This window comes from Salmo salar, chromosome 28 (genome assembly GCF_965601325.2).
Source record: "Salmo salar chromosome 28, fSalSal1, whole genome shotgun sequence".
Classification (NCBI taxonomy): domain Eukaryota; kingdom Metazoa; phylum Chordata; class Actinopteri; order Salmoniformes; family Salmonidae; genus Salmo; species Salmo salar.
Window position 1 is genome coordinate 25438440 of NC_138318.1, and position 144179 is coordinate 25582618.

Here is a 144179-nt window from a genome sequence, read left to right on the forward strand (position 1 = left end):
GGCAGGAGGGATTTTTTTCACAGATCCGCACCATGTCAGAGCATTACAGCTGTATACCCCAGATAAAAGGGGTGGGGGGCTTTGAAACTGAGACGGTACAGTGAGTGGATACGTTTGTACTATACATATGAGAGCCTTGCAGGAAGGGAAACCACAGTCGTACCAACTGATTGTATGTAGAGGACGTAGATATGTTACTGTTATAACTAATAACCATACTGCTTATTTTTTGGTTTTTATAGTTATAATAGTAAAGAGGCATGTTTTTAGTCTCTACTTTTGCCTGGCTGATGAATGCACCAGACACAGACCGACTGTTTGTTTGAGGTATGAGAGATGGACTGCTGTTCTATATTGTTGTGGAGGAACGGGGATGGAATGCTCTGGGCTGGCTGGTTGCAGAGTTCTGAAGGAAGGATGTTTACTATGAGGTGATCTGAGTGGGCGAGTTGTTTTGAATGGCCCGGTGCCCCAGGTGGGTGGAGACTTCACTTAAGGAACAATGGAATGGTCTAAAATGTGCAAACTCCGCCCGCCCGGGCCACCGGACCACGTTAAAAAAAAGTAAAACGAACTCTGTTAACAGTCGTGGGAGTGTAAAAAAACAACAAAAACCAAGGAGGTGCAAGGCACTCGTCAGATAATTTAAAAGTTGTGGTGGGAGTGTGTATTAGAAATCTGTCTGTATTCTGTCAATCCCTCCCACTGACCTACTTAAAGGAACAGTGACGTAGTTGTGTAGGATAAGTGTGTGTAGGAAAGTTTGACTTGGTGTTGTGGGTTTGTTTAAGTGTGTGTGTGTGTGTGTAGTGAAGTAATCATGACAAAAGATTTTATAAACTCCTTTCACATTAGTTAGTTTAATTGCACCTGTTTCACCCTCATATTGAAGCGTATACACCGTTGATAGATTGAAAACGTATATTCTGTAACATTGTTGCACCGTGATATTGAAATAGCGGTGTGGACTACAACATATAGGCCTAGAAGACCATGTATAAGGCTCACCAATACTGTTTATAACAAGACATTATAAAAGCTAATACTTCCTTAAAACAAATGATAAAGAATTAGTGTCTATACCTGGATGATAAGTCTTACCATAATATTAATTCTGTACTTTTCTTTCTTCTACAGATTGCGACATTCTTCAGCAACAACCTGGATTTCTTCACGTCTTCGACAGGCTACAGTCCAAGAGGGGGGGCCGGGTCACTCAACCCCCTGCAGGCAGAGAGCATGCTGGGTAACAAGAAGAAGGCTTCTGACTACATGCATGCCATCAGAAAGGTCAGTAGCTTTCCTTCGCTTTGCTGGTCATGTCACCATCACAGACCTGGGTTAAAATACTATTTAAACATCATTCAGCTGTGTTCAATTAAGCTTGCCTAGCAAAATAGAACCAATAAAATAGTCTTAAGTGTAAATCCTGCCCCGTCTGGCACGCCAATCCAGGCTGCCTAAAGCAAACAGTGGAACATCACCTTAACAACGATGTTGTGGTTCAGTATAACAGTGTGTATTTGACTCCTGTCTGTCTGTTGTGTATCCAGCCCAGACCAGAGTCCGTTCCATACAGAGAGGCCCTGTTGCACCGCCGTGTTCTAACTAGCTCTACAGAGAGCAGAGAGGGACTCACACAACAGGTATTGTTTGTATTTCCTCGCTCCTCTCTTCCCTTCTACCCTCCAGTCTGTCAGGACACACGTCTGACTCTTTATAATGCTCAAGGTAACCCATTTGGTTACTGACTAGGTAAGTGTGTTAGAGAAGTATAGTCCTCTTACCAACTCGCTCCTCTCCTCACTGTGTCATTTCCTCCACATCTCCATTTCCCTCTGTGTTCTCTCCTCTATCACCCCAGGTGGTGGCGAGCCAGGAGAAGATTGCTCGTCTGGAGCAGGAGAAGGAGCACTGGTTGCTGGAGGCCCAGCTGGGCAGGGTGAGGCTGGAGAAGGAGAGCCAACGCATCCAGGACCTGGAGACACAGCTCTCCTTTGCCCTGGGAGGAGGAGGCAGCCCAGCCCACTCCCTGGGCCAGGCCCCGGGCAGCCCAGCCCTCACCAGCCTGGAGGACGGAGAGGTGCAGGAGAGAGGAGCAGGGAAGGAGGCTATGCTAAGCAACAGTCTGGTAGATGCATCTTCACTCTTGTTTTTTCTTTACGGTTGCAAGAATCCTCAAAGGGATTTCAGGAAAACTGGTAACTTTTGGAAACTTTCTGGAATTTTGCGACCTTATTTTTCTTCAACAGTGATTGAATTGGTCTTCATCCTCATGCTTAACAATACTACTTTGCAGTTGTGTGAGACTGGCATGATGTGAAATTAAATCTAGGGACATCATTCCTCCCTTGCAACCCTCCCCTTTCCCACGATATTAGTCACACACCTCGTGGGAGCAGCCGTAACATGCGTTTCAGTGTTTTGGCTTCAGTGAAGGTGGTTGTGTTATCAGTGTCTGGTTAAGTTCCAATTATCTCTCCTCCAAAGTGTGCACTTGTTCATTTCCCTTCACTGATTTGAAAGTAAATGATGGGTATAAGGAATATGCTGGAACTCCCTCTAGCCCATTCCTCCACAAATTCAATGCTTTAAATTTTTTTGGGTTTTAAACCTTTATTTAACTAGGCAAGTCAGTTATGAACAAATTCTTATTTACAATGACGGCCTAAACCAGACGACGCTGGGCCAATTGTGCACCCCCCGATGGACTCCCACTCATGGCTGGTTGTGATACAGCCTGGAATCGAACCAGGTTCTGTAGTGACGCCTCTATCACTGAGATGCAGTGCCTTAGACCGCTGTGCCACTCTGGAGCCCTAGTAGTGAACGAGAGTACACTTCAGGAGAAAATAAATATTATTGGGAGGCACCAGCTTCCTTGTTTCATAATTCCTGTATTTTAATAGCGTACTCAAGGTCCAGGATACACCCACTTAATCTGGTCCCAGATCTATTTGTATTGTCCTATTGTAATTGTCAAGACCGCACAAACAGATCTGGGACCAGGCTTGGTTACATTTTATAGCGTTCTCAATTCTCATAGGGAGTGAGGATCTAACTGTGTTTGTGTTTTTCATCTCATCAGGTTGGCATGTTAACCACAACTCCTACCAACGAGGAAGTAAGTTTGTCTTGTTCTTCTTGACCCAACTATTCCTAGTGTAATTACAACACAGGTATAAGAGCAATTTCATGTCAAGTTGTTGTCCTCTCTGTGTGCTTACAGGTGGGAGACGAGGAGTCCAGAGAACAGCTGATTAAGACCCACTACATGGCCAGAGTAGGAGAGCTCACCACACAGCTACAGGTCTCTGACAGCAAGGCAGTTAACTTCCACGCTGAGGTGAGATACTGGATCTACTTACCATTCATAAACACAGAACTATTATTTCCTATTGAATGTAAAAGGATGTGTAGCTCTTTTGTTGGTGGATACTGGGGAGAGATATGGGAACAAAGTCACATGTGCGCTCAATTTAGACACTGCTATACAGAAGACTAACTTACTAGTTGTACAGTCACTCAACCATTTCCCCTCACGTCTTCCTTCCTCTAATACATAGTGTATTCAGACCCCTTGACTTTTTTAAGTTACAGCCTTATTCTAAAATAAATCTACACACAATACCTCATAATGACAAAGAAAAAACAAGTTTATATTTATTTTTTCCCCTGTTTTTTTATTTTTATATATATCTATATCTATATATATATATCTCTATCTCTCACATTTAAGTAACTATTCAGACCCTTTACTTAGTACTTTGTTGAAGCACCTTTGGCAGCGATTACAGCCTTGTGTCTTCTTTGGTATGATGCTACAAACTAAGCACACCTGTATTTGGAGAGTTTCTCCCATTTCTTCTCTGCAGATCCTCTCAAGCTCTGTCAGGTTAGATGGGGAGCATGGCTGCACAGATATTTTCAGGTCTCTCCAGAGATGTTGATCGGGTTCAAGTCCGGGGTCTGGCTGGGCCACTCAAGGACATTCAGAGACTTGTCCCGAAGCCATTCCTACATTGTCTTGTCTGTGTACTTAGGGTCGTTGGTCTGTTGGAAGGTGAGCCTTTGCCCCAGTCTGAGGTCCTGAGTGCTCTGGAGCAGGTTTTCAAGGATCTCTGTACTTTGCTCCGTTCATCTTTTCCTCGATTCTGACTAGTCTCCCAGTCCCTGCCTCTGAAAAACATCCCCACAGCATGATGCTGTCACCACCATGCTTCACCGTATGGATGGTGCCAGGTTTCCTCCAGATGTGATGCTTGGCATTCAGCCCAAAGAGTTAAATCTCAGTTTCATCATACCAGAGAATCTTCTTTCTCATGGTCTGAGAGTCTCTAGGTGCCTTTTGGCCAACTCCAAGTGGTCTATCATGTGCATTTTTTTACTGAGGAGTGGCTTCCGTCTGGCCACTCTACCATAAAGGCCTGATTGGTGGAATGCTGCAGAGATGGTTGTCCTTCTGGAAGGTTCTCCCATCTCAACAGAGGAGCTCTGTCAGAGTGACCATCAGGTTCTTGGTCACCTCCCTGACCAAGGCCCTTCTCCCCCGATTGCTCAGTTTGGCCGGGCGGCCAGCTCTAGGAAGAGTCTTGGTGGTTCCAAACCTCTTCCGTTTAAGAATGATGGATGGTAATGTGTTATTGGGGACCTTCAATGCTGCAGAAATGTTTCGGTACCCTTCCCCAGATCTGTGCCTCGACACAATCCTGTCTCGGAGCTCTACAGACAATTCCTTCGACCTCATGGCTTGGTTTTTGCTCTGACATGCACTGTCAACTGTGGGACCTTATATAGACAGGTGTGTGCCTTTCTAAATCATGTCCAATCAAATGAATTTACCACAGGTGGACTTCAATCAAGTTGTAGAAACATCTCAAGGATGATCAATGGAAACAAGATGCACCTGAGCTCAATATCAGTCTCCTAGCAAAGGGTCTGAATACTTATGTATTTCTGTTTATTTTTAATACATTTGCAAACATTTCTAAAAACCAGTTTTCGCTTTGTCATTATGGGGTATTGTGTGTAGATTGCTGAGGATTTAAAAAAATGTAATCCATTTTAGAATAAGGCTGTAATGTAACAAAAAGTGGAAAAAGTCAAGGTCTGAATACTTTCAGAAGGCACTGTACATGTATATGTTCCTGCTGCTATTTTGGTAACCTACATCAGTCCTATACGTTTTGTTCCAAGGGAAATGGAAACAGTTGACTATACTGTAGTCATACCTTGTTTCCCTAAGGAGGAAATTTCCCCTTTTGTTTTTTTTCTCTTCCTCTTTCGGTTCTCTCGATCCGCTCTTTCTATTCCATCCTGTATTTCCAGCTGGACGGACACAGGTGTGCTCACAGAGAAATCATTACATTTTTACACTGGTGTTCACTGTTCCAGAACTACTCTAGGATATATATATTTTAGTTGTCTAATCTAGAATAGTTACTCTTTTTTTTATATACATGCATCTACATTGGCATGAAATTAGCATAACTTTAGTTAGCCAAATCTAAAGATAGCCATGTGACGTTAGTATGTAGTATTGACTTACTGCCACATGTCAACCCTCCGTGCTATGCATCACAGCAGTATGATTCCTCCTGACAGATGGGGAACTGGAAGTAGTGACTTAGAATCTCCCTCACAAAGTCACACTTTACTGTAGCAGAGTCCGTTCAGTTCAAACCCAGACATCATGTAGGCCTATATTTAAATAGTTTTAGTGAAGAGCATCCCATTTTGTGACTTCCCATTAGTTGAAGTGATCATCTGTAGATATGTTAGATTTTGTAGGTTTGTTTATTCTCTGTATCTCCTGTGTTGTAACTTCCCACCCTCAGTGTCGAGCCCTGGCCAAGCGTCTGGCTATCGCAGAGAAGTCACGGGAGACTCTGACGGAGGAGGTCAAACTGGCCAATCAGAACATCACACGTCTCCAGGTAAACAACAACAACATCTGTTGTCCAACTGCCTGACTGAAAGAAACCAGCATATCCCAGATCCAATCAGCTTTATCATTTATTACATTGATATTTGTTTGTATTTGTTCTGACCTTTTTTTGCTTTAAGTAGGATTTAGAAAGTAGGATTCCCATGTATTCAGTAAACATGGCAAATTAACTTTAACCTTGAACAAATAAAAATGTTCATCTTCATATTCATTTCCAGCACCACATCAACATGTGAAAATTGTGCGTTTTGGAGTAAAAAGAGGACGATAAAGTTGGTTGTCATTTTCCTCTATTTTTTACTACAAAACAGATGTCATTTTCACATATGTTGATGTTTGGGTGGTGCTGGAGATTATGAATATAAATTTGGGCATTTTTTAAATATATTTTTTTAAGTCCTTAAAATAAACATATTGGCTCTACCTAGCCACAACATGTTCCTTGTCTTTCAGGATGAACTGGCCACGACCAAGAGGAGTTACAAGGAACAGCTCAGTATGATGAGCGACCACCTGTGCAGCATGAACGAGACTCTCAGCAAACAGAGAGAGGAGATCGACACACTCAAACTGGGCAGCAAAGTATAGAGTCCCCTCACACATTCCTCACTTCCTACATACTCTGTCGACTGCTACTATATTGATGAGGTCTCTCTTGCAAAACAGATTTTGTCTCATTGAGACTAACCTTGATAAGTTAAGGTTCAATAAAACATTTCACTCACTGGCCCACACAGCAAGAGAAGCAGTACTAGGTCAGGTTATGCTGATATAGACATAACCCGGTAACAAACTACTATCCATTCTGAGGGGAGCTGGGATGTGCCAGTGGGGGATAAGGGGGGGCACAGCAGGGTCTGATGGGGGGGGGGGGGCACAGCAGGGTCTGATGGGGGGGCACAGAAGGGTCTAATAGGAAAAGCACCTGCTGGAGTCAGAGGCTGACATCTGAGAAATTCAATACTGTTTGGCTGGGCTGTTGAAGTCGAGGGAGAGGCCTTCTGTTAAAACCCACTTCTCTTAAAACACTTCTGAGATGAGGGTGTGTGTGTATACGTTCTGAGGGTATGGATTTCATCAACCCAAGCTATTGTGTGTGTGAATGGCAGCACTTGGCAGCCACCACAAGCCTTTTCAACCTGAATACAATCCAAGTGTAAAGAAATAAACCGACGACATGATTAGCTGTGAGTGAAACTCTAGAATGGAACTAACAATGTTTCAAAGTCAAGACACATTCATGTGGTTTCTTTCATGAGTGGTCACGTACTAACACCACAATCGTATTAAAAAAATGCCATTCCGATCTCCAGATTACAGTACCAAAACAGAAGTGTTGATACTAGGACTAGCGCTCCTGCTTTTGCGTTATCACTTTAATTTTCATTCAAAAATGCATTGTGAGTCTTGGTTTACCATGCGTTATATGTAACTTAACCCCTCCTGCCTTTTCCAGGGAAACTCCAAACTCCTGAAGAAGAGTCGGTAGGAAAGTCTGTTGGGAAACTTGCTCCATTTTGGATCGGCAGAGCACCCTGGACTGCGCTTTACTATGGGACAACCCAACCACTACAGTCCTGTCAGCTCCCAGCACCCCAAGATGGAGGACCCTGTTAACTTCTCCTCTATCAGAGGGTGGGCTATTGGGGGTGTCTCTGATACCACTCTGCTTAACCATAAATAAGCAGTTTATCTAATGTGTATTTCTGATTGACACAGATAATGACTTGTGTAAAGTGCTTCCTAACGTGTGACGGAGGGCAGACTGACAACTGCTTGACCCTTTGACCTTTTGGTTTGAGGGAAGTAGAGGAAAGATTAAGGAAAAAAAATACAAATCCTAGCGAGGTCATGGATGCTCACTAAAGTCAGGGAATGAAGACCACCAGGCCCTCATGGTTACTGTGTCTTTCTCTCTCTCCTATCTCTGTGCTAAGCGTAGGAATGACAGAAATTTATATTAAGTGGGAAGAGGAGATCATACATGATTGGGGCGACAGCATAGCCTAGTGGTTAGAGCGTTGGACTAGTAACTGAAAGGTTGCAAGTTTGAATCCCCGAACTGACAAGGTACAAATCTATCGTTCTGCCCCTGAACAAGGCAGTTAACCCACTGTTCCTAGGCCGTCGTTGAAAATAAGAATTTGTTCTTAACTGACTTGCCTAGTTAAATAAAGGTACAATAAAATTTGAGCAAGTGAGAATGTGTTTGCGTGCCTGACTGACTGTGTGGGTTTTCATTATGTAAGAGAATGTCTGTCTGATACTGTGACTCTTGACTTTCGTGCCAGGCTTTGAGTGGGACAGAAAATTATTTAATCTTTCCATGTTTTATTAGATGGTTTTTAGTTTCAGTGAGAGAGAATCTGTGCAAATGTTGTGATTTGTGAGGGACTGTTATGTTTACCACAGTCTTCTGTTTGAAGAAGGGCTGCCCCAGATTAAATCAAGGAATGAGTGACCAATTAATTAGACACACACTAGCCTCTGACGCCCAGGCTTCGTGCTTAACCGAAAGCCTGAAACAGACACACACACATTCCCTTAACTAGATATCCCATCTATCCTCTAGAACGGATGGAAGAATCCATACACTCATGTAGCATTGATGACCTTACTAGCCAGAGGGTGGAGATAGACAAGGGCTATGTCCCAATGGCAGACTAATTCCATATTTAGTGCAATTGCTTTGGTAAAAAAGTAGTGCACTATATAGGGAATAGTGTGCCATTTTGGAAGTAGTCCAGGGGTGTATTCCGTGAGGTGAAACGTAAAGAATGTGATGGTGCAGATAGAAATGAAGTGACATACAATAGATCTGTCTCGATTCCCCAATCAGTTCTAACATTACAGAACTGTTCTATGTGATATTGCTATCTGAACTAAACGTTCTGTAATGTTGCGCTGTTCTGAACTAGGCCTAAGGTAGAGTTCAGAGTTCATAAAATGGTGACCGTTTGTGATGTTTCTGTAGTGTGGATGTGCACTGAGGAGAACTATGTCTGCATCCCAAATGGCACCCTATTCCCAAATAGTGCATTACTTTTAAACAGAGCCCTATGGACCCTGGTCAAAAGTAGTGCACTATATAGGGAATAATGTGGTGCCATTTGGGACATAGTATGTGTAGCACCACAGTCTCCAAACCCATGTTATTATGTATTGATGAAAAAGGGTTGTGAATATAATACTCCTTTTGAATCATTCAATGTACATTTATTGTATTGTGTACTTTTAAAAAGTAATATACTAGAAAACAAAGGCATTCATTCTACGGTTTCAAATGTCTAATTTCCATGACGACCCAATGAAATGACTGGTTAATGATCAATGAAAAAGATAAGAAACATCAAGGTAATCAATCACTCACCTGCATTTATTTTTTGATTATTGGGTTTGAGATATTTGGAAATATGTCTATTGAAAGGCAATACACACGCAGAAAGGTCCACTCTCTTGGAACTCTAGTGAGACTATCACTGTTTTGTGTATGGCGCTTTACAATTGTATTATCGGCATGTTGGCAAGCTAGTCAACCCCTTGTCTGGAAATGTGTAATGACTCTAAACTGTTTACAATTAACAGCAAGATCGTGTTCATTGGGGTACACTGTAGCAAAACTTTTAGCAATGGAAAATGCTGTTTCACCCAGTTTTGGAACATTTTCTTCCATTTTGTACCTACTTAACACACTTCTGGACTCTTCTTGCTTGTGTGTTCTAGTGAGATTATATATATATATATATATATTGTGGCAAATAAAACAATTTTATCCTGTGGACGGTTTAGACCGAAAATTGGTTTTGACGAGTTTGGATGCTTCTGACAGGTTTTGACTGGTTCTTACGTGTTCAGTTAAGCCACCAGGTTAACCAATAACAAGATCTCTATTATATCTGCCAGTGGATCTTTTATATGATGAGAATTCAAGAGGTTTGCCAACATGCCCTTCACTACTGAAACTTGTAAAACAATGTAATCTGACTGACCAACAGATTGCACATATGAAATGAATAATAAAGAGCTCAATATTGTTTTGTGTTAGTACTACTAGTACATTGATGACGTACCACAGAGTTGAAAACTTCAGAATTCTTCAGGATATAATGTTGACAAGCTAGTGTAGATTTATGAAGTTAACTTCCAATGTTATATGGCAAACAAACTTGTTAACTATGTCCAAAATGTTCCCAATCCCAAAGAATTCAGGCAACACTAGCAGCAATAATCAAACACTCTTTCACTCAAACACAAGCAAATTTCAAAAGCCACTCGCACATCTGAGCTATTTTTGTTGCAGGTGCATGGTTGAATAATATGAGAAAAAAGAAGAAACCTGCACACTGCTCTTGCTAGTATCACTGCTCTTTAATAAGCTTTACCTATCGGCCTCAAGGCCTTCGTCAGAGCTTTTGCAACCACTCATACACTACCACCCATTTACTCACCCATAATAATAGTTGGCAGTTCCAGGATGATGGCCCTTACAGACTTCTGTTGCCAGCTGCACTGTTACTTCTTCAGCAAAGAACAGGATAAACCCTGATCACATTCGTGTTGTCAGTCTGCCCTTGGCCCACTGACTGGGTGTTCTCATCCCAATACTCCTCTCGCTCTGTCCTCTCCATCTCTTACTGAATGTTCTCATCCAATTACTACTTCTCTTTTCTCTCTGTGACTGAATGTTTTCATCCAAATACTCCTCTCGCTCTGTCCTCTCCATCTCTTACTGAATGTTCTCATCCAATTACTACTTCTCTTTTCTCTCTGTGACTGAATGTTCTCATCCAACTACTAGGGAAAGGGGGATACCTAGTCAGTTGTCCAACTGAATGTATTCGACTTCCGCATTTAACCCAACCCCTCAATCAGAGCTGCCTTAATCGACATCCATGTCTTCGGCACCCGGGGAACAGTGGGTTAACTGCCTTGCTCAGGGGCTTAACTACATATTTTTTCCTTGTCAGCTCGGGGATTCGATCCAGCAACCTTTCGGTTACTGGCCCAACACTCTAAACACTAGGCTACCTGCCGCCCTTCTCTCTCTCTGTGACTGAATGTTCTCATCCAACTACTACCTCTCTTCTCTCTGTGTTTGAATGTCCTCATCTAACTACTACCTTTTCTCTCTCTGTGACAATGTTCTCATCCAAATACTACCTCTCTCTGTTTGCATTGTGTTCGTTTTGGGTCTGTTCCCAAGGGGCAAAATGACCTTGTATTGTGTTAGGCGAAGGTTGGCCATAACCCCATAGCCATCCTCCTCCTCCCCTCTGTGAAAAGTGCTATGTTATCCCGTTTATCCCCCCTCCTCCACTCATCTTTTATCACACAGAACAGAAAGGAAAGGGGGATACCTAGTTAGTTGTACAACTGAATGTCTTCCGCATTTAACCCAACCCCTCTGAATCAGAGGTGCAGGGAGCTGCCTTAATCGACAACCGCGTCTTCGGCGCCCGGGGAACAGAGGAAAACCACTTCAGTTTGTGTTGATATTGGTTTAATTTAGTGTGTTTGTGTGTGCGCGAGAGCCCTTTTGCATGCGTGTACTTTTGCTTGCTTGTGTGTGTGTGTGAGTGAGTGTGTGAGTGAGTGAGTGAGTGAGTGAGTGAGTGAGTGAGTGAGTGAGTGTGATTCTTGTCTGGACCAGCTCCAGATGAAAGCACTTCAATGACAGTTATCTTCAACTCTTTAATTATCTCCCATCCTACCGCTGACCCCTCCCTTGGTGAGTAATCTCTAGTCATCCAAGCCTTATTGTCCCACCCTAGCATCAGACCTGTCACTGTGTGAACCACCACCCTTTTTATCATGGAGTCATATGAACATGTCTGCCAGAATTCAGCTCTAACTCTCCATCTCCGCTCAAATCTCTTTCCTTCTCTTTCTCTCTCACTTCAGATTTTTCTCTTTGGTCATAATTTATAGTCTCTCCAGTCTCCATAGCTTGTAACTAGGCCTAGCCTACTGTGATGTAAACAAGTTGACAGGGCTAGGGAAGAGGTTCATTGACAGGCAACCTTGTCCTAATCAGTGTGTGAGTGAGTTGACTGGGGTGGAACGAGGTTCTTTGACAGACAACCCTGTCCTTGTCCTAATCCAACTTCTAAATGTCTCACCTGGAACGTAAAAAAAAGAGTCAGAATGTCTAGAATGTGCTTTACTACTTATTCATTACCGTTTTACTTAGTTGGTGGAAATCAACAAAAAAATATATTCATAAAGCTTCCAACTAGGCTATCTACTCGTAATGTTGCAGTGGGCTAATGGCTCTTTGCGCTCGCAACATTGTAGCCTGATGTTTTATCGTGTGTGTTATTGTAGCCAACCATAAGCTTTGTCTACTTCACCGGCCACTCATAACATTGGCAAAAACAAACTCCCTGTCACACCAAAAGCATCGTCATCATTCGGCCAGATGAGATGTGGGAGGAGAATATGGGCATCCTCCGTTCATTCCTTCACTCGCTCCACTTAATTTCTCTAGCAGGGACGTCCCGTTAACGGGAGGGCTGAAAGGGGATAGCAAATCGGCTGCATTTTCTCTCTCCCTCTGCCATTTTGAGAGAAACCTGTCGGCCTCGCATATTGGGATTTATGCTGTTTTAACGGAAAATAAGAATCATGACCTGATTGTTGTTATTTCGGGATTTGTGTAGAACGTGAGTATTTTTTTGTTTCGTTGCAAGTTTCCACCAGAGAGTCAATTGACAACTTCCATCTCCTTGCTCCGTCAAAACAACCTACTGTAGAAGAAGCAAGCAAGGCTACAACAATAGCTAACTTCTGTTTTGGGGACAACTTGTTACCACACACTGTGCAAAGTTGTTTATTCTATAAAAATGGTATTATATTCTTAGTGGCAAATCTTGACCACGAGTGGAATTTGGGTTTATAACGGTAGCATATAATTAACCATTTAAAAAAAAAAACAGTCATTCTTTGCTGACAAACTACAACGAAAGTCATAGGTCGAATGACAATACAACAAATGCACTGGTAGGATAGCCTCATTCTCCTTTCGTGACATTGCCTTGCAAAACAACATCGTTCCTGTCCTGATGTTGAGACCAGAGTTCCTCCGGCGGTAATGAGTCATGGACGATCACAGCACGGTTGAATTGTTACCGAGACCAATGCACAGTCTGCGTTGTAGCAAAACATGGAAAAACAACGATTGTCGCTATGCACCGTTTCACAGAAGGATGCCGTAGGACCAAAATGCAGCATTTTGTTGTCTCATTATATGTCAATCTTCAAACCACTAGGTCAGATGCCACTCAAATATACATTCTTGTACACTGGACATATAGACTTGGCTTATGTCACTCAAAAGCAATACGTCAGCTACAGCTATAGCAGAGACGCTTTTAAAACAGGATGGTATCCACACATAGTGCCTGCTAAGCATTTATTGGTTGATAAACAATAGTAGTTGTAACTTAAATGTAGGATCTGAATTTGATCACCCTGTTGCAGGATTACTTTCCTTAAATGCAGGAAATATTTAACTTGTATTAACTTGTAACATATTATTTGAGGTTTTAAAAGGCTTCTGAAGTTTGTAATTTCCAATATGAAATGTACCCTTCCGAAAAATGCATAAACCCCTACAAGAATGGTCATTAAATATAATCCACATAATATTTCACATTTCCTGTTGCTGCTGGATTATTTTCCTGCTGTAGCAAACTGGCTCAAATTAAGATCCTTTGCTCCAGAGTGGCACAGCGGTCTAAGGCACTGCATCTCAGTGCAAGAGGCGTTACTACAGTCCCTGGTTTGAATCCAGGCTGTATCACATCCGGCCGTGATTGTGAGTCCCATAGGGTGGCACACAATTGGCACAACATCGTCCGGGTTTGGCCTTGGTAGGTCGTCATTGTAAATAAGAATTTGTTCTTCACTGACTTGCCTAGTTAAATAAAGGTTACATTTCCAAAACATTTTTTTTATATATATAAAAATATATGGGGCATTGAAAAGTCAGCCTTGTGTAGACTTTGCCACGAGGAAACAGAATCAATAGAAAATATTTTCTGGCACTGTCCATCAGTTGCTGGCTTTTGGTGTCAGGTCACGGAATGGTTATGTCATAATATCAGGGTTCAGATGGACCTGAAAACTGTATTGTTAGGGGGATCTGAAAAACCACGATCAGTCAATGGGAAATATCATTATACTCTTGGGTAAAGTATTTAGTTTTAGGGCAATATCGGTAGACATTTTACAAATAGGGAGGTTCAGGACCCTTGTAAGACATCATAGTAAAATGGAGGGATGTATTGCAAAAGGAAATTGCAAAATGGCATTATACAGGGAAAGATGGGCTAATGTGTGGACATCGGAGGGTTGGACCATGATAGGGGTTAAGATCAGAATGATGGTGGATTGGCCGCTATGGGTGAAAATCAAGCACTTGAAGAGGAAATTAGGAATAGGTATAATTATTTAACTACAGATACCATAGATGTAAGGGAAAATAGCTGTAAATAGAAGTATTCTTGTCCGTTAGTTTACTTCTGGATCAAATAACCAGTGAGTATCTGGTGTGACCACCATTTTCCTCATGCAGCACGACACATGTCCTTTGCATAGAGTTGATCAGACTGTTGATTGTGGCCAGTGGAATGTTGTCCCACTCTTCAATGGCTGTGCGAAGTTGCTGGATGTTGTCTGGAACTGGAACACGCTGTCGTACACGTCAAACCAGAGCATCCCAAACATGCTTAATATGTGATATGTCTGGTGAGTATGCAGGATATGGAAGAACTGGGACATTTTCAACTTCCAGGAATTGTGTACAGATCCTTGTGACATGGTGCCGTGCATTATCATGCTGAAACATGAGGTGATGGCAGTGGATGAATGGGCCTCAGGATCTCATCACGGTATCTCTGTGCATTCAAATTGTCGTCGATAAAATGCAATTGTGTTTGTTGTCTGTAGCTTATGCCTGCCCATACTATAACCCCAATGCCACCATGGGGCAATCTGTCATAACGTTGACATCAGCAAACCGCTCGCCCACACGACGCCATAGACACTGTCTGCCATTTACCCGGTACAGTTGAAACTGGGATTCATCCATGAAGAGCACACTTCTCCAGCGTGCCAGTGGCCATCGAAGATGAGCATTTGCCCACTGAAGTCGGTTACAACGCCGGACTGCAGTCAGTTAAGACCCTGGTGAGGACGATGAGCATGCAGATGAGCTTCCCTGAGATGGTTTCTGACAGTTTGTGCAAAAATTATTTGGTTGTGCATACCCACAGTTTCATCAGCTGTCCAGGTGGCTGGTCTCAGATGATCCCGCAGGTGAAGAAGCCGGATGTGGATGTCCTGGGCTGGCGTGGTTACATGTGGTCTGCGGTTGCGAGGCCGGTTGGACATACTGCCAAATTCTCTAAAATGACGTTGGAGGCAGGTTATGGTAGAGAAATGAACATTAAATTCTCTGGCAACAGCTCTGGTGGACATTCCTGCTGTCAGCATGCCAACTGCACGATCCCTCAAAACTTGAGACATCTGTGGCATTGTGTTGTGTGACAAAACTGCACATTTTAGAGTGGCCTTTTATTGCCCCCAGCACAAGGTGCACCTGTGTAATGATCATGCTGTTTAATCATCTTCTTGATATGCCACATCTGTCTGGTGGATTAATTATCTTGGCAAAGGAGAAATGCTCACTAAAACGGATGTAAACAAATTTGTGTAGAAAAGTTGCGAGAAATAAGCTTTTGTGCATATGGAAAATTTCTGGGATCTTTTATTTCAGCTTATGAAACATGGGACCAACACTTTACATGTTGCGTTTGTATTTTTGTTCAGTATATCGGCAATATTAAAGCTGATCTGTTCAGGAGTTTGAGTGGTTACATTTCTCCAGCGCCATCCCTCAGCTGTGTCCCCTTTGTTTTCATTCGACCTGCAGATTGGCCCTTTTATCAAGTCATTGATTTGTTCTAATCAAGCCATGCTGATCTAAGTTGCCTGTGGGACGTCTAGAGGACACGGTGTCAGCACAGGGTCAACACTGATGGCTATAAAGGCATTATCAAGATCTACAGATCATAGAGTGTTTATCTTATGTTTACATCAACACTCTGTTTACATTTGGTCATAATCAAGATGGGAAAGAGACATCATAAGAATACCCAGAACTTCACAAACGACACCATTTTTGCAAAGGTACTGTAGGAACTATATTTTATTCCCTGTTCAAATGCGTGAATTCAGCAAAGTAGCAGGGGGCATAGCAGGGCACAGCAGCACTTGTAGGGGGCATTAATCTCTTCTTTAGTCATAGCAGGGAGTATTTGATTCCAGATTACATTGTTTATTCTGCTATTAAGTATTCTTTCAAAGTTCGGAAGCAAATACGATACTATAAAACGCTCAAGAAGACAGTAGTCTAATAGGCATTCATGTACATTTCCACTGGCTGAACACGTTAAATAAGGTCACGATGACAACCTTTAAAGGGGCAATCTGGAATATGACCACTTCTTTTGATAAACAGCTGAGTGATGGGGCTGGAGAAATGTTACCACTCTCAAATAATTCATAGACAAAGCTATGGATGCAAGTAGGAATAGCTATGGATCAAGTAAGAAAATAAATCGGTCTGTGACTCACTCAACTCACTTCTGCAGCAAGTATCTGACATAGTTTTAAAGACTAGACAACCAGACAGTTCTTTATTTAACAAGGGAAGTCACATCTCTTTTCTAAATTCAGCTTTTTTGTCTCACTCATCAAGTCATTGTCTTGTGACTGTTTGGAAAGAGTCTCTGCCAGAAAATACATAACCTAGAGTTAAAAAGTTCAATAGCTATCTTGTAGGTGCTTTGGACTTGGCGTCTCACTATATCTTGATTCATGGGGACAAGGGCTGTCTTTCTCCCACTTCAAGTCATTATAAAAGGATGATTTATATCATGTGAGACAAACATTACTGGAAAGTGAGCTATCATATCATGCGAACATTATGAACATATACTTCTTATTTAGTTATTAGACCACTGAGGATGCTTGCCCTTACAACATTTACATTTTAGTCATTTAGCAGACACTTTTATCCAAAGCAACTTACATGAGCAATTAGGGTTAAGTGCCTTGCTCAAGGGCACATCGACAGATTTTTCACCTAGTCGGTTCAGGGATTCAACCAGTGAACTTTGTTACTGGCCCAACTATCTTAACCGCTAGGCTACCTGCCGACAAAAGAGTTTCATATAGTAAGGGGTGGTTTCCGGACACAGATTACATTTTGTGTCCTCAACTGGCAGCTTCATTAAATAGTATCCGCAAAACACCAGTCTCAACGTCAACAGTGAAGAGGCGACTCCGTGATGCTGGCCTTCTACGCAGAGTTGCAACGAAAAAGCCATATCTCAGACTGGCCAATAAAAAGAAAATATTAAGATGGGCAAAAGAACACACACTGGACAGAGGAACTCTGCCTAGAAGGCCAGCATCCCAGAGTCGCCTCTTCACTGTTGACGTTGAGACTGGTGTTTTGCGGGTACTATTTAATGAAGCTGCCAGTTGAGGACTTGTGAGGCGTCTGTTTCTCAAACTAGACAATCTAATATACTTGTCCTCTTGCTCAGTTGTGCACCGGAGCCTCCCACTCCTCTTTCTATTCTGGTTAGGGCCAGTTTGCGCTGTTCTGCGAAGGGAGTAGTACACAGTGTTGTACCAGATCTTCAGTTTCTTGGCAATTTCTCACATGGAATAGCCTTCATTTCTCAGAACAAGAATAGACTAACGAGTTTCAGAAGAAAGGTCTTTGTTTCTAGCCATTTTGAGCCTGTAATCGAACCCACAAATGCTGATGCTCCAGATACTCAACTAGTCTAAAGAAGGACAGTTTTATTGCCTTTTTAAATCAGAACAATAGTTTTCAGCTGTGCTAACAATTTCAGGTTTTCTAATGATTAACTAACACAACGTGCCATTGGAACACAGGAGTGATGGTTGCTGATCAATCTGCCGTTTCCAGCTACAATAGTAATTTACAACATTAACAATGCCTACATTGTATTTCTGATCAATTTGATGTTATTTTAATGGACAAAAATTTGATTTTCTTTAAAAAAACAACGACATTTCTAAGTGACTCCAAACTCTTGAACGGTAGTGTACAGTACAGTGTAATCACTGTCATTTACAGTGTATGTGAACCCATTGACCGAGACTGACATTGAGTTGATGTTTGCTCTGTGTGTGTGTGTGTGTGTGTGTGTATATATGGTGTATGTTTGTGCAGAAGCAGTAGAGTAGGCTGGTATTTCCTGTGTGCATGCTGCTCTGTCCCTTAGGAATGATTAGAATGTCTGTTCTTTTCTGCCTTTGTAGATTTAGTAACCTTTCATTCCCCCTGCTGCTAGCCTGGTCAGAACTCCTGCTAGCGTGACAATACATCTAGGACCAGGGTATTTCTCTGCTCCATCTCTTTGGAACAGGCTGATGGAGGTGGCAGTACTGTTTGGAAGTGAACTGCAGGAGTTGCCAGTATTAGACTGGAGCAAGGTTCAGTTAGCCTCAATACAAGGTTCTTCCTCCCTAAAGTCCACATTCTGTCATTTCAACAGGCCTGAATCAATGGGATTAATTTAAATGACCATTAAACAGCAGGAACAATTGCAGAATGTGACTTTAAGGCTGAAGCACTGCTGGATCCATTGCTTACTTAGCCTGTCGTCTACAAGGTTATTGAAGCACTGCTAGATCAAACCACAGTTCAGTGAGTCCATAAGAAGGAGGGAGAGGATGGTCCTCATTTTAATGACCCAGCTCTCATGCAAGCCACGACTGATGTACCTAGTTTGTTTGCTAAGCTAGCCACTTGTAGCTAGACAGCAACTTCTCCAGTATGTGTTGATGTTATTTCACAGGATTTGTTTTTGGGCGGAAGCTGTAGAAATCAGTAAGAAATTACACTTCTATAGCGAAATATCTTATTCCTAACTTTTTTTTGTTTTTAAGCATTAATTGACCTGGTATGATGGTGCATTGATCAGTTATACAGTTTAAAGGAGTTGTTTTTGCCCAAAGTCAACCTATAAAGTAACTGTCCAGTGTTTCCAGATTTCTATGAAATATGACATAATTAACTACAATATGAGTAAAATAGATCTTTACAAAAAAATTGTAATTAAGTATGTTCAAAAGCAGCTTTTCTGTGTAGGAATGGTGTGGGCGAACCCGAACAACAGAATGGTGTGGGCGTATATAGCGGTCATAAAAAATATTAATGTCAGTAGACCACTGATTGGCCAGCTCATCCTGCTCAGGAGGATGACATCATCCTCTGAGGAGATAGCAAGCATTTTTTAAAGTGTCAGTTTGAGATACACGTTTGAGGTGGGGCTTTTTAAGTGTTTTTTTTCCCTCCAACTTATGCGTTGGCCACAAAACACGAGTATAAGAGGAGTCAACAACATTATTTGGGTATGAGTTAAGAGAATATTAACTTTTAAAAGTGAGATTTTCACTGGAAAGTTACTTAAACTGCAACATTGTCTCTGTCTCATGACAAAATGTGTAGAGTAGAAGGAAATTAACTTTAAAACTACAAAATGATGTCTAATCTTCATGACAAAATGTGGTGAATAGCATGAGATCAGCTATAAAACAGTACATTTTTTTTTCTCTGCCCTATGGCAAAACGTGTTGAAATGCAGGAAGTTAGCGGTTTTCTTTCCACTTATACTGTTTTCAAAATACCCCTCCATATACCCCTTATTATGCTTCTAGAGGGGTATTTTAAGTCATGTCAAACTGTAGAATTGCAGGAAATTATTTGTAAAATAAACATACCCGTTGATTCATTATGATCTAAAATGAAAAACTGATCCTAGATCAGCATTCCTACTCTGAGATGCTCCCTTGGGTTCCTACAGCCCCTGAGCTCCATCCATAGACTTCGTTATAGCATCAAGGGAACCTTGCCCTATTACATTTAACCCATTGACTGTGGCAAATGTAATGTAAGTTAGGCCTCTATCTCTGTGGTGAGGTCGGTGGCTATGACAGATACAGATTGAAACCAGTTGATCTGCCTCTGTCTGGATGTTACTACTGTCATTGCTGCTGCTGTTGCTGCTGGCAAGAGCAGTGTTGCCAGCGTGTCACAGCCAAGGCACAATTGGCCGCTGAGGTTGACTGGGAATCAATTGCTAGATGGTATGTTGATTACAGCGTGTCTGCTCTCCATTCTGACATATTCTCTAACTTGGAAATCTTTAACAGCTGGGGTCGAGGCTAGGGTGGAGGACATGAATGACATCAGAGCTCAGGATAATGTACTAGCCTATATTTCGAATAGCCTGGTCCCAGATCTGTTAGTGATGTCTTGCAAATCAGATCTGGGACCAGGCTATATTTCCACAGCTCTTAAAAAACTGCTACCACATAATGGGCTATGCAGTAACCATTGTATTAGATTTTTCCACCATCTGGCTCTTTCTCTAGCAATTAGTCTGGGAATGAGGTTTACAGTACACTATATATACAAAAGTAGGTGGACACCCCTTCAAATGAGTGGATTTGGCTATTTCAGCCACACCCGTTGCAGACAGGTGTATAAAAATAGACCACACAGCCATGCAATCTCCATAGACAAACATTGTCAGTAGAATGGCCTTACAAATTTACGCACTGCTAGAACTGCCCCGTTCAACTGTAAGTGTTGTAATTGTGAAGTGAAAACGTTTAGGAGCGACAACGGTTCAGCCACGAAGTGGTAAGCCACACAAGCTCACAGAACGGGAACGCAGAGTGCTGAAGCGCGTACAAATCGCCTGTCCTCAGTTGCAACACTCACTAACAAGCTCCAAACAGCGTCAGCACAAGAACTGTTCGTCGAGAGCTTCATGTAATGGGTTTCCATGGCCGAGCAGCCGCACACAAGCCTAAGATCACCATGCGCAATGCCAAGGGTCAGCTGGAATGGTGTAAAGCTCGCCACCATTGGACTCATTGGAAACGCATTTTCTGGATTGATGAATCACGCTTCACCATCTGGCAGTCCGACGGACAAATCTGGGTTTGGCAGATGGCTGGAGAACGCTACCTGCCCGAATACATAGTGCCAACTGTAAAGGTTGGTGAGGAGGAATACTGGTCTGGGGCTGTTTTTCATTGTTCGGGCTAGGCCCCGTAGTTCCAGTGAAGGGAAATCTTAATGCTGCAGCATACAAATCTGGAGAAGGCCCTTTCCTGTTTCAGCATGACAATGCCCCTGTGCACAAAGCGAGGTCCATACATAAATGGTTTGTCGAGATTGGTGTGGAAGAACTTGACTGGCCTGCACAGAACCCTGACCTCAAACCCATCAAACACCTTTGGGATGAATTGGAATGCCGACTGCGAGCCAGACCTAATCACTCAACATCAGCGCACGACCTCACTAATGCTCTTGTGGCTGAATGGAAACATTTCCCTGCAGCAATGTTCCAACATCTAGTGGAAAGCCTTCCCAGAAGAGTGGAGGCTGTTATAGCAGCAAAGGCAGCACCAACTCTATATTAATGCCCATGATTTTGGAATGAGATGTTCAACAAGCAGGTGTCCATATACATACTACAAGACCAAAAGTATGTATGTATGTATGTATGTATATGGAGGTGTAACTAATTAAGTCCTATGAGGACATTCATTATGCTTGGATTTTCCAATTCCCATTACACCACAGCACAGTAGTGTCTGTGCCTCATATCTCACCAGCTGTTAAATAATCCAGAACCCTCACACCAGCTGTTCCAGTGTTCCACAGCCTAGTTATCACAGATGGCTTCATACTGATGGTGAATAAAGAGGATGATTTGTTCTCTGCTCGAGTGCCAATCCCTCCAATTCAGTAACATCTTCTACATTTCCTACCAGAGCATGGTATTTTCATCCATCACAATTTATCTACAAGTTCCAAAACCCTACATTTTATTCCAACTCCAATTTATTCCAAATTTCACCACCTTTGAATAGGAGGGGGCTGATGCCTGAAGTTCAACCCATATTGAAATTGACCCCAATTCCTCTGGTAGTGGCTGACAGAGCAGAACTGTACCTCTCTGCCTTTTCATTCAACAAGGCTGCAGCTGTAGCGTTTAGCCAAATGTTACTCAGCAGTGTCCACTAGCATATTCAGTGTTTCTATATTTATCCTACTCAATTCCAGTGAGAGAACACATGGAGTGTGTGTGGTTGACAAGACACTTAGACACAGCAAAGAGCAGTACTATATAATTTTCCTCCCCTCTTATGTATTTTACTTGAATTTGTTCCTAGCACAAAGTGCATCATTGTAAATATTTCCACATGGAGCTATTTGCTGAATTGCCACAAATAAAAAGGAAAAAAGAAACGCGCCACCATACCAACACACCAGCCATTAAATAATTAAACCAACAGTCATGTGGGAAATTTAATGTCGCCGATTGGCTGAGAGGGGACATCATCTAACTGCACTGACTGAGCCAAAATCCCCCTCCAATCTACTAAAAGTAGCCCAAATGTAGATTATGAAACGACCCTATCTGGCAACACTAACTGTAGATGTCTCTAAGGCCAGAATGCTCACTAGGGGACACTGTAGGATAATTTCTTGGTGTAAACAAGAGATGCCTGATATCTTTCAAAGCAAATGCATCAATATATAATAACTGTAGATTCTACAGAAAAATATTATTTGCTGATACTCTGTGTTCTAATCTATGACTATGTTCTGTTCAGTGTTTCAGCAGGGAAGACCCCTGTGGCGGAGTCTGAGGATAACGCCAACAACAGAAGCAGGAAGTGCTGACTTGAACCTTGACACTAAACAACCAAAGCCATGTGCTCCGTGAACAATCCAAACTGGGTGACCTTCGAGGATGAGGGGAGAACATCTACGTCTCCTTCTTTTGCCTCAACCCCCTTGAAGATACCAGAGAGTGGGACAAAGTTGGCCTCAACACCCCTGAAGTCACCAGGGGCAAAGACAAGTTCACCCACTTCCTTTGCCTCTACACCCCTGAAGACAGCCCCAGGTAGTGTGACAACGACAGGGTTAAAGACAATCCCCCGTCCCAATGGACTAAAGCTGATACTGCCCCCAGTCGGAGATCCATCCTGGATCTTCAGCAGTTCCCTTGAATCCAGCTCCCCTCCAATGCACTTTAACCTCAATGGAAGTTCCTGTGTGCCCTGCAACACTCCTCTTTGCACTCCGGTGAGGGAGGTTCCTCCTACCGGCGCGTTACCTTTCCATTGCAGGCCCTGGGATCAGCACGATTTCTTCCGTAGTTTTTCCAGTTCATCCTCTGCCTCTGTGCCTTATTCTTCTTCTCCCCCTGGCCCAGACCAGGCCACCACTACCGGCACCACCACACATCCCCAGGGTGACGTCTCCGTCTCTGTCTCCGATGGCCCCAGTACCTTCCCCTCCTTCCAGGGGGACCCAGGACATTTCAACCCATTCTGGGAGGGGGCTGGTGGGCATAGCGTGGACTCTGGGAGCTCATCTTCTGACTCCGAGGCTGGAGGTTCTAGTCTGCCTCGCTTCTTCATCCGGACGAAAGACGGCAACGAGCCTCCTCGACCAGACCACCTCCAGAGCTCCTACTCCTACATCTGCCACAAGCTGGAGGGGCTGCGGGCTGAGGAAGACAATGACACAGAGGAAGGAGTAGGGATGGATAGAGGGGGGAGGAGAGGAGTAAGAGACAGGGAGGCGGTCAAGGAGGGACCATCACCAGCTTTCGTCTCTCACGGTCTGTTCCGTAGCGAGAAGAGAGACGGCTGGTCTTTAATGCTGAGGATCCCAGAGAAGAAAAACCGAATGTCGTCCCGACAGTGGGGCCCCATTTACCTGCGTCTGCTGTCTGGAGGTGTGCTCCAGATGTACTATGAGAAAGGACTGGAGAAGCCCTTCAAAGAGTTCCAGCTGCAGCCTCACTGCAGGTTGTCAGATCTCAAGCTGGAGAGCAACGGAGAGCCTCGCAAGATCCAGACAGTGAAGGTGGAGCATGTGTCTTACACAGAGAAGAAGCGCTACCACCCCAAGGTAATGGGGGGGGGGGCACAATTGAGGTTTTCAAATCAGATTTAAAACACACCTTTGGAGCTTGAGCGTTTAATCAATCAATGATATTACTGTTATAGATGTCATCGTATTGTTTTACTGTGTTTTGCGATTTTAAATGCATAAAGTTTGATTTGAAGCTGGAGGTGTCACACGAGGCAGAGGTGGAGCAGCTGCTGAAGTTTGGAACCACGGAACACAGCGACATGGAGGACCTCTTCGAAACTATGGAGGAGGAGCTTCTCAGGCTGGCGCCACCGCTGTTGCAGAAAAGACACTACGACGAACAGGAGATGACACTGCAGATCACAGACCACCTCTGGGTGCAGCTGGACAAGGTGCATGTACTTCTTCTTCCACTACCATACAACTACTGTAAGACAGTTGACGCAAGCACACACATTTTGGTCAAGAAATGTAACTTTGCTAGTGTAGTTTCAAATAAAATAAAATGTATTTATATAGCCCTTCTTACATCAGCTGATATCTCAAAGTGCTGTACAGAAACCCAGCCTAAAACCCCAAACAGCAAGCAATGCAGGTGTAGAAGCACGGTGGCTAGGAAAAACTCCCTAGAAAGGCCAAAACCTAGGAAGAAACCTAGCGAGGAACCAGGCTATGAGGGGTGGCCAGTCCTCTTCTGGCTGTGCCGGGTGGAGATTATAACAGAACATGGCCAAGATGTTCAAATGTTCATAAATGACCAGCATGGTCAAATAATAATAATCACAGTAGTTGTCGAGGGTGCAACAAGTCAGCACCTCAAGAGTAAATGTCAGTTGGCTTTTCATAGCCGATCATTGAGAGTATCTCTACCGCTCCTGCTGTCTCTAGAGAGTTGAAAACAGCAGGTCTGGGACAGGTAGCACGTCCGGTGAACAGGTCAGGGTTCCATAGCCGCAGGCAGAACAGTTGAAACTGGAGTAGCAGCACGGCCAGGTGGACTGGGGACAGCAAGGAGTCATCATGTCAGGTAGTCCTGAGGCATGGTTCTAGGGCTCAGGTCCTCCGAGAGAGAAAGAAAGAAAGAGAAAAAGAGAGAATTAGAGAGAGCATATTTAAATTCACACAGGACACCGGAAAAGACAAGAGAAATACTCCAGATGTGACAGACTGACCCTAGCCCCCCGACACAAACTACTGCAGCATAAATACTGGAGTCTGAGACAGGAGGGGTCAGGAGACACTGTGGCCCCATCCGATGATAGTTCATTGGTATTTCAGCATTATTACATGTTCTTTTAATTTGACTTTTTTTAAAATTGAATATCCAAAACATACAATATACTTGCAGTGAAGCCGCTCAACAACTTCACCGCACCAGTCATCCAACAGACTCCCATTCAGGGCGCCACACAGAAGCATCCAGGGTCAATGCCCTGCGTAAGGGCACGTCGACAAATCTCTCAAGGCCAAAAACAGGGACCCGACTCCTCCAAGACCCCTCCCCCCCACAGTTCCCCAATAGCTGCCCCTCAACCATCTGAGACCCCTCCCACACCCCCCAATAATAAAAAAAAAATAAAATGAATTCCATTCCCCACCCCCAAGAACCCCCCCAATGCACCAACAACCAAGAATATTAACTAAAGTGAAAAAAGGAAAACAGAAAACAATGCAAAAAAAAAAAGGGGACATCAAGGCCAACTGTTTATGTTTGAGTGCATGTCTGGCACTATTTACATGTGTGTGTGTCCCTATATGTGTGTATTGAATGAGAGTGTGTGTATATGGATGTGTACAAACACCTGCATGACATCAGCCTCAGGCAAACCAACATTAGCTGTAAAAACACTGCCCCTCAGTGTCATTCTTTTTATTATGTTTTATTTTGACATTATTTTTTTACTTTTATCTTTGACTATCATTCTATCTCCCGCCCAGCAACTCCACTCCAACTTGTCTCCAATTCCACATCCCAACCCTCAGCTTCCATCCCATCTATCTCTGCTGGTCACCCTCTTCGGATTTCTACGCCACATATCTTTCAACTATGCTGTGATGTTGAATGTACAATTTCAATCTATCTAATCGAATCCACAGATTGCGAGCTGAAGATAAATACTTTTACTAAAAGTATTATTATATTAGTAATAGACTGACCTGGTCTCTCCAGATCTCCTAACAGTACTATTTCTAGGGTCAATTTTAGATCAATGTTATGCATTTTCAGCCATACTTCTCTCTGAGAAGTAGCAGTTATTTACTATTTTACACCTGGGGTTGCTATAAAATCAGTCGTTATTAAAAACGAATGTATTAATTGCTGTTACTTATTATATAAAACATTGATAGCCTAAATAATAAGGGTATACATTTCTATGAATGTCTTTTCCTAAAATCTTTCACATAAAAATGATTCCCTACCTCCTATTTTGTATATATTGCATGCCCCTTGGGGATCCTTTTTTGCCACTCGACCTCTCATTTGCTAAAATCAGAGGATACATTTTTCAAGGACGGTGTGTTGATGGACCGGGCGGCCATGACGAGGATCCACTGCTTAGCGTTCCTCAATGGCCCAGGGGAGTGCTTCCTGGCTCTCAACGACTTGGGGCTTCTCCGCTTCGACGCCAGCTACGGCTCTGGCTCCGAGGAGGTTTAGTATTAGTTTCTTAACATGCATATTAACACACAAACACAACATTTAACATGCATAACAACTAAACATACAATTTGAACACGCACATCAATGCACAATTTTAACACCCATCAACACAAACATACAATTTTAACATAAGTAAAATCATCCAGGATTACCCAAAAAATCAAGATAGGTCTATTTCCATTGTGGTCTTCTAATTGCCATTGTGGTCTTTCAGGATGACCTCCTGGAGGGCTGGATGGAGATCAGCGACTGCCACTTCCACAAGTGCATCAACGACTTGGAGTTCCACAGGTCCCGGCTGCTCAAGTTCTCTCCTCCGGACGCCTGTAGAGTAGAACTGATGCGCTACAAGACATTAGCCCTGGGAAGTACCGAGCTGCCCTTCTCCGTCAAAGCTGTGGTGACTGTCCAAGGGGCCTACGTGGAACTCCAAGCCTTTCTCAACATGTCAGCTATCTTCCCGTCATTTATCGGAGTGTCGGAGACTCAGCCACTCTGCGAGAATGTCTTGATCCGTGTGCCGGTACCGGGGGATTGGGTGAAGGTGTCGCGTACAGTGACGTTGCTACGGCGTAAGTCACTGACGGCCAGGATGAACCGGAACGCGTGTCTGGGGTCAGTCAGCGCTTCAGAGTCACAGCCAGTCATGCAGGTTACCGTGGGGACGGTCAAGTATGAGAATGTGTACTCAGCCATCGTGTGGAGGATCGACAGACTGCCTGCTAAGAACATGGGTAAGGACTAAGAGGAGGAGTTTTGGCTGTCTATTGATAATGGCGGTCTATTGATCTATTTTCATATGGAATGGTGGCTTATTCTGACAATATTGGCTTTATTTTACATGTTACATTTACAACTTACCGAAATATGTTTCCAAATATTCTATGTGAAATGTAACTTATGTTCCTTAATCAGTTTAGCTACAATAAATATTATTTATAGTAATATGGTTTGTTATACTATTGCTTGGCTAAATATTAAATTCCAATTGACTGATGTTACAGTGATTTGTTTGCATTGTGCCAGAGGATGGAAACATGTATCTTTCAGATTCTGCTCATAGCAATCTCTACCACTTGGGGGAGCACTAACTACACATTCTCATTTTTACCTCACAGCAGTGGACCATCCCCATACCTTCTCCTGTAAGTTAGAGCTTGGTTCAGACCAGGAGATCCCCAGTGACTGGTACCCGTTTGTCACAATGGAGTGTGACATGGTGGGGGCCGTGGTTTCACAGACCAGAGTGAAGTCACTGGGCACAGAGAGTGACATTCAGCCTCAGAAACATGTCACCAGTAGGACCCACTATCATTGTCAGGTAAGGCCTGAGATATTATTAGTTAACAAGTTTAATATCTATACTGTTTAGTATTTTTTTGGCTGTTTAATATCTATAATGCTGTTGTAGACTTCATTTTGTTAGTTTCTATTTCAATCTGTTTCCCAAGCAGAATCATGCTTTGTGATTAAGGGTACAGGGTATTTTTTATACTGTAGTTATTACTGTGACACCAGCTGACCTTGCCTAGGCTGGTCCTATAGTGTATGTGCTGTAGTGTAGCAAAATCTTCTATCGTTGTCATGCCCTAGTGATTATTCCGTACCTAATGAAACTGAACCGTATCCGTCTGTCCTTTTATAGGTAGAGATTGAGAAGAAGTGGATTGAGACAGAAGCACAAGGGCAATCAGGCTGCACAACACAGTAATGATTATGATCAAGGAAGTCTTAAAGGATCAAGTCTCACATCACCATACTCCCAAGTCTCGTTAGTCGTAAGGAAGCCTGGAATTGAGGCTATACACAGGATGCCTATTTCCTTGGTCCGAGACATTTTTGCCAACCAAACTCATCCTCGCTGTTTCAATACAAGGACAAATGTTTAAAAGGGACATAATCTACATGTGGCTGATGAACAATTGTGCTTTTATATTGTGTGTTCGTTGTGTATACTTTATCACATTTAAGTCTGTCATAATATTGTTTGGTCCTATTGTACTCCTGTATGTATGGATATTAACATGTTGTATAGCCTGGGTGACAGACATGACAAGAGAGCAGAAACAGAAACAGACTGGCAGCCAGGCTAGTTCTAACCTGCATGGTACAATAGAATTAGGCTACAACAAACAAATATATTATCATTGGAAGAACAAACAACCGAACACACAGCCCTACCATCACAATGCACTTTACATTTCTCTCAGAAGATTATTCATTGTGAAATGACAGGAGGTTGAAGAAGCTCTCTTTATAAAAGAGTAAATACCACATAATCTTGTAGGCTTGCATTTAACACACTCAAAAGGACTGGTTTTCTGGACACAGATTAGGCACAGGAGGCTGCTGAGGGGAGAATGGCCCATAATAATGGCCGGAATGGAGCAAATGGAATGGCATCAAACACCTGTTCTGCAACTGCCATTACCACAAGCCCGTCCTCCCCAATTAAGGTGCCACCAACCTCATGTGAGATTAGGCTAAATCTAGTCCTCTGTAGCTCAGTTGGCAGTTGCATGCCAGGATAGTGGGTTTGATTCCCGGGACCACCCATACATAAAATGTACTGTATGCATGCATGACTAAGTCGCTTTGGATAAAAGCATCTGCTAAATGGCATATATTATTATTATTATATAAAAAGCACTGTCAATGTAGATTCTCAATTGAGCTTGCTTTTCGGTCCAGGACAAGGCTCAATCTGTCTCTGGGAAACAACCCATAGTGTTTCCAATAACTATCTGGAATGAATTTCCAATTAAGACAATTAGGTTAATTATATAAATGTCCTGTCATTTGTTGACTAGCTAGCTGACCATGGTCCTTTTGCACAGTTAAGCATGTGCTCTCATCTATTATTCTATAAGTCAATATCATTGATTTATGGTTATATGAAGTAGCCCACATACATTATGGTCCCGTGTACTTGCCACGCCAGGGCTGTGGGTTCGATTCCCAAAGAGGGGGGGGGGGGGGGACCAGCACGAAAATGTATGCACTCACTACTGTAAGTCATTCTGGATACGAGTGTCTGCTAAATGACTAAAATGTATTACTAATTATAATATTTCAGAGGGGGCCCTAGAGATGCAGCAATGGTCTGCACTCACTAAAGAAACTATATAACTACATTTATTAAATGTGTTGTATGTGTATATGACTTAAGTGGTAGTTATTAACAAAACAAATTAAAGATATTTGCATTTTATGCCTGTGTTTGTGAAAGGGTAGAGGTGTAGATCAAAAGTTGCAACCTGGTCTCAGAGCATTTTGTATTATTTTGATAGTAAATCCAGGACAAACCATTTAGCATGATACGTTATGTTTCTTTCATTTGTCGATGTCCATCATACATTTCGTATGACGGGGTTCGTACAGACAATGGCAAGTCAAATTCAAGGACTTTCAAGTACTTTTTCAAGCACTAGTATTTATTTTCAAGGACCATCAATTTGTAATAGTTCCTATTATGCAATTGTTCTAGTCGCCACCAGATAGCAGTATATTGCCACAATCTCGTAAAAAAACTAAAAACGTACTATTCATCACTACCTTACAAGTTCTACTCAATAATACGTGTTTCACTACTTATTTACTACATACATGAGTGATATGTCAGTACTGATGATGTTGACTGATTTCCTTACACGAATTGTAACTCAGTAAAATCTTTGAAATTGTTGCATGTTGCGTTTATATTTTTGTTCAGTGCACATTATAATAATATTACATTGTCTTTATATTTAAATTCTCTATATATTTCACTAAATGTTAGGTCCCATAGGCTCTCCCAACACAATGACATGAAAGCGAATTTTAACAGTGTAAAAAGCCCTTAGTTGACTCTAAAATGTTGTATCCTATACCCATTTGAAGAGAAACAAGTTATTGTGTTTGATAACATTAAAGATTCTCATGAGACCCTATTTACATTTTAGGGAACCCCAAGTTTGGGAACCACTGTACTACTAACCTCTCTCCCTGCTTGCTTCAATGCTTCCTCTCTCTGTGTATCTCCTTTGCCTCCTTCATTGCAGCCTGACTCATCACTTTCTATCTCACTACTCTCTGTAAAGAAAATGTATTTTGTTATGAGAACTTATAATAGCCCATCCTTTGATTATAGCAAGCTTAATTTTAGTCAACTGCTCCTGCTGAGGTCATGCTCTGTTCAACGTTAGCTTCTAACTTCATCCTTCTAGCCAGCAAGCTATAGCAAGAGCACTTGACCTACCTAGCTAGCTAGACATCTGACTGAAATATCAGCGACTATTTACCAGTTGTACACTCATTCTCCGAGAGTCAGGTTTTTTTTTATTTGGGGAATGTCTGTTGACACAGAAGGAGTCAAGGGATTAAAAAAAAAATATCCCACTCTCTGCCACTTACCACTGTAGGTCTGGGCTGAGGAAGTTTGTTTTACCTCTCGGCCTATGTCATGGGCAGAGTTTCTCGTTGGACAGAGTGGTGAATGAATGTGCTGCTAACAAGGCGAATCCAAGGGAGCTGGTGAACATAACGAGCATACATGAATCATTCATGATTCCACTCGTTAGCAGAGGTAGGCACAATTAGAACTCAGATCAAGAAGCCTTATGAGCATTTTCAACGCTAGGAACACAATAATGGGTAAATGTTAATTAACAAAATAAAAAGGTGAGTGAACACTATATAAAAAGGTGCGTAAACTGCGTTTACCCTCCACTACATCCCTGGTTGGGTCTGGCAAAACCGATGTATAAACATCAATATCCTACCAGGCAAGTTTTAATCTACATTTGCTAGGCATTTTAGCTATCGATGTGATGTTTGGCTGCACCTAAGCATTCAGTTCAGTACCTGTCTGGCAACCAGAGCGCAAAAATGTATTTGCATGACCAATACATTTATCTAATATTTTTCATATTAACATATTTTATCATTTTCTGTTCTCTCATTTTAATTGAAGTACTTTTCAAGTACCAACTTGATAAAATATCAGATTTAAGGTATTCCAGTTCTTGAATTTCAGAGTGCCAAACCCTGTGCGAACCCTGGTACGATATGTTAAGAATTACAATTCGTATGATATGTTATGAATTACAATTTGTGGCTAACCTTAGCTAGGCTAGGGTTTGGAGTTAGGTTATTAAGGCTAGGGGAAGGGTTAGCTAAAAGGGTTAGGTAACATGCTAAATAGTTGCAAAGTAGCTAAAAGTAGTAAGTAGTTGCTAATTAGCTAAAGTTGTCCGTGATGAGATTTGAACACGCACCCCTTGGGTTGATAGACTTTCGCATTACACGCCCACCCTTCTTTCGTTTTTACCTTAAGTAATCTTCTGTCTTATGTAACTATACCAAACTTAACATATCATACTAATTTGATGTTCCGGATTGACATTTACTGTTACTTCTAGTCTGAGACCAGGCTGCAACCAGATGTCAAGAATAAAAGGTCACACTCACCCGTGTTGGAATGAACAGCCCCTTCAGACTAGCCTACTATTTCAGCTGTTTCTAGCTAATGAAACCAATATATAAACTTCACTATCAATGTCTAACCTAGTTAAGAAAGACCAACCGATGATGTGTCAATATTGAAATATGTGTCTGTCACATGCGCGAGCTATTTAGCTGCCCTACTAGTTACCTATTTTGCTTACCTCGCGCCTGCTAACAAGACCAAGGCAGCGGATCGTCTGGTCCCTCAAAATGTTGTCAAATTCAAGTCATGTGGTAAGTAGCCTGTAAACGGATATGTATATTGTTGTTTGGGTTAGTTAGTAAAGTGATCATTTGTCACTTCTTTAATGCAAAACTGTCTCCCTTCCTTGTTATTTTCTCCTTCTTTCCTTGTATCCTCCTTTAAAACCCCTCTAACCGAAGCTATCTAGGATTGGAGAACCATGTCCTTTAATTAAGACCCGAGACAGGTGAGTGGGACTTTACCTGGACTAATGATTTGTATACCGGTGTGGCGAGATACTTTGAGTAAATTGACAAAACAGACCAGGGCATGGGACTCCTTTTCACATGGGACCGCGGTGGGTCTGTGTAAACTATGCGATTATATTCGAAACAGGTTTATAGTAGTGAATGTCATCTATTCATTTACTGTTATAGTATTTCTAAGTACTAGCAGCCATGTCAACAAGGGATTTTCTTTCTCTCAATTTATGATAGAACATTCCTATATTTTCTGCTTTACTGTGGCTCTTTACCTGAATTGTTAACATTTTCTTTTAATCACAAAGAACTACTTATTTTGCTGAAATATAGATATAATTCAATTGTGTTTTCTTTGAAAAGATGGGCCTGGCTGGGAATAGAACATTCCGTTTTCTGCCCGAGTGTGGCGCTGTTTACCGCTATTTTCTGGATTATTTTGTGACCAGAAAAAAACTAATTTTACTCAACTAGAGATGTAATTAAATGGTGTTTATTTTCAAAGGTGTGACTGGCTGACATGAAAAATACATTAAGGGGAAAGGATCCACAGACACCAGAGGCTGATAATCTTTCTGCACATCTCTTTATTATAATGTTGGCTGCTATGGTTAACACACACGCATGACATTACATTTTACATTTTAGTCATTTAGCAGACGCTCTTATCCAGAGCGACTTACAAATTGGTGCATTCACCTATAATATCCAGTGGAACAACCACTTTACAATAGTGCATCTAAATCTTTTAAGGGGGGGGTTAGAAGGATTACTTTATCCTATCCCAGGTATTCCTTGAAGAGGTGGGGTTTCAGGTGTCTCCGGAAGGTGGTGATTGACTCCGCTGTCCTGGCGTCGTGAGGGAGCTTGTTCCACCATTGGGGTGCCAGAGCAGCGAACAGTTTTGACTGGGCTGAGCGGGAACTGTGCTTCCTCAGAGGTAGGGAGGCGAGCAGGCCAGAGGTGGATGAACGGAGTGCCCTTGTTTGGGTGTAGGGCCTGATCAGAGCCTGAAGGTACGGAGGTGCCGTTCCCCTCACAGCTCCGTAGGCAAGCACCATGGTCTTGTAGCGGATGCGAGCTTCGACTGGAAGCCAGTGGAGAGAGCGGAGGAGTGGGGTGACGTGAGAGAACTTGGGAAGGTTGAACACCAGACGGGCTACCTGAATTGACTCGGCAATGTCAAACAGGGTGTGTGTGTGTGTGTGTGAGATTATCCAGTGTCCACAGCAACACTATTAATTATTCTCTACTCCCAGTGCATGTGGTGTACTATGCTCTTAGTCATGCTCTCACTTTTACTTAAACAACAATACAGTTTTAAGAAAAAGAAGTGTTAAGGGCTTGTAAGCAAATTTGATTTGACTAACCCTTATATTCTCCCCTTCCGAAGGGCCTGAGGCGATTGGACCGCCTTTTCCTGCCTGTTACCTTAAAGTCCATAATTAACATATACAGCTCTGGATCCATTGCCTTACTACTGCAACAACTTGTCAATTATATGCCCTTTTATAGAAACCCCCCCCTTTTTAATTTTTTTTTTTACTAATGACTAAGGTATGTAACCATTAACATTGGCTGCATATCCATTGTCCTTCCTAAGTGTGGACTTTTTAGTCATTTAGCAGACACTCTTATCCAGAGCAATTAGGGTTAAGTGCCTTGTTTAAGAGCACATTTGACAGATTTGTCACCTAGGGGATTCAAACCAGTAACCTTTTGATGACTGGCCCAATGCTCTTAACCACCCCATTGCACATTTTAGGGATATATAACTTTGATGTGAAGTAGCTTACACCTATCCAGTGCTTGCATATCCATGAGGAGAGGAATGGACAATTAGTATGCAGCCATTGATTTCAGGTGGCTTCTTCAACAGATGGAATGTGTCTGTGTCCCAAATGGCATCCCATTCCGTATACATTTGACATTTTTGTAGACACTCTTATCCAGAGCAACTAACAGTAATGAGTGCGTACATTTTTGTACTGGTCCCCCGTAGGAATCGAACCCTCAACCCGAGGGCTTTGGGACGTATTCCACCTGTTGAGCCACACCCTGGCTATTGTAAGCCATTTCTCCATCCCAGTCCCCTAGTTAAGCAAATGAAGGGGAGAGGCTCTGAGTATAATTAATGTAGTAAATTACTTTTCCTGTTAATTACTTTATTTTCTAAACTTGCGTTATAGTGTGTGTCCATTTAAATAAAACCTTTGTCCAGACAATAAATCCATATTTTCATTGATGGAATATTCAACAGACTGAACAGTCATATACCAATGAGATTAAGTAGTTGTATTGCAGTTGTGTGGTGTTCTTGGCATTCAGCCTCATCTTGGTATGGAATAACTGACAAAATACCTCAGCCTTAGGAAATCATTGGGGAAAGAGTTCCCACTTCCAGTTTGCACAAATATTTATTTGACTTGTTGTAAGACAGAGCTACAGACCATATAAAAGCATATATTCAACAAGAAAATGGCTTCAAGTGTTTTTGTCCAAATACTCTTAGATTCTACTAATAAAATAATGGATGACCTGACCAGAGAGGTCCAGGACCTGAAGAACAGTTTGCAGTTCTCCCAGGGTCAGCTCGATTAGTTGAAACAGGAGAAAGGCAAGATGACGGCAATCTGTAAGTCATTGAGAGAACATCAGTTCTGTGTGTGAATCCATAATAACAATGACAGATAAATCAGTCTGATAAATCAGACTATCTCGAGGGACAGTCAAGGCGGAACAAAATGGTTGTGTACGGAATTGCATAATCTCCACATGAGACCTGGACGGAGTCTGAAGACAGTGAGGGAAGTTATCTCTGAGAAATTGAAGATGGACCACAGGAAGATTGAGGTGGAGCACACCAACAGGACTGGAAAACCCACCACCGGCCCAGTTGATAGGCCCAGGACGATGGTGGTCAAGTTCCTGAGGTTCAAGAACAAGGTAGCTGTTCTGGAAAGAGCCAAGAACTTGAGAGGAACGTATATCTTCCTCAACGAGGTCTATCTTGAAGCTGTGCGCCAGAAGAGGAAAGAACTCATCCCAGCCATGAAAGCTGCCAGAGTGTGTGGGGACATTGCTTACATCCGCTATGCCAGGCTCATTGTCCACCCTCCCTCCCAGAAGCCTCGAAGGGATGAGAGAGCCAAGCCTATGGGACCCATGGCTTCAACCCCACAGCAAACTCACACACCAATTGATTAATGGACTGCTGAATGGATATATTTTTTTTCTCTTGCTTTGTTTGCTCTTTTCAGTATTATGTCTCTCTGATATTGCAGGTTCACTTGGCACATCTAAAGCCTTTTCTTTTGGGGTGTTGCTATAGGCCACCAAGTGCTAACAGACTGTATCTAAATAATTTGTGTGAAATGCTTGATAGTGTATGTGATGTAAACAGAGATCTACCTTCTTGGGGACCTGAATATTGACAGGTTTTCATCAAGCTGTCCGCTCAAGAGGAAGCTTCTTACTGTAACCAGTGCCTGTAATCTGGTTCAGGTTATTAATCAACCTACCAGGGTGTTTACAAACACTACAGGAACAAGATCATCCACATGTATCGATCACATTTTTACTAATACTGTAGAACTTTATTCTATCTAAGTTGTATCCGGCTATATTCAGGAAAGCCAAAGTTCCAACAGCTGGGCCTAAAATAGTGTATAAGAGATCATACAAAAGATTTTGCTATAACTCTTATGTGGATGATGTTAAACATATTTGTTGGTCTGATGTGATTAATGAGGAGCATCCAGATGCTGCACTTGATGAATGCTTCTTCCAATTATTGATAAACGTGCACCTGTTAAGAAACTGACAGAACTGTTAAGGCTCCATGGATTGATGAGGAATTGAAAAACTGTATGGTTGAAAGAGATGGGGCAAAAGGAGTGGCTAATAAGTCTGGCTGCATATGACTGGCTTAATTTCTCAATTTGCAGTAAGTATGTGACTAAACTCAACAAAAAGAAGAATAAACTGTATTATGAAGCCAAGATCAATGATATAAAGATTGATGGAAAAAAACTTTGGCGTACTTTAACTGAAATTATGGGCAGAAAGACATTCAACTCCATCTTTCATGGAATCAGATAGCTTATTCATCACAAAACCATTTGATGTTGCCAATTATTCTAATGATTATTTAATTGGCAAAGTGGGCAAACTTAGGCAGGAAATGCCAACAATGAACAATGAGCAATTGTATTCATGCATAAAAAAACTAATAATGAAAGGAAAGCATTGCAAATTTGAATTTTGTAAAGTTGGTGTGGGAGAGGTGGAAAAATCTATCAATAATGACAAACCTGGCATTGACAATTTAGATGGAAAGCTACTGAGGAGTGGCTATAGAGTCAGCTACCATATTATCTGTCATATTTTTAATCTGAGCCTAGAAGAAAGTCTTTGTCCTCAGGCCTGGAGGGAAGCCAAAGTAATTCTGCTACCCAAGAGTGGTAAAGTGGCCTTTGCTGGTTCTAATAGCAGACCAATAAGCTTGCTGCCAGCTCTTAGCAAACTGTTGGAAACAAATTGTGTTTGACCAAATATCATTTCTCTGTAAACAAATTAACAGATTTTCAGCATGCTTATAGAGAAGGGCACTCAACATGTACTCCACTGACACAAATGACTGACTGGTTTAAAGAAATTAATAATAAGAAGATTGTGGGCACACTACTGTTGGATTTCAGTGCAGCCTTTTCATATTATTGACCATAACCTGTTGTTGAAAATACTTGGGTTGCACATTTTGGGAAATATTCAGAGGTGGAAACTTTCCATGTAATTAATGGGAATATATGGGAATTAACGGAAATATATGCAAATTAATATTAATACCATTTAAATGTAGATGTTTTTTGCATTGGATATATTTACCATCTCATATGGAGACAGAAACATAAACCTTTTACCTTATCATAAGTAGACGTAATTGCAAGTGATTAAATCCTTCTAATAAAAAAAAGAACTATTTAGTTACGAATTTAACTTTAATTAAATGAGTTGACTCTTCACATGGGATGATTTCACTGAACAACAAAAGAAAGGGAATATTGAATGATCCCCAATGATCCATCACATCTAACAAAAACGTTTTCAACATCTGTAAAATGCTAGTCTAGAAATTAAAGCTTTGGTTGTCTTCCTCTCAGCCTTCCATGTCTTCTCCCTGGATCTCCTCAATGTCCATCTCTTGAACATCAGACTCTGAGGCCTCATCTTCACTGTCACTTCCCAACCTTGTTGAGGATGGCTCGTTGTCAGGCTCAAAAAGCCTAAAATTTGCCCAGATGGCCACCAATTTTTCAACCCTTGTATTGGTCAGCCTGTTGTGTGCTTTGGTGTGTGTGTTCCCAAACAAGGACCAGTTGCGCTCTGAGGCGGCTGATGTTGGTGGGATTTAGAGAATGATGGAGGCAACAGCGGAAAGAGCCTCCGATCCACAAAGTCCCTTCCACCAGGTGGCTGATGAGATATGTTGGCACGACTGCCATATTGCATCTCCATCCCAAAGCCCTTGCTTGGGAGTGTACTTCGCCAGACTGCCAAGAACCTTACCCTCATTCAGGCCAAGGTGGTGAGACACGGTAGTGATGACACCGTAGGCCTTGTTGATCTCTGCACCAGACAGGATGCTCTTGCCATCATACTTTGGGTCCAACATGTACGCTGCGGCGTGTATGGGCTTCAGGCAGAAGTCTTCATGCTTTTTGATGTATTTCAGAACTGCAGTTTTCTCTGCTTGGAGCAACAGTGAAGTGGGCAGGGCAGTACGGATATCTTCTCTTACATCTACAAGCAGAGTCTGAACATCAGACAGGATGGCATTGTCTCAATCCGTGCAATGGCTACTGCTATAGGTTTCAGGAGTCAGGCTGCTTACCACTCTCTCCCAAAATACATCATCCAGGAGGATCCTCTTGATGGGTCTGTCCATATCGGCAGACTGTGATATGGTCGTTTCTTGGAGAGACTCCTTCCCCTCCAGAAGACTGTCAAACATGATGACAACACCACCCCAACGGGTGTTTCTGGGCAGCTTCAATGTGGTGCTCTTATTCTTCTCACTTTGCTTGGTGAGGTAGATTGCTGCTATAACTTGATGACCCTTCACATACCTAACCATTTACTAGGCTCTCTTTTAGAGAGTGTATCCATTGTTTTCAGTGCAATGATGTCCTTGAGGAGCAGATTCAATGCATGAGCAGCACAGCCAATGGGTGTGATGTGAGGGTAGGACTCCTCCACTTTAGACCAAGCAGCCTTCATGTTCGCAGCATTGTCTGTCACCAGTGCAAATACCTTCTGTGGTCCAAGGTCATTGATGACTGCCTTCAGCTCATCAGCAATGTAGAGACCGGTGTGTCTGTTGTCCCTTGTGTCTATGCTCTTGTAGAATACTGGTTGAGGGGTGGAGATGTAGTTAATTATTCCTTGCCCACGAACATTCGACCACCCGTCAGAGATGATTGCAATACAGTCTTCTTTCTCTAGGATTTCCTTGACCTTCATTTGAACTCTGTTGAACTCTGCATCCAGCAATTGAGTAGATAAAGCATGTCTGGTTGGAGGGGTGTATGCTGGGCGAAGAACATTCAGAAATCTCTTCAATACACATTTCCTGTGAGCATCAGAGGTGAACCAGTTGCATACACAGCTTGAGAAAGGCATTCATCAGCATTTCTGTGATTACGTTCCTCTATTGAGTGAAAAAAAAATCTGATTCCAGGAGGACCATGAGCTTTTGCTATCGATAAGGTGTCTGATTCATCATTTTCACATCGAATAGAAGTAGAGGGACTTTTGTCAGAGGTTGCTTGTTGTGAGCGCTGAGGGAACTTTATGCACTTGGCCAGATGATTCTGCATCTTTGTTGCATTCTTCACATATGATTTGGCACAGTATTTGCAAATGTACACAGCTTTTCCTTCTAGATTAGCTGCAGTGAAATGTTTCCACACATCAGATAGTGCCTGTGGCATTTTCCTGTAAAGATTAGGAATAAAAAGAGTAAAAAAAAAACAATTCCATGTACAGATAAATAGGTAAGCAGTTAGATAAAACATTCATCTTACAAAGGAAATGTTTAAAAATGAAACATGTATGGAAACAGGTGAATTAACACTCCTCAGTTAGCAGGCTCAAGCAAGCTAAAACCCACATGTTAGCAAAAACTAACTAGCAGTAATTGTTAACAAGTTAGAAATGATTTAAACACACTTTGCTGTAGGGTACTATTTACTAGTTAACAAAAGAATGATGTATGTCAAAATATATTCACCCTACCTAGTATTGTAATCAAAACTTACCAGAAAGCATGTAGTCCTTGGCTCAGACAGTGTAGTAGTGTGGGATTCATAGCATCTCATTAGTGTGCAAGATCTTGAGAATCAGCTGTACATGTGATGGAAGAGTGCACTTCACATGTGATGAATGCAATTCCATTGAATTGGGGATAGTTTAACCAAAATATGCCACAAGACCTAGAATTGCCTTGTGTATCCCACAAAAAAGTTCACTGTTATAAGCTAACTTTTTTTGATGAATTTAAGCAAAATTCCCGGGCTTAACTTCCCATGGAAAATTTCCAGAAGTTTACCTGAAATTTTCTGATTCTTTGCAACCCTAGTTATGGCTTTTCAACCTGCCATATCGTGGATTCAGAGCTACAGTTGAAGTCGGAAGTTTACATACACTTAGGTTGGAGTCATTAAAAATGGTTTTTCAATCACTCCACAAATTTCTTGTTAACAAACTATAGTTTTGACAAGTCGGTTAGCCTCTCTGGGCTAGGTGGGACGTTTGCATCCCACCCTAGTCAACAGCCAGTGGAATCCCGTGGCGCGATATTCAAATACCTTAGAAATGCTATTACTTCAATTTCTCAAACATATTACTATTTTACACCATTTTAAAGACAAGACTCTCGTTAATCTAACCACACTGTCCGATTTCAAAAAGGCTTTACAACGAAAGGAAAACATTAGATTATGTCAGCAGAGTACCCAGCCAGAAATAATCAGACACCCATTTTTCAAGCTAGCATATAATGTCACAAAAACCAAAACCACAGCTAAATGCAGCACTAACCTTTGATGATCTTCATCAGATGACACTCCTAGGACATTATGTTATACAATACATGCATGTTTTGTTCAATCAAGTTCATATTTATATCAAAAACCAGCTTTTTACATTAGCATGTGACTAGCATGTGACTAGCATTCCCACCGAACACTTCCGATGAATTTACTAAATTACTCACGATAAACGTTCACAAAAAACATAATTATTTTAAGAATTATAGATACAGAACTCCTTTGTGCAATCGCGGTGTCCGATTTTAAAATAGCTTTTCGGTGAAAGCACATTTTGCAATATTCTGAGTAGATAGCCCGGCCATCACAGGCTAGCTATTTTGACACCCACCAAGTTTGGTACTCACCAAACTCAGATTTACTATAAGAAAAATTGGATTACCTTTGCTGTTCGTCGTCAGAATGCACTCCCAGGACTTCTACTTCAACAACATATGTTGGTTTGGTTCCAAATAATCCATAGTTATATCCAAATAGCGGCGTTTTGTTCGTGCGTTCAAGACACTATCCGAAGGGTGACGCGCCGGCGCATATCGTGACAAATGTCAAAATATTCCATTACTGTACTTCGAAGCATGTCAAACGCTGTTTAAAATCAATTTTTATGCGATTTTTCTCGTAAAATAGCAATAATATTCCGACCGGGAGAAGTTGTTTTCGTTCAAAGACTCAAAGAAGAAAATGGACTCTTCACATGCACACGCGCACCCGTCTCATTGTTCTCAGATCGACCACTTACCAAATGCGCTACTGTTTTTCAGCCAGTAACTGCAGAGTCATCATTCAATGTTCTGGTGCCTTCTGAGAGCCTATGGGAGCCTTAGAAAGTGTCACGTTACAGCAGAGATCCTCTGTTTTGGATAGAGATGACAAAGAAGGCCAAGAAATGGTCAGAGAGGGCACTTCCTGTTTAGAATCTTCTCAGGTTTTGGCCTGCCATATGAGTTCTGTTATACTCACAGACACCATTCAAAGTTTTAGAAACTTTAGGGTGTTTTCTATCCAAATCAAACAATTATATGCATATTCTAGTTACTGGGCAGGAGTAGTAACCAGATTAAATCGGGTATGTTTTTTATCCGGCTGTGCAAATACTGCCCCCTATCCCCAACAGGTTAAGACATCTACTTTGTGCATAAGACAAGTAAGTTTTCCAACAATTGTTTACAGACAGATTATTTCACTTAATTCACTGTATCACAATTCCAGTGGGTCAGAAATTTACATACACTAAGTTGACAGTGCCTTTTAAACAGCTTGGAAAATTCCAGAAAATGATGTCATGGCTTTAGAAGCTTCTGATAGACTAATTGTTATAATTTGAGTCAATTGGAGGTGTACCTGTGGATGTATTTCAAGGTCTACTGTCAAACCCAGTGCCTCTTTGCTTGACATCATGGGAAAATCAAAAGAAATCAGCCAAGACCTCCACAAGTCTGGGTCATCCTTGGGAGAAATTTCCAAATGCCTGAAGGTACCACATTCATCTGTACAAACAATAGTACTGAAGTATAAACACCATGGGACCACACAGCCGTCATACCGCTCAGGAAGGAGACGCACTCTGTCTCCTAGAGATGAACGTACTTTGGTGCGAAAAGTGCAAATGAATCCCAGAACAACAGCAAAGGACCTTGTGAAGATGCTGGAGGAAACCAGTACAAAAGTATCTATATCCTCAGTAAAATGAGTCCTATATCGACATAACCTGAAAGGCTGCTCAGCAAGGAAGATGCCACTGCTGCAAAACCGCCATAAAAAAGCCAGACTTCGGTTTGCAACTGCACATGAGGACAAAGATCGTACTTTTTGGAGAAATGTCCTCTGGTCTGATGAAACAAAAAAAACTGTTTGGCCATAATGACCATCCGTTATATTTGGAGGAAAAAGGGGGAGGCTTGCAATCCGAAGAACACCATCCCAACCGTGAAGCACAGGGGTAGCAGCATCATGTTGTGGGGGTGCTTTGCTGCAGGAGGGACTGGTGCACTTCACAAAATAGATGGCATCGTGAGGGAGGAAAATGATGTGGATATATTGAAGCAACATCTCAAGACATCAGTCAGGAAGTTAAAGCTTGGTCGCAAATGGGTCTTCCAAATGGACAATGACCCCAAGCATTCTTCCGAAGTTGTGTCAAAATGGTTTAAGGACAACAAAGTCAAGGTATTGGAGTGGCCATCACAAAGCCCTGACCTCAATCCTATAGAACATTTGTGGGCGGAACTGAAAAAGCGTGTGCAAGCAAGGAGGTCTACAAACTTGACTCAGTTATACCAGCTCTGTCAGGAGGAATGGGCCAAAATTCACCCAACTTATTGTGGGAAGCTTGTGGAAGGCTACCTGAAACGTTTGACCCAAGTTAAACAATTTAAAGGCAACGCTACCAAATACTAATTGAGTGTATGTAAACTTCTGACCCACTGGGAATGTGATGAAAGAAATTAAATCTGAAATCATTCTCTACTATTATTATGACATTTCACATTCTTAAAATAAGGTGGTGATCCTACCTGACCTAAGACAGGAACTTTTTACCAGGATTAAATGTCAGGAAAAACTGAGTTTAAATGTATTTGGCTAAGGTGTATGTAAACTTCCGACTTCAACTGTATATATCTAATAGAACTCAAAGGGTTTTGTTTAATGGAATCTTCTCTAATGTCAAACATGTAAAATGTGGTGTACCGCAGGGTAGCTCGCTAGGCCCTCTAGTCTTTTCTATTTTTACCAATGACCTGCACTGGCGTTAAACAAAGCATGTGTGTCCATGTATGCTGAGGATTCATCCATATACGCATAAGCAACCACAGTTAATGAAGTTACTGAAATACTTAGAGTTGCAGTCTGTTTTGGAATGGGTGGCCAGTAATAAACTCGCCCTGGACATCTCTAAAACTAAGAGCATTGTATTTGATACATATCATTCCGTAAATTCTAGACCTCAGCATAATCTGGTAATGAATGGTGTGGCTGTTGAACAAGTTTACCTTAGATTGTAAACTGTCATGGTCAAAACATATAGATTCAATGGTTGTAAAGATGGGGATAGGTCTGGCTGTAATAAAGAGATTAAAAAAAAAAGAAATTGACACCACACTCCAAAAAGCAAGTTCTGCAGGCTCTAGTTTTGTCTAATCTTGATTATTGTCCAGTCGTGTGGTTCAGGAAAGACCTAGTTAACCTGCAGCTGGCCCAGAACATAGTGGCACATTTTGATCTTCATTGTAATCAGAGGGCTGATATAAATACTATGCAGGCCAGTCTTTCTTGGCTAAGAGTTGAGGAGAGACTGACTGCATCACTTCTTCTATTTATAAGAAAAATTAATGTGTTGAAAATCACAAATGGTTTGCATTGTCAACTTATACACTTATGCCACCAGGGGTCTTTTCACAGTCCCCAAATCCAGAACAAATTCAAGAAAGCGTACAGTATTATATAGAGCCCTTATTGCGTGGAACTTCGTTCCATCTCATATTACTCAAATAAACAGTAAACCTGGTTAAAAAAAAACAGATACAGCAACACCTCATGGCACGACGCCTCTCCCCTATTTGACCTAGATAGTTTGTGAATACATTGATATGTAGGCTACGTGTGGCTTTGACATTTTTTTTATGCTGTTCTTGTCTATTGATGTTCTGTATTATGTTTTGTGTGGACCCCAGGAAGAGTAGCGGCTGCTTTTGCAACAGCTAATGGGGATCCTAATAAAATACCGTTCAATGTCCTGCGTTTTGTATTAACCATGGCAGCCAGCATTGTAAATACACAGGTGTGCAGAAAGATAATCAGCTTCTGGAGTCTGTGGATCTTTTCCTCTTAATGTATTTTTCATGTCAGCCAGGCCCATCTTTTCAAAGAAACACTATTTTATTAAATCTCTAGTTGAGTAAAATGAGGAGTCTATTGCTTCAGTTTGCACTTCTTGTTTTCTGGTAAATAACCAACAACCATGCATAATGTCAAGGAAAATAAGGTGAGGAAATGTCAGCCAGGACCATCTTTTTAAAGAAACACCATTTATTTCAATCTCTAGCTGAGTAAAATAAGTAGTTGTGGTCTTTAAATGTACTGTTATGGTATTTCAACAGATGACATTCAATGCTATAAACCTGTCTCCAATATAATCGCATAGTTTACACAGACCCAAGGCGGACCTTTGACACACAAATCTCAGTGTGAAAAGATGTCCAATGGTTTGTTTTGTCAACGAACTCAATGTATTCCCAACACTGGTGGTAACCAGACGATCCCAATAATTTCGGGAGCCTAGCAAACGATGCCCCCCTCTGGTCAGCTTCTGGCATGTTCTATTGTGAGTTGTTTGGGACTCGTTGTTTTCCGTGTTTACTACTCAAAGATAATTTCGTATTTTGACTTAATAAGTAAAATATCTGCAATACACTGGTCTTTTACAATGGTGGACCCATTGTAAAATTAGAGGCTTTTTATTGTATTAAAACGTGTCTCAATCCAACGTGCCTAGCTAGCTCTGCCCACTGGGGCGTGGCTTACAGAGCGCTCTGAAATAAGTGCTCTTAACTCGATCTGTTGGAATAAAGCCATTCCTCATCAGTGAGCACGATCTTCTAGCTAATGTTAGTCCTCCCTGACCAATAGACTATTGACTTCGCTTTGTAACGCTTCGCTTTGTAACTTGACTACGTATTTTATGTCATAAAGGGAGTTAATAAGTATTTCAGAATATATCACATTGAAGTGTGGTGTTTTGAAGCTACATGTTGAAATCAAGAAAAGAGCAGAGGCCATATGGCAGTGCTGTGTAACTAGAACTGCAATCATATTAAACACAGTTTATGTTATGTCAAATTAACTAGCAAACCAAATGTGTTTTCTTCTGTAGCTCTGGGAGTCAAAGATTCTGCAGTCCAAAGCAGTGGATGGCTTGGCCCTCATGAAGAACACCAACTCATCCGACTTTGTGCTGCAGCTCCCTCCAAACTATGGACAGACTTTTACAAAACCTACATGTAAGTAATTAGAGGTTTTACAGTCCAAGGGTACTTCTCAATTCTCTCTTTCCTCCAAAAGTGTGCACTTGTTCACTTCCCTTCACTGATTTGAAGGAAAATGACTGGTAAAGGAAATATGGTGAAATTTCCCTCGCATGCCTCCACCGATCTAATGCTTTTAGAATTGTGGAAAGTAGTGAACAGGTGTAAACTTCAGGAGAAAGGAGATAATATTGGGACGCACCCAAAGGCTCTACACCACACCCATCTATCTATGTCACAAATCAATGAGTTGATCCACCAAATAGGATTGCCCAATGGTTGCATATTCTACAGTGCGAGTTAATCAGGTCAATTGATTATTGAATACAGATCGCTACATTTAATTGAATAGCCTAATCATTCCTCTTCCTTCTTCCATCCCCAGCCTCTGTTGTGATCCCTACAGGCCAAGACGTCCAGAGTTTCACAGCTAAAGCAAGTTACACGAAACTGTCATACATTTGAATGATAACTTTTGTTGTGCAGTGCATGTCTGCAAACTGCTGTTTGGGAAAAGAGCTTACTGCTAGCCTGTAGAATGTTGATTAAATAATTTGGTTGACAGGTGTAGATGACATTTTAGTCATTTAGCAGAGACTTTTATCCAGAGCGACTTATTGTTAGTGCATTCAACTCAAGGTACGACAACCACATGTCATAGTAAGTAAAACTTCCGTCAATATGTTTAATGTTGGAGCCACACCCTGATTGACATGCCAAGTTGTCAATAAGGTGTTCAGCAGCTTGATGAGAGCCAGGGCAGCACCAAATATCAGAGCCAGGCTAGCAGCACTGTATGGTTAGGGTCAGCACGATGGTGTGAAAAAAGTAACAGAGAGACCTCACCACCTTGTGGTTTTGTGGCAACCTATTACACCTCACTGGGATTGCATTCCAATAATTTCTCCTTTCTCACAAAGTATGCACTTGTTTATTTCCCTTCATGGATCTGAAAGGAAGTCACTGATATATGGAAACTGCCTCTAGCACAGTGTTTCCCTACTCCGGTCCTCCAGTACCCCCAACAGTACAAATGTCTGTTGTAGCCCCAGACAAACTCTTGATTCAACTTGTTAACTAATCATCAAGCCCTGAATGAGTAGAATCAGGTGAGTTTGTCTGGGGCTACAACAAAAATGTGTGCTGTTGGGGGTACTGGAGTTGGGCTGTTGGGTACTGGAGGACTTGAGTTGGAGAAACACTGCTCTAGCACACGCCTACATCAATCCAATGCTTTTAAAAGTGAACGAGTGCACACTTTGGGAAGGAGGAGAGATTATTGGGACACACCCTGAGAATGACTGAGGGAAGCAGCAGCAGCCCATTAAACCCCACGTTCTTATGTGATTCTGTACACACCAGGGTTGGTAACAAATTTGTCTGGGAAAGGGCCTTATGTTGTGTCTGGTAACAGGAGGACAGGTCAAGATGACACTATATTAACCATACAAAGGATGGGGATGGTGGGGCACATTTTAATTTAGGCCTAGATGTGGGCAGAGCAAAGAAAGGTAAAAAGGAAATCAGTCTTTAGAGCATGCTGTTTGTGGGCAGCTAGGGTTTTTCTTCTTCTCCCCTCTCTCTCAATTTGATGTTAAAGGCCCAGTGCAGTCGCAATTCTGTTTTCCTGTGTTTTATATCCTATTGTACAATAGACGATGAAACAAACACTGTAAAAGTGTGAAAAAATGTGATCAGTGTTATTTGCTGATAGTTTCTGGTTGAAAATACAATCTACACAGGAGCTTTTAATGAGCAGGTTTGCAGGGATGGGAGATTCTTCTTTCCATTGTGACATCACCATGTGGTATATTGGTTAATTGAACAATAACAAAGAGAGTTCTAAACCCCTCTGCCAATAACAGCAATTTGCCACTTTTTCATTGAAATCTATTACAGTAATGTACTTAATTGTTATCCAGAAGTGATTTGACATTGGGCCTTTAAGTAGCTACCTTTTTGCACGTCTGAGTACCATAAAACAGTCTTATGTGTTTGGTTATACTGTAGCGGCATGAGTCATGATGTCAACAGTCCTCCTATACAGTATGAGTCATGATGTCAACAGTCCTCCTATACAGTATGAGTCATGATGTCAACAGTCCTCCTATACAGTATGAGTCATGTCAAGCTGAACAGGATCATCTTTTTTCTACATGAGAACTGTATGATGACCTACTACAGTAACTCCTTTTTCTGAAATTACAGACAGTGATGCAGGCTAATTCTTTATGAGTTTTTAGAATGGCATATCTTTATCTCTGTGCACCTGATGAGGTTAAAATGTAGAATGTTTTCTTATGCGTATTAGACAGCCTCTAGTTTCCCAGGACTTGAGCCTGAACCCAGGACTCACTGGAAAACAGTAGTAAGTGTAACTGACAAGTCAACTCAGTGGCCCCATTATTTGTGTGAGAGCAGAGGTCAAGAAGACTTGTAGCCTACTAACTGTTGCATTTTATTTTATGTGTGATCTTGTTGCACAAGCAATTTCCATGTCTCTACAACAAATACAGTTGAACGTTCTTTCATTGAGTGGAGCAAATGTGTTTTAACTGTCTAATTGTGTTGCAGAACAACAGTGGGACTCTGGCCACCTTCTCGCTTCCTCCACGGATGACCTACCCAGTCCAGATCCCTGCAGGGGTCACAATGCAGACAGCCTCTGGTAAGAAGGGGAAAAACATGCATTAGCCCTCCATACACTCCCTCGATTAACTTAATTGAAAGGTCCAATGCTATTTCATAGAAACATTTACCAAAATCTCTATGATGCATGTTTATGATACATGAAATGTCATGATATAGAAAAAAGAAATAGCTTCATCAGTCTATTTTTTTCAACATTTACAATGGGACTTTTGTATCTATTTCTCCCTTTTTTTTTATCTCCCTAAGGCCAGCTTTACAAGGTCAACATCCCAGTGATGGTGTCCCAGGCTCCAGCCGGCCACAGCCCTCTCCCCTCAGCTCCAGAAGGGGGTACCTGTAGTGGAGCAGAGCGATCCCAGCTCAGCTTCCCAGCAGTCAGCTATGGTGGTCCCTTCTACTGTCCTCAAGACCATGACCCCTCCGAAGACAGAACCGTTCTCCCCACGGACTGTGGCCCCTCCCACAGCTCTACCTCAGACACCAGAGCAGAAGACCCTGATACGTCCAGTCCAGTTGATGCCTCCGGTCCAGGTGACCATCTTGATGTTTTTGTAGCACTTTGAAATGTTTTTGAAATGTGTTTTACAAATAAAATGTATTATTATTATTCCCCAGCCACCTGATGAGAAGCCCGTGCTACCCAAACCCATGGTCCAGCCCCCAGTTCAGGAGAACCATCTCCTTCAGCAGCCACAGGTTCCTTTAGCTCAAGCACGCTTTTCTGTACAGACTCCAGTGTCCTTTTATTTCCCGTCCCAACCGCCATCTCACCCCCCAGAGAGCCCTTTTGACAGTGGTGATTTCAATCTGGATGGGATTGACTTCGACAGTCCACAGCCACAGCAGCTAGACATGAGCCTGTCCTCATCCCTCTCCTCTGGCTCCGCCCAGATGCCAAAGCCTTCAGGCAAAGTCTTATAAAAAAGATGGTGAACAGGAGGACAACACACCTGAGCAGGATATAACAGACCTGGAGGGTCTACCTGTGTATGCTACCAAGGTAAGACAGGAGATAGCAATCCCAAATCCACCCCTAGACCCTATGCACTTTGGAGATCTGAAAGGATTTCATACTGTAGGTACAGTATAAGCAATATGGTGAAACTTCCACCTAACCTATCAGCGGGAAAGGTGGAGCTTTTGTCATATTGCTAATGTGGGAAGGGAATAAGATGTGGCATATGTGTTGCAGGAATTTTATTCTGATAACATCCACCTGTACTCTAATTGGCTTCTGTACTTTAGCAAGGGGCTGCTGGGTGGGGATCAGGCAGAGTGGCTATAATGTTGCCTACTCAGTGGAGGGGTCCCATTCCCCCTCCCCTTATTATTTATTTATATTATCCCCTGATAAGTTATGCATTCTGTCTCATCATTAAAGTGCAGTCTGGCACTGATGGCGCATTGTCAGCTTCTACAAGATGAAGACCTAACTCACAGAATTACACTAACACCAGTCAAATTCTCTCAGATCTCCACAAACATATAGGGCATCGGGTCTCAATTTGTAGTTCATAACACTTCCTGTTCCTCCTTCCCCAGCTGGAGATGACCCTGTTGAAAGACTACAACTTCAACGATGCTCTGGCAGACATCATCCACCTGAACAGCAGTTCTGATGTGGAGGAGTTGGAGGAGGTGATGGAAGGAGGTGTGTAGCATTGTGTCAACAATAGTTGTGCTAGCCAAAGGAAGTGTTTGCCTTGTTAGCTAACGGTTGCTGCGCCATTCTCATAAGAAGCTTGCTGATGCATGAACAAGCTAACGAGTGTGGTTACAGCAAAGATGGTGGATAAATGAAGATGTCCCTCTCAGGCCATTTACCATTGAAAATGGTCAATTCCGGTCTGAACAGGGTGGCTCTCACTTAGGCAACAATGCATTAGCAGCTGGGTCTGGTCTGCTTAGTTCATCGACTGTATATGAACCATAAAAAAATGAGAGAGTGGGATGTCTCGCTTCCTCTTCCGTCTGTGTTTACAGGTGCAATGGGAGAGAATGAGTTTCTAGGTATGATCACTGCGGAGGCTCTGCAGGCCCTACAGGAGGCAGAGGGCAGCAGCGATGATGGCAACTCCAGCTCCAGTGGTGACGGTGTCTGGATGGATGACTTCCCAGTGGAAGAGGTAAGAAATGGTTATTGAGGAAAAGAAGGGCGTCATGTCCTCTTTGTTTTTCAAAATAAGTATTTGGGTCTGGTTTGCCCGACACAGATCAAGCCTAGTCCGGGAAACTCCTTTGACAAGTCCCCATGCTGATGAACCTGTACAAAAATCAGTAGATGTTGCCTTTTCATTGTTTGACAGTAATCACCTAACACAGTATTTGGGGCCAAGTATGCTTTATTGGCATGAACAAAACCAGAGCGATTAACCCAAAACCAGAGCGTTTAAACCTAACACAAATTATTGTATTTTTCTTGTCTATATTGAATACATAATTTAAACATTCACTTTTTCCAACCTACACTGTATATGAACCCCTAGGCTAATGACTTCTCCAAAAGCTAGTTGGAGTCAGGAGTCAGCTAACCTGGAGTCCAATCAATGAGACGAGATTGGAGATGTTGGTTAGAGCTGCCTTGCCCTATAAAAAACAGTTTGCTATTCACAAGAAGCATTACCTGATGTGAACCATGCCTCGAACAAAAGAGATCTCAGAAGACCTAAGATTAAGAATTGTTGACTTGCATAAAGCTGGAAGGGGTTACAAAAGTGTCTCTGAAAGCCTTGATGTTCATCAGTCCACAGTAAGACAAATTGTCTATAAATTGAGAAAGTTCAGCACTGTTGCTACTCTCCCTAGTAGTGGCCATCCTGCAAAGATGACTGCAAGAGCACAGCGCAGAATGCTCAACGAGGTTATTAAGAAGAATCCTAGAGTGTCAGTCTACGATACGTAAAACACTAAACAAGAATGGTGTTCATGAGAGGACACCACGGAAGAAGCCACTGCTGTCCAAAAAAAACATTGCAGCAAGTATGAAGTTTGCCTAAGTGCACCTGGATGTTCCACAGCGCTACTGGCAAAATAGTCTGTGGACAGATGAAACTACAGTTGAGTTGTTTGGAAGGAACACACAATACTAAGTGTGGAGAAAAAAAGGTACAGCACCCCAACATCAAAACCTCATCCCAACTGTAACGTATGGTGGAGGGAGCATCGTGGTTTGGGGCTGCTTTTCTGCTTCAGGGCCTGGACAGCTTGCTATCATCGATGAAAAAATGAATTCCCAAGTTTATCAAGACATTTTGCAGGAGAATGTTAGGCTATCTGTCTGCCAATCGAAGCTCAACAGAAGTTGGGTGATGCAACAGGACAACGTCCCAAAACACCGAAGTAAATCAACAACAGAATGGCTTCAACAGAAGAAAATACGCTTCTGGAGTGGCCCAGTCATAGTCCTGACCTCAACCCTGAGATGCTGTGACATGACCTCAAGAGAGCAGTTCACACCAGACATCCTAGGAATATTGCTGAACTGAAACAGTTTTGTAAAGAAGAATGGTCCAAAATTCCTCCTGACCGTTGTGCAGGTCTGATCCGCGACTACAGAAAACGTTTGGTTGAGGTTATTGCTGCCAAAGGAGGGTCAACCTGTTATTAAATCCAAGGGTTCACATACTTTTCCCACCCTGCACTGTGAATGTTTACACAGTGTGTTCAATAAAGACATGAAAAGTATAATTGTTTGAGTTATTAGTTTAAGTGGACTGTTTGTCTATTGTTGTGACTTAGATGAAGATCAGATCAAATTGTATGACCAATTTATGTAGAAATCCAAGTATTTCCAAGGGTTAACATACTTTTCCTTGCCGGGGGGGGGGGGGGGGGTGTGTGTGTGTGTGTGTGTGTGTGTGTTATATCGATAAGTCACTTATTAATCATTACCTCATCAATCTCATTCTGAACTTTGCAGACTTCTTGAATCCGCAAGAACCCCAGCCTTTTCTGATTATTCAGTACTACACACATTTATTTACTAACTAAATAATAACACAGAATACACACACACTAACATGAGACAAAAGTCCCTAGAGGACAGACAAGATATGACGGCTTGTTACACATGGAGAAGGGGGTGGGGAAAAGAGCGAGAGATGGGGAGAAAGGGACATTTATTGTACATTTGGAAACTACGCTCACTGTAACCATATACCTTACCGCCTGTTTGGGTAAGAAACTTTTGAACGGTAGTGTGTGTGTATATATATCTTTTAGAGTTGAATTTGGGAGATGGTAACTCTATAAACAACTTCTTCCGTGGTGCCCCAAATTCCTAATGAGTTAATTGTAACATTATTAATTTAATCGGGTAACAATTAAACATGATTCGATAAATAAGTCATCACATGAATGAAAGTCACGTCACGACAGCCGGGAATTGCCAGGGACTTCACGATACGATATTATCACGATACTTACATGCTGACCACACCGCTTGCGCTGCATATACATTTACACATACATGTTATTCAATCATTGCACCCACACTGCTCACGCGCCACAACGAGTGTCTGCGTTGCCAAGCACTAAAATAAAGTCAGTTCTATTTGTGACGCTAAACGCGGTGCAACTCTTGCCTCTCCCATCTCCTCATTTGTTTATAGAAGCAGATACCCACGTGCCATCTCCTCATTGGTTATAACCACGTGGGTGATTGAAAGATGAACTGAGGTTGGTCGGTCATGGTAATCCACCTATGAAAGTTAGATGCCAATCGCCATATCAAGTTCAAAGAAGAAAAGGCCTGGAAGGAGGAGAGATGACTTGAAACGATTCGGTTGACCGTTTTATGTGTGGATTAATTATCGGAGTAGAGGACATTGTGCATTTCAGGTAAAATAGCAACTCAACATTTATATCCCAGGACAAATTAGCTAGCAACTGCAAGCTAGCTAGCTAAATTGCCATAAATGTTTAATGCTTTTTGACCTGTCCCCAAATTAATATAATTGGTTCAGAGTTTGTTTTGATATTTCAACCTTCTTGTCGCACGCACTCGTCCGGTTTGGGTATGGTGTTAGGTGCCAATACGATATGTATTGCGATTCAATACTGTGATTTTTATTGTGATTCGATGTTCCAAACATTTTACTTCAGATTCACCTCATTAAGAACTGGTGGAAGTTCTATCTGAAGGATGGGGTGATGTGTTACGGAGGGGAGGACTGTCTTCTCAAAGGCTGTTGAGGAGGCAGAGTGGTGACTGGATTCATGTTATGTTCCACTGCAATGCCAATACAGATCCTAAGTAGCATGCTAGTGTGAATATCAGAACAGAACCTTGGTCTGTATTTCACCCATGTGGATACAGCCTTGACTTAGTCTTAAATGTGTCCAACGAGGTGTATAATACAAGTGTGTAAAACAATAATATTATCATTTTGAAGTTATTGGGGAAAACCAGTTGTTCAGTGAGCTAGAAAAAACATTTTGGAATCTATACAGACTTCTGTGAAGGAAATGTCTGGATGAGAAGTAATGTGTCTGGCCCAAATCACACCCTATATACTGCACTACTTTTGATCAGGCTCCATAGGGCTCTGGTCAAAAGTAGTGCACTATATGGTGCATAGGGTACCATTTGGGATGCTCACTATCTAATTCAGCCACCACAGTGCAGTAATGGCTTTCTGATTTGTTGATTTCATCCTTTATTTAACTATTTAAAATGTTTCTCTTATTTATGTTATGTAATGCCGTTAATGAGCACATTTGCCAAGTAGGTCCAAACGGAGCTTAGTAATTTTTAATGATGCTCTGTTTGTTTATATGTACCAAATTCATTCATATTAAGAGATACATCATGTGATTTTCTGTTCTGAGCAATGTTACAAAACAATGTATACAGTATGCCACAAAATGTTTTTCTTTCTGCCATGGTGGTCTTTTCTGAGTCCTTGGTAGTGACTGAAATGTGAATTCAAATACCTCTTATTTTTTCACTGTCAATAAAATATAAGCATTAATATGAACCCTGCTGTTATTTTGTCATAAATTAAGAATGCACATACAGGAGAATCTAAATGGAAAAGGACATGTTATGTAGTTAGGGCAAAAGGATGCTTTACACCAGGGTTTCCCAACCCTCTCCTCAGGCCCCCCAGACGTTTCACATTTTAGATTTAACCCTAAACTGGCACACCAGATTCAATTTGTCGACTAATCATCAACCCTTTGACTAATTGAATCCGGTTACCAAGGAGAGGGTTGGGAAACTCTGGTGTATACGACCATGTCTGTCTCCCAAATGGCACTATATAGTGCAATACTTTTACCAGAGCCCTATATGGAATAGGTTGCCATTTGGGATGTAGCCCATGTCTTTGCAAACAGGTTCATGTGATCAAAAATGTATTAGCTTGATTGTGTGCTCAAACAGTCAGAAAATGTAGCTAATGGCGGAAAGTCAATTTCCATTATGTACAGTATTGTACGACTCCCAATAAAGTAAATCATTGAAATTTAGTTAATTCTGGTTAAATACTGTATGTAACAGACTCTTGGGATACTGGAGACGGAGACTTCAACTGGGTACAGAGTCAGGGAAACATCACATCACAAAATTTGAAATATATAGTTTATTACTAGTTTCAATTAAACAAAGGGGATAAAGATTTTATTGGTTAATGTAACAGTTAATGTAACACACAAGTTAACTTATCACAACATTTTCTAAATCGAATATCACACCAAATGTTCAAATTAGAGGTATAAATCACAGCACTCAGGTTAGGTGATAGTGAAGCACAGCACACTTGAGGAAGCCACACAAGCTACTAGCTACCAATGAATCAGGCTAAAGGAAAATACAAAATGGCGTTCCCTTTTTTTTAAATGTACACAAGCAAAAATACAATACAAACAATGCACTTTACATCTTACTTTAATCAACTCACCAATACACTCAACAACAATACTTTAAAACACTTTGGCAAAAAACAGTGTGGCAGCAGCTACCTTGCCCTGATCTGGCTTGTATGCCAAGATAACACCATGTGCTTCTCTTTTATTTAACTAGGCAAGTCAGTTAGGAACAAATTCTTATTTACAATGACAGCCTACTGGAGAACAGTGGATTAACTGCCTTGTTCATAGGCAGAACAACATATTTTTTTACCTTGTCAGCTCAAGGATTTGATCCAGCAACCTTTCGGTTACTGGCCCAACACTCTAACCACTAGGCTACCTGCCACCTCAGGTAAAGGGATGGGCACAGGCGCTCAATCACCTTGTTACAGCTGAGATTAAAGGTACGGCCTCAGAGGCGCATAAAGCCTGTCGCATGCTTCCTAGTCAAAACAGTTTGCGCATATGTTATGACAGTTTTGGGACGTTTTTTTCGGCTGTTCATACACACTACGTTTTTCTTGAGGCAAGTCGATGTTCAAGTCGATTTTTATTTTTTTTATTTTTTTTATTTAACTAGGCAAGTCTGTTAAGATCAAATTCTTATTTACTATGGATGGGATCCTTCAATAAAGTGTTTGTCGTCAACAAGAGATGACTAGTTTTCATGCAAATGTTTTCACTTGAGAAATACTACACCAAACATCTTATTTAGAAATAAAATTGCACACCTAAGACCTCTGCAAAAAAAAACTTAAATCAAGAAATCTGTAATACATTTTTATCTTAATTGGGACTATTTTGGGGAAGTGTATAATGGCTTTTGTTACGGCGTCCCAAGAGGGACAAACCGTAATATTGCTGCTTTTTTCAAATGTTGCAAGTTTTTTAAGGGAGCAGCTACGTGAAGCACAGACATTCACTTTGCCTAGCAGAGTTCTGCTAGGAGCAAACCGAACCTAGTAGGGATGTTTCGATTCACCGATAGGGGTTCCTGGTTCAACTAGTCTTGATAGTTCTGCTTTAAAAGGTCAGTGCAGTCAGTCATTTTTAAATAAATAGTGTAAATGTGTAATTTCATGACAAGAATAAGTTTTACGAGCCGCACTGGTCTGAACAGGGGAAGAGCAGCTCTTCTCAGTAAAGTTCAAAACAGTCAAAACCATTCGCTTTTGCAGAGTGAAATTCAATCTACAATATCTTATAGTAATTGGCTATGTATGTCATAGCTCATTTCTAAAGATACATATTGACATATTACTAGCTCAAAATTTTTTTTCCATCTGCTATATGACAAGTGACAACAGTGGGGACAAAAATATAAAATGCCCCCCCCTAATCTGATAGTGGTAGACGCTCAGTCTGCCCTATGGCTATATACAGTTGAAGTCAGAAATGTACATACACCTTAGCCAAATACATTTAAACTCAGTTTTTCACAATTCCTGACATTTAATCCTAGTAAAAATTCCCTGTCTTAGGTCAGTTAGGATCACCACTTTATTTTAAGAATGGGAAATGTCAGAATAATTGTAGAGTGATTTATTTAAGCTTTTATTTACTTCATCACATTCCCAGTGGGTCAGAAGTTTACATACACTCAATTAGTATTTGGTAGCATTGCCTTTAAATTGTTTAACTTGGGTCAAACGTTTCAGGTAGCCTTCCACAAGCTTCCCACAATAAGTTGGAGGAATGGGTGAATTTTGGCCCATTCCTCCTGACAGAGCTGGTGTACCTGAGTTTGGTTTGTAGGCCTCCTTGCTCACACACACGTTTTCAGTTCTGCCCACATATTTATGGGATTGAGGCAGGGCTTTGTGATGGCCACTCCAATTACTTGACTTTGTTGTCCTTAAGCCATTTTGCCACAACTTTGGAAGTATGCTTGGGGTCATTGTCCATTTGGAAGACCCATTTGCGACCAAGCTTTGAGATGTTGCTTCAATATATCCACATAATTTTACCCCCTCATGATGCCATCTATTTTGTGAAGTGCACCAGTCCCTCAATACATGATGCTGCCACCCCCGTGCTTCACGGTTGCGATGGTGTTCTTCGGATTGCAAGCCTCCCCCTTTTTCCTCCAAACATAATGATGGTCATTATGGCCAAACAGTTCTATTTTTGTTACATCAGACCAGAGGACAATTCTCCTAAAAGTACGACCTTTATCCCCATGTGCAGTTGCAAACCGTAGTCTGGCTTTTTTATGGCGGTTTTGGAGCAGTGGCTTCTTCCTTGCTGAGCAGCCTTTCAGGTTATGTCGATATAGGACTTGTTTTACTGTGGATATAGATACTTTTGTACCCGTTTCCTCCAGCATCTTCACAAGGTCCTTTACTGTTGTTCTGGGATTGATTTCCATTTTTTGCACAAAAGTACGTTCATCTCTAGGAGACAGAAGCGGTATGACGGCTGCGTAGTCCCATGGTGTTTATACTTGCGTACTATTGTTTGTACAGATGAACTTGGTACCTTCAGCCGTTTGGAAATTGCTCCCAAGGATGAACCAGATTTGTGGAGGTCTACAATTTTGTTTCTGAGGTCTTGGCTGATTTCTTTTGATTTTCCCATGATGTCAAGCAAAGAGGCACTGAGTTTGATGGTAGGCCTTGAAATACATCCACAGGTACACCTCCAATTGACTCTAATGATGTCAATTAGCCTATCAGAAGCTTCTAAAGCCATGACACCATTTTCCAAGCTGTTTAAAGGCACAGTCTACTTAGTGTATGTAAACTTCTGACCCGTCTGTAAACAATTGTTGGAAAACTTACTTGTGTCATGCACAAAGTAGATGTCCTAACTGACTTGCCAAAACTATAGTTTGTTAACAAGAAATTTGTGGAGTGGTTGAAAAACGAGTTTTAATGACTCCAACCTAAGTGTATGTGAACTTCCATCTTCAACTGGATATATAAACTCAGACAAAAAAGTAACGTCCCTTTTTCAGGACCCTGTCTTTCAAAGATAATTTGTAAAAATCCAGATAACTACACAGATCTTCATTGTAAAGGGTTTAAACACTGTTTCCCATGCTTCTTCAATGAAACATTAACAATTAATGAGCATGCACCTCGGTCGTTAAGATACTAACAGCTTAAAGACAGTAGGCAATTAAGGTCACAGTTATGAAACTTAGGACACTAAAGAGGCCTTTCTACTGACTCTCTGAAAAACACCAAAAGAAAGATGCCCAGGGTCCCTGCTCATCTGTGTGAACGTGTCTTACGCATGCTGCAAGGAGGCATGAGGACTGCAGATGTGGTCAGGGCAATAAATTACAATGTTTGTACAGTGAGATGCCTAAGACAGCGCTACAGGGAGACAGGAGGGACAGATGATCATCCTTGCAGTGGCAGACCACGTGTAACAACACCTGCACAGGATCGGTACATCCGAACATCACACCTGCGGGACAGGTACAGGATGGCAACAACAACTGCCCGAGTTTCACCAGGAACGCACAATCCCTCCATTAGTGCTCAGACTGTCCGCAATAGGCTGAGAGAGGCTAAACTGAGGGCTTGTAGGCCTGTTGTAAGGCAGGTCCTCAACAGACATCACCGGCAACAACGTCGCCTATGGGCACAAACCCACCGACGCTGGACCAGACAGGACTGGCAAAAAGTGTTCTTCACTGACGAGTCGCGGTTTTGTCTCACCAGAGGTGATGGTCGGATTTATGTTTATCGTCGAAGGAATGAGCGTTACACCGAGTCCTGTACTCGAGCGGGATCGATTTGGAGGTGGAGGGTTCATAATGGTCTGGGTCGGTGTGTCACAGTATCATCAGACTGAGCTTGTTGTCATTGCAGGCAATCTCAACGCTGTGTGTTACAGGGAAGACATCCTCCTCCCTCATGTGGTACCCTTCCTGCAGGCTCATCCTGACATGACCCTCCAGCATGACAATGCCACCAGCCATACTGCTCGTTCTGTGTGTGATTTCCTGCAAGACAGGAATGTCAGTGTTCTGTCATGGCCAGTGAAGAGCCTGGATGTCAATCCCATGGAGCACGTCTGGGACCTGTTGGATCTAGGGTGAGGGCTAGGGCCATTCCCCCCAGAAATGTCTGGGAACTTGCAGGTGCCTTGGTGTAAGAGTGGGGTAACATCTCACAGCAAGAACTGGCAAATCTGGTGCAGTCCATGAGGAGGAGATGCACTGCAGTACTTAATGCAGCTGTTGGCCACACCAGATACTGACTATTACTTTTGATTTTGACCCCCCCTTTGTTCGGGGACACATTATTCAATTTCTGTTAGTCACATGTCTGTGGAACTTGTTCAGTTTATGTCTCAGTTGATGACTTGTTTGTTCTGCCCCTGAACACTGTTCCTAGGCCGCCATTGTAAATAAGAATTAGTTCTTAACTGACTTGCCTAGTTAAATAAAGGTTATAAATTTAAAAAATGAATTGATGGGTGTGTACGGGAACACAGGAGTGAGAGGAGGTTGGGTCTTGGTCACACTTGTTCATCTGCTGCTGCTCGCTCCCCTGCGAAGGAATCTGGAACTCCCTGAAGGCTGCATTTCTGAGAAGATCCGAAGCCACCCGAGTTCCCTCGAGACTCATCGGCGATGGGTGAGTCGGACACACTGGAGCCTATGCAACTGGGCAGAACTAGATTATCGCCTAGGGAACGTTCAAGTAGGCTGAGCGCCAACTGTTGTTTGTATTATGGTGCTGCGGGGCATTACATAGCCACCTGCCCAGTAAAGAGACCTGTCTCATTATTAGGTATGAGTGCACTGGTGAGCCAGACTGGGACTTCTCTAATTCCCATTACCCGTACTCTTTTGTGATCCTGCTGTGGGGAGACCAGTCTAACCCTCTCCCCGGGTGCTCCTTGACTCTGGGGCAGACAAGAGTTTTATGGATACTAATCTGGTATCGGAACTAGGTATCCCCATTCAACTCAACTCCTCCCAGGGTCTAAGAATGTGAAGCCAGATGCTCTGGCTTGCCTGTACAGGTCCGCCGCCTCACCCTCTGACTCTGAGACCATCCTCCCTACCTCATGCCTTGCGGCTTCATTTGTCTGGGGTATTGAGACCCTGGTCCATAAGGCACAACGGACCCTGGAGGGGGCCCAGCTAATCGGATATTCGGCCCGGTCCGAGGTCCTGGAATGGGCTCATTCCTCCAGGCTTACCTGTCATCCTGGCTCCCGTCGAACCCTGGCCTTCCTCTGACAATGCTTCCGGTGGCCCACTATGGTTCCTGACGCCTCTGCCTTTGTCACCGCATGCACGGTATGTGCCCAGAATAAGACTGCGTGGCAAGCTTCGTCGGGCCTCCTTCAGCCACTGCCTGTTCCTCATCACCCCTGGTCCCATATTTCCCTGGATTTTGTCACTGGGCTTCCTCCGTCTGATGGCAACACTTACTTACTTACTGACTTTATTGTCCCCATGGGGAAATTTTGTTGCAGTGTCATATACACGTTTAAAGTGGCGTTTTAAATACTAAACAAAATTACAATACAACTTTCATAACAGTTACATACCAATAAAAAGACTAGCCTGCTGGCCTTACTGAATCGATAGGAACATTAGCCCGAGCTATTTAGGAGGGATATCACATCTGGCACAAATGATTGTCTAGTTCCTGACAGTAGTGGATCAGTTTTCCAAAGCCACCCATTTCATTCCTCTTCTCAAACTACCCTCTGCCAAAGAGACGGCCCAGCTCATGGTGCAGCACGTCTTCTGGATCCATGGACTTCCTGTCGACATGGTCTCCGACCGGGGTCCTCAGTTCTCATCCCGGTTCTGGAAGACGTTCTGCACCCTTAATGGGTCGTCGGCCAGTCAGAGCGAACGAACCAAGACCTGGAAACGACACTACGGTGCCTCATCTCGACCAACCCCACTGGATTTTCCCCTTTCAAGTGCTCCATGGAGTATCAGCTCCCGCTCTTCCTGGAGCAAGAACAGGAAGTCAACATACCCTCAGCCCAGATGTTCATCCGCCGCTGTCGGCGTACCTGGAAAAGAGCTTGGGCGGCTCTTAAGACCAACTCCAGGTATCGACCTCCACAAGTGTGGTTCATCCTTGGGAGCAGTTTCCAAATGCCTGAAGGTACCACATTCATATGTACAAACAATAGTACGTAAGTATAAACACCATGGGACCACGTAGTCGTCATACCGCTCAGGAAGAAGACGCGTTCTGTCTCCTAGAGATGAACTTTGGTGAGAAAAGTGCAAATCAATAATTTATACAGAGATGCCACAGAAGCACAAGAAATGGTCAGAGAGGGCACTTCCTGTATGGAATCTTCTCAGGTTTTGGCCTGCCATATGAGTTCTGTTATACTCACAGACACCATTCAAACAGTTTTATAAACTTTAGAGTGTTTTCTATCCAAATCTACCAATTATATGCATATTCTCGTTTCTGGAAAAGAGTAGTAACCAGTTTAAATCGGGTACGTTTTTATCCGGCCGTGAAAATACTGCCCCCTACCCTAGAGAGGTTAACTTCTTTGGGATAGTGGGCAGTATTTTGACGTCCGGATGAAAAGCGTGCCCAAAGTAAACTGCCTGCTACTCAGGCCCAGACGCTAGCATATATATGTAATTGGTAGATTTGGATAGAAAACACTCTAACGTTTCTAAAACTGTTAAAATAATGTCTGTGAGTATAACAGAACTGAAATGGCAGGCGAAACCCCGAGGACAAACAATCCCCCCCCAAAACAAATTCATCCTACCACTGATTTCAATGGCTGGCACTTTTATAATAGGGCGAAATCGTGCCCGATTGCAGTTCCTAGGGCTTCCACTAGATGTCAACAGTCTTTAGAAAGAGTTTCAGGCTGGGTTTTGGAAAAATGAGCCATAAATTGTAGTTTTTCTAGGTGGCTCCCATTTTGGCTGTAGTGTTTCCAAGTGCGTGAATGAGAGCACGTTCTTTGGTATTTTTCTCCGGTAAAGACAATAACGATTCTCCGTCTTAAATTTTATCGTTTATTTGCGTATTAGGGTACCTAAGATTTGATTATAAACGTTGATTGACTTGTTTGGATAAGTTTATTGGTAACATTTGGGATTTTGTATGCATTTTGAAGGAGGGAAACTGAGTGGATTTTTGACTGAAGCGTGCCAGCTAAACTGAGTTTTTATGGATATAAAGAAGGACTTTATCGAACAAAAGGACCATTTGTAATGTAACTGGGACCTTTTGGAGTGTCAACAGAAGAAGATCTTCAAAGCTAAGGCATATATAATATCGCTATTTCTGACTTTTGTGTCGCAACTCCCTGGTTGAAAATGATTTGTTATGCATTTGTGTGCTGGGCGCTGTCCTCAGATAATTTGCTTTCACCGTAAAGCCTTTTTGAAATCTGACACGGCGGCTGGATTTTAACAACAAGTTAAGCTTTATTTTGATGTATTGCACTTGTGATTTCATGACAGTTGAATATTTATAGTAATTTAATTTTAATTTGGTGCTCTGCAATTTCACCGGAAGGTGTCGAAATGGGACGCTAGCGTCCAACTGATCTGCAAGAAGTTAAAGCTTGGTCGCAAATGGGTTTTCCAAATGGACAATGACCCCAAGCATACTTCCAACGTTGTGGCAAAATGGCTTAAGGACAACAAAGTCAAGGGATTGGAGTGGCCATCACAAAGCCCTGACCTCAATCCTATAGAGAATTTGTTGGCAGAACTGAAGAAGTGTGTGCGAGAAGGAGGCCTACAAACCTGACTCAGTTACACCAGCTCTGTCAGGAGGAATGGGCCAAAATTCACCCAACTTATTGTGGAAGGCTACCCGAACCGTTTGACCCAAGTTAAACAATTTAAAGGCAATGCTACCAAATACTAATTGGGTGTATGTAAACTTCTGACCCACTGGGAATGTGATAAAATAAATTAAAGCTGAAGTAAATAATTCTCTCTACTATTATTCTGACATTTCACGTTCTTAAAATAAAGTGGTGATCCTAACTGAGCTAAGACAGGGAATTTTTACTAGGATTAAATGTCAGGAATTATGAAAAACTGAGTTTAAATGTATTTGGCTAAGGTGTATGTAATCTTCCGACTTCAACTGTGATTATCCTGGCTTATCCTGGCTTTCGCTAGCACCATTCTTTTATTGTTTTGTATGATCTAAAGTGTTAAAAACAAGCTTTTATCTTATAACCAACGTCCCAAGTCATTAATTTAAAGATGGTTATTCTATATTTTTGAGAGACATGCAAATCCCTAGAACCTAGTATGCGGGCGCCTTTAGTCAGTCAAGCCTTGCACGAGCCTTGGATTGTGTGAGCTGGAACAGCTCATAGGCTCCTGCTCCTATCTCCTGGTTCTGTAGCATGAGGCAGCTTGATGTACAAGTACACCTCTTGGGTATGACGCTACAAGCTTGGCACACCTGTATTTGGAGTTTCTCCCATTATTCTTGGCAGATCCTCTCAAGCTCTGTCAGGTTGGATGGGGAGTGCTGCTGCACAGCTATTTTCATGTCTCTCCAGAAATGTTAATGTCCGGGCTCTGGCTGGGCCACTCAAGAACATTCAGAGACTTGTCCCGAAGCCACTCCTGTGTTGTCTTGTCTGTGTGGTTAGGGTCGTTGTCCTGTTGGAAGGTGAACCTTCGCACCAGTCTGAGGTCCTGAGTGCTCTGGAGCAGGTTTTTATCAAGGATCTCTCTGTACTTTGCTCCGTTCATCTTTGCCTCGATCCTGACTAGTCTCCCAGTCCTTGCCGCTGAAAAACATCCCCACAGCATGATGCTGCCACCACCATGCTTCACCAAAGGGATGGTGCCAGGTTTCCTCCAGACGTGACACTTGGCATTCAGGCCAAAGAGTTCAATCTTGGTTTTATCAGACCAGAGAATCTTGTTTCTCATGGTCTGAGACTCACTAGGTGCCTTTTGGCAACCTCCAAGCAGGCTGTCATGTGCATTTTAATGAGGCCCTTCTCCTTCGATTGCTCAGTTTGGACAGGTGGCCAGCTCTAGGAAGAGACTTGGTGGTTCCAAACTTCTTCCATTTAAGAATGATGGAGGCCACTGTGTTCTTGGGGCCCTTCAATGCTGCAGACATTTTTTGGTACCCTTCCCCAGATCTGTGCCTCGACACAATCCTGTCTCGGAGCTCTAAGGACAATTAATTCGTCCTCATGGCTTGGTTTTTGCTCTGACATGCACTGTCAACTGTGGGACCTTTAATAGACAGTTGTGTCTCTTTCCAAATCATATCCAATCAATAGAATTTACCACAGGTAGACTCCAAGTTGTAGAAACATCTCAAGGATGAAACAGGATGCACCTGAGCTCAATTTCAAGTCTCATAGCAAAGGGTCTGAATATTATGTAAATAAGGTATTTCTGTTTGTTTTATAAATTTGTAAAAATGTCTTAAAAACATGTTTTTACTTTGTCATTATGGGGTATTTTATATAGATTGCCGAGGATTTTATTTAATTTAATCTATTTTGCAATAAGGCTATAACCTGACAAAATTTGGAAAAAGTCAAGGGGTATGAATACTTTCCAGTACCAGTCAAAAGTAGGGGTTTTCTTTATTTTTACTATTTTCTACATTGTAGAATAATAGTGAATACCTCAACTATGAAATAACACATATGGAATCATGTAGTAACCAAAAAAAGTGTTAAATCAAAATATATTTTATATTTGAGATTCTTCAAAGTAGCCACCCTTTGCCTTGATGACAGCTTTGCACACGCTTGGCATTCTCTCAACCAGCTTCATGAGTTAGTCACTTGGAATGCATTTCAATTAACAGTTGTGCCTTGTTAAAAGTTCATTTGTGGAATTTCTTTCCTTAATTGCATTTGAGCCAATCAGTTGTGTTGTGACAATGTAAGGTTGGTACACAGAATATAACCCTATTTGGTAATAGACTAGAGTCTATATTGTGGCAAGTAAAGCTCAAATAAGCAAAGAGAAATGACAGTCCATCATTACTTGAAGACATGAAGGTCAGTCAATACGGAACATTTCAAGAAGTTTGAAAGTTTCTTCAAGTGCAGTCGCAAAAACCATCAAGCGCTATGATGAAATTTGCTCTCATGACGACCGCCAAAGGAAAGGAAGACCCAGAGTTACCTGCTGTAGAGGATAAGTTCATTAGAGTTACCAGTCTCAGAAATTGCAGAAAAATTAAATGCTTCAGAGTTCAAGTAAGACACATCTCAACATCAACTGTTCAGAGGAGACTGTGTGAATCAGGCCTTCATGGTCGAATTGCTGAAAAGAAACCACTACTAAAGGACACCAATAATAAGAAGAGACTTACTTGGGCCAAGAAACACGAGCAATGGACATTAGACCGGTGGCCCTGTCCGGGAGTTTCATCGGATGGGGCCACAGTGTCTCCTGACCCCTCCTGTCTCAGCCTCCAGTATTTATGCTGCAGTAGTTTATGTGTCGGGTGGCTAGGGTCAGTCTGTCACATCTGGAGTATTTCTCTTGTCTTTTCCGGTGTCCTGTGTGAATTTAAATATGCTCTCTCTAATTCTCTCTTTTTCTCTTTCTTTCTCTCTCTCGGAGGACCTGAGCCCTAGGACCATGCCTCAGGACTACCTGGCTTGATGACTCCTTGCTGTCCCCAGTTCACCTGGCCGTGCTGCTGCTCCAGTTCCAACTGTTCTGCCTGCGGCTATGGAACCCTGACCTGTTCACCGGATGTGCTACCTGTCCCAGACCTGCTGTCCCAGACCTGCTGGAACCCTGACCTGTTCACCGGACGTGCTACCTGTCCCAGACCTGCTGTTTTCAACTCTCTAGAGACAGCAGGAGCGGTAGAGATACTCTCAAAGATAGGCTATGAAAAAGCCAACTGACACTTACTCTTGTGTTACTGACTTGTTGCACCCTCGACAACTACTATGATTATTATTATTTGACCATGCTGGTCATTTATGAACATTTGAACATCTTGGCCATGTGCTGTTATAATCTCCACCCGGCACAGCCAGAAGAGGACTGGCCACCCCTCATAGCCTGGTTCCTCTCTAGGTTTCTTCCTAGGTTTTGGCCTTTCTAGGGAGTTTTTCCTAGCCACCGTGCTTCTACACCTGCATTGCTTGCTGTTTGGGGTTTTAGGCTGGGTTTCTGTACAGCACTTTGAGATATCAGCTGATGTAAGAAGGGCTATATCAATACATTTGATTTTGATTTGGAAATCTGTCCTTTGTTCTGATCAGTCCAAGTTTGAGATTTTTGGTTCCAACCGCCGTGTATTTGTGAGACGCAGAGTAGGTGAAAGGATTACCTCTGTATGTGTGGTTCCCACCGTGAAGCAGTGCGGAGGAGGTGTGATGGTGTGGGGGTGCTTTGCTGCTGACATGGTCAGTGATTTACTTAGAATTCATGGCACACTTAACCAGCATAGCTACCACAGCATTCTGCAGCGATACGCCATCCCATCTGGTTTGCGCTTAGTGGGACTATCATTTGTTTTTCAACAGGACAATGACCCAAAACACACCTCCAGGCTGTGTAAGTGCTATTTGACCAAGAAGGAGAGTGATGGAGTGCTGTATCAAATGACTTGACCTCAACCCAATTGAGATGGTTGGGGATGAGTTGGACCGCAAATGGAAAAGTAGCCAACAAGTGCTCAGCATATGTGGGAACTCCTTCAAGACTGTTGGAAAATCATTCCAGGTGACTACCTCATGAAGCTGGTTGAGAGAATGCCAAGAGTGGCTACTTTGAAGAATCAAACATCTTTTTTGATTTGTTTAACACTTTTTTGGTTACTACGTGATTCCATAAGTGTTATTTCAATGTTTTGATGTCTTCACTATTATTATACAATGTAGAAAATAGAAAAAATAAAGAAAAACCTTTGAATGAGTAGGTTTGTCCAAACTTTTGACTGGTTCTGTATATTTATTTTTTACACACAATCGTTTTCGTTGTCATTCAACCCTGTGGGTAAAATGTGATTTTACCCACAGTTCTGATTTACTGAGACTAGTCATGTTGCTCCGCCTCCCTTGCAGAGAAAGCATCCTTGCATCTTGATGTTGTAGGTGTAGAACCTGAAAGAGTGATGTTTTCTGGGGGACGTAGTACTACCCTTAGGCGGTATAGTGTGTGCTTCCAGGTTCTGTGCCCTGTAGAACTCCGCTCTGGCATGGCAAAAACTACAGCGACTCAACAACAAACGTATATCCTTCCGAAACGATCGAGTAAAGATGGTGTAGAGGAAGGGGTTACAGAGGGAGTTGATTGGGTAGAAAAGGACGAGCAGGATCTTGGAATGGGAGACGGTGATGAGGGGCATGCGGAGAGCCGCCGAGATGCCAAAGAAGGAGATGGGTGCCATGCAGATGAAGTTGGTGAAGATTAGGATGGCCATGCGCTTGGCAATCTTGGAGTCACCGTGGCGGATTGCTAGGTCGGGGTTGTGGATGGACAGGTAGATGCGTACGTAGCAGTAGCAGATGATGAAAAAGGCAGTGACGTTGAGGAGGAGGAGGGCTACAACATACACCTGGGAGGCTAGGGACTCGATGTCCATGGGCAGGCAGATTGACACCTGGAGGATAAAATATCAAAGAAAGTCAATCAAGTAAATGTATAAAGCCCGTTTTACATCAGCAATTGTCATGAAGTTATTTTACTGCAGAAATAAAAAGGCTGTGAATGTTCATCTACTACAGTATAACACATGTTCTGTGTAAAGTGAATGTTTGAATACGGGCCCAGGTTTACAAAAAGCCTCACAGATTAAGCCTTGTCCTGGTCTAAAAAGCATGTTCAATGGAGATTGAAAGTGCTTTATAGTATAGGACTAGGCTTAATCTGTGACTTGGAAACACACATATATATATATGTGTGTTTTATATATATATACTGCTCAAAAAAATAAAGGGAACACTTAAACAACACATCCTAGATCTGAATGAAATAAATAATCTTATTAAATACTTTTTTCTTTACATAGTTGAATGTGCTGACAACAAAATCACACAAAAATAATCAATGGAAATCCAATTTATCAACCCATGGAGGTCTGGATTTGGAGTCACACTCAAAATTAAAGTGGAAAACCACACTACAGGCTGATCCAACTTTGATGTAATGTCCTTAAAACAAGTCAAAATGAGGCTCAGTAGTGTGTGTGGCCTCCACGTGCCTGTATGACCTCCCTACAACGCCTGGGCATGCTCCTGATGAGGTGGCGGATGGTCTCCTGAGGGATCTCCTCCCAGACCTGGACTAAAGCATCCGCCAACTCCTGGACAGTCTGTGGTGCAACGTGGCGTTGGTGGATGGAGCGAGACATGATGTCCCAGATGTGCTCAATTGGATTCAGGTCTGGGGAACGGGCGGGCCAGTCCATAGCATCAATGCCTTCCTCTTGCAGGAACTGCTGACACACTCCAGCCACATGAGGTCTAGCATTGTCTTGCATTAGGAGGAACCCAGGGCCAACCGCACCAGCATATGGTCTCACAAGGGGTCTGAGGATCTCATCTCGGTACCTAATGGCAGTCAGGCTACCTCTGGCGAGCACATGGAGGGCTGTGCGGCCCCCCAAAGAAATGCCACCCCACACCATGACTGACCCACCGCCAAACCGGTCATGCTGGAGGATGTTGCAGGCAGCAGAACGTTCTCCACGGCGTCTCCAGACTCTGTCACGTCTGTCACGTGCTCAGTGTGAACCTGCTTTCATCTGTGAAGAGCACAGGGTGCCAGTGGCGAATTTGCCAATCTTGGTGTTCTCTGGCAAATGCCAAACGTCCTGCACGGTGTTGGGCTGTAAGCACAACCCCCACCTGTGGACGTCGGGCCCTCATACCACCCTCATGGAGTCTGTTTCTGACCGTTTGAGCAGACACATGCACATTTGTGGCCTGCTGGAGGTCATTTTGCAGGGCTCTGGCAGTGCTTCTCCTGCTCCTCCTTGCACAAAGGCGGAGGTAGCGGTCCTGCTGCTGGGTTGTTGCCCTCCTACGGCCTCCTCCACGTCTCCTGATGTACTGGCCTGTCTCCTGGTAGCGCCTCCATGCTCTGGACACTACGCTGACAGATACAGCAAACCTTCTTGCCACAGCTCGCATTGATGTGCCATCCTGGATGAGCTGCACTACCTGAGCCAGTTGTGTGGGTTATAGACTCCGTCTCATGCTACCACTAGAGTGAAAGCACCGCCAGCATTCAAAAGTGACCAAAACATCAGCCAGGAAGCATAGGAACTGAGAAGTGGTCTGTGGTCCCCACCTGCAGAACCACTCCTTTATTGGGGGTGTCTTGCTAATGGCCTATAATTTCCACCTGTTGTCTATTCCATTTGCACAACAGCATGTGAAATTTATTGTCAATCAGTGTTGCTTCCTAAGTGGACAGTTTGATTTCACAGAAGTGTGATTGACTTGGAGTTACATTGTGTTGTTTAAGTGTTCCCTTTATTTTTTTGAGCATGTATATATATATATACACACACAATGAACATAAACCCAACATAATATTTAAAAAATAAACGCAACATGCAACAATTTCAAAGATTTTACTGAGTTGCAGTTCATATAAGGAAATCAGTTAGTTGAAATTAATTCAATTCTCCCTAATCTATGGATTCCACATGACTGGGAATACAAATATGCATCTGTTGGTCACAGATACCTCATAAAAAAAGTTAGGGGTGTGGATCAGAAAAACATTCAGTATCTGGTGTGACCACCATTTGCCTCATGCAGCGCGACACATGTCCTTTGCATAGAGGTGATCAGGCTGTTGATTGTGGCCTGTGGAATGTTGTCCCACTCCTCTTCAATGGCTGTGCAAAATTGCTGGATATTGGCGGAACTGGAACACGCTGTCGTAGTCGTTGATCGAGAGCATCCCAAACATGCTCAATGGGTGACTGGTCTGGTGAGTATGCAGGCCATGGAAAAACTAGGCCATTTTCAGATTCGAAGTTATATGTAAAGATCCTTGCGACATTGGGCCATGCATTATCATGCTGAAACATGAGGTAATGGCAGGTCAATGGGCCTCAGGATCTCATCACAGTATCTTGTGCATTCAAATTGCCATTGACAAAACACAATTGTGTTTGTTGTCCGTAGCTTATGCCTGCCCATACCATAACCCCACTGCTAACAGCAAACTTCTGGCCCACACGATGGAATACGTTGTGAGCCCGGTTGGAAGTGGTAGAGAAAATGGAGGCGGCTTATGGTAGAGAAATTAACATAAAATTCTCTGGAAACAGCTCTGGTGGATATTCCTGCAGTCAGCATGCCAATTGCATGCTCCCTCAAAACTTGAGACATCTGTGACATTGTGTTGTATGACAAAACTGCACAGTTTTGAGTGGCCTTTTATTGTCCCCAGCACAAAGTGTGTAATGATCGTGCTGTTAAATCAGCTTCTTGATATGCTACACTTGTCAGGTGGATGGATTATCTTGGCAAAGGAGAAATGCGAACTAACAGTGATGTAAACAGATTTGTGCACACATTTTGAGAGAAATAAGCTTCTTGTGCATATGGAAAATGTATGGGATCTTTTATTTCAGCTCATGAAACATGGGACCAACACTTTACATGTTGCGTTTATATTTTTGTTCAATGTATATTTTCAAATTCTGCTGACCTTAGTGTAGCTGCTGACCCCGAGGACAGGAAGCAGAGCGGCCAATAGGGAGAAGCCCCACCCCCCAGCCATCATGGCTACCACATGCCTCAGCCGCAGCCTCTTGTTCTTGTGCATGGCGTTGGTGATGGTGTGCCACCGCTCTAACGTTATCATGGTCAACGTGTAGACCGACAGCTCGCTGGCGAACACCGTCAGGAACCCTGCCACGCCACAGCCCGCACCCGTCTGCCAGAATGTGGCGTGGTTGTAGTATTCCTACAATACAAATACAGCTTTATTATTGGATATGGACTAGAACTCCTACAATAAAATACAACTTTATTATTGGATATGGAATAGAACTCATACAATACAACTTTATTATTGGATATGGACTAGAACTCATACAATATAAATACAATACAACTTTATTATTGGATATGGACTAGAACTCCTACAATGCAATACAACTTTATTATTGTATATGGACTACAACTCCTACAATATAAATACAACTTTATTATTGGATATGGACTGGAACTCATACAATAGAAATACAATACAACTTTATTATTGGATATGGACTAGAACTCCTACAATACAATACAACTTTATTATTGTATATGGACTAGAACTCCTACAATATAAATACACCTTTATTGGATATGGACTAGAATTCCTACAATATAAATACAATATGACTTTATTATTGGATATGGACTAGAACTCCTACAATAAAATACAACTTTTTTATTTTTTATTTTAGTTCACCTTTATTTAACCAGGTAGGCCAGTTGAGAACAAGTTCTCATTTACAACTGCGACCTGGCCAAGATAAAGCAAAGCAGTGCGACACAAACAACACAGAGTTACACGTGGAATAAACAAACATGCAGTCAATAACACAATAGAAAAGTCTATACAGTGTGTGCAAATGAGGTAAGATAAGGGAGGTAAGGCAATAAATAGGCCACAGTGGTGAAATAATTACAATTTAGCAATTAAACACTGGAGTGATAGATGTGCAGAAGATGAACGTGCAAGTAGAGATACTGGGGTGCAAAGGAGCAACAACAACAAAAAATAACAGTATGGGGATGAGGTAGTTGGATGGGCTATTTACAGATGGGCTATATACAGGTGCAGTGATCTGTGAGCTGCTCTGACAGCTGGTGCTTAAAGTTAGAGAGGGAGATATGAGTCTCCAGCTTCAGTGATTTTTGCAATTCGTTCCAGTCATTGGCAGCAGAGAACTGGAAGGAAAGGCGGCCAAAGGAGGAATTGGCTTTGGGGGTGACCAGTGAAATATACCTGCTGGAGCACGTGCTACGGGTGGGTGCTGCTATGGTGACCAGTGAGCTGAGATAAGGTGGAGCTTTACCTAGCAAAGGCTTATAGATGTCCTGGAGCCAGTGGGTTTGGCGACGAATATGAAGCGAGGGCTAGCCAATGAGAGCATACAGGTCGCAGTGGTGGGTAGTGTATGGGGCTTTGGTGACAAAACGGATGGCACTGTGATAGACTGCATCCAATTTGCTGAGTAGAGTGTTGGAGGCTATTTTGTAAATGACATCGCCGAAGTCAAGGATTGGTAGGATAGTCAGTTTTACGAGGGTATGTTTGGCAGCATGAGTGAAGGAGGCTTCACTCATGTTGCAAAATAGGAAGCAGATTCTAGATTTAATTTTGGATTGGAGATGCTTAATGTGAGTCTGGAAGGAGAGTTTACAATCTAACCAGACACCTAGGTATTTGTAGTTGTCCACATATTCTAAGTCAGAACCATCCAGAGTAGTGATGCTGGACGGGCGGGCAGGTGCGGGCAGCGATCGGTTGAAGAGCATGCATTTAGTTTAACTTGCATTTAAGAGCAGTTGGAGGCCACGGAAGGAGAGTTGTATGGCATTGAAGCTCATCTGGACGTTAGTTAACACTGTGTCCAAAGAAGGGCCAAAAGTATACAGAATGGTGTCGTCTGCGTAGAGGTGGATCAGAGAATCACCAGCAGCAAGAGTGACATCATTGATGTATACAGAGAAAAGAGTCGGCCCGAGAATTGAACCCTGTGGCACCCCCATAGAGACTGCCAGAGGTCCGGACAACAGGCCCTCCGATTTGACACACTGAACTCTGTCTGAGAAGTAGTTGGTGAACCAGGCGAAGCAGTCATTTGAGAGACCAAGGCTGTTGAGTCTGCCTGACAAGAATGTGGTGATTGACAGAGTCGAAAGCCTTGGCCAGGTCGGTGAATACAGCTGCACAGTATTGTTTCTTATTGATGGCGGTTATGATATCATTTAGGACCTTGAGCGTGGCTGAGGTGCACCCATGACCAGCTCGGAAACCAGATTGCATAGCGGAGAAGGTATGGTGGGATTAAAAATGGTCGGTGATCTGTTTGTTAACTTGGCTTTCAAAGACCTTAGAAAAGCAGGGTAGGATGGATATAGGTCTGTAACAGTTTGGGTCTAGAGTGTCTCCCCCTTTGAAGAGGGGGATGACCGTGGCAGCTTTCCAATCTTTGGGGATCTCAGACGATACGAAAGAGAGGTTGAACAGGCTTGTAATAGGGGTTGCAACAATTACGGCGGATCATTTTAGAAAGAGAGGGTCCAGATTGTCTAGCCCGGCTGATTTGAAGGGGTCCCGATTTTGCAGCTCTTTCAGAACATCGGCCATCTGGATTTGGGTGAAGGAGAAATGGGGGAGGCTTGGGCAAGTTGCTGTGGGGGGTGCAGGGCTGTTGACCGGGGTAGGGGTACCCAGGTTTATCTTTGGCTATGGACTAGAACTCCTACACTAAAATACAACTTTATTATTGGATATGGACTAGAACTGCTACAATAAAATACAACTTTATTATTGGATATGGACTGGAACTCCTACAATGAAATACAATACAACTTTAGTGTCCAAATAGGAAAGGGTCATTACAGAAATATAAACATTGGAAAGCAAGCATTACAGGGTCAGCCGCAGTGTAGCCCCCCTGGAGAAGTTTAGGGGTTAAGTCGTGCCTTGCTCAAGGGTTCAATGGTAGGTGGTTGGTAGTAATGTACTGAACTGAGAAGAACAGCCCTACAGAAGCCAGTCCAGTCCCCACCTTTTCATAGCCCAACTTGAGACTTGAAAAAGTGACCTTCTGATATACCTCTCTAAGCCTTTGGGCTACGTACCTTGCGTGAGTGGTAGTCCGTGGCTGCAATGAGGAGGAGGTAGACCCCCATGCAGAGGTCTGCGAATGCCAGGTTACATATCAGGAACCGAGAGACATTGAGCTTCTGGTGGCTGGTGAGCAGAATGATCAAAAATTTAAAAATAGATAATCAATTACTTGAATATAAGTTGCAATTAAAGCATTGTTTTAATTATATTTTTCTTATTCAAGCAACATTTCTTAGTAGACCACACATTGTCAGTTTACGCAAGAGGATAAGAGTTGAGCACACTCTTTCCTATAGAATGACATAGATTACTATCCATTCATTCCAATTCAATTGGTTTGGAATCTATCCCTGACAAAGATGGTTGACATTATCCGCACACTTGTCCAGAGACATGCAGGTATATGACATTGACCACTGTAGTTAATCCTAAATCTCTTTTCTCTCCCTTTACCTGATGATCAGTATGACCAGCACGGCCATGTTCCCAGCCACAGCAAACACAGTGATGAGCCAGGTGACTGAGCGGAGGAAGGAGTACCCCAGCAAGTCCTCACAGGGGTTGAAGGCGTCGGACTCCGGGGTGCACTGGAAAGGTCCAGGACACAGGCTCAGCTGCAGGTCTGGGTATTGGAGGTTGATGTCGTACAGGTCTGTCACATTGTCTGCTGAGTGGTCCCTGTAGAAAAGGGGAAGACAACATGGATTTGATCAACGTAAGGTGTAGAGGTAGAAACCGCCCCCCCAAAAAGAAAATGGGCAATCAAGGGAAAAACATTTTCGAAAGCCTGATAACAGAACTTTCCCCTGATACATAGTGGAAATATTGTCTTACATGATTTCATCATCGTCATCGCACAGCCTTCTGAGGTTCGGAGAGAGTGCATGGACAACTTTTTCCCTTTGGATGGATAAAGAGAAAAGGTTAGAGGAGACCCTTGAGTGTCAACCTTTGTGTGTACGTGTGATGAGCACCTATGTGTATTTGTATTTATTAAGGATCCACATTAGCTACTGCCACGGCAGCAGCTACTCTTCCTGGGGTCCAGCAACATTAAAACCTCTTACATCTAGATGTTCCGCTAGCGGAACACCTCGCCAATATCCAATGATAGAGCGTGGCGCGAATTACAAACACCTCAAAAATCCAAAAACGTCAATTTTTCAAACATATGACTATTTTACACCATTTTAAAGACAAAACTCTCCTTTATCTAACCACATTGTCCAATTTCAAAAAGGCTTTACAACGAAAGCAAAACATTAGATTATGTCTGGAGAGTACCCAGCCAGAAATAATCACACACCCATTTTTCAAGCTAGCATATAATGTCACAAAAACCAAAACCACAGCTAAATGCAGCACTAACCTTTGGTGATCTTCATCAGATGACACTCCTAGGACATTATGTTATACAATACATGCATGTTTTGTTCAATCAAGTTAATATTTATATAAAAAACCAGCTTTTTACATTAGCATGTGACGTTCAGAACTAGCATACCCACCGAAAACTTCCGGTGACTTTACTAAATTACTCACAATAAACGTTCACAAAAAACATAACAATTATTTTAATAATTATATATACAGAACTCCTTTGTGCAATCGAGGTGTCCGATTTTAAAATAGCTTTTCGGTGAAAGCACATTTTGCAATATTCTGAGTAGATAGCCCGGCCATCATGGCTAGCTATTTTGACACCCACCAAGTTTGGCACTCACCAAACTCAGATTTACTATAAAAGAAATTGGATTACCTTTGCTGTTCTTCGTCAGAATGCACTCCCAGGACTTCTACTTCTACACCTAATGTTGTTTTGGTTCCAAATAATCCATAGTTATATCCAAATAGCTGCGTTTTGTTCTTGCTTTCAAGACACTATCCGAAGGGTGACGCGCCGGTGCGTATCGTGACAAAAAAATTCAAAATATTCCATTACCGTACTTCGAAGCATGTCAAACGCTGTTTAAAATAAATTTTTATGCGATTTTTCTCGTAAAATAGCGATAATATTCCAACCAGGAGACCTTGTTTTCGTTCAAACACTGAAAATAGAAAATGGAGTCTTCACATGCACGCGCACGCCAGTGTCATTGTTCTCAGAACGACCACTTTCCAAAACCCCTACTGTTTTTTGCCGAGGGACTGCAGAGTCATCATTCAACGTTTTGGCGCCTTCTGAGAGCCTATGGGAGCCTTAGAAAATGTCACGTTACAGCAGAGATCCTCTATTTTCGATAAAGTGGCTACAGAAGGCCAAGAAATGGTCAGACAGGGCACTTCCCATATAGAATCTTCTCAGGTTTTGGCCTGCCATATGAGTTCTGTTATACTCACAGACACCATTCGAACAGTTTTAGAAACTTTAGGGTATTTTCTATCCAAATCAAATAATTATATGCATATTCGAGTTTCTGGGCAGGAGTAATAACCAGATTAAATCGGTTCGTTTTTTATCCGGCTGTGAAAATACTGCCCCCTATCCTAAAAAGGTTAAGGCTGTTATATACAATTTCAAATATTACATGACATTACATTTCCTAACACTTTACCCAATACATTTAGTGTGTTCCCTCAGGCCACTACCACATACAGTTGAAATCGGAAGTTTACATACACTTAGGTTGGAGTCATTAAAACTCATTTTTCAACCACTCCACAAATTCCTTGTTAACAAACTATAGTTTTGGCAAGTCGGTTAGGACATCTACGTTGTGCATGACACAGGTACTTTTTCCAACAATTGTTTACAGACAGATTATTTCACTTATCATTCACTGTATCACAATTCCAGTGGGTCAGAAGTTTACTAAAATATTTGACTGTGCCTTTAAACAACTTGGAAAATTCCAGAAAATTATGTCATGGCTATAGAAGCTGTCCTGGCATCGTGAGCGAGCTTGTTCCACCAAATGCAAATACATTTATAACATTTTTGACATGCGTTTTTCTGGATTTTTTTGTTGTTATTCTGTCTCTCACTGTTCAAATAAACCTACCATTAAAATGATAGACTGATAATTTCTTTGTCAGTGGGCAAACATACAAAATCAGCAGGGGATCAAATACTTTTTTCCCTCACTGTACTTTGGTGCGAAAAGTGCAAATCAATTCCAAAACAACAGCAAAGGACCTTGTGAAGATGCTGGAGGAAACGGGTACAAAGTATCTATATCCACAGTAAAACGAGTCCAATATCGACATAACCTGAAAGGCCGCTCAGCAAGGAAGAAGCCATTGCTCCAAAACCGCCATTAAAAAGCCAGACTATGGTTTGCAACTGCACATGGGGACAAAGATTGTACTTTTTGGAGAAATGTCCTCTGGTCTGATGAAACAAAAATGGAACTGTTTGGCCACAATGACCATCGTTATGTTTGGAGGAAAAAGGGGGAGGCTTGCAAGCCGAAGAACACCGTCCCAACCGTGAAGCACAGGGGTGGCAGCATTATGTTGTGGGGGTGCTTTGCTGCAAGAGGGACAGGTGCACTTCACAAAATAGATTGCATCATGAGGAAGTACAATTATGTGGATATATTGAAGCAACATCTCAAGACATCAGTCAGGAAGTTAAAGCTTGGTCGCAAATGGGTCTTCAAAATGGACAATGACCCCAAGCATACTTCCGAAGTTGTGTCAAAATGGCTTAAGGACAACAAAGTCAAGATATTGGAGTGGCCATCACAAAGCCCTGACCTCAATCCTATAGAAAATGTGTTGGCAGAACTGAAAAAGCGTGTGTGAGCAAGGAGGCCTACAAACCTGATTCAGTTACACCAGCTCTGTCAGGAGGAATAGGCCAAAATTCACCCAATTTATTGTGGGAAGCTTATGGAAGGCTACCCAAAACGTTTTACCCAAGTTAAACAATTTAAAGGCAATGCTACCAAATACTAATTGAGTGTATGTAAACTTCTGACCCACTGGGGATGTGACGAAAGAAATAAAAGCTGAAATAAATCATTCTTTCTACTATTATTCTGACATTTCACATTCTTAAAATAGAGTGGTGATCCTAACTGACCTAAGACAGGGAATGTTTACTAGGATTAAATGTCAGGAATTGTTTAAATGTATTTGGCTTAGGTGTATGTAAACTTCCGACTTCACTGTAATTACAATACAACATCCATGTGTACGTGCATGTCTTATCATGTGTATGTGTGTTCCATAAGGTGTTTTTTTTTATTTATCTGATTCTACTGCTTGCATCAGTTACCTGATGTGGAAGAGAGTTCCATGTAACCATGGCTCTATGTAGTACTGTGCACCTCCCATAGTCTGTTCTTGACTTGGGGATTGTGAAGAGACCCTTGGTGGCATGTCTTGTGGGGTATGCATGAGTGTCTGAGCTGTGTGCTAGTAGTTTAGACAGACACCTTGGTGCATTCAGCATGTCAACACTTCTTACAATAACTGGTAGTGATGAACTCAATCCATCCTGCACTTTGAGCCATGAGAGATTTACATGTGTATTATTAATGCTAGCTCTCCGTGTACATTTAAGGGCCAGCCGTGCTCCCCAGTTCTGAACCAATTGTAATTTTTCGAGGTCTCTCTGTGTGGCACCTGACCACACGACTGAACAGTAGTGCAGGTGCGACAAAACTATGGCCTGTAGGACCTGCCTTGTTGATGGTGTTGTTAAAAAAGCTTTATTATGGACAGACTTCTCCCCATCTTAGCTACTGGTGTATCAACATGTTTTGACCATGACAGTTTACACTCCAAGCAGTTTGGTCACCCCATTTTCACATTATTTATTACAATATTTAGTTGAGGTTTAGGGTTTAGTGAATGATTTGTCCCAAATACAATGCTTTTAGTTTTTGAAATATTTATGGATGTATACCTACTTGTCTTTGCGTCGCCAGGTGTGGAAGGCACAGCAGTGGCTGGGGTAAGTGACCTCTGCCACCTCCAGCTCTAGGAGGCTTTCTAGAGGAGGTAGAGTCTTCAGGTAGGGGGTAGAACGGGCAATCAGGACCTTTAAATGTTCCAAGCCTCGACGGGGGAGTGTGTCGAGAGCTGTGGAGGAGACGTCACTGGGCAACACACACAACAAGATACAGGAAACACCTAAGTCAAATGTTGACACATTTTTTCCTACCTGTTACAATGTAACTTTATTGTCCATAGTTACAGTGAACAATGGAAAATGATCTTCTGCTCTCTTCATTTCTCAACCCCTCCCACACATCACACAGTTGAGAGTAGCACAGGGTAAAGCTGCAGTGCAGCACCCCTGGATGGAGAGCATGTTGTGTGGTTAAAGGCCTTGCTCAAGAGCCCAATGGTAGGGGATTATTATTAGGATATGAACCCAGCAGCTCTCCAGTTGCCAGATCAATTTCTCCCTTTTTTTCCCAGCACCTAGCCCGGGAATCCAGAAGGCGACCTTAAGGCTACAGGCACAACTCCTTAGCCGCTCGGGCTACCTACCCCCGAGACCTAACCCTAAACTTTCACCTTAACAAACTTTTACACTCTTTTGTTTTTTACAATGTCAAGCAGGATGCAAACAAACAATACAACAAGACTAGACAACATACCATTACAATCTAACAAATACAGAAGGAGACCTGGCCGCCAAATTGTGTATATACACTGAACAAAAATATAAACGCAACATGCAACAATTTCAGAGTTACAGTTCATAGAGGAAAATCGGTCAATTGAAATAAATTCATTAGGCCCCAACCTATGAATTTCACATGACTGGGAATACAGATATGCATCTATTGGTCACAGTGAGCATTTGCCCACTGAAGTCGGTTACGACGCAGAACTGCAGTCAGGTCAAGATCCTGGTGAGAATGATGAGCATGCAGATGAGCTTCCCTGATGTGGTTTCTGACCATTTGTGCAGAAATTCTTTGGTTCTGCAAACCCATAGTTTCATCAGCTGTCCGGATGGCTGATCTCAGACGATCCCCACAGGTGAAGAAGCAGGATGTGGAGGTCCTGGGCTGGCGTGGTTACACGTGGTCTGCGGTTGTGAGGCCGGTTGGACGTACTGCCAAACGATGTTAGAGGCGGCTTATGGTAGAGAAATTAACATTCAATTCTCTGGCAACAGCTCTGACGGACATTCCTGCAGTCAGTATGCCAATTGCACACTCCCTCAACTTGAGACATCTGTGGCATTGTGTTGTGTGCCAAAACTGCACATTTTAGTGGCCTTTTATTGACCCCAGCACAAGGTGCACCTGTGTAATGATCATGCTGTTGAATCAGCTTCTTGTTATGCCACACCTGTCAGGTGGATGGATTATCTTGTCAAAGAAGAAATTTGTGTAGAAAAGTTTTTTATGCATATGGAAAATATTCGGGGATCATTTATTTCAGCTCATGAAACTGCAATATTAAAGCTGATCTGTTCAGGAGTTTGAGTGGTTACATTTCCCCAGCGCCATCCATCAGCTGTGTTCCCTTTGTTATCATTCAAATCAAATCAAAGTTTATTTGTCACATGTGCCAAATATAACCGGTGTAGACCTTACAGTGAAATGCTTACTTGCAGGCTCTAACCAATAGTGCAAAAAAGGTATTAAGTGAACAATAGGTAGGAAAATAAATAAAACAACAGTAAAAAAACAGGCTATATACAGTAGCGAGGCTATAAAAGTAACGAGGCTACATACAGACACCGGTTAGTCAGGCTGATTGAGGTAGTATGTACATGTTGATATGGTTACAGTGACTATAACAAATATGATGAACAGAGAGTAGCAGTAGCGTAAAAGAGGGGTTGGCGTGTGGTGGGTGGGACACAATGCAGATAGCCCGGTTAGCCAATGTGCGGGAGCACTGGTTGGTCGGCCCAATTGAGGTAGTATGTACATGAATGTATAGTTAAAGTGACTATGCATATATGATAAACAGAGTAGCTGCAGCGTAAAAAGAGGGGTTGGGGGGGGGGGGGGCACACAATGCAAATAGTCCGGGTAGCCATTTGGTAACCTGTTCAGTCGTCTTATGGCTTGGGGGTAAAAACTGTTGAGAAGCGTTTTTGTCCTAGACTTGGCACTCCGGTACCGCTTGCCATGCGTTAGTAGAGAGAACAGTCTATGACTGGGGTGGCTGGGGTCTTTGACAATTTTTAGGGCCTTCCTCTGACACTGCCTGGTGTAGAGGTCCTGGATGGCAGGCAGCTTTGCCCCAGTGATGTACTGGGCCGTACGCACTACCCTCTGTAGTGCCTTGCGGTCAGAGGCCGAGCAATTGCCGTACCAGGCAGGCTATGATGCAACCAGTCAGGATGCTCTCGATGTTGCAGCTGTAGAACCTTTTGAGGATCTCAGGACCCATGCCGAATCTTTTTAGTTTCTGAGGGGGAATAGGCTTTGTCGTGCCCTCTTCACGACTGTCTTGGTGTGTTTGGACCATTCTAGTTTGTTGTTGATGTGGACACCAAGGAATTTGAAGCTCTCAACCTGCTCCACTACAGCCCCGTCGATGAGAATGGGGGTGTGCTCGGTCCTCCATTCCCTGTAGTCCACAATCATCTCCTTAGTCTTGGTTACGTTGAGGGATAGGTTGTTATTCTGGCACCACCCGGCCAGGTCTCTGACCTCCTCCCTATAGGCTGTCTCGTTGTTGTCGGTGATCAGGCCTACCACTGTTGTGTCGTCTGCAAACTTAATGATGGTGTTGGAGTCGTGCCTGGCCATGGAGTCGTGGGTGAACAGGGAGTACAGGAGGAGACTGAGCACGCACCCCTGGGGAGCTCCAGTGTTGAGGATCAGCGTGGCAGATGTGTTGCTACCTACCCTCACCACCTGGGGGCGGCCCGTCAGGAAGTCCAGGATCCAGTTGCAGAGGGAGGTGTTTAGTCCCAGGATCCTTAGCTTAGTGATGAGCTTTGAGGGTACTTTGGTGTTAAACGCTGTGCTGTAGTCAATGAATAGCATTCTCACATAAGTGTTCCTTTTGTCCAGGTGGGAAAGGGTAGTGTGGAGTGCAATAGAGATTGCATCATCTGTGGATCTGTTTGGGCGGTATGCAAATTGGAGTGGGTCTAGGGTTTCTGGAATAATGGTGTTGATGTGAGCCATTACCAGCCTTTCAAAGCACTTCATGGCTACGGACATGAGTGCTACGGGTCTGTAGTCATTTAGGCAGGTTGCGTTTGTGTTCTTGGGCACAGGGGCTATGGTGGTCTGCTTGAAACATGTTGGTATTACAGACTCAATCAAGGACATGTTGAAAATGTCAGTGAAGACACCTGCCAGTTGGTCAGCACATGCCCGGAGCACACATCCTGGTAATCTGTCTGGCCCCGCAGCCTTGTGTATGTTGACCTGTTTAAAGGTCTTACTCACGTCGGCTACGGAGAGCGTGATCAAACAGTCGTCCGGAACAGCTGATGCTCTCATGCATGCCTCAGTGTTTTTCTTGGCTCGAAGCGAGCATAGAAGTGATTTAGCTCATCTGGTAGGCTCGTGTCACTGGGCAGCTCGCGGCTGTGCTTCCCTTTGTAGTCTGTAATAGTTTGCAAGCCCTGCCACGTAAGACGAGCGTCGGAGACGGTGTAGTATGATTCAATGTTAGCCCTGTATTGATGCTTTGCCTGTTTGATGGTTCGTCACAGGGCATAGCAGGATATCTTGTAAGCTTCCGGGTTAGAGTCCCGCGCCTTGAAAGCGGCAGCTCTACCATTTAGCTCAGTGCGAATGTTGCCTGTAATCCATGGCTTCTGATTGGCGTATGTACGTACAGTCACTGTGGGGACGACGTCCTCAATGCACTTAATGATAAAGCCAATGACTGATGTGGTGTACTCCTCAATGCCATCGGAAGAATCCCGGAACATGTTCCAGTCTGTGATAGAAAAACAGTCCTGTAGTTTAGCATCTGCTTCATAAGACCCCGTTTTTATAGACTGAGTCACTGGTGCTTCCTACTTTAATTTTTGCTTTTAAGCAGGAATCAGGAGGATAATTGGTTGGGCGCCCGAACACTGCTGACATTTCTTCCGGCGCAATTTTGCGACCTGCAGATTGGCCTTTTCTGGGATCTTTTATTTCATGAAACATGGGAACAACATTTTACATGTTGTGTTTATATTTTTGTTCAGTATAGATTACAGCATGCCTGTGTCAACAAGCATCAAACTTGTTTTATTGAATTTTTAATGAATAATCATTAAGAAACCTCTCCAATCAGCATTCAGGATTAGACCCACCCATTGTACACACCATAAACCACAAGGTCTCTATGATAACAGGTCTCAGTAGTCAGATTTAGTGTCCATGTAAGTACTGTATAACTAATGTGTATCTTTGACATTGCCAGTTATAGATAGGGAAATATTAAATACTGGGGCTCTATGGAGGTCAGTGTGGCAGGAAGAATCCCACTGGGCACACAAATAAAATACATTTTTATTTGTCACATGCTTCGTAAACAACAGGTGTGGACTAACAGTGAAATGCTTACTTACGTGCCCTTCCCAACAAAGCAGAGAGAAAGAAGATAGAGAAATAAAATACAATAATAATAATAATAATAATAAAAGTAATAATACTGTAGATACACAATGAGTTGCCTATACGATAACTTGGCTATATGCAAAGGATACCAGTACAAAGGATACCAGTACAAAGGGTACCAGTACAAAGGGTACCAGTACAAAGGATACCAGTACAAAGGGTACCAGTACAAAGGGTACCAGTACAAAGGGTACCAGTACAAAGGGTACCAGTGTGTCAAAAAAAGGTTTGCGCAAAAAGGGTCAATGCAGATAGTCCAGGTAGGTTATTTGGTTAATTATTTAACTAAGTATTTAGCAGTCTTTTTGCTTGAGTGTAGAAGCTGTTCAGGGTCCTGTTGGTTCCAGACTAGGTGCATCGGTACCGCTTGCTGTGCGGTAGCAGAGAGAACAGTCTATGACTTGGGTGGCTGGAGTCTTTGACAATTCTTAGGGCCTTCCTCTGACACCTCCTGGTATCGAGGTCCTGGATTGCAGGGAGCTCGGCCCCAGTGATGTACTGCAATGTACACACTACCCTCTGTAGCACCTTGCAGTTTGATGCCAAGTAGTTGCCATACCAAGCGGTGACACAGCCAGTCAAGATGCTCTCAACGGTGCAGCTTCAAAACTTTTTGTGGATCTGAGGACACATGCCAAATCTTTTCAGCATCTTCAGGGGGAAGAGGCGGTGTCATGCCTTCTTCACGACTGTGTTGGTATGTGTGGACCATAATAGATCCTTAGTGATGTGGACACTGAGGAATTTGAAGCTCTTGACCCACTCCACTACAGCCCCGTTGATGTGAATGGGGCCGTGCTCGGCCCTCCGTTTCCTGTAGTCCATGATCAGCTCCTGGTTGAATCACGTTGTTTCCACATCATTTCAATGAAATGATGTGGAACCAACGTGGAATAGACGTTGAATTGACATCTGTGCCCAGTGGGATGATTATATTATAGGAATGGACTGTATTGAAGGTGAATGTTACATAATAGTTCTAAGGAAGTATTCACTTACAGCACAGTTGGCCCTGACGCTCCCTCAAAGGCATCTTCATGGATGTTCCTCAGATACCTGTTGTCTTTCAGAATCCTACACGAGAAAACCATCACATGATACACATAGTATTAAATCATGTTTGTCTTTATCACAATGGAAGTTATATACTTGCAATATATGAGTGGAATATGGGTGTTTTGCTTTTGCATTCTGATGTTGGACCCTTTTGTTTTCTCTTCTCTAAAACCTAGTAGCCTATACTTTTTCTATGGATGCCCAACAGATCCTCAGCTCTACTAACTAAGGTTTGTTTGTTTAGACTTATTTTTTTGTGATCACATTTTTATTATTTTCAATTAGGTACACAAAACAGGCACACATGGACAAGGAAACAAGTGACAAGACCGAACAAGACAAACAGTTCCCATCCCACCCCCCACCCCACAGGATTTCCTCAACCCAAAGTTAGATTAGTGGTTTACAATAGCAGTATTTTTAAAGAGAAAATATGTTTCTTTCACTCACCCCATGCATGCATCCTACAGATATTTCCATGGTTGGGGTTTCTTGAGGAAAATTACATGTTGGACAAAACTCTTGTCCAATTAGTCACAGTACTACAGAGAGGTCTTTCTTCCACAATGCATGGGAAGGGATTGGTTTATGAGTAATTTTCAGATAATGTAATTTAGAGACTAGTCCCTGTGTATTACTATGAATAAATCATTTGTGGATAGGATGGATAGACCATTCTATGCACGCAAAAGTATTTTTACAGAGTCATAAGTTGATGAAAGAGAAAATGTTTCTTTCACTCACCCCATGCATGCGTCCTACAGATATTTCCATGTTTATAATGTCCATGAATGATAACAGCCACTGCTGTCTGCTTAAAAAATGAGGAGCCTGCCAATGTGAGGCTATCATCTTCTTGGCTGCTGTTAACCCAGCCAGCCAAATACGTTGCTGTTTGACAGATAGGTCTAAAGTCGTGTCATCATTTAACAATAAAATAGATGGTGAACATTTCTAACCACTATGTCAATGAGACCGGATGAAACAACCACAGAAACGTTAAACCCCTGGGCACTCACAGACCATATGAAAATATATGCCAGGAGCCCCCTGAGGGTACAGTGAGCAATTTGGGGATTGTCTAGCTTTCACCTTGAATAGTTTGCACGGTGTGCAGTAAGTTCTATGGGCAAAATTGTAACGTATCATTTGGTGGTTGGGGTTTCTTGAGGAAAATTACATGTTGGACAAAACTCTTGTCCAATTAGTCACAGTACTACAAACAGAGAGGTCTTTCTTCCACAATGCATGGGAAGGGATTGGTTTATGAGTAATTTTCAGAGAATGTAATTTAGAGACTAGTCCCTGTGTATTACTATGAATAAATAATTTGTGGATAGGATGGATAGACCATTCTATGCACGCAAAGGAAGTGCCAGGGCAGCTCCCAGTGGGTGGACCTGGCTCCCAGTGGGTGGACCTGGCTCCCAGTGGGTGGGCTGATGACCGAAATCCATAGATTAGGGCCTAATGAATTTATTTAAATTTAACGTTTTCCTTCTATGAACTGTAACTCAGGAAAATCTTCAAAATTGTTGCATGTTGCGTTTCTATTTTTGTTCAGTAAATGAATGTTTAGACTCATTGAAAGCGATTCTGGCGAGATCAAGATGTTGCATCCCGCCGCCACAGCGTGGCACATAAAGTAAACAACATGGCACCCACTCAATGTTGTGTCTTCCAAGACGTTATTTTACTGGTACATCGAGTTTCTTTGATTAACCAAGCCTTTGATACAACTCTGAAATAACAGCAACAAAGGGTTAGCAAGAGTGCGTGCACGTGTTTGTGTGTGTTCAGGCACTTCATTGTAAGAACCGAAACTAAGCAGTAAGCGGAAGAAAAGGTTCATTGTTTGAGGGGAATACGTACAGTTTATCCAGCTTTGTTCCGTTGAAAGCGTGCGACTTGATTTCCTTGAATCCATTTTTTATAATTTTCCTGACAAAAACACATTTTCACACATTTCATTTAAATTGGTTGTTATTGTCAGCTTGACCGATTTACAATTGCTTACATACAGCAGAAATGGATTGAAAAACGTAATCCACAAGTGCTGACCTAAACCCTGGATTTGATGAAAATGATAATGGTTACCGCAATCAATTAGTTGAGATTTAATGAAATCAGCAGTGAAACAATTCTTACATTAAACACCCAGATGAGATAATTTTCTTATCAATGATCTAAACACGTGGTGAGACAAAATGAAATCTAAGAAATGTATTAATTTGCTCACGAAAAGTGGATACCCTATAGTATGGCTGTTTGGAGTATGGCTCCAAATAAGTAAAAGTATTGCACTCATACTCACATGTACACACTCTCCTGTGTGATCCCTTGAAAGGCATTGGCAGGTATACTGTGGAGCTGTATGTTGTCTCCCAGCTCACTGCACACAGAGGATAGGAGAGAAGAGGAGAGAAGAGGATAGGACATAAGAGGATAGCAGAGAAGTGGAGAGGAAAGAAGAGGATAGGAGAAAAGAGGAGAGTAGAGAAAATCAGAAGAGAAGAGGACAGGAGAGAAAATCAAAAGAGGATAAGAGAGAAGAGAAGGGGAGAGAAAATAAGAGAAGAGGATAGGAGAGAAAAGAAGAGGATAGGAGTGAAGAGGAGAGAAAAGAAGAAGGTTTAAGGTTTTATTTATTTGCACCAAAGAAAATAAGTGATAAACAACAATACAGATGAAAACAAATAAAGATAAACAATGTGCAGGTTGGAAGCCCAAGGGATTACATAAAAACCACACCACAACAAAAACTATATACAAAACATAAGTAAACAAATTAAAAAGCTTTGTTAAAACAGATAACAAAACCCACTAATCATAAATGTACAAATGAACCAATCAGCAATCACAAAAAAACTAAAACAGTATATGCTTTGTTTAAATGTGTGTACATGTGTAGATAGATGTGAGAGTTGGGCTACATGGAGGAGATTACTGAGTAGTTGGGGTCAGCCTGATGAACCACAGTCTTCGCTTGAAGTTATTGAGGAATGATGAGGTTTTTGCAATGTGAAAATAAGAATTCCAGAGTATGGTACCTCTGTATCTGATAGAGAATTGACTATGTGAGATGCAGCAGTGGGGAGGGTGAAGGTTATCACAGTGTCTTGTGTTATATAGATGGATTTCAGAATTAACCTGGAAGAATCCATTGAAGGGTTTAGGTAAACTGTCTGGGAGGTATGAGTATTTGTAATATTTGCCGTACATGAATGTAGACAAGATATTGAGTTTCTTAAACAAAGGTGCAGATAGAGCCAGGTAATTAGAGGAGGTGGCTAGTCTTGAAAATGTATTTTGTATGATGAGTAATTTGTGTATGTAGGAGGCATATGTACTGGCCTTGTCAATATTACAGTGAATGAGATATGGGTAAATTAAGCTATAGTATAGAGTTAGGAAGCAAGCCTGATGAACCAAACCACTAATCTTTCTGATGATACCAACAGATTTCATTACTTTACAGCAGACAAATTGAATATGATGTTTCCAGGATAACTTTTCATCAATTAGAACTCAGAGGAATCTAGTGGATGTGACTTGTTCAATTTCATTCCCACCAATTGAGACTCTGGCTCCTTTTTTATTTACAATATTTCTTATTCTTACTAGTGAATACAATAAAGTAGGATTTTTTTTACATTTAAAGATCATTTGTTTATCTGGAACCACTCAGAAAATGTGGCCATGCCTGAGTTGGCTTCATTAATTGGTGAATCAAAATGCTTGTGTGATAAAATCAAATTTCTATCATCAGCAAAGAGAGTGGGAAGTACGGTAGAAGACACAGCAGCAAGGTCATTGATATACTGTAGATTAGGAATAACAAAGGTCCAATTATCAAACCCTAAGGGACGCCACAGGATATCTTGGCCCTTGTAGATGCACAGCCATTTGCATAAACAAATTGTTCTCTATCATGAACTATATAACCAATTATATGTATAATCATGAAAAACGTATTAATGCAGTTTAGAAAGTAATATTTCATGATTAACCGTGTCAAACGCTTTGGATAAATCTAAAAAGATGCCAAGAGTGTATTCATTGTTTTTAAGGGCTGTAAATATTTTATCTACAAGTTGCAAAAAAAATCCATATCTGTGGAGTAGTTTTTACGAAAACAATATTGGTGTTCATATAGAATACAGTGCTGATTTAAATTATACACCAATTTTTCTAGGATTTCAGAAAAACATAGTACAGATATCGGGCGATAATTTGTAAATTATCTTGGATCCCCAGATTTATAGTGGGGGATAATTTTGGCAATTTCAAAATCTTTAGAAACAATACCAGCTTGCATAGATTTGGTGAAGATATACGTTAGAGGCTTAGTGATCGAGGAAGACACTGATTTCACCAGAGGCACAAATCTCATCATGACCTTCTGCTGATATCTTTAAGTTACCAATTACCTCCATTACATCAGGAGGATCAAACTGAAGCAGAGAAGGGAATGTCCCTTAATGACTAAAATGTAAATGTAATCCAAGGGATTTCCATCCGTTTTCAAAATGTTATTTGACAGAGTGTCACATGAGTTGACGCTGAAGAGACGAAGCAGGTAAGGGGAGTAACACATTTAATAAATAACGGACATGGAACGAGACAGGAACAGCGTCAGCAAACTAATAACACAAACAAAAGACAATGCAGCAGCGGGGAACAGAGTTGGGGAACTGACAAATATAGGGGAGGTAATAACAGGTGATGAGTCCAGGTGAGTCCAATATCGCTGATGCGCGTGACGAGGGAAGGCAGGTGTGCGTAATGGATGATAGGAGTGCGTGATGCAGGGCAGCCTGGCATCCTCAAGCGCCGGGGGGGAGCGGGAGCAGAAGTGACAGTACCCCCCACCTCCTATAGGGGCGCCGGTTGGGGTGTGGGAGCCCAACGAACCGGCAGGAGCGTGAGAGCCTGGCGATCTGGCTGAGGTAAGACGCCTGTCGATCCCGCTGCAGAGAGGGAGCCCGAAGATCCGGTGGAGTGTGACGTGGGATGGGAAGCCGCCGAGCCAACCGAGGCAAGGACACCTCTTGAGCCAGCCAGGGCGTGAAAGCCCGATGGGCTGGCTTAGGCACCCCCGGTTCCATCGGCGGCGGAATCCACCCCGACGTCACCAACAAAACAAAAAAACTCCTGGACGGCTGGGCGAACAAGAACTGACGATCCGGCTGAGGCCCGGCGTGGGATGGGCGCCATCCGAGCCAACCGGGGCAAGGAAACCTCTTGAGCCAGCTAGGGCGTGGAAGCCCGACGAGCTGGCTAGGCATCCCCGGTTCCATCGGTGGTGACCCAGAGCCGATGCCACCATACCAACCGGAACGCCAGTACTCCCCGATGCTTTGTGTGTTGGCTGCTGCATTCTGTCACATGAGTTGACGCTGGAGAGACGAAGCAGATACGGGGAGTAACACATTTAATAAATAACAGACATGGAACGAGACAAGAACAGTGTCAGCAAATTAATAACACAAACAAAAGACAATCAATGCAGCAGCGGGTAACAGAGTTGGGGAACTGACAGATATAAGGGAGGTAATAACAGGTGATTAGTGAGTCCAGGTGAGTCCAATATTGCTGATATCCGTGACGAGGGAAGGTAGGTGTGCATACTGGATGATAGGAGTGCGTGATGCAGGGCAGTCTGGCACCCTCAAGCGCCAGATAGGGGGGAAGAGCAGAAGCAGACGTGACACAGAGGAACCCACATTCACAAAAAAAGTTATTAGATTCACATGAAAAAACATCAGGATCAGAATAGGTCTTATTTCCAACAATAAATTGAGATGGAATAGTTGTAGATCATTTTTTCTTATTCAACAGTTGATTGATGATTTTCTAAGTTGACTTCATATTATTTAACGGTTCTTGGAATTTGTTAGTAAAATATATTTTTGGGGATATCCGAAGTAGGTGAGTACATTTGTTCTTAGAATTTTTGTCATTTGCAGAATTCAGGGGAGAGGGATTTGAGAGAAATGTTTTATACAACTAAATACAGAGTTGAAAGACGTGTGTAACGGTCGTCGTGAACACAGGACCAAAACGCAGCGGGAATATGAATGCTCATCTTTTTAATATTGAGAAAAGTGAACACTTACAAAATAAACAAAACAACGACTACACAGTTCCATAAGGCAAAGTAGCTATACAGAAAACATCTACCCACAAAAAACCCAAAGGAAAAACAGGCTGCCTAAGTATGACTCCCAATCAGCAACAGCTGTTCCTGACTGAGAGTCATACCCGGCCGAAACAAAGAAATCCCAAACATAGAAACACGGACATAGAATGCCCACCCAAATCACACCCTGACCAAACCTAAATAGAGACATAAAAAGGCTCTCTCAGGTCAGGGCGTGACAACGTGAGAAAAGTCTGGTAAGCAGACTCCACATCGGCCTGATTATAAACATTTTCCCATTAAATATATTCGATCAACATCTTAAAGCGCTCACAATTATTGCATTGTTGGTTAACCTCTTAGGGCTAGGGGGCAGTATTTACACGGCCGGATAAAAAACGTACCCGATTTAATCTGGTTACTACTCCTACCCAGTAACTAGAATATGCATATACTTATTAGATATGGATAGAAAACACCCTAAAGTTTCTAAAACTGTTTGAATGGTGTCTGTGAGTATAACAGAACTCATATGGCAAGCAAAAACCTGAGAGATTCCTTTACAAGGAAGTGGCCTGTCTGACCATTTATTGGCTTTCTTTGACATCTCTTTCCAAAACAAAGGATCTCTGCGGTAACGTGACACTTCCCACGGCTCCCATTGGCTCTCAGAGCCCGGGAAAAAGCTGAATGTCGTCATTCCAGCCCCAGGCTGAAACACATTATCGCCTTTGTCAAGTGGCCGATCAGGGGACAGTGGGCTTCGGCGCGTGCACTGGTTGCCCCCGTCTTTCTTTTTTTCCCTCTATTTACTGAAACGCAGATTCCCGGTCGGAATATTATCGCTTTTTTACAAGATAAATTGCATAAAAATTGATTTTAAACAGCGGTTGACATGCTTCGAAGTACGGTAATGGAATATTTAGAATTTTTTTGTCACGAAATGCGCCATGCTCGTAACCCTGATTTACCATTTCGGATAGTGTCTTGAACGCACGAACAAAACGCCGCTGTTTGGATATAACGATGGATTATTTGGGACCAAACCAACATTTGTTATTGAAGTAGAAGTCCTGGGAGTGCATTCTGACGAAGAACAGCAAAGGTAATAACATTTTTGTTATAGTAAATCTGATTTTGGTTAAGGCTAAACTTGCTGGGTGTCTAAATAGCTAGCCCGTGATGGCTGGGCTATGTACTTAGAATATTGCAAAATATCGAGTGCATAGAGGAGTTCTGTATCTATAATTCTTAAAATAATTGTTATGCTTTTTGTGAACGTTTATCGTGAGTCATTTAGTAAATTGTTAGTAAATTCCCCGGAAGTTTGCGGGGGGTATGCTAGTTCTGAACGTCACATGCTAATGTAAAAAGCTGGTTTTTGATATAAATATGAACTTGATTGAACAAAACATGCATGTATTGTATAACATAATGTCCTAGGAGTGTCATCTGATGAAGATCATCAAAGGTTAGTGCTGCATTTAGCTGTGGTTTGGGTTTATGTGACATTATATGCTAGCTTGAAAAATGGGTGTCTGATTATTTCTGGCTGGGTACTCTGCTGACATAATCTAATGTTTTGCTTTCGTTGTAAAGCCTTTTTGAAATCGGACAGTGTGGTTAGATAAAGGAGAGTCTTGTCTTTAAAATGGTGTAACATAGTCATATGTTTGAGAAATTGAAGTAATAGCATTTCTAAGGTATTTGAATATCGCGCCACGGGATTAGACTGGCTGTTGCGTAGGTGGGACGATTTGGTGCCACCTACCCTAGAGAGGTTAAGGGCTTGTAAGTAAGCATTTCACTGTAAGGCCTACACCTGTTGTATTCAGCGCATGTGACAAATACAATTTGATTTGATTTGAATGACTTATGTTACATATTCCACATTGAACGCTACTAATCATTCACATCTGTTAATTTCCAGCTGCCAAAGAGAAGTGGACATTTTAAAAGTGGTCAGAAATGTCAGTTTAAAGGAAACCTGTATTAGCCACATTATTTAAAGAATTTGTTAAAATATTATCAATAAGGGTGTCAGATGAACTGGTCAGATAGCTGCAGTATAAAGTATTTCAAATGTCAGATGTCAGTGAGTGGTTCTCACTTTTAAATACATTTATCTTGTAATCACCCAATAGAAAAAAATCTCCATTAATAATCAAATCCAAGGTTGATGCAAAGATATTAATAAAACTACCAATGTCAGAATCGTGTGGCCGATAGATGCATCCAATACCACTTTTTATCAACCAAAAAATGAACAGGAGGGAATTTCTATGAAAAGAGATTCAATGTCATCAGATGCAAGTGCGAGGTCCTCTCAAACAAATAATTGAAAATGTTCATGAAAAAAATGGACACTCCTCCTCCCACTCGAGGTTCTACAGTGGTGAACAGCATTATAAGGAGACATGTCATAAAGAGAAGAGAAAAGGATAGGAGAGCAGGGATAGGAGAGAAGAGGAGAGCAGAAGAGAAGAGAGAAGAGAAGAGGAGAAGAGAGACGAGTGAAGAGAGAAGAGTGACGAGAAGAGCAGAAAGAAGCAAAGAGAAGAGAATAGAAGAGATACTAAATATAATTCCCTGGTCACAGGATGTCATCACAAAGACCAGGGTCAGTTTCTTTTCAGTGAAGAGAATTAGAATAGTAGAGTCACATACAACTGGGATTGGGTGTATATTATCTTAAAATGGGTATAGCTATATTATCATTGTATATTTAAGCAATAAGGCCCGAAGAGGTGTGGTATATGACCAATATATCACGGCTCAGGACTGTTCTTAAGCACGACGCAACATGGAGTGCCTGGACACAGCCCGTAGCTGTGGTATATTGGACATATATCACAAACCCCTGAGGTGCCTTATTGCTATTATAAACTGGTTACCAACGTAATTACAGCAGTAAAAATAAATGTTTTGTCAGATCCGTGGTTTACAGCCTGATATACCACGGCTGTCAGCCAATCAGCATTCAGGGCTCGAACATTAAGAACATACAGCTGGCGGGTTATACACTCTATCGGCAAGACAGAACAGCAGCCTCTGGTAAGACACGGGGCGGGGGACTATGCATTTATGTAAACAACAGCTGGTGCACGATATCTAAGGAAGTCTCAAAGTTTTTATCACACTCAATGAGCTGTATTCCGCCATAAGCAAACAGGAAAATGCTCATCCAGAGGCGGCGCTCCTAGTGGCCGGTGACTTCAATGCAGGGAAACTTAAATCAGTTTTACCAAATTTCTATCAGCATGTTAAATGTGCAACCAGGGGGAAAACATTTTTAGACCACTTTTACTCCACACACCGAGACACATACAAAGCTTGCCCTCCATTTGGCAAATCTGACCATAACGCTATCCTCCTGATTACAAGCAAAAATTAAAGCAGGAAGCACCAGTGACTCGGTTTATAAAAAAGTGGTCAGATGAAGCAGATGCTAAACTACAGGACTGTTTTGCTAGCACAGACGTGCCCTTTCCAACCTGGACAAAAGGAACACCTATGTGAGAATGCTATTCATTGACTACAGCTTAGCGTTCAACACCATAGTGCCCTCAAAGCTCATCACTAAGCTAAGGACCCTGGGACTAAACACCTCCCTCTGCAACTGGATCCTAGACTTCCTGTCGGGCCACCCCCAGGTGGTGAGGGTAGGTAACAACACACCTGCCACGCTGGTCCTCAACACGGGGGCCCCTCAGGGGTGCGTGCTCAGTCCCCTCCTGTATTCCCTGTTCACTCATGACTGCAAGGCCAGGCACAACTCCAACACCATCATTACATTTGCTGATGACACAACAGTGGTAGGCCTGATCACCGACAACGATGAGACAGCCTATAGGGAGGTGGTCAAAGACTTGGCCATGTGGTGCAAGGAAAACAAACTCTCCCTCAATGTGATCAAGACAAAGGATATGATTGTGGACTACAGGAAAAGGAGGACCGAGCATGCCCCCATTCTCATCGATGGGGCTGTAATGGAGCAGGTTGAGAGCTTCAAGTTCCTTGGCGTCCACATCACGAACAAACCAACATGGTCCAAGCACACCAAGACAGTTGTGAAGAGGGCACGACAAAACCTATTCCCCCTCAGGAGTCTGAAAAGATTTGGCATGGGTCCTCAGATCCTCAAAAGGTTCTACAGCTGCACCATCGAAAGCATCCTGACGGGTTGCATCACTGCCTGGTATGGCAACTGCTCGACCTCCAACCGCAAGGCTCTACAGAGGGTAGTGCGTACGGCCCAGTACATCACCGGGGCCAAGCTTCCTGCCATCCAGGCGGTGTCAGAAGAAGGCCCTAAAAATTGTCAAAGACTCCAGCCACCCTAGTCATAGACTGTTCTCTCTGCTATCGCACGGCAAGCGGTACCGGAGTGCCAAGTCTAGGTCCAAGAGGCTTTTAAACAGCTTCTACCCCCAAGCCATAAGACTCCTGAACAGCTAATCAAATGGCTACCCAGACTATTTGCACCCCCCATACACTGCTGCTACTCTCTGTTATCATCTATGGATAGCCACTTTAATAACCCTACCTGCATGTACATAATTACCTCAACTACCTCGATACCGGCGCCCATGCACTTTGACTCTGTACCGGTACCCCTGTATATAGCACCCGCTATTGTAATTTACTAATGCTCTTCAATTATTTGTTTTTCTTATATCTTACTTTTTTTTGTTGGTATTTTCTTAAAACTGCGTTGTTGGTTAAGGCCTTGTAAGTAAGTATTTCACTGCGCGTGTGACAGATAACACTTGATTTGAACCACACAGTTTATAATATTATCTAATCGAGTTTTAGGTTGGTCAAGTTCTGGATACGTACAGGAAGAAGTACTCCAGTATGACCAGGGAGGAGATGGTGGAGAAGTCTGGAAAGTGTATTATTCCTGTGTTACAGATACTCCTGGAAGAGAGAAAAGAGAAGAGGGGGAAAGAGGTAAAAAAAAAAGTGGGTGAAAATGTGTGTGTTACAAAGCTGTGACATCATTTCATCAAGTAAATAAAATGCCAAAATGGAATATTGACAAACTGAGTTGTTGTAGCTGGAATTACAGTAGTATGGTAACTAACAATAATATTGGAATAAAAGCTTACAGGTATCTCAGCCTGGGCAGATCAGTGAAGGCCCCCTTCTCTATACTGATCAGATTTCTGATGTTCTGTATCTGTCTAAGGAATAAAAGAAAGCATCACAATAAACATTTATTTAAAAAACTTTTAACATTGATTTCCAATATCCCAATCAAGTAACATATTTTTACTCATGATAAGTGCACTTGTGAATCATACTTTTACATGTTTTTGTTACAGTAATATTCTGTCCAGGAATGAAGAGGATTAAGTAAATAAGTAATATTCTGCATGCGTTGTTGTGTTCAATCCAGACATATGGATTTAGAAAAAAGTTCAAAGACCCACAACAAAATCCTCAAATAAACCACAGTCTATTACAGTAACTTATTAGGGTAGAAGGATACACATACTAAGAAAATGTAAACACAGTCAAATCCATAGCCTCCAATGGAACGAAATGTTATCTCACCAATTAAAACCTTCAGAACTGGGAGAGGAAAATTCTGTAGAGTGTGTGTGTGTGTGTGTGTGTGTGTGTGTGTGTGTGTGTGTGTGTGTGTGTGTGTGTGTGTGTGTGTGTGTGTGTGTGTGTGACACTTACATCTCAGTCAGGCTGTGGAGAGAGAGGAATGCATGGTTTCTTATGTACCTGGTGCAGTCACTCTGAGATATCTCACTGTAGCAGAAAAAAGACAGCATAAGGTAAATTAACATTCTAAAGGAATATTCTCCTTAATCATAAAATAGAGACAGAATATGCAGAGAGTAAACTGCAAATGGATCACAAAGTGAAATGAGAAGTGTTCTGATAAGGCCAAAGGGAATAGGATCAGAGAGGCTCTAGTGACATGCCCTTGACAGTTTCCTGTCTTCCTGATGATGCCCTTGCTACCCTCCAACTCATCCCCCATTCCAAATCAACCTTCCACACCCTCTCAACCCCTTTCTTCTATTGTTAATTATACTTTTTTTTATAGACCTCCGTACGTTTTACCCTTCCAGTCCACCGTACCACCCACTGATATGTAATTAACCAACACTTTTCTTTAGATAGCCTTTTAGATTCCATCTTAAACCAGATAATTAAACCTAGCGACCCACTCTGCTTATATTTTCCCTTAGCCCTGTGTGAGAGTGTGTGTGTTTGTGTACCTCTCGTCTTAAGTTGTTGCATAACATCTTAATTACTGTTACTTTGGTGAAACGATTAAAAAGCCATTTCATTTCAGAGCATCCTCACACATGGAGGAGAGGCTGAGCCATGATTTCCAGCCAATGTAAGTCATCCATGACAAGACAATACCATCTGAACTCTACCACAGCAAATTAGCCAGTGTGACCTAGGACTGGATTAAATCAGATTGACATCGGCATATTGGTTGTTTTGGTGGTGTCGGAGGTGGAACTGGGTTCGAGCTGTCATATCCACAAGCGGTGCGTTGCAACCTACTATGATCCGACAAATCCCATGCTGCCGTGTTAGAAATTCATGCAGCCGTGTTACAAATTCAAACACTCAAATTAGACTGATAGGCTATAAATCCCACATCCAAATTAAGATGAAAACATGCAATTGCCTAACATCAATGGTTTGACATTTGAGAGTCATTATTTCTCACATAGATGCAGCCTACACTTTCTAGCATCGTTTTGAACTTTAACGCAGTAGGGATAATAAGGAAGTGAGTGGTTTGTGACACATGAGCAGCAGCTTACCGATATGTCAGTTTTAATCACGGTAACACCTCCAACACCGTCAAAACATCTGCTATGTGGATGTTGGCCAAAGCTGGTTAACACTGGATCTGATTGAATCTATGCCCTAGTGTTGATTTTTCAGTGTAACATTTCTAGAGTTGCAAAGTCTTGATTCAGGAGTTGATTTAACACTGCATCAGATAACATTGTCCCACTCAAGTATAAAATTAACTTTATCGTTACACCCACTATGTGCATAACACTGAAACATGAATGGGGTCAGTCAGGACAGAAACATTTATTGCATCACCATGAACTTGAAGACATGAGTTACACAGGGGTCATGTAGGCTATTTGTTAACAGTGTCACTGCCACTTAAGCATAGGAGATTGAAGTGACATCACATCATAATGGAAACATAAAAACAAAGCCTCCATCGATGCACTACTGCTAGGATTAAAAAAATGATCATAACATGATGTGAGCCAGGCCTGGCCCACTTCTGGACCGCAATTCCAAGTGGTAACTGGGATACATAGTAAATGGTAACCTTGCAGATGTGGTGGATACATCATACTCCAAGATGGCGTAGCAGTGCAGACGTGTTTTGTTCGTCCTCTCGTCTACTTTTGTATTTTTCGTCCTTTTTTGTATATATTAAAATGTTATTTTCAATCTCTTTTCCATTTTAAATCAATTATACCTTTCGGTAACCTGCCTCACCCAATGTGATACGGAACTGCTATTTCTTTAGACCTTATAGCCAGAACCACCTAGCCATCAAAGCTAACCAGCTAATTAGCTACTAGCTATTTAGTCATTGTTAGCCACTGCTAGCAGCCTTTTACCTTCTGCACAGATACCAGCCCTTTTTTTTGCCTGGATAATACTTGCCAGCCTACCAGTATTGGACTGTTTCTCCACTACTCCACCGGATCCTTACTGTAAGCTCTGGACCTTAGCACCGGATCACCGCTGCTACCGAGTGGCTATAGTGGCTAATGCCCCTGCCCCGAAGCTAGCACCAGTTAGCCGTGAGCCAGGTGCATCTCCTGGCTAGCAAATTAAATTACTACAACTACAATACCTCTTTCGCCATCTGGCTTGGATCCTTTGTTGACACGCGCCCCGTCGCACCACCACGACTGGTCTGACGACGAATACTTCAACCGCTGTGCCTTCAACCGGCCTCTGTTGGACGTCGGAGCAGACGCTTCTACTAGCCCCGGGCTGCTAACTTTAAATGCCGTGTCGCCCGCGTGCTAGCGTAGTAGCGACTAACTTACTCCGCGGCTCCCCTTTTCCATCTATTGCTGTCCCCTGGACTCTATGATCACTTGGCTACATAGCTGATGCCTGCTGGACTGTACATTAATCACGGTACTCCATTCTGTTTATTTTTGTTTATCTGTCGGCCCCAGCCCCCAACTCAGGCCCTATGTGTAGATAACCGACCCTCTCTGCCCATTCATTGCCATTTTACCTGTTGTTGTCTTATCTGATTAGCTGTTGTTGTCTTACCCGTTGTTGTCTTAGCTAGCTCTCCCAATCAACACCTGTGATTGCTTTATGCCTCGCTTTATGTCTCTCTCAAATGTCAATATGCTTTGTATACTCTTGTTTAGGTTAGTTATCATTGTTTTAGTTTACAATGGAAGTCCTAGTTCCACTCATCATACCTCTGATACCTCCTTTGTCCCACCTCCCACACCTGCGGTGACCTCAGCCAGTATAACCAGCATGTCCAGAGATGCAACCTCTCTTATCATCACTCAGTGCCTGGGCCTACCTCCACTGTACCCGCACCCCACCATACCCCTGTCTGCACATTATGCCATGAATCTATTCTACCACGCCCAGAAATCTGCTCCTTTTATTCTTTGTCCCCAATGCTCTAGACGACCAGTTTTGATAGCCTTTAGCCGTACCCTCATCCTACTCCTCCTCTGTTCCTCGGGTGATGGGGAGGTAAACCCAGGCCCCCTCATTTGTTGACTTCTGTGATCGAAAAAGCCTTGGTTTCATGCATGTTATCATCAGAAGCCTCCTCCCTAAGTTTTACTCACTGCTTTAGCACACTCCGCCAACCCTGATGTCCTTGCCGTGTCTGAATCCTGGCTAAGGAAGGCCACCAAAAATTCTGAGATTTCCATACCCAGCTACAACATTCTCCGTCAAGATAGAACTGCCAAAGGGGGAGGATTTGCAATCTACTGCAGAGATAGCCTGCAAAGTTCTGTCATACTTTCCAGGTCTATGCCCAAACAGTTCAAACTTCTAATTTTAAAAATGAATCTCTCCAGAAATAAGTCTCTCACTGTTGCCGCCTGTTATCGACCCCCCCCCCTCCGCTCCCAGCTGTACCTTGGACACCATATGTGAATTGATCGCCCCCCCATCTAGCTTCAGAGTTCGTTCTGTTAGGTGACCTAAACTGGGATATGCTTAACACCCCGGCAGTCCTACAATCTAAGCTAGATGTCCTCAATCTCACACAAATCATCAAGGAACCCACCAGGTACAACCCTAAATCAGTAAACATGGGCACCCTCATAGACATTATCCTGACCAACTTGCCCTCCAAATACACCTCTGCTGTTTTCAATCAGGATCTCAGCGATCACTGCCTCATTGCCTGTTTCCGCTATGGGTCCGCAGTCAAACGACCACCCCTCATCACTGTCAAACGCTCCCTAAAACACTTCTGTGAGCAGGCCTTTCTAATCGACCTGGCCCGGGTATCTTGGAAGGATATTGACCTCATCCCGTCAGTCGAGGATGCCTGGTCATTCTTTAAAAGTAATTTCCTCAACATCTTAGATAAGCATGCCCCTTTCAAAAAATGCAGAACTAAGAACAGATATAGCCCTTGGTTCACTCCAGACCTGACTGCCCTTGACCAGCACAAATCATCCTGTGGCAGACTGCAATAGTATTGAATAGTCCCTGCGATATGCAACTGTTCAGGGAAGTCAGGAACCAATACACACAGTCAGTCAGCAAAGCAAAGGCTAGCTTTTTCAAGCAGAAATTTGCATCCTGTAGCTCTAACTCCAAAAGGTTTTGGGACACTGTAAAGTCCATGGATAACAAGAGGACCTCCTCCCAGCTGCCCACTGCATGGAGGCTAGGTAACACGGTCACCACCGATAAATCCATGATAAACGAAAATTTCAATAAGCATTTTTCTACGGCTGGCCATGCCTTCCTCCTGGCTACTCCAACCCCGGCCAACAGCTCATTAAAATGCAAATGAATTTATAACACTTTTGACATGTGTTTTTCTGGATTTTTTTGTTGTTGTTCTGTCTCTCACTGTTCAAATAAACCTACCATTAAAATGATAGACTAATCATTTCTTTGTCAGTGGGCAAACGTACAAAATCAGCAGGGGATCAAATACTTTTTTCCCCTCACTGTTTGCTAGGTAAAGCTCCACCTTATCTTAGCTCACTGGTCACGATAACAACACCCACCCGTAGCACACGTTCCAGCAGGTATATCTCACTGATCATCCCCAAAGCCAACACCTCCTTTGGCCGCCTTTCCTTCCAGTTCTCTACTGCCAGTGACTGGAGCGAACTGCAAAAATCGCTGAAGCTGGAGACTTATGTTTCCCTCACCAACTTTAAACATCAGCTATCTGAGCAGCTAACTGATCGCTGCAGCTGTCCATAGTCCATCTGTAAATAGCCCACCCACCCAATCTACCTACCTCATCCCCATACTGTTTTTATTTACTTTTCTGCTCTTTTGCACACCAGTATCTCTACTTGCACATCATCATCTGCTCATCTATCACTCCAGTGTTAATCTGCTAAATTGTAATTCTTCGCTGCTATGGTCTATTTATTGCCTACCTCCTCATGCCTGTTGCACACACTGTATATAGACTTTCTTTTTTTTCTACTGTGTCATTGACTTGTTTATTGTGTTATTGGCTTGTTTATTGTTATTTCCATGTTATTCCATGTGTAACTCTGTGTTGTTGTCTGTGTCACATTTCTTTGCTTTATCTTGGCCAGGTCGCAGTTGTAAAACTAGCCTACCTGGTTAAATAAAGGTGAAATAAAAATAAATAAACAAATAAACATGTGGTGTCTGGACTGTCATTAACTTTGTGACCTCATAAGCATGGGGTGACCCTCTCTTGGAGAGTGTTTAATAAATCAATACAGGTAGTCCTGCCCTGTTCCTCAACGATCAGTGTATTATGATACTGTTAGCTAGCTATAACACACACACCATTTGGTTCAAGGTTACTCAATGCTTAACTGATTAATGGTGTTAAGAATTAACAAAAATTCAGGAGAGAGGACCACACTTGAATGTAACACTTAGCTAATTGCCAATTTAACAAGCAACAGCTGCTAACCATTGCCAATCAGCCTCCACTACTGTTGGCAACACTTAACTAGTTGCCTTGAACGTAGCTCCTCAAACAAGCTCCAGCTGCTACTAACTGATAACCAGTCTGCACCTGTTCTCACTCTCCTTAAATCACCAATACCACCCTGTTTAAACCTGACCAAACAGTCATTACTCCTCTTCGTTTTGCGTTGCATGCCCTCTGTGCTGCATTTCAAGACACTGTGAGTTACCAGCCTCCAAATCATTGCCACCTTCTATCTCGTATTACTTACATTCCTTCAAGGATCTCCTTAGGGGATTGCCATCCTTACAGCAGCCCAACTACCACGGCCTGACGGTGATGTCCATCTGAAACTCCAAGCCAAAACCTACAAAGTAAACCCCTAAGGATCCTTCATCTGCAGTCCTTGGCTTCATCTGGTCTATTCTCATTCCCCTCCTGAATCCTCATTCTTACATCCATTCAATTTCTGCAATAAATATTCTAAACCCATTTCAATTGCTGGTCCTTAAACTCACATAAAGAGATAATGATAGCCAAGGGGGCTGCAATATACCTCAACCAAAATCACAATCGGACACTAATTGAGTTATCAGTAAGTAGACAGCTGCATCCTGATCAGATCAGGGGAAGCTTGTTCCCCTGGCCATAGGAGTTGGCAAGTCAGCACAAACAGATCTGGAACCAAGCTACAGTAAGCCATCCCCCCTGATGGAATACCATAATATGGGTCTTGCCAATTGGCTTGTGAGTGGTGAGGGGTGCTTGACTCAAAAGCCAAGCTGGGGTAAAGCTGTCAGCCCAGATGAGGGAATCACCCAGCTATATATGCAATGCATTAGTTAGATGGGATCTGGATGTACAGTCGTGGCCAAAAGTTTTGAGAATAACACAAATACTAATTTCCACAAAGTTTGCTGCTTCAGTGTCTTTAGATATTTTTGTCAGATGTTACTACGGAATACTGTATAATTACAAGCATTTCATAACTGTCAAAGGCTTTTATTGACAATTACATGAAGTTGATGCAAAGAGTCAATATTTGCAGTGTTGACCCTTCTCTTTCAAGACCTCTGCAATCCGCCCTGGCATGCTGTCAATTAACTTCTGGGCCACATACTGACTGATGGCAGCCCATTTTTGCATAATCAATGCTTGGAGTTTGTCAGAATTTGTGGGTTTTTGTTTGTCCACCCGCCTCTTGAGGATTGACCACAAGTTCTCAATGGGATTAAGGTCTGGGGAGTTTCCTGGACCAAAAATATCGATGTTTTGTTCCCCGAGCCACTTAGTTTTCACTTTGCCTTATGGCAAGGTGCTCCATCATGCTGGAAAAGGCATTGTTTGTCACCAAACTCTTCCTGGATGGTTGGGAGAAGTTGCTCTCGGAGGATGTGTTGGTACCATTCTTTATTAATGGCTGTGTTCTTAGGCAAAATTGTGAGTGAGACCACTCCCTTGGCTGAGAAGCAACCCCACACATCAATGGTCTCAAGATGCTTACTGTTGGCATGACACAGGACTGATGGTAGCGCTAACATTGTCTTCTTCAGACAAGTTATTTTCTGGATGCCCCAAACAATCGGAAAGGGGATTCATCAGAGAAAATGACTTTACCCCAGTCCTCAGCAGTCCAATCCCTGTACCTTTTGCAGAATATCAGTCTGTCCCTGATGTTTTTCCTGGAGAGAAGTGGCTTCTTTACTGCCCTTCCTGACACCAGGCCATCCTCCAAAAGTCTTCGCCTCACTGTGCATGCAGATGCACTCACACCTGCCTGCTGCCATTCCTAAGCAAGCTCTGTACTGGTGGTGCCCCGATCCCGCAGCTGAATCAACTTTAGGAGACGGTCCTGGCGCTTGCTGGACTTTCTTGGGCGCCCTGAAGCCTTCTTCACAACAATTGAACCGCTCTCCTTGAAGTTCTTGATGATCCGATAAATGGTTGATTTAGGTGCAATCTTACTGGCAGCAATATCCTTGCCTGTGAAGCCCTTTTTGTGCAAAGCAATGATGATGGCACATGTTTCCTTGCAGGTAACCATGGTTGACAGAGGAAGAACAATGATTCCAAGCACTACCCTCCTTTTGAAGCTTCCAGTCTGTTATTCGAAATCAATCAGCATGACAGAGTGATCTCCAGCCTTGTCCTCGTCAACACTCACACCTGTGTTAACGAGAGAATCACTGACATGTTGTCAGCTGGTCCTTTTGTGGCAGGGCTGAAATGCAGTGGAAATGTTTTTCTGCATGGCAAAGAGGGACCATTTAGATGCAAGTCCCATAGCTGAGGCTATTATATAAACAGTATTATGGTAATATGGCTATATTGTCTCTTCTGAGTATCACAAAATTGTACCAAGTGGACCAGTTCGTAGCTGGATTCTTCACCGATCTTTTATACCTTCTCCAGAACATAAATGTCGTTCGGTTCCCCAATTCTGTGAGTTAGAAGAATATCCTTTGTCTCTCTATGAAACCCCTCTGTGTCTCAACTGGGCCAACTGCCACGAGGCAGGACATTCTCCTTTGGAATTTTTACAACCCCTTCACACAGGGCCTGGGTGGGGGGAGGTAGGTTGGGGGATGGTGCAAGGGGGAGGGTGTCAACTGTCCTCCCTGTACTCAAAGAGGGCAACGTCATGACAATGATATACAGTTGATGTCGGAAGTTTACATACACTTAGGTTGGAGTCATTAAAACTCGTTTTTCAACCACTCCACAAATTTAATGTTAACAAACTATAGTTTTGGCAAGTCGGTTAGGACATCTACGTTGTGCATGACACAAGTATTTTTTCCAACAATTGTTTACAGACAGATTATTTCACTTGTAATTCACTGTATCACAATTCCAGTGGGTCAGAAGTTTACATACACTAAGTTGACTGTGCCTTTAAACAGCTTGGAAAATTCCAGAAAATGATGTCATGGCTTTAGAAGCTTTTGATAGGCTAATTGACATCATTTGAGTCAATTGGAGGTGTACCTGTAGATGTATTTCAAGGCCTACCTTCAAACTCAGTGCCTCTTTGCTTGACATCATGGGAAAATCAAAAGAAATCAGCCAAGACCTCAGAAAAAATATTGTAGACCTCCACAATTCTGGTTCATCCTTAGGAGCAATTTCCAAACAGCTGAAGGTACCACGTTCATCTGTACAAACAATAGTACGCGAGTATAAACACCATGGGACCACGCAGCCGTCATACCGCTCAGGAAGGAGACACATTCTGTCTCCTAGAGATGAACATACTTTGGTGCGAACAGTGCAAATCAATCCCAGAACAACAGCAAAGGCCCTTGTGAAGATGCTGGAGGAAACAGGTACAAAAGTATCTATATCCACAGTAAAACAAGTCCTATATCGACATAACCTGAAAGGCCGCTCAGCAAGGTAGAAGCCACTGCTCCAAAACCGCCATAAAAAAGCCAGACTACGGTTTGCAACTGCACATGGGGACAACGTCCTCTGGTCTGATGAAACAAAAATAGAACTGTTTGGCCTTAATGACCATTGTTATGTTTGGAGGAAAAAGGGGGACGCTTGCAGGCCGAAGAACACCATCCCAACCGTGAAGGACGGGGATGACAGCATCATGTTGTGGGGGTGCTTTGCTGCAGGAGGGACTGCTGCACTTCACAAAATAGATAGCATCATGAGGAGGAAAATTATGTGGATATATTGAAGCAACATCTCAAGACATCAGTCAGGAAGTTAACCTGTTATGGCTAGGGGGCAGTATTTTCACGGCTGGATAAAAAACGTACCCGATTTAATCTGATTATTAGTCCTGCCCAGTAACTACAATATGCATATAATTATTAGCTTTGGATAGAAAACACTCCAAAGTTTCTAAAACTGTTTGAATGGTGTCTGTGAGTATAACATAACTCATTTGGCAGGCCAAAACGTGAGAAGATTCTGTACAGGAAGTACCCTGTCTGACCATTTCTTGAACTTCTTTGCCATCTCTATCCATTACAAAGGATCTCTGCTCTAACGTGACACTTCCTACGTCTTCCATAGGCTCTCAGAGCCCGGGAAAAACCTGAATGTCGTCATTCCAGCCCCAGGCTGAAACACATTATCGCCTTTCTCAAGTGGCCGATCAAGGGAGTGTGGGCTTAGGCGCGTGCACTGGCCGCCCCCGTCTTTGTGTTTTTTCCTCTGTTTACCGAAAAGGAGATTCCCGGTCGGAATATTATCGCTTTTTTACGACATAAATGGCAAAAGCATTTATTTTAAACAGCGGTTGACATGCTTCGAAGTACGGTAATGGAATATGTAGAATTTTTTGGTCACGAAAATGCGCCATGCGCACGACCCTGATTTACCATTTCGGATAGTTTCTGGAACGCACGAACAAAACGCCGCTATTTGGATATAACGATGGATTATTTTGGACCAAACCAACATTTGTTATTGAAGTAGCAGTCCTGGGAGTGCATTCTGACGAAGACAACAAAAGGTAATCAAACTTTTGTAATAGTAAATCTGATTTTGGTGAAGGCTAAACTTGCCGGGTGTCTAAATAGCTAGCCCGTGATGGCTGGGCTATGTACTTAGAATATTGCAAAATGTGCTTTCACCAAAAAGCTATTTTAAAATCGGACATATCGAGTGCATAGAGGAGTTCTGTATCTATAATTCTTAAAATAATTGTTATGCTTTTTGTGAACATTTATCGTGAGTAATTTAGTAAATTGTTAGTAAATTCCCCGGAAGTTTGCGGGGGGTATGCTAGTTCTGAACGTCACATGCTAATGTAAAAAGCTGTTTTTGATATAAATATGATCTTGATTGAACAAAACATGCATGTATTGTATAACATAATGTCCTAGGGTTGTCATCTGATGAAGATCATCAAAGGTTAGTGCTGCATTTAGCTGTGGTTTGGGTTTATGTGACATTATATGCTAGCTTGAAAAATGTGTGTCTGATTATTTCTGGCTGGGTACTCTGCTGACAATCTAATGTTTTGCTTTCGTTGTAAAGCCTTTTTGAAATCGGACAGTGTGGTTAGATTAACGAGAGTCTTGTCTTTAAAATGGTGTAAAATAGTCATATGTTTGAAAAATTGAAGTTTTTGCATTTTTGAGGTATTTGAATAACGCGCCACGGGATTACACTGGCTGTTGAGTAGGTGGGACGCAAGCGTCCCACCTAGTCCATAGAGGTTAAACAACAAAAGCTGAGTTTAAATGTATTTGGCTAAGGTGTATGTAGACTTCCGACTTCAACTGTAGCTTAACATGAGTTGACAAGTACTAAGTATTCTTTGTGGTGAGGATACTTGGGATTCAGCCTCACCTGGCCTCAACCTCTTGGTTGACAGCAAACTGACCTTCCTGCCACACCATCAGGTCAGTAAGAGTGACAGAAATCAGCCAAAGTAAGTTACTGTGTATTTTACAATAACTACTTGCAACAAGCTGACCATAAATTATAATAAAATAAGCATGAACTAGGCTGGGCGATATGGCCAAAATATCATATCACAATATTTTTTACGTTTTTGATGGTATTTGATGTTTTGGAATATTTTAAATTCTAAATATGCTTTATGCGTAGTTCATGACCCTAGGGTGACAACACATAAATTATAAGTGATTTCAATGGGGCATTCTACATTCTGATTGTTTTATACTGTTCAATCCAACTTCAACCCCAAAAATGTTTCAGCATTTTCAAAAATATTCTGCTTTTCCTGCACTCATGTTATAATTTCTGCACGTTGTCACGTAGGGCTGCATGATATGGGTCAACAATCTAGGCCTAATTAATTGGTGAACTGTTGGAATCATATAAATATAATGATTATTCAAATTCTATAATTGGATAGCATGCAGCACTTTAAATACATTGTTTTTGTTAGGAACTCAGTCTGAGTCAACTTTTGCAAGGTAGAATTGTAGAATACACAAGGTGCAATATCGAAATGTGGTTGTGCACCAACAGTTTTTCTCTTGTTATGTCAGTCACTAATAGTCACTGAATTATCCCACATCAGCTTAACTGTTTAATATGGGTAAACTAGTCTAGCATCCAGCTATCTAAACACGCAGTAATCAAGGTCAAATGATTTCCCTACAAAACCATCAACTCCCTATTAAACCATCAGCTCCCTATTAAACCATCAACTCCCTACTAAACCATCAACTCCCTAATACACCATCAACTCCCTACTAAACCATCAGCTCCCTAATACACCATCAACTCCCTATTAAACCATCAGCTCCCTATTAAACCATCAGCTCCCTACTACACCATCAGCTCCCTACTACACCATCGGCTCCCTACTACACCATCGACTCCCTACTACACCATCGACTCCCTACTACACCATCGACTCCCTACTACACCATCGACTCCCTACTAAACCATCGACTCCCTACTACACCATCGACTCCCTGCTACACCATCAACTCCCTACAAAACAATAAGCACCCACTTTTCCCATCTGGTTCCACCCACCTTGTGTAAGAAAGATGGCTTAGTAAACCATGTTTGCGGCTTTTGTTCAGTGTGCTAACAGTCTTGTGTCTCACAAGAAACCAGGGTTTGATACCCAATCAGTCACATTGAGACTTTATTATGTGTCTATGAGACTGAAAAACAAAAGTGACTAATGAAATTCATTATGAAAACTGTGATGCTATTTCTATCCACAAAATGCCTTATATTCAGACCAAGACCCTCTATGCTGTTCACTGTGTATGTTCGTATGCACAAATAGTAACTTTGGGCTGCACTGTGTGTGTCCCAAGTGGCGCTCTATTCCCTAACTATGACCGATGAAGTCTACTTTATCTAACTACACTGAACAAAAATATAAATGCAACAATTTCAAAGATTTTACTGAGTTACAGTTCATATAAAGAAACCAGTCAATTGAAATAAAGGAATTAGGCCCTAATCTATGGGATTCACATGACTGGGAATACAGATATGCATCTGTTGGTCACAGACACCTTAAAAAAAAGGTAGGGCGTGAATCAGAAAACCAGTCAGTATCTGGTGTTACCACCATTTTCCTTATGTGGCACGACACATCTCCTTTGCATAGAGTTGATAAGGCTGTTGATTGTGGCCTGTGAAATGTTGTCCCACTCCACTTCAATGGCTGTGCGAAGTTGCTGGATATTGGCGGGAACTGGAACACGCTGTCGTACACGTCGATCCAGAGCATCCCAAACATACTCAATGGGTGACATGTCTGGTGACTATGCAGGCCATGGAAGAACTGGGAAAGTTTCAGCTTCCTGGAATTGTGTACAGATCCTTGCAACATGAGACCGTGCATTATCATGCTGAAACATGAGGTGATGGCGGCGGATGAATGGCATGACAATAGGCCTCAGGATGTCATCACGGTATCTCTATGCATTCAAATTGCCTTTTATAAAACGCATGTGTTCATTGTCCGTAGCTTATTCCTGCACATTACAGAGGTAAAGAAGCCGGACGTGATGGGCCTGGGCTGGCGTGGTTACACATGATCTGAGGTTGTGAGGCCGGTTGGACATTCAATTCTCTGGCAACAGCTATGGTGGACTTTCCTGCAGTCAGCATACCAACTGCACGCTCCCTCAAAACTTGAGACATCTGTTTAATTGTGTTGTGTGACAAAACATTTTAGAGTGGTCTTTTATTGTCCTCAGCTGTCACAGGCGTCGTAGTGAACAGACCAAGGCGCAGCGTGTTGAGTGCTCATCCTTTTATTTTAAATGGAAGCACCTCACAAAGAAAAAACAAATGACAGCCAAACAGTTCTGTCAGGTATACAAAACATACTAAACAGAAAGCAACCACCCACAAAACCCAAAGGAAAACAGGCTGCCTAAGTATGACTTCCAATCAGAGACAACGAAAGACACCTGCCTCTGATTGGAAACCATACTCGGCCACACATGGAAAATGAAACATAGAAACAGAAAACTAGAACAAATTCCCTGGGAAACAAACCAACCCCAAAACACACAAAACAACCCCCCCTGCCACGCCCTGACCATTCTACTATGGCAAAATGACCCTTTTCACTGGTCAGGATGTGACATCAGCACAAGGTACAGCTGTGTAATGATCATGTTGTTTAATCAGCTTCTTGATATGCCACACCTGTCATGAAACATGGGACCAACACTTTACGTTGTGATTATATTTTTGTTCAGTATAGATAAAGCAGACACATTTTATATGGAGATAGTGTGGTGCCTTATCTTTGTAAAAACTTATGCAGTATCAGATTATTTTAAACAGCAACCCCCACTATCTACAGTTTTTTTGTCTTCAGAAATAGACCGTGGGAGAACATCAGCCATCAATAGGCCTAAGTATAGCCTTGCACGAGCCTTGGCTCATAGTTTCAAGTTTTATTAGTCGTATGTGGGGATAGACATGGTATACACCGCCCAATGAAATGCTTAATTGCAGGTTCCTTCTCAACAATACAACAACAATAAGAAATAATACAAGATAAGAATACTTGTGGAGCAGGAGACTATTTCCTGTTTCTGTAGCATGAGGCAGCTTGATGTACAAGTAATCCCTCAGAACAGGATGCTAGTCTATCACAGGGCCTTACCCCCACTCAATCTCCTAAATGCTGAGTGTCAAGCAGAGACGCATCGGGTCCCATTTTCAGTCTTTGGTATGACTTGGCCGGGGAACAAACTCCCAACCTTCCGGCTGTCATAACTCTCCTGTGACGATCTGAAGGATCAGGTTACAGGGTGGTCCGCTCTACAGTGTGCTCTCTCTCATAGAGGGGGAAAGCGGGAAGTCGACTGTTTTATGGTCGGTCATAAAATGCCCCTATGCTCTGTAGTGTTCGAGATTGGAATGTAAACTGTGGAACACAGAGAAACCCTTGGACATCAAACGTTTGAATAATTAAACAATGTTTCTATTTTGAATGAGAATGATCCATGGACACTTAAAGGACAGTCATGTCGAGTGTGTTTCATTTGGTGATCTCATGAAGGACAGGAAACATACATAACTGTATCTCTGTCAGGTTAACATCTAAATATTGTGAAACGTATGTGATTAAACATTTTACAAATAGTTTAAAGATGTAATGTGATGTTAACCTTCTAAATGAGAGTATGGATTTTCATATAAAGTTGTAACTAGTCAGTGGCCACACCCCCGTGAGCCCAGACATCACATTAGGCGTCATAGAACCACCCCTTCTTCCACAGAGTATAAAACCTAGTTCCTATGAAATGTACATTAGACCAGAAAATATGGAGCAATGCTACATGTTGAAATGGTTAAGAACTACAACTCTATAGACCACGCAAACCACGGTGTAAGCTAAGGTCGCAAATGGTGGCTCAGGTAGTGCAGCTCATCCAGGATGGCACATTAATGCGAGCTGTGGTAAGAAGGTTTGCTGTGTCTGTCAGCGTAGTGTCCAGAGCATGGAGGCGCTACCAGGAGACAGGCCAGTACATCAGGAGACGTGGAGGAGGGCGTAGGAGGGCAACAACCCAGCAGCAGGACCGCTACCTCCGCCTTTGTGCAAGGAGGAGCAGGAGGAGCACTGCCAGAGCCCTGCAAAATGACCTCCAGCAGGCAACAAATGTGCATGTGTCTGCTCAAACGGTCAGAAACAGACTCCATGAGGGTGGTATGAGGGCCCGACGTCCACAGGTGGGGGTTGTGCTTACAGCCCAACACCGTGCAGGACGTTTGGCATTTGCCAGAGAACACCAAGATTGGCAAATTCGCCACTGGCGCACTGTGCTCTTCACAGATGAAAGCAGGTTCACACTGAGCACGTGACAGACGTGACAGAGTCTGGAGACGCCGTGGAGAACGTTCTGCTGCCTGCAACATCCTCCAGCATGACCGGTTTGGCGGTGAGTCAATCATGGTGTGGGGTGGCATTTCTTTGGGGGGCCGCACAGCCCTCCAGAGGTAGAGGTAGAGGTAGCCTGACTGCCATTAGGTACCGAGATGAGATCCTCAGACCCCTTGTGAGACCATATGCTGGTGCGGTTGGCCCTGGGTTCCTCCTAATGCAAGACAATGCTAGACCTCATGTGGCTGGAGTGTGTCAGCAGTTCCTGCAAGAGGAAGGCATTGATGCTATGGACTGGCCCGCCCGTTCCCCAGACCTGAATCCAATTGAGCACATCTGGGACATCATGTCTCGCTCCATCCACCAACGCCACGTTGCACCACAGACTGTCCAGGAGTTGGCGGATGCTTTAGTCCAGGTCTGGGAGGAGATCCCTCAGGTGCCACCTCATCAGGAGCATGCCCAGGCGTTGTAGGGAGGTCATACAGGCACGTGGAGGCCACACACACTACTGAGCCTCATTTTGACTTGTTTTAAGGACATTACATCAAAGTTGGATCAGCCTGTAGTGTGGTTTTCCACTTTAATTTTGAGTGTGACTCCAAATCCAGACCTCCATGGGTTGATAAATTGGATTTCCATTGATTATTTTTGTGTGATTTTGTTGTCAGCACATTCAACTATGTAAAGAAAAAAGTATTTAATAAGATTATTTCATTCATTCAGATCTAGGATGTGTTATTTTAGTGTTCCCTTTATTTTTTTGAGCAGTATACTTTAGTCTGGTAAACGCACCATATTCTAATAAGATTTCCGAATGGTTCTCTGAAGTATCCATTATAACAACTATGACACACTGTGACTTCCGGGGGAACGCAACCAGAGACTTTTCTCTCGACTCTCTCCAGCAGATGGACCGGCGACCACAGAGAGAGACAGCAAGACATACACTCGTAAATATGTAAGTGGCAATTTCTTTTCAAATGAGCGGTCGTTCATGTAAAGTATTAGCACTTTCTATGAGTGTAGTTATCAGCTATGAGTTTCCCGCTATTGAGCGGTCCCCACCCCATTTCCTTTGTCTACCAAGCCATCATATCGGTTTCGTGCGCTAGGGACTTTCTTTGTATCATGTAATACCCCATGTATGAACTAATTGTTTGTGTTTTCAAGTATTTTTGTGATTTGATTAGCTAATTTGTTAGTAAATAAATAATTAAGTCAATTTGTATATCACTGATTCATAATTTATGCTAGGGTTCGTGCAGATATCCAAGGGTTTGCGATGTTCAGTAATGAGAACTGATGAGGTACAATTCATTAATAAGCGACTGTTTTGATAACATATGAAAATATCTGAAGAGTTGATTCGGGAAATAAAGACTATATAAACTTTTTCCCGTGGTGCCCCGACTTCCTAATTAATTAAAGTTTACATGATTTGTTTAATCACGTAATAATTGTACATAGAGAATTGATTTGATAAAATAAGTCTTCACATTTAATGGTAGTCACAGACAACACAGCGGACACTCTAACCATAAGGCCAGAGAGTTGGTTCATCAACCATGCTTATCATTATTTCCCAAATAGTAACCAACAATTTGTTCATGTCACGCCCTGACCTTAGAGATCCCTTTTATTCTCTATTTGGTTAGGTCAGGGTGTGACTAGGGTGGGAAAATGTATGTTTTCTATTTCTTTGTTGGCCGGGTATGGTTCTCAATCACAGGCAGCTGTCTATCTTTGCCTCTGATTGGGAATAATACTTAGGCAGCCTTTTCCCACCTGTTGTTTGTGGGATCTTATTTTGAGTTAGTGCTCTGTTGTCACGGTTTGTTATTTTATTTATAGTTATTGTATGTCTTGTGAAGTTTCACATATTAATAAAGATGTGGAACGATACTCACGCTGCGCCTTGGTCCTTCTCTACACACAAGCCTGACAGTTCATATGAATTGACATGCTTTTGATCTCCTAAATAGTGGGTGAAAGGTAATACATCAGAAAAATGTTGGTCAAACTACTTCCTCTAAAAGGATGTGTGTATACAGGCAACTCATCTGTAGTGTCTTAGCTCTTATTACTTATTTATATAATAAGAAAGACTCCGAATACAAGGAAATGAACTGGAGCTTTACATTTACTAAAATAAGTTAGTACCAGAATAACATAGAACAACACTGCGCATGATCAAGGGTGCTCCATTCTTAAAGGGGACATCAGTAACTAACAGAACATAACATCATCCAAAGATACCCATCCAAAGTGGACATCTCCTTGCCTCTTCTTAAAGCCCCCATACAGTCTTTCACTGTATGTCTTTTGAATCACAGTGTGTGTTTATTTAATGAAAATAACTCCAAACATATTTTGTATATTTCCCTGAGCCTCTTTTTGCCATTGAAATGCTCAGTCTGACAGTGTTGATAAAAATTTAAATATTTAAATACACAGCCCTGATTGGTGGATAAGATCGTTTCTAGACTCTAGAGCCTACCCTCTTCCAAAAGTCATTGGTCAGACTAATTAGGTCTGATTGCGATGTCATGCTTTGGGCCAAAAACACCATCCCACCTGAACAGGCTGAAATTCCAGGGCGCCCCCTCACACACAAAAAAACACCTCTTACACTAAAAGGCTATTATCTGAGTGTTACTTTGACCTCATAGTGTGGAAATATTATAAAAATGTAAAATAAAAATGCATTTAGATAAATGTTTCATACAATATAACGTTAGATTATCACACCTTTCATAAAAGCTACCAGCAGTATGTCTTCCACAAAACAAATCCGTTTATAACTGGGCACTAGTCCAGTTTTAAACAGCCTCATGAAGCTTTGCAGATGTATAACATTGAAAAGGCAAACCCAGAGTTAAACTGAAAATGTGTAATAGGGCTAAAGGAATACTGACAATGCTATATGTCACAGGTGAAAAGGGCTTAATAAATACACTTAATTGATTGATTGAAACTTACATTCTGGACACGTTGATCAGTCCTCTGAAGGCATTGCTTGGAACTTCAGTCAACGGCAGATGAGTTAGTCTTCTAAAGATTATACACAAGGAAAAAACTTGTTTTAAAAACATGTAGTCTAAGGTATTGCTGGCTGCTGGCAACCAGATCACAGAGCATTTCTTATTATTCTGTATGTAAATCAGTGACAGTCCATTTAGTATGATATGTTATGTTTCGTATAGTATGTATTCATTTGTATATGTCCATCACCCATTTTGTATGAAATGTTTTACATTACAAAGCGGAAAATGAATTTGCAAAGTGGACAATATGTTACAAATTTGTAAAACGTGATATGTCATAAATTCTAGGTGGCTAACATTAGCTAGCTGGCTAAAATTAGCTAGACTAAGGGTTAGGGTTAAGTTTAGGAGTTACGTTAAAGGCTTAAGGTTATAGTTAGGGTTAGGGTTAGCTAAAAGGGTTAAGGTTAGGGTTCAGGGAAAGTTTAGCTAACATGCTAAGTAGTTGCAAAGTAGCTAAAAAGTAGTAAGTAGTTAAAAAGTAGCTAATTAGCTAAAATACAAAAGTTGTCCGTAATGAGATTCGAACTCGCAACCTATGGGTTGCTAGACGTTCGCGTTAGACATACATTTTTGCCTTAAGTAAACATTTTTGCCTTAAGTAAACATGTGTACTATGTAACCATACCAAAATAACATATCATACCCATGTGATTGGATTTACATTTACTATGTTATGTCTTGTCTATGAGACCAGGCTGAGTATTAGGCCACTATGGTGGCCTGAAATTGAATCAACTGAAGTGAAGAAGGCAAAGCACAATCAGTAGCTAGGTACTGTACTGTCCTGATAAAAGGCCATCATTGTATCTACTGTAAATTGGAATGCGTTTCCTAATTGACTGGTTGAATTCAAAGGTTAAATAAATAATCAAATAATAAATAATCAGCTCGACAAAAGTGTCGGCAAATTAAAAACAATGGATAGATCTTGACACTATAATGTAATATATGTACAATCCCTCCCCCAAAACGGAATGACATTTTTGGGTACTTACAAGTTTCGAATAAACGATGGAGCAGCTTGGGACTTAAGTTGCGTTTCCCTCGTGCAACTGAGTTTCTCTCCCGTGTCTTTGTAACATGTATCGCTCTTCAATGAACATTTGCAAATCGACGGACAAGTGAAAGTCCAGCAGGAGCGCAAATTCAGAACACCGGACAGCGCGAGAAGAACCCACACCGTCTGCCTCGCTGGTGCCATCCTGTAGTCTCCCTGGGCATTGATCAACCGCTTCTCCTTTCTCCCCAATTGTCACTTTCTAAAGAGAACTCAAATAAAACCGACCTCAGATAGACGAACCTAGGTAGCCAACCTAACAAAGCAAATTGAAGCGGAGGAGAAGAGAGGACCATTTTTATTTCCACCTGCCCTGCGCTAATGCAAAGTACTGTATCTTCCTGGTGTGCGTCACTCAGTAAATCAGCATTCAACAAGGTTACAGTTAGAGCCCAGCCCTGACAGGATCACAACATAACTGCTCTACTCTCGCCACATTAGAAAGCCAAATTATACAAGAAAAAAATGCTGGGTTAAAAACAACTCCATTTGGGTAAATGTTTGGTTATTCGGGTTATTTTGACCGAGCTAGTTCACAAACAACAGAGTGTTTTCTTTAAGTTGGATTGTTGATGCTGGGTTATTGAGCTATGATCCACTGTGTCAGATCAGAAGACTGGAGGCGTGGCTTAGTAGGGGCGTGGCTTTTAGATAGTATTTTTGTGGGCCACTTGTGATAGTAAAATGTTATTCCGGTTAATCTGTTCTGTTGCATTGTCAATGAATGTTATGTTGAGCACTGACACTTTTGTAGCTTTAATAGGGCTTACACAATAGTATGAGTTCCTTAGCCTGTTAGGGCTAGGGGGCAGTATTTGCACAGCCGGATAAAAAAACGTACCCGATTTAATCTGGTTACTACTCCTGCCCAGTAACTAGAATATGCATATAATTGTTTGATTTGGATAGAAAACACCCTAAAGTTTCTAAAACTGTTTGAATGGTGTCTGTGAGTATAACAGAACTCATATGGCAGTCAAAACCCTGAGACAAATCCTGACAGGAAACTGAAATCTGATGTGTGGATATCACTTCAAACATTTGCCATTGAAACACACAGGGGCTTGCGATTCATTTAGCACTTCCTATGGCTTCCACTAGATGTCCCCAGTCTTTACAAAGTGGTTTGAGCCTCCTACCATCAAAATTGACTGAAAGAGAGGATATTTACCTTGGTCACAGGGGATGGGCCATTACCATTGTGACGTCGGCGCCCACGGGTACTCTCCCTTTTCGAAACGTTTTGAAAGACAATGCAACCGTCCCAATGGAATATTATTGAAGCCCTGGTTGAAAAAGCCCCTAAAGATTTATGTTATACAACGTTTGACATGTTTGAACGAACTTAAATATATATTTTTTGCTCATTCCTGACGACAAGTCAGACGCACACGGTACATTTTCACTAGCCTTCGGAGCGCGCTAACACTATTGGGACATAAATTATGAACTTTTTTGAACAAAACTACATTTGTTATGGACCTGGGATTCCTAGAAGTGCCTTCTGATAAAGATAATCAAAGGTAAGGGATTATTTACAATAGTATTTTTGATGGTTGATCGTTCCAAGATGGCTCCAACATAGACTTCTTTTCTGGGCATACCACGTCGTTTATTGCAAAGTGTGATTTCCCAGTAAAGTTATTTTTAAATCTGGCAAAGAGATGGCATTCAAGACATGTTAATCTATAAGTCTTTCAATGACAATATTACATTTTAACAATGTTTTCGAATAGTAATTTTGTAAATTGTAGCGCTGATCATCGGAAGCATTTGAGGGAAAAGATTTTCTGAACGTCATGCGCCGATGTAAAATGCTGTTTTTATATAATTATGAACTTTATCGAACAAAAAATGCATGTGTTGTGTAACATGCTGTCCTAGGAGTGTCATCTGATGAAGGTTGTCAAAGGTTAGTGCTGCATTTAGCTGTGTTTTGGGTATTTGTGATGCATGCTAGTTGCTTTGAAAATGGCTGTGTGATTATTTCTGGCTGGGTACTCTGCTGACATAATCTAATGTTTTGCTTTTGCTGTAAAGCCTTTTTGAAATCGGACAACGTGGTTCGATTCAGGAGAGGTGTATCTATAAAACGGTGTAAAATAGTCATATGTTTGAGAAATTGAAGTTATAGCATTTATGAGGTTTTGCATTTAGCGCGACGTGATTCCACTGGCTGTTGATTAGGGTGGGACGCAAGCGTCCCACTGGCCCAGACAGGTTAAGAGCCTATGCACATCCCAATGTTGGGATAGTTACTACTTTCTTATAATATTTAAATTACATTTTATATTAAAGTATGTCATTTCAAAAATATTGAATGAAAATTGAAATTTGCAGAGTACACACTTAAAATGATGAACATGAATGACATTTACTCTCACGGGTGGCCAAAAATTAGGTGAAAGTCACGCCCCTACTAATCCATGCCTCCAGTCTTCTGATCTGACCCAGTGGATAATGGCTCAATAACCCAAGTAAGTGACCCAACTGGCTCGGTCAAAAATAACCAAACGTGTGTTCTGTCCACTATTTACCCAACACTGGGTTGTTTTTAAAGCAGTATTTTTTTTGTGTAGGCAGCACTGTAGGTTAGGCTGCACATCACTCAGTTTATGTTGTAATGCCATTTAGTGGTTCCTATAGGCTGCTGCTTTGTGCAGTTTTGAGTTGTTTCCTTAGCTACTACTTTGTAATACACATTAAGTTAGTTAATTTATTCTTCAAAGGTATGCATTTTAAGCTTATTCGACATGGTGTAGCCCAATCCCAATCCCAATTCATGGCACAGGCCTACAATAAATAAAATAATGTGAACATGATTGTCATTTTACAAGGGGTGCAGGAAACCTTGGAGAGGCAGCTGTGCGGTTATATAACCCTCACTGGTGAATGGATTTAGCCTTCAGTCCTGTCAAGCAGTGGACTTCTTCCTTAATTGGTCATCTCTGGTCACCTCCTCTGCAATAGTGAGTGGGTTATTGAGCAGTGACTATTCAGACCTAGCATATTTTAAGCATTTCATTGTACTGTATACACCATGTGTATCCTGTGCATATGGCAAAGACACTTGACTTGATATGGAGTGGCGGGAAGAGACACAGGCGATCATACACTTAGTAAAACAATTATTATTTCTAATTTACACTGTTAAGAAAGCAGTTTTATTGTGCAATACAAAAGTTTAATGGTTTGGAACAGATGCACAGGCCAGATATATAAATGACAAAACACAGACTTAATAAGGCAAACATTCACAGGTTAAGCCAAGTTTAAGGGCACTTGTTATATAAATAATAGTATATAGAAATAACATTTATATTATCTTATTTATCTTCATACACATATACCATATTGCAAGGAGAGTGGTTCAATTGTTGTGAAGAAGGCTTCAGGGCGCCCAAGAAAGTCCAGCAAGCGCCAGGACCGTATCCTAAAGTTGATTCAGCTGCGGGATCGGGGCACCACCAGTACAGAGCTTGCTCGGGAATGGCAGCAGGCAGGTGTGAGTGCACCTGCACGCACAGTGAGGCAAAGACTTTTGGAGGATGGCCTGTTGTCAAGAAGGGCAGCAAAGAAGCCACTTCTCTCCAGGAAAAACATCAGGGATAGACTGATATTCTGCAAAAGGTACAGGGATTGGACTGCTGAGGACTGGGGTAAAGTCATTTTCTCTGATGAATCCCTTTCCGATTGTTTGGGGCATCCGAAAAAAAGCTTGTCCGAAGAAGACAAGGTGAGCGCTACCATCAGTCCTGTGTCATGCCAACAGTAAAGCATCCTGAGACCATTCATGTGTGGGGTTGCTTCTCAGCCAAGGGAGTGTGCTCACTCACAATTTTGCCTAACACAGCCATGAATACAGAATGGTACCAACACATCCTCCGAGAGAAACTTCTCCCAACCATCCAGGAACAGTTTGGTGATGAACAATTCCTTTTCCAGCATGATGGAGCACCTTGCCATAAGGCAAAAGTGATAACTAAGTGGCTCGGGGAACAAAACATCGATATTTCGGGTCCATGGCCAGGAAACTCCCCAGACCTTAATCCCATTGAGAACTTGTGGTCAATCCTCAAGAGGCTGGTGGACAAACAAAAACCCACAAATTCTGACAAACTCCAAGCATTGATTATGCAAGAATGGGCTGCCATCAGTCAGGATGTGGCCCAGAAGTTAATTGACAGCATGCCAGGGCGGATTGCAGAGGTCTTGAAAAATAAGTGTCAACACTGCAAATATTGACTCTTCGCATCAACTTCATGTAATTGTCAATAAAAGCCTTTGACACTTATGAAATGCTTGTAATTATATAGTATTCCATAGTGAAATCTGACAAAAAATATCTAAAGACACTGAAACAGCAAACTTTGTGGAAATTTATATTTGTGTCATTCTCAAAACTTTTGGCCAAGACTGTACACCTGCTCCGACGCTCATCTTATGTTGCAGGGCTTGCAAACTATTACAGACTACAAAGGGAAGCACAGCCACGAGCTGCCCAGTGACATGAGCCTACCAGACGAGCTAAATCACTTCTATCCTCGCTTCGAGGCAAGCAACACTGAGGCATGCATGAGAGCATTAGCTGTTCCGGACGACTGTGTGATCACGCTCTCCGTAGCCGACGTGAGTAAGACCTTTAAACAGGGCAACATACACAAGGCTGCGGGGCCAGATGGATTACCAGGACGTGTGCTCCGGGCATGTGCTGACCAACTGGCAGGTGTCTTCACTGACATTTTCAACATGTCCCTAATTGAGTCTGTAATACCAACATGTTTCAAGCAGACCACCATAGTCCCTGTACCCAAGAACACAAAGGCAACCTGCCTAAATGACTACAGACCCGTAGCACTCACGTCGGTAGCAATGAAGTGCTTTGAAAGGCTGGTAATGGCTCACATCAACACCATTATCCCAGAAACCCTAGACCCACTCCAATTTGCATACCGCCAAAACAGATCCGCAGATGATGCAATCTCTATTGCACTCCACACTGCTCTTTCTCACCTGGACAAAAGGAACACTTATGTGAGAATGCTATTCATTGACTACAGCTCAGCATTCAACACCATAGTACCCACAAAGCTCATCACTAAGCTAAGGATCCTGGAACTAAACACCTCCCTCTGCAACTGGATCCTGGACTTCCTGACGGGCCGCCCCCAGGTTTTGAGGGTAGGTAGCAACACATCTGCCACGCTGATCCTCAACACTGGAGCTCCCCAGGGGTGCATGCTCAGTCCCCTCCTGTACTCCCTGTTCACCCACAACTGCATGGCCAGGCACGACTCCAACACCATCATTAGTTTGCAGACGACACAGTGGTAGGTCTGATCACCGATAACGACGAGAGAGCCTATAGGGAGGAGGTCAGAGACCTCTGGGTGGTGCCAGAATAACAACCTATCCCTCAACGTAACCAAGACTAAGGAGATGATTGTGGACTACAGGAAAAGGAGGACCGAGTACGCCCCCATCCTCATCGACGGAGCTTTGGTAGAGCAGGTTGAGAGCTTCAAGTTCCTAGGTGTCCACGTCACCAACAAACTAGAATGGTCCAAACACACCAAGACAGTTGTGAAGAGGGCACGACAAAGTCTATTCCTCCTCAGGAAACTAAAAAGATTTGGCATGGGTCCTGAGATCCTCAAAAGGTTCTACAGCTGCAACATCGAGAGCATCCTGACTGGTTGCGTCGCTGTCTGGTATGGCAATTGCTCAGCCTCCGACAGCAAGGCACTACAGAGGGTAGTGCGTATGGCCCAGTACATCACTAGGGCTAAGCTGCCTGCCATCCAGGACTTCTACACCAGGCGGTGTCAGAGGAAGGCCCTAAAAATTGTCTAAGACCCCAGCCACCCCAGTCATAGACTGTTCTCTCTACTACCGCATGGCAAGCGGTTCCTGGAGTGCCAAGTCTAGGACCAAAAGGCTTCTCAACAGTTTTTAGCCCCAAGCCATAAGACTCCTGAACAGGTAATCAAATGGCTACCCAGACTATTTGCATTGTGTGCCCTCCCATCCCTCTTATACGCTGCTGCTACTCTCTGTTTATCATATATGCACAGTCACTTTAACTATACATTCATGTACATATGTACATATTACCTCAATTGGCCCGACCAACCAGTGTTCCCGCACATTGGCTAACTGGGCTATCTGCATTGTGTCCCGCCACCCGCCACCCGCCAACCCCTCTTTACGCTACTGCTACTCTCTGTTCATCATATATGCATAGTCACTTTAAACATATCTACATGTACATACTACCTCAATCAGCCTGACTAACCGGTGTCCGTATGTAGCTCACTACTTTTATAGCCTTGCTACTGTTTTTCACTGTCCTTTTACTGTTATTTTTATTTCTTTACTTACCTATTGTTCACCTAATAACTTTTTTTGCACTATTGGTTAGAGCCTGTAAGTAAGCATTTCACTGTTGTATTCGGCGCACGTGACAAATAAACTTTGATTTGATCTGTACTTGTCCACAACTTTGTCCCTGACCTGTAAGTAGAGCTCCTTGGTCTTCATGGTGCAGCTTGCTTGGTGGTGCACCTTGCTTAGTTGTGTTGCAGACTCTGGGGGCTTTCAGAACAGGTGTATTTCTACTGAGATCATGAGACAGATCATGTGACACTTAGATTGCATACCAGGTGGACGTTATTTAACTAATTATGTGACTTCTGAAGGTAATTGGTTGCACCAGATCTTATTTAGGGGCTTCATAGCAAAGGGGTGAGTACATATGCACACACCACTTTTCTGTTTTTTATTTTATGAAACTTTTTTTTATTTTTTATTTCACTAATTTGGACTATTTTGTGTAATCCAAATAAATTCAATTTAAATTACAGGTTGTAATGCAACAAAATAGTAAAAACGCCAAGTGGGGTGAATACTTTTGCAAGGCACTGCAAGCACTGTAGGCACTGTAGGCAGTGAGCAGTGAGCAGTGAGAGAGATAGAGAGAGATGAAGAGTGGACGAGAGAGAGGGATGGAGAGAGAGAGGATCTGAGAGGTGAATAGTGGATGAGAGAAAGGGATGGAGAGAGAGGGGATCTGAGAGGTGAAGAGTGGATGAGAGAAAGGGATGGAGAGAGGGAGCGAGAGAAAGAGACGGAAGCACAGAGAGAGAGGCAATCGCAGCCTTCACCTGAGCAGGTTCACCTAGTTCTTCTAAGCAGGTTCACCTAGTTCTTCTGAGCAGGTTCACCTAGTTCTTCTGAGAGGTTCACCTAGTTCTTCTAAGCAGGTTCACCTAGTTCTTCTAAGCAGGTTCACCTAGTTCTTCTGAGCAGGTTCACCTAGTTCTTCTGAGAGGTTCACCTAGTTCTTCTAAGCAGGTTCACCTAGTTCTTCTAAGCAGGTTCACCTAGTTCTTCTGAGCAGGTTCACCTAGTTCTTCTGAGAGGTTCACCTAGTTCTTCTGAGAGGTTCACCTAGTTCTTCTGAGCAGGTTCACCTAGTTCTTCTAAGCAGGTTCACCTAGTTCTTCTGAGCAGGTTCACCTAGTTCTTCTGAGCAGGTTCACCTAGTTCTTCTGAGAGGTTCACCTAGTTCTTCTGAGAGGTTCACCTAGTTCTTCTGAGAGGTTCACCTAGTTCTTCTGAGCAGGTTCACCTAGTTCTTCTGAGCAGGTTCACCTAGTTCTTCTGAGCAGGTTCACCTAGTTCTTCTGAGCAGGTTCACCTAGTTCTTCTGAGCAGGTTCACCTAGTTCTTCTGAGCAGGTTCACCTAGTTCTTCTGAGAGGTTCACCTAGTTCTTCTGAGCAGGTTCACCTAGTTCTTCTGAGAGGTTCACCTAGTTCTTCTAAGCAGGTTCACCTAGTTCTTCTAAGCAGGTTCACCTAGTTCTTCTGAGCAGGTTCACCTAGTTCTTCTGAGCAGGTTCACCTAGTTCTTCTGAGAGGTTCACCTAGTTCTTCTGAGAGGTTCACCTAGTTCTTCTGAGAGGTTCACCTAGTTCTTCTGAGCAGGTTCACCTAGTTCTTCTGAGAGGTTCACCTAGTTCTTCTGAGCGGTTCACCTAGTTCTTCTGAGAGGTTCACCTAGTTCTTCTGAGCAGGTTCACCTAGTTCTTCTGAGAGGTTCACCTAGTTCTTCTGAGCAGGTTCACCTAGTTCTTCTGAGAGGTTCACCTAGTTCTTCTGAGAGGTTCACCTAGTTCTTCTGAGAGGTTCACCTAGTTCTTCTGAGAGGTTCACCTAGTTCTTCTGAGAGGTTCATCTAAAATGACTCACCAATACTGCATGCCAGTTCTCATTAGCCAGTTATAATGCCTTGAGTCGCTACACACCAAGGTTGTTATAGTAAACTAAAACTAATAATAAGAAAACAATTTAGTGAACTTAAATAAAATAATTAACAAAACTGTTTGAAAAATGAAAACTATACTGAAACTATTATCTTTCACTCCAAAACTAACTAAAATAAAAACCATCAAAATGAAATGGGGTTATAATGCTTTTTTTCTAATGGGGTTTTCAAGCTTCTGAATCTGGTGGGTCACATTGAGATTTACTTCATAATTTAAAGGTATGCTCAGCGAGATGACGTTGCCACGAGCATCACTGCAGATATTGGTCACATTTGAGTGGTAAGGCTAATGAAACCGACTGTAGATGAAAGTCAAGGAGTAAAGTAGGGGTAGGTGCATCTGCGACATCCAGAAGTAGAACACTAATGTAGTTTTCCAACAGCAAGGCTCAAATCAACATGGCAGTGTTGCCATTGTTTATAAGAGGTTTTCTTTCTAAAGTCGAAATAAACATGTTTCTAACCCCATATCACACACTCACAAACTGAAATCATAATATAATATTGTGTGTACACGTTGTGCAATCAATTAGTCAGAGAGAACCTCAAAAATCACATTTACATGTGTATATCTACAGTACACATAAATCAAGGCAAATGGGTTCCTGTTTCATTTATGTCTTTGATCACATTCGCGTGGATCAAAAAAATTGTAGACCTTCACAAGTCTGGTTCGTCCTTGGGAACAATTTCCAAACCCCTGAAGGTACCACGTTCATCTGTACAAACAATAGTACGCAAGTATAAACACCATGGGACCACGCAGCCGTCATACCGCTCAGGAAGGAGACGCGTTCTTTCTCCTGGAGATGAACGTACTTTGGTGCGAAAAGTGCAAATCAATCCCAGAACAACAGCAAAGGCCCTTGGGAAGATGCTGGAGGAAACAGGTACAAAAGTATCTATATCCACAGTAAAACGAGTCCTATATCGACATAACCTGAAAGGCCGCTCAGCAAGGAAGAAGCCACTGCTCCAAAGATAATACTTTTTGGAGAAATGTCCTCTGGTCTGATGAAACAAAAATAGAACTGTTTGGCCATAATGACCATTGTTATGTTTGGAGGAAAAAGGGGGATGCTTGCAAGCTGAAGAACACCATCCCAACCGTGAAGCACGGGGTGGCAGCATCATGTTGTGGGGGTGCTTTGCTGCAGGAGGGACTGATGCACTTCACAAAATAGATGGCATCATGAGGGAGGAAAATGATGTGGATATATTAAAGCAACATCTCAAAACATCAGTCAGGAAGTTAAAGCTTGGTCTCAAATGGGTCTTCCAAATGGACAATGACTCCATGCATACTTCCAAAGTTGTGGCAAAATGGCTTAAGGACAGCAAGGTCAAGGTATTGGAGTGGCCATCACAAAGACCTGACCTCAATCCTATTGAAAATCTGTTGGCAGAACTGAAAAAGTGTGTGCGAGCAAGGAGGCCTACAAACCTGTTTCAGTTACAACAGCTCTGTCAGGAGGAATGGGCCAAAATTCACCCAACTTATTGTGGGAAGCTTGTGGAAGGCTACCCGAAACGTTTGACCCAAGTTAAACAATTTGAAGGCAATGCTGCCAAATACTAATTGAGTGTATGTAAACTTCTGACCCACTGGGGATGTGATGAAAGAAATAAAAGCTGAAATAAATCATTCTTTCTACTATTATTCTGACATTTTACATTCTTAAAATAGTGGTGATCCTAACTGACCTGAGACAGGGAATTTGTACTAGGATTAAATGTCAGGAATTGTGAAAAACTGAGTTTAAATGTATTTGGCTAAGGTGTATGTAAACTTCCGACTTCAACTGTAGATTTGGAATCTGCGCTAAATCAGCTTGCCAGTACTTTTAAGGTCATGTTCAGTTTGCACTGTAGATTGAATCTGTATCTCATACAAAGAGAGCTAGAGAGAAAACATGACTTTAGGAGGAGCTCTCCTGTTGCTGTTCTGCTTGTCCTGTCTAGATTGTTGATTGTGCATTTCCTTCCTCCTCTCCTGCTTACCCAGCTTCTCGCTCTCTCGTTAGTGTCATTCAGTGTGTGATTGTGATTCTGTTGTTACACTGCCTCAGTAGACGTCATGACATCCCCTGGCAGACCCTGGTGGTTAGCAGCCGTCTTCATTATGTTCCACAGGCCGGGTCTCTGACTTGGGCTCTCTCCCATAAAGACCTGGGTTCAAATACTATTCAAAATCTTCCTCAACACGGGGGCTCCACAAGGGTGCGTGCTCAGCCCCCTTCTGTACACCCTGTTCAGCCATGTCTGCATGGCCACGCACGTCTCCAACTAAATCATCAAGTTTACTTACAACACAACAGTGTTAGTCCTGATTATCAACAAGGACGAGACAACCCCCAGGGTGGAGGTGGTGCCAGGAAAATAACTTCTCCCTCAATGTCAACAAAGTGAAGGAGCTGATCATGGACTTCAGGAGACAGCAGAGAGAGCACGCCCCCATCCACATCGACGGACCGCAGTGGAGAGGGTGAAAAGCTTCAAGTTCCTCGGCGTGCACATCACTGACAACCTAAAATAGTCCACCCACACAGACAGTGTGGTGAAGAAGGTGCATCAGAAACCTCAGGAGGCTAAAGAAATTAGGCTTGGCCCCTAAGACCCTTACGAACTTCTACAGATGTACCATTGAGAGCATCCTGTTGGGCTGTATCACTGCCTGGTACGGCAATTGCACCATCCGCAACAGCAGGGCTCTCCAGAGGGCGGTGCAGTCAGCCCTATGAATAACCAGGGGCACACTGCCTGCCCTCCAGGACATCTACAGCACCCGGTCTCAAAAAAGATAATCAAGGACCTCAGCCATCCAAGCCATGGCCTGTTCACCCTGTTACCATCTACAAGGTGGAGACAGTACAGGTGCATCAAGCTGGGACCGAGAGACTGAAAAATATCTATCTCCAGGTCATCAGACTGTGAAATAGTCACCACTAGCCAGCCCAGTACCCTGCCCTGAACCTTAATCACAGTTACTAGTCGGCCCAGTACCCTGTCCTGAACCTTAGTCACTGTTACTAGCCGGCCCAGTACCCTGCCCTGATCCTTAGTCACTGTTACTGGCCGGCCCAGTACCCTGCCCTGAACCTCAGTTGCTGTTACTAGCCAGCCCAGTACCCTGCCCTGAACCTAAGTCACTGTTACTAGCCGGCCCAGTACCCTGCCCTGAACCTAAGTCACTGTTACTAGCCGGCCCAGTACCCTGCCCTGAACCTAAGTCACTGTTACCTGCCGGCCCAGTACCCTGCCCTGAACCTAAGTCACTGTTACTCCCTTTAAGAGTGTGCTCCTAATCTCAGCTCGTTACCTGTTTAAAAGACACCTAGGAGCCAGAAATCTTTCTGATTGAGAGGGGGTCAAATAGTTATTTCCCTCATTAAAATGCAAATCAATTTATAACATTTTTGACAAGCGTTTTTCTGGATATTTTGGTTGTTATTCTGTCTCTCACTGTTCAAATAAACCTACCATTAAAATTATAGACTGATCCTTTCTTTGTCAGTGGGCAAAGGTACAAAATCAGCAGGGGATCAAATACTTTTCCCCCCCACTGTAAGTCATTGTTACTAGCCGGCCCAGTACCCTGCGTTGAACCTAAGTCACTGTTACTAGCCGGCCCAGTACCCTGCCCTGAACCTTAGTCACTGTTACTAACCGGCCCAGTACCCTGCCCTGAACCTAAGTCACTGTTACTAGCCGGCCCAGTACCCTGCCTTGAACCTAAGTCACTGTTACTAGCCGGCCCAGTACCCTACCCTGAACCTTAGTTCTTTATTTTTATTTTTTGGGTTTGTGTGTATTGTTTACTGCACTGTTGGAGCTAGAAATATAAGCATTTCGTGTGTATGTGACCAATAACATTTGATTTGATTATTTTTTGTTGTTGATACATTTTAAATGATTTCAAGTATTAATTGAACCCAGGTCTGCTCTGTCATGCCACTTACTCTTTAATGCCACTAAAGGTAGCTTTTTAGGGAGCTTTCTTGCACCTCTTGCTGGATGGCTGTTGACATGTCAGTATCCTGCTGTTTGATAATCAGAGGACACCAGGGGTGTTACACGAGGTGGTTTGTGTGTGTGTGCGTGTGTGTGTGTTTGGAAGACTGAGATGTGCTCATGTGGAGAGCATGGAGACCATTTTTAGTGCTTGGTCCTGTGTGGCTCAGTTGTTAGGAGTGTGGCATAAGCAACACCATGGTTGTGGGTTCAATTCATGGAGACTGGGGAGGTGTGTTTAATTGGTGAGACTGCAATCCACCTGTAACTTGCTTATAATACTTACTCAATATCAGGGACAGGTAGATTCAAACATGTACATACTGTGTCAGAGATTGGTAGGAGAGAGGGGTAAGTTGAGCCATATTTTGCAGTCACGATTTACTACGTCAATGGAAATATAGTATTCTTTCTAACAAAGATATCTAAATATATTTCAGGACGCTGTGTATCACTGGAAATAATCAGAATTAATGTAAACATAACAGTTATGAAAACAGCTTGTCTCTTGGTACAAGTTACCACGGTTATGGGGTAAGTTGAGCATAGGGTCAGGGTCCGTTGAGCCGCCTTATGGTAAGTGGGTGATGGTGTCTTGTGACAGTGGGTGATAGTGCTTGTAGGCAGTGTTGGGGAAGCTACTTTGAAAAGATAGTTTACTAAGCTACCAACTACTTCACACTGAACATAACTAAAGTTACTTTGAAAAAGAAGTTAACTACATACAAACCACTTGGTGAAAAATTATCATATGTAAATCTGAAATGTCGTAGACTATAAATTGCAAGAACAGTTAAAAAAATATGTATTTTCACAAAGTCAAATCAATTCATGGTTTGTAGGTTTCATGATTCTTGTATTTAAACCAAGGTAGATCATTTTAAGATTGTTTAATACGTCAGTTGGGGTCTCTATAAGCTACAATATGAGGTCCTAAGCCTAGCATGAAAGTGCATCCTTGTAGCTGCGTGGGCTAATATAGTAAAAATGTTTGCCTTGGGGTAAGTTGAGCCAATGGCCATGGGGTAAGTTGAACCGTTGGCAACCGTACCCCATACAAATTATTATTACATTTTGTCCGTTTTATGTATAGTATTTTTGCAATGTGTCATGCATATGAACTGAAGAGCATTTTATTGTTAGCCAGCAGCCAAGGAACTGCGAGGAGGGAAGAAGTCCATTCAAGCAGCAGCAAGGGATGAAAACATTTACTGAATGACACTGAAGAGATACATTGACATAAAGAAAACAAAGATGAAAGAAAGAAAATGATAGTAGCAGATGCACACAAGATCTTATCTGATGACATTGTGCCTGAGCTTGCTAAACATATCAAGAATCTGGTGGTGTCACGATTCCCACCGACGGTGGCGCCCCCTCCTGCTCGGGTGGCGCTCGGCGGACGTCGTCACCGGCCTATTAGCTGCCACCGATTCCCTTTTGCTTTTCACTTTTTTTATTTTAGACACCTGTGGTCAATTAGCCATTAGAGGGGCTATTTAGTTTAGCTGGCCCGCTCCTTGTTGTGCGGGATTAATTGTTGTAATTCGACTGTCTTGTTCGTGTCGGCTTGGCATTGTCGCACATTGTATTTATTCCCCTGTGTTTGGGAACTTTGTTTTTCCTTCAAAGTGTTATTAAAAACACCACTCCCTGTGCTCGTTGCTTCCTGCGCCTCATTCCTACAAACGCGACTACCAACGCCGTTACAGGTGGACCAATTTCATGGGCTTAGTACTGTAGCTTCAATTACATAGAGCTTGCCTACAAATTGGCACATCGAAACAACATCCCTTTCCAGACAACTGGTCAAAAAATGGAAGGGTAAGTGAAATTGAAGAGAGAGATCTATATCTAAATGTAGGAATACATTTAAAATAAATAATATATCACTCCCCCATTCCATTAATTAAACTTTAACTTCTTAACCTACCAACAGTGTTGGGGAGTAGTGAAATGCATGTAGTTCAACTGACTGACATGCCCAAAGTAAACTGCCTGTTGCTCGGGCCCTGAAGCCAGGATATGCATATAATTGGTAACATTGGAAAATAAACACTCTGAAGTTTGTAGAAATGTTTAAATAATGTAGGAGACTACAACACGATAGATATGATAGGAGAAAATCCAAAGAAAAACCAATCGGAATTGTTTTTTGTTGGAGAGCCCATGCTCGTACAATGGAAGTTATAGGGAAATAATTAAATCTAGCTCCCAGTATGCAATTCCTATGGCTTCCACTGGGTGTCAGTAGTCTGTTCAAGGTTTCAGGCTTGTTTCTTCCAAAACGAGTAACAATAATGAGTTTTACTACAGGGACACAGTCTAGGAAATTTGTGTATGCGCGCGTGATGAAGAGGACACGCACCTGTCAATATCGTTTTCCTATTGAACATACTTCTTTCCATATGAAATATTATAGTTTAATTACATTTTAGGGTATCTGAGGATTAAATAGCAACGTATTTTGTCTTGTTGAAACAAAGTTTAGGGGTAGATTTTTGGATTCATATCTTGGCCGGTTGAACGAGTGGATTACTCAAATCGATGGCGCTGTCAAATAACCCCTATTACTGGTCAGGACATGACAGTACCCCCCCCCCCCCCCAAAAGGTGCAGACCTCACACAAATAAACAAAATCACCCCAAAACAAAAATAAATCCCCTAAACTAAAGGGAGGGAAGGGAGGGTGGCTGCCGTCAACACCCCCCCCTCCCCAACCCACCTATATTGGAGGTCGCTCAGGCTCAGGTCTACTTCCCCCACCCAACCTGTCCACCCCTGCTGAATGCTCAGGGCTGTAGAGTGTCTCTGGGAGCTCCGGACTCTAAGCTGACTCACTCGGCTCCGGACTGCATGCAGACTCACGGGGCTCCGGACTGCAGGCAGACTCACGGGGCTCCGGACTGCAGGCAGACTCACGGGGCTCCGGACTGCAGGCAGACTCACGGGGCTCCGGACTGCAGGCAGACTCACGGGGCTCCGGACTGCAGGCAGACTCACGGGGCTCCGGACCGCAGGCAGACTCACGGGGCTCCGGACTGCTGGCAGACTCACGGGGCTCCGGACTGCAGGCAGACTCACGGGGCTCCGGACTGTAGGCAGACTCACGGGGCTCCGGACTGCAGGCAGACTCACTCGGCTCCAGACTGCAGGCAGACTCACTCGGCTCCGGTTTGCAGGCAGACTCACTCGGCTCCGGTTTGCAGGCAGACTCACTCGGCTCCGGACTGCAGGCAGACTCACTCGGCTCCGGACTGCAGGCAGACTCACTCGGCTCCGGATTGCAGGCAGACTCACTCGGTTCCGGACTGCAGGCAGACTCACTCGGTTCCGGACTGCAGGCAGACTCACTCGGTTCCGGACTGCAGGCAGACTCACTCGGTTCCGGACAGTGGGCCGTCTCTCTTGGTTCCGGACACTCTGGACGAGGCACTGTTGCCGGATACTCTGGACGAGGCACTGATGCCGGACATTCTAGACGAGGCACTGTTGCCGGAAGGTCTGGACGAGGCACTGTTGCCAGAAGTTCTGGACAAGGCACTGTTGCCAGAAGTTCTGGACGAGGCACTGTTGCCGGAAGTTCTGGACGAGGCACTGTCATCGGAAGCTCGGGACTGGGCTGACGCACTGGAAGCCTGATGCGTGGGGCTGGTAGTGGAGGTACCAGACTGGGGACACGCACCTCAGGGCTAGTGCGGGGAGCAGGAACAGGATGTACTGGACTGGGCTGATGCACTGGAAGCCTAGTGCGTGGGGCTGGTACTGGAGGTATCAGACTAGGGACACGCACCCCAAGGCTAGTGCGAGGAGCGGGAACAGGACATACTGGACTGGGCTGACGCACTGGAAGCTTAGTGCGTGGGGCTGGTACTGGAGGTATCAGACTAGGGACACACACACTAAGGCTAGTGCGAGGAGCGGGAACAGGACGTACTGGACTGGGCTGACGCACTGGAAGCTTAGTGCGTGTGGCTGGTACTGGAGGTATCAGACTGGAGGCACGCACTTCAAGGCTAGTGCGAGGAGCGGGAACAGGACATACTGGACTGGGCTGATGTACTGGAAGCCTAGTGCGTGGTGCTGGTACTGGAGGCATCAGATTGGAGACACACATCTCAGGGCTAGTGCGTGGAGCGGGAACAGGACATACAGGACTGGGCTGATGTACTGGAGGCCTGGTGCGTGGTGCTGGTACTGTCTTCACCAGCCGGCTAGCACGCACCTCAGGACACGTATGTAGAGCTGACTCAGGTGACATCAATTTACGGACACGCTCTGTAGGGCGAATGTCGTGCCTAATACATCAACACAGTAGCTCTCTCATAGTTTTCATCTCCAATTTTCCCATCAACTCCTTAATAGTCTCTGCTTCGCTCACCTCCAATTTTACCCCGACTGGCTCTGGTTCCATCCTCGGCTCCACCGATCTGTCCATGTGCCCCCCCCAAAAAATTATTGGGCCTGCCTCTCCGGTTTGAACGCTATCGGCGCGTACAAAGCCTCATACCGACGCCTCTCCGCCTTGGCTGCCTCTATTTCCTCCGGAGGAAGACGGTAGTCCCCAGCCTGATGCCAAGGTCCAGCCCCATCCAAAATCTCCTCCCAAGTCCTCCCATTTCCATTATAGTCCATATAATTTTTCCGTTGCTCCTTACCCCTCTGCTTGGTCCTTGGTTGGTGGGAGATTCTGTCACGGTTGTCGTAGGGTAAAGTGGACCAAGACGCAGCGGGGAAATGTGCACTCATCTTCTTTTATTTAAATGGACAAGAAGGTGAACCAAAACAACACGTACACAAAAAAAACACAACGACTAATAACAGGCCGGTAAGACACAAAGCTATACACAGCACAATCTCCCACAAAACACTAAAACAAACACATACCTATATATAGGACCCTCAATCAGAGGCAACTAGAAAACACCTGCCTCCAATTGAGAGTCCAATCCCCAATTAACTAAGCATAGAAATACAAAATACTAGACTAAACATAGAAATACATAACCATAGAATATTGCCCAAAACCCGGAATAATAAATCAAACACCCTACTAAACACACAACCACCCCGAACCACATAAAACAAATACCCCCTGCCACATCCTGACCAAACTACAATAACAAATAACCCCCTATTACTGGTCAGGACGTGACAGGCGCCAACTAAACAGACTTTTTGGGATATAAAGAAGGATTTTATCTAACAAAACGACACTACATGTTATAGCTGGGACCCTTTGGATGACAAATCAGAGGAAGATTTTCAAAAAGTAAGTGAATATTTAATCGCCATTTGTGAATTTATGAAACCTGTGCCGGTGGTAAAATATTTTGATGTGGGGCGCCGTCCTCAAACAATCGCATGGCATGCTTTCGCTGTAAAGCTTACTGTAAATCGGACAGTGCAGTTAGATTAACACAATTTTGAGCTTTCAACCAATACAAGACATTTGTATGTACCTAAATGTTTAATATCCATAATTTTTATGATTATTTATTTGAATTGCGCTCCCTCCAGTTTCAACGGAAATTGTCCCGCTAGTGGGACGCCTAGCCTTAAGAAGGTCGACCTAACTTGCTTACCAATTTTCCCATGTGGTTTCTTCCTTCACAGACTCTATGAAATGATGACCTCTTCCTAAATATTTTGTCACGGTCACATTATTCATTTTGTGTATGGTTTCCTAGAAACAAGGGGTGGGTCAATTTACCCCACTCTCTCCTACTAGGGGCAGGTAGATGCAGATGTAACAGAGTGTATTCTGTTGTCCCATATGCCCAGTAATCAGTCTGTCTGTCTGTCCGTCCGTCCGTCCGTCCGCCGTCCGTCCGTCCATCCGTCCGTCCGTCCGTCTGTGTCTGTCTCAGAGCAATAGGCTGGTGAGGGCCTGCATTCTCCCAGTTGGGTTTTCGTAACATCATATTGCCATGGCTCAGTTCTCTGTTTCACCAGGGCCCCCGGCAGGCATTCCATTGGAAATTCATTGTAAAGATCTTACAAAATGCCACTTTTTGCTCAAGCTTCCAAGGCTTTTGGGAGAGGTGGGGAGAGCGGAAAGGGACGTGACTCACTGTCTTTAGGAGAGAACCATTTTTGGTGAATGGGTGTATGCACTGCTGACTTGCCCCTCACCTATGGAATGCTCTCCCTGACCATCTGAGATCTGCTCCATCAACCAGAACTTTTAAAACAGGCCTTAAAACACATTTCTACAGACTCTTATAGTCCTAATCTGAAAAAACCCTTTAGTGCCTAGCTTACAATTGCTATTTCCTTGATTATAAATGTTTTTATTGTATTCAAAATATATATATAAAATCAGCGTTTTTTCCTATATAGAGTTTTGAGATAACGCTGCAATGAAAAGTGCAATACAAATTAAATGTATTATAATTTGTTTTATTATTATATACACACTCACTCACACACACTACACTGACACGCTCACACAAAACCCACACACATTCACATACACTACATTTGCACACACACACAACACACACATGCATATCGACACACCACACACACGCGCACACATACACACATACTCTTTTACACTCATCATTTGCTGCTGCTACTCTGTTCTATATTTTACTATTATTATCTATCCTGATGCCGAGTCACTTTACCTTGTCTTCATATACAAATCCACATCAAAAACCTCGTACCCTTGCACATTGATCTGGTGCTGGTACTCTCTGTATATGTCTCCATTCTTGTCTATTTTATTCCTCGTGTTACGATTTTTCTTTTTATAATACGTTTTTAACACTGCATCGTTGGGAAGGGCTCGTAAGCAAGCACTTCGCGGTGAAGTCTACACCCGTTGATTTGATTTCACACACACACACACACACACACACACACACACACACACACACACACACACACACACACACACACACACACACACACACACACACACACACACACACACACACACACACTTTAAACCCGCTCTTTTGAGACTCCTTTTTCAAAGTCCTTTAGATCTCTTCCTCTAGCCATTGTAGCCAAAATAATGACCCTAAGCATGATGGGATTTTATTAATGCTTAATAAACTTCAGGAACCACACCTGTGTAGAAGAACCTGCGTTCGATATACTTTGTATCCCTCATTTACTAATGTTTCCTTTATTTTGGCAGTTACCTGTATGTTAAATACTCATGCACTTGCACATTGGTTGTGTGCAAATAAAGAAAGGGACTGAGCATCGTAGACTAGCCTATATCATTTCTGAAGAGGTGTCATTCCAGAATGAGGCATGCTGTAGGGGTGGCAGGAAGCCTAGTGGTTAGAGTGTTGGGCCAGTAACCGAAAGATTGGTGGATCGAATCCCTGAGCTGACAAGGTAAAAATCTGTCATTCTGCCCCTGAACAAGGCAGTTAACCCACTGTTCATAAGCTGTCATTGTAAATAAGAATTTGTTCTTAACTGACTTGTCTAGTTAAATGACGGTAAAATGTAGCTCTGCTGGTGTTGCTATTCTGTCTGTCATGGGCTCAGGAAGAGAGTGTTGGGGTTAAAGAATGACACCACTCAGCAGGGTGAGAGGTTCAGATTAACAGCCTGAGGCTACGACACATAAATTGGTTGAAATAAAACCTGGTAATTGAGAATTATTGATTTAAAAGTCGCCAAGGTTGTGGTTAGAATTCCCACATGGACCATATACAGATTTACTTAAAATATATGAAGTTACTGTATTGTATCTAAATGTGTCTGGAGTGTTTCTGTACCTCACTCCCCACACCATTGAGATCTGCACCACACCTCCCTTTTGCTCCTGTGTTGTAGTTCATCCATCAGAACAGCAGGTGTCAGTATACACCCTGTAATGTGACAATTAGTCATGAGTTTCTGTTATGGTGTAGCAATCATTACACGTCTCAGAGTAATACTGCTGCAGATAGCCTAGCGGTTAGAGCATTGGGCCAGTAACATCAAGGTTCCTTGTTTGATCTAACTCAGCCGACAAGGTGAAAAATCTGTCAATGTGCCCTTGAGCAAGGCACTTAACCCTAATTTGCACCAGGGGTGTTGTACTGTGTCTGACGCTGTAAAAACAACACATTTCACTGCACCTATCTGGTATATGTGTCAATACAACTTTTTTTTTAAAGCATCTCAGAGTAAGACTGCTGATCTAGGATCAGGTCCTTTCCGTCCATTTAATGTTATTCATTATGATCTAACAGACAATACTGGTCCAAGATAAACACTCTGAGACACTTTATAAATACAGGCCCTAAAATTGGATTCCATAAAGAACAGCCTGACAGATGCTCTGTCTTTGATTCATTATTCATTCTGGTGAATCCAGAGCTATGAGAACAATAAATGCTATGAAAATGGGACATGAGCTTGTTTACCGCTCCCTGTCTGAGGACACTATCTAGCTAATTACAAAATTATGTGAGGAGATTCACATTTCCCCTACAGCTCTGACAGGAGTTTTTCTTGTTAAACATAGCTACAGTGCCTTCGGAAAGTATTCAGACCCCTTGACTTTTTCCTAATTTTGTTACATTACAGCCTTATTCTAAAATTGATTAAATATTTTTCCCCCTCAGAAATCTACACACCACATAATGACAGAGGAAACTGGTTTTTAGACATTTTTGCAAATTTATTACAAATGAAAACCAGAAATACCTTATTTACATGATTATTCAGAGCCTTTGCTATGAGATTCAAAATTGAGCTCAAGTTTTCATTATTCATCCTTGAGATGTTTCTACAACTTCATTAGAGTCCACCTGTGGTAAATTCAACTGATTAGACATGATTTGGAAAGGCACACGCCTATCTCTATAAGGTCCCACAGTTGACAGTGCACGTCAGAGCAAAAACCAAGCCATGAGGTCGAAGGAATTGTCCATTGAGTGCCGAGACAGGATTGTGTCGAGGCACATATCTGGGGAAGGGTACCAAAAATGTCTGCAGCATTGAAGGTCCCCAAGAACATAGTGGCCTCTATCATTCTTAAATGGAAGAAGACCATGAGAAACAAGATTCTCTGGTCTGATGAAACCAAGATTGAACTCTTTGGCCTGAATGCCAAGAGTCAGGCGTCAGGGACTGGGAGACAAATCAGGATGAAGGCAAAGATGAACGGAGCAAAGTACAGAGAGATCCTTGAGCTCAGGACCTCAGACTGGGGCAAAGGTTCACCTTCCAACAGGACAATGACCCTAAGCACACAGCCAAGACAACACAAGAGTGGCTTCGCGACAAGTCTCTGAATGTTCTTGAGTGGCCCAGCCAGAGCCAGAACTTGAACCCGATCGAACATCTCTTTAGAGACCTGAAAATAGCTGTGCAGCAACGCTCCCCATCTAACCTGACAGAGCTTGAGAGGATCTACAGAGAAGAATGGGAGAAACTCCCCAAATACAGGTGTGCCAAGCTTGTAGCGTCATACCCAAGAAGACTCGAGGCTGTAATCACTGCCAAAGGTGCCTCAACAAAGTTCTGATTAAAGGGTCTGAATACTTATGTAAATGTTATATTTCAGTTTTTTAAATAAAATAAAACAAATTGCAAACATTTCTAAAAACCTGTTTTTGCTTTGTCATTATGGGTTATTGTGTGTATATTAATGAGGGGGGAAAAACTATTTCATACATTTTAGAATAAGGTTGTAACCTAACAAAATGTGGAAAAAGTCAAGGGGTCTGAATACTTTCCGAAGACACTATATGTCTGAATGTAGTTTTCCAGCTTTTGAAACAAAAACTTATTTATTAAAAAAATTTACCCACTTGTCCCCTGAAGTCCATGATTTACAGAGCACACTCTAAAGTGTGTCATTATATGGTTGTTTTGTCATAGGAGACTTGGTAGCCACAGACAGCTTAAGACTTTTTATGATCACACATATAGACACATTGAACATTGAGTTGTGTATTTGACACAGCAGTTGACATGGTACTGATAGTCTACAATGTGGTGAGTATCTATGGATGGACAATCCAAGTGCAGTTCATGTCCTTGCATGTCACCCATGTCCACATGAAAAAAGTGACATAGTGTCGTGTGGTGTCTGTACTGAGGATGAGGAAAGGAAAGATAAAACCCTTGTGTATTATATTAGGAGTGGGGTGTCATTTCTGATTTGAGGGTGACTCTGAATGGATGAGAGACCCGACGGTATGTTTTAATTGAGTAATCAACAGGACTCAAATCAGTCAATCATTGATCTGAGATAGTGTTCTCTGTGTCTGTGTGTGTGTGTGTGGACATGTTTAACTATACTTGTGGGGACCAGACCAACTAGGGACATTTTGCCGATCCCCACAAGGAAAAAGTATATTTTGAGGGGGATTAAGGATTGAATTAGTGTTAGGGTTAGAATTAGGGTTAGAGTTAGGGTTATGGTAAGGGTTAAGTTTTAGAGTGAGGTTTTGGGGTTAGGGAAAATAGGATTTTGAACGGGAATCAAATGTGTGTCCCCACAAGGTTAGTAAAACAAATCTGTATGTGTATGTGTGAGTGAGTGCGAGTCTCGAGAGGTTGTCTCGGGAGGTGGTTGTTCAAAGGAAGGAGTACATGTTTTTGCAGTGTGGATGACCGGGAGAATACAAATACTTTGACTTTAAAAGCCCAATGTCACTCACTTCTCTCTCCTCTGTCTCTCTGTCTGCGTCCTTCTGACACAGACTCTCTCTGTCAGTCCTTGTTAATGAAGTGCCAATTGACAGAGGCTGTGTCCCAAATGGCCCATAGGACTTTGGTCTAAAGTAATGCTCTATGTAGGGAATAGGGTGACATTAGGGACTCAACCAGGCTCTTTCAATTAATTGTTTATGTGTGTGTGTCCATGTGTCCAAGTGGATTTACCCTGAATGGGTATTCAGGCTGACTGACCACCTCTTATCCTACAATCAATAGCATCATCACGGGACTCCATCACTATCACAGGACTGTGGGTTTTGTCCTGCATCAGGCCCAGCTAGCACATTTGGTTCCAGGATGCTACAGAAAGGTTTTATGCAAAATAACCACAGGGCAACCACACTAACCAGGCTTCAAGAAACATGGTTCTTTAAAAAGTCAAGCCATAAATGGCAAAAAATAAAGTACAAAAATAAATCATAAAGAATAAGGTTTTGAAGTGTCTGTCCTATATCTAAGAGATATAAGAAAGCTCAGGAAATATTTTAATATTTTTGGACACATATGGAAAAACTACCTCCTTACTACCATTCATGTGTATGGGTTACCTTCAGACGAGTAACGTGACACTTGTGGGGGTCAGAGCAAAACGTGAGAGTCTACTCTTTCCACATTTTTGTTTTTTGCCCATGCAAAAAAACATATCTCTAGCTTAAACTGATGGATTTTGATAGGGTGCGTCAATAGACTCCTAAAGGTATTCATAGGCTACTATTTCATCCCGCCACAAGAATATAAAATCTAGGGTTGCCAGCCAAGCTGGCTGGTCGTTCGTTCGATTGGCACCGTTGCCAGCCAAACTCACTGGTCGTCGGTCCAATTGGCAGGTTGGTTGTTATGCAGGGCATGCTCTGCTGGTGCTGACAGTGATAGCACTGTCCGTGGTAGGCTACACTTGTAGTCGACTGCTGGACAATGTTGGGGAGTAGTGAACTACATGTAGTTCAGCTAGTAATTTAACTACATTTTTCATTTGTGTTTTTAATAGGTAATTACTTATTTTTTTGCCATGTAGTTGTGTAGCTAACTACTGGAACTACACACTACTTTTTTTTGCAAAAATATGGGTGAAGTAATCAATAATTTCCTTTCTTTTTCAGAATCAGATCTGCCCAATTCTCATTGAAAGATAATTTTGTAATTTAATAGACTAAATTATACATTCTGTTGACATATGATCCCAAAGTATTTTTGGATGTAGTGAAGTATTTTGTGATGTAGTGAACTACCTTTTCCACGGTAACTTTAGTTAATTAAACTATATTTGAAAAGGGGTCCCTTTAGTGTTGCTAGTATTGTTTTACACACACACACACACACACACACACACACACACACACACACACACACACACACACACACACACACACACACACACACACACACACACACACACACACACACACACACACACAAACAGTGAGGGAATAATGCTAATATAAGTTTGGAAGACAAACGGATCACAATTCCCTGGCCTGCCTTGATACATGTGTTCAGTGGTTTGAATGAATCCCAGGTGAGGCAAGACATATTAGAGTTAATGGCATTTCTTAGTTCTACTCTCTATGGGCCAAATCACAGGAGTATCATCTGTCTGTTGAGGTCAGTATTTGTTTTCTTACAAATCGTTAAGTTGCTCTTGATTGAGCTTGCCTAGTGCAATGGAGCCGATGTATAAGTCCCAAATGTGCAAACCCCGACCATTCAGCATCACAGACAAATATCTGAAAGGAAATAACTGCTATTTGAAACCAGGTCTGGTTAGAGACACAAAAAAGGAGAGTTCCTTGATGGGTCTATAAATAACACTTTGACCCCTTAGTAGTAGTAAAAGGGTTTAGTAAAATGGCGCCGACAGATATGGTAGCTTTGCAGAATTTTATTTTTGTTGTGAGTTATTTTACAAGCAATTCGCTACACCTGCAATAACATCTGCTAAATATGCATATGTGACCAATAAAATTAGATTTGATAACGGTTCAAAAAACGGTTCTTTCCTCTTTTAGTGATAATTAAAATGTAGGGGTGGCATCTCATTACAATATTTGGGGGGATGATTTGCTGAAATCAATCAGATTGAATTAAATTATATTTGTCACATGCTTCGTAAACAAGTGTAGACTAAGTGCTCTATTTCCGGCTGGCATTAAGGCGGCGCTAGTGTAAAATGCACGTTAGTTTGCAATATCATCATGTAAAAACTGGCGCACTGGTGTTTTCCAGCCCTAATGCCAGGTTCGGCAAATCACCTGTCCTAATATCAACTCGCTTGCACTCAGATGGGAGGGATAGAAATACTTGAGGTGTGTCCTTAAAAACATGATCCAAAGTGTTAATTTCAGACAGCCCCAATAAGGATATTTAAGACCAACCAAAAGCTGGTTTTAGAAGTATCACAGTTGGTTATGGCATGACTTTTGAAAGTGGAAATGCAGCCTCTCAAGCCATGATGCACACTGCCTATATGCGCATGGAACAAGAGTAGCCCAAAGTGCTTTTGGTAACTGTATACTTAATATTTAGGAACATAAAAAAAATAAAAAAAATATCCCATTTCGTTTTATTTGGTTAAAAACCTCCCATATCAATTAAGTACATTTTTGTCCTGCCCAACGCAATTGCAAAGTAGTCAAGACTGTCAATATAGTGTTTGGCTCTGGAGACCGCTTGGAAATAAATGTTAATCACCAAAGCTTTATTAAAATATAAAGTTTGAGGCCTCCTGAGTGGCGCAGCGGTCTAAGCCACTGCATTGCAGTGTTGTGGCATCACTACAGCCTGGGGTTTGGCTGTGTCATTACTAACCATGACTGGAAGTCCCGTAGGGCGGCGCACAATTGGCCCAGTGTCGTGAGGGTTTGGGGTTTGGCTGGGGAGGCTTTGCTTGGCTCATCGGTTGAACGGTGTTTCCTCTGACACATTGGTGTAGCTGGCTTCCGGGTTAAGAAGCATGGCTTGGTGGGTCGTGTTTCGGAGGAAGCATGCCTCTGCTGAGCGTGTTGGGGAGTTGCAGTGATGAGACAAGATTGAAATCAGGAAATTGGGGGTAATAAATTAGATATATACAGTTCCAGTCAAAAGTTTGGACACACCTACTCATTCAATGCTTTTTCTTTATTTATTTTTTTAATAATAGTGAAGACATCAAAATGATGAAATAACAGTTGGAATCATGTAGTAACCAAAAAAAAGTGTTAAACAAATCAAAATCTATTTTATATTTTAGATTCTTCAAAGTAGCCACCCTTTGCCTTGATGACAGCTTTGCACACTATTGGCATTCTCTCAACCAGCTTCACCTGGAATGCTTTTCCAACAGTCTCAAAGGAGTTCCCACATATGCTGAGCACTTGTTGGCTGCTTTTCCTTCAATCTGCGGTCCAACTCGTCCCAAACTATTTCAATTGGGTTGAGGTCGGGTGATTGTGGTGGCCAGGTCATCTGATGAAGCACTCCATCACTCTCCTTCTTGGTCAAATAGCCCTTACACAGCTTAGGGGTGTGTTGGGTCATTGTCCTGTTGTAAAACAAATGATAGTCCCACTAAGCGCAAAGCAGATGGGATGGCGTATCGCTGCAGAATGCTGTGGTAGCCATGCTGGTTAAGTGTGCCTTGAATTCTAAGTAAATCACTGACCATGTCAGCAGCAAAGCCCCCCCACACCATCACATCTCCTCCTCCATGCTTCATGGTGGGAAGCCTATCCAACTGACAATCTCTTATAAACTATTGTAACCAAGACTTACAAATAACTGATAAAAATAACTGATATTGCCACAAGATGGAGGGAGTGTTGGAACGTAAAACAATTTTACAGTTAACGAAAATCCAGTGTAAGCTAATGTATAGAATGTGTTATTCAAGAGACGAAATCAACGAATTCTACAGCACAACGGCAGAGTCATGTCTTAAGTGTAAAACAGACAATGACTCAATAATTCATGCCTTCTGAGAGTGCTATTGTCACGTTCTGACCTGTAAAGGTGTGATTTGTTAGTGTTTAGTTTGGTCAGGACGTGGCAGGGGGTATTTGTTTTATGTGTTTCAGGGTGGTTGTGTGTACGTGTCCATGTAGAGAGGGGTATTTGATTTATTAGTCCAGGGTTATTGTTCTATGTTAGTTTATTTCTATGTTCTGTCTAGTCATTTGTATTTCTATGTTTAGTTAATTGGTGTTGGGGCCTTCAGTTGGAGGCAGCTGTCTATCGTTGCCTCTGATTGAAGGTCCAATAATTAGGGGTGTGTTTGTATTGTGGTTTGTGGGTAGTTGTATTCTGTTTTGTGCTTGTCACCTGACAGAACTGTTAGTGTCGTTTCTGTTAATTGTATACGTGTTTATTTTGTTTCTCCTTCTTATATATTAAAAAGAGAAGATGAGTATACACTTCCCTGTTGCATCTTGGTCCTCCACACACGACACTCGTTGCAGCTATAAAGTCCAAAAGGTATGGGCAGATTTAGAAAGCTGGCTGTCAGATTCCATATGTGTTATTTCATAGTTTTGATGTCTTCACTATTATTCTACAATGTAGAAAATAGTAAAAAAAAGAATAGAATGATTAGGTGTCCAAACTTTAGACTAGTACTGTATATATATATGCACAATTTGAGAGGAGTAAACAGTGAGCTGACATTCCCTTTTTATCTATGCTTTGTAGGCATGCCCATATTATATTAGCCATGAGAGGTCCCCCTGCATGATGTAGGCTACATGTCCTTACCCATCATGAAATGAGACATAAGAACTCGGTGAATACTGGTGAACTTCGTATTTATCGTGCTTATCCATTTCATATATTCAAAACCCAAGCCCTCCCGTAGGCATACGATAACGAAGGCTGGTTCAACAGCCAGCATGTATTTTTTTATCATGCCGATTTTATGATATTATTAGATGTAGATGTACTATTGTAAAGTGGTTGCTCCACTGGATATCATAAGGTGAATGCACCAATTTGTAAGTTGCTCTGGATAGGAGCGTCTGCTAAATGACGTAAATGTAAATGTATTACATTTTATTTAATAATATTTATTGTCGTTGTCATTTAAAAGAAACAGATTGCTTGTTTTTCATTCGATTTTATTACAATCGATCTTTTTAGAATTCACATTATGGTTTTATGATTTAAATGTCTGTGGCGTGCATGCAATGTAACTTTTGGAGATGTGTCAATGCAATCTGATCTGTAAGATGGTTTTGATTATGTTCATAACATAGGCCTATTTGGGAGCAATATTACAGTGAGTGGACATTAGCCCTTTCTCTTTACTTTTGATCTTTGTCCAGCTACTGAGAAAAGTTTGGATGTGCGTAAACCCCTCCATAGTCTGTGTTGTTTTAATATTATATGCCCACGGGGAGAAATGATGGTGCCTGTAAGTGTGACATAGCCTATTTAAAACAAGTTGTTATGTTTTGTTTAGAATTTGATTTGAATT

At 42.5% G+C, this 144179-nt stretch overlaps 3 protein-coding genes across 3 annotated transcripts in view; 2 read left to right on the plus strand and 1 right to left on the minus strand.

Moving 5' to 3' along the window:
- LOC106589739 (protein phosphatase 1 regulatory subunit 21) overlaps positions 1–9981 on the plus strand; it is a 27232-nt gene extending 17251 nt beyond the window's left edge. Inside the window, exons 15-22 of the mRNA XM_014180027.3 lie at positions 1138–1290; positions 1554–1646; positions 1865–2131; positions 3089–3124; positions 3230–3346; positions 5838–5936; positions 6401–6529; positions 7404–9981. Of these exons, the coding sequence (XP_014035502.1) occupies positions 1138–1290; positions 1554–1646; positions 1865–2131; positions 3089–3124; positions 3230–3346; positions 5838–5936; positions 6401–6529; positions 7404–7436 (927 nt within the window). The 3' untranslated portion in view covers positions 7437–9981. The remainder of the gene's footprint in view (positions 1–1137; positions 1291–1553; positions 1647–1864; positions 2132–3088; positions 3125–3229; positions 3347–5837; positions 5937–6400; positions 6530–7403) is intronic.
- A 2388-nt stretch (positions 9982–12369) lies between these two features.
- LOC106589740 (stonin-1) lies at positions 12370–30308 on the plus strand. The gene is made up of 7 exons (XM_014180028.3): positions 12370–12609; positions 22688–23999; positions 24158–24355; positions 26476–26616; positions 26840–27359; positions 27744–27946; positions 28271–30308. Exons 2-7 carry the CDS (start codon positions 22788–22790, stop codon positions 28334–28336), a joined length of 2340 nt encoding a protein of 779 aa, XP_014035503.1. The 5' UTR covers positions 12370–12609; positions 22688–22787; the 3' UTR covers positions 28337–30308.
- A 36799-nt stretch (positions 30309–67107) lies between these two features.
- LOC106589743 (lutropin-choriogonadotropic hormone receptor) lies at positions 67108–115930 on the minus strand. The gene is made up of 13 exons (XM_082970528.1): positions 115656–115930; positions 114593–114664; positions 96330–96404; positions 95750–95824; positions 95478–95558; positions 86811–86888; positions 86369–86437; positions 84440–84514; positions 78803–78991; positions 74397–74621; positions 73955–74066; positions 70797–71054; positions 67108–67728 (listed from the first exon to the last, which is right to left on the minus strand). The coding sequence occupies exons 1-13, from the start codon at positions 115859–115861 to the stop codon at positions 67165–67167; spliced, it is 2079 nt and encodes a 692-aa protein (XP_082826654.1). The 5' UTR covers positions 115862–115930; the 3' UTR covers positions 67108–67164.
- Between the last annotated feature and the right edge of the window lie 28249 nt (positions 115931–144179).

Coding starts and splice junctions, on each gene's coding strand:
- LOC106589740 (XM_014180028.3), top strand. CDS start 22,788: ATGTGCTCCGTGAACAATCCAAACTGGGTGACCTTCGAGGATGAGGGG. Junction 24,000..24,157: donor AGAAGCGCTACCACCCCAAG/GTAATGGGGGGG, acceptor TTTGATTTGAAG/CTGGAGGTGTCACACGAGGC. Junction 26,617..26,839: donor ACGGCTCTGGCTCCGAGGAG/GTTTAGTATTAG, acceptor GTGGTCTTTCAG/GATGACCTCCTGGAGGGCTG.
- LOC106589743 (XM_082970528.1), bottom strand. CDS start 115,861: ATGGCACCAGCGAGGCAGACGGTGTGGGTTCTTCTCGCGCTGTCCGGT. Junction 78,992..84,439: donor GCGTCAGGGCCAACTGTGCT/GTAAGTGAATAC, acceptor TGTGTTGCCCAG/TGACGTCTCCTCCACAGCTC. Junction 67,729..70,796: donor GGGTCAGCAGCTACACTAAG/GTCAGCAGAATT, acceptor TTTATCCTCCAG/GTGTCAATCTGCCTGCCCAT.